General features: G+C 43.9%; 2 protein-coding genes, 1 long non-coding RNA gene, 1 other non-coding gene and 2 pseudogenes across 5 annotated transcripts; 3 read left to right on the top strand and 3 right to left on the bottom strand.

Moving 5' to 3' along the window:
• Positions 1-45,304: 45,304 nt before the first annotated feature.
• On the bottom strand, positions 45,305-47,581 carry LOC148164072 (uncharacterized; annotated as a pseudogene).
• A 1,069-nt stretch (positions 47,582-48,650) lies between these two features.
• On the top strand, positions 48,651-66,432 carry NR2E1 (nuclear receptor subfamily 2 group E member 1). The gene is made up of 10 exons (XM_088023745.1): positions 48,651-48,780; positions 49,019-49,228; positions 50,561-50,706; positions 53,958-54,045; positions 55,629-55,864; positions 57,189-57,335; positions 59,486-59,582; positions 59,970-60,119; positions 60,371-60,476; positions 64,759-66,432. The coding sequence occupies exons 1-10, from the start codon at positions 48,651-48,653 to the stop codon at positions 64,919-64,921; spliced, it is 1,473 nt and encodes a 490-aa protein (XP_087879871.1). The 3' UTR covers positions 64,922-66,432.
• Positions 66,433-76,971: 10,539 nt separating this feature from the next.
• On the top strand, positions 76,972-79,144 carry LOC148164071 (uncharacterized). Its single transcript, XR_015768321.1, has 3 exons — positions 76,972-77,017; positions 77,895-77,989; positions 78,983-79,144. It is a non-coding gene; the product is annotated as an uncharacterized LOC148164071 (long non-coding RNA).
• Positions 79,145-85,713: 6,569 nt separating this feature from the next.
• SNX3 (sorting nexin 3) lies at positions 85,714-132,116 on the bottom strand. 2 transcript variants are annotated; one of them, XM_028104178.2, is made up of 4 exons: positions 131,743-132,116; positions 94,072-94,167; positions 87,851-87,975; positions 85,714-86,470 (listed from the first exon to the last, which is right to left on the bottom strand). In XM_028104178.2, the coding sequence occupies exons 1-4, from the start codon at positions 131,836-131,838 to the stop codon at positions 86,365-86,367; spliced, it is 423 nt and encodes a 140-aa protein (XP_027959979.1). In that variant the 5' UTR covers positions 131,839-132,116; the 3' UTR covers positions 85,714-86,364. The 2 variants fall into 2 exon arrangements, with proteins under 2 accessions (XP_027959979.1, XP_027959978.1); XM_028104177.2 differs by having other exon boundaries at positions 131,677-132,110.
• Positions 114,078-115,559, bottom strand: LOC114209891 (mitochondrial import receptor subunit TOM40 homolog pseudogene; annotated as a pseudogene).
• Positions 126,221-126,324, top strand: LOC114210043 (U6 spliceosomal RNA). Its single transcript, XR_015768446.1, has one exon. It is a non-coding gene; the product is annotated as a U6 spliceosomal RNA (small nuclear RNA).
• Positions 132,117-144,179: the final 12,063 nt, after the last annotated feature.

Here is a 144,179-nt window from a genome sequence, read left to right as displayed (position 1 = left end):
GAGTAGGGTACACAATTCAGATAATTCAGTCTTTACATGTATATTCTGACCTGAATTGTGCAGTTTGGTTAACTCAAAACTTACAGTGCTTTAATAATTGTACATTCTTCTATTTGCTTTATACCATTTAGACTTGGTCCAAATTGAAATTGGCTAGAGCAGCCATGAGACATTCCAGCTGTTTTCAGGACACTGGTTACAACACTAAGATGAGCTGTGTTGGTCATGATACTCTGATAAAGAGGAAAGACTGAAGACACAGCTGCGAGTTCATGAAAGCTTTAAAGATGAGATGGGGTGGTCTGAGGAGAGTGCCCTTTGCCAAAGTGGGGCCACCACAGCTCTGTCTCTGGCTCTGACAGTGGCCACAGGAATTATGATTCATCTGCCAGGTCTCCCTTTGTTGACTTGGCATCCCTCATTTCAAGCCTAAGTCATCATTTGGGTCAGATTTGGGTCAAGGCTCTACTGGAGCCAGTAAGTCTCTACCAGGGGGCAAAGTGGAGAAACTCCAAAATAAGCATATACTCTCACTGACAAAAGTTGAGAGACATAATGCTATCTACTCTCACTGGAACACATATGCACCTCTTATTAGTATTTCCTGCAGATGTGCTACAACTATTTCATTCATTTCTGTCAAGAAAGACTACCCTCTATCCAGGACACCAAACTGATCCTCCTGACCTGCTTCTCTCAAAGCAGATTTCAGAACAACTGAGCTCTCTGCCTGTCTGTCCCGCCTCCAGTGTTTGACACTTGCCCTGGAGAGTCACAACCACAGCATATGGCTTTTCCTTTATTATATACTCAGACACAGCCTCCAACAATATTCTCATCACACTCCTCAGCAAGGGTTGTTCTCAGTTGCCAGGGAATGGCTGTGAATCTGTTCACACTAGATTCTAGAAAGACTAGCCCAGAACCACCCTCCTCCTTCTAGGCGTGGTTTATGAGCCCATACTCTGACTCTCAGAGGATAGTCAACAAGTCAGCTAATTTCCTGGAAATTCACCCAGGGCAAAGTTCTAGATAAATAGATGGTGGTGGAGGTTGGGGAGAAGAAAATGCTTCTGGCATGTCCTAGGTGTTAGGAGAGATGTGTGAAAGAAGTCCCTGTATAATATCAGGACATATAGGAGAGTAGGGAAGATAAGGTAGAAAGATGAGGAGGGAGCAAAATGGAGGCACATCTTGACAGCGGATTCAAGAAAGGCTTTCAAAAAGAGCTCAAAGACACAAATGCCACTCTTCGTATGTCCTTGATTAACCCGGAGCGCTCACTCCAAGTAAACAGTGACTTGCTCATTGGGGAAATCTTTATCTTTGATGTCATCTTTTCTTTCTTATTTTTAACTGTTTGGCCCTGGACATCAGAAGCGGCTTCAGTACAGTAGTTCTCCCTTCACTTTTGCTGTAGTGCCTGAAATACCACCATCCCTTGGGCACAAACTTTGTGCCCCAGATGTTCCCCCATTAAAATTCAAGAACAAATAAATACCAGAGAGGAGTGGGCCTTGCATTCTAAGCTGTTTTCCCCCTTGATAAGTTGGATTTTTGCCTTAGTTACTATCACCTTGCTAATGCTGAGAGGTTAGGATGGTGGGAGGCAGAGGTTTGTTTAGAGGAAAGAGAAGGAAGATTCTGGAACCTGAATGCTCTCTGGGGCGGGCAGGCAGTGGCTGCCAGTGTCCAACAGAAACCTCCATCTGCCCTCTGTAGCCACAGAACATGAAACCTCCACTGAAGAGAAAGAGAAGAGGGACACCTGACTGGCTCAGTTGGTAGAGCATGGGACTCTTGATCTTGAGGCTGAGTTCAAGCCCCACGTTAGGCCTAGAGCTACTTTAAAAGAAAGAGAGAGAGAAAGAAGCCACTCCCCTCCCTTGCCCCCTGACACTGCCCAGGCTACAAGCATACTTGACTGAAGGGCTCAAAGGTATCTGTCCTCTGGGTCTCATTCCTCCCAGCTCTCTCCACCGGAATTCTACCTGCTACTATGTGATCTCTCCTGTTTTCTGCCTCTTCCGATTTTCCTTTTACTATATACCCTCTCCCTTCCCTCTCCCTCTCCCTCCTCTCCCTCTCCCTCCTCTTCCTCTCCCTCCTCTCCCTCTCCCTCCTCTCCCTCTCGCTCCTCTCCCCCTCCCTCTCCCTCTCCGTGTTACAGACATTTGGGCAAGAGGCTCTCCCAAACCTTCCTTATATTTATTCTTAAACTTTCATTTTCTTCCACCAGGGGTCGGCTTTGTTTCTTTTTTTCTGAGGCTGATGCGGCTCCCCCTGCGCGAGAGATCTTTAATCCAAAAACAGTCCCCTTCTTTTGGAGGTATGGGAGGCGCAGGTCACGCTACAGGAGAGATGCGCCCCTAGGTCGCAGTTACTCTCGTGAGGAACGAGCTTGCCAAGGCGGGCGGGGGGGGGGGTGGAGAGCATAGTCCTCTCCACCACCAAAAATGCCCTTTCTCTGCCCCATTTGAGGCATTTGAGTTGGATCAAACTCTAGGGTTAGGAATACTAGGAAGTGGTGCGGGACAAGGTGGGACCTGTGCCCACGGTGGCCGCAGTGGGATCCTGGCCAAAGAAAGGCCTGCGGGTCACCGCCCACTTCCCGTTGGGCCAAAGGAGCAAAGGGACTTAGTCCCGCGTGGGTCTGAGCCCAGCGTGCGGTGGGGAGGATGGAGGCGGAGGGACGTAGGGACTGGGGGCTGAGCGCCTCTAAGCCCGGACTGAGACTTGGGGGCCAAGGGCAGGCATGCTGCAGGCAAGCTCTGTGCCTTCGAACGTCTCCCCAGCTGGCCTGCGTAGTAGGCGTGAGCCGCCAAAGCCCATTTGTCTTCGAACCCAGGACGGGACATTCATCTCCAAAAGCCTTTTCTTCTTCCTCCTGTTTCTTCCTTCCCATTTGTATACCTCTGGCTGCAAACCAAGAGAGGCGCCCAAATATAAAAGTCAAGTCGAATTAAAAACGAAGGGCTGTTTGCTCCCAGCTCTCCCCTACCCCCACCCCTTAAATTGTGTTTCAAAACAACATGGTGACTTTTGGACAAAATTTTTCTGTTTCACCCACACCACAATAAAGATGCAATGAATGCGGCTGGTGAAATGTTTGGCTGTGTCAAATTCAGTCCCGAAGGCTGGCTTGGGCCAGCACTGGGGCTCTGCTTTGTGTTATGTTCACGGAGAAGATATTAATTAAAAGAAATACATGATTAAAAAGTAATGAGTTGAATAAAAATTATCTCAGCTCATTTTCTGATTATGTTAATTGTTAAAAACCCTTCAATCACGACGTTGCAGTCAATGGGCTTTAATGTGAAATTAGTGGGCTCTTGATAACTTACAGTCCAGAATAATCCTGGCGGTTTAGTCATCATTCCTAATAACAAGGATGTTGCTAAGAACAGAAATTTTACATGATTTTGATACATTCAGCCCTTCCCCCATGTGTCATCAAAAAAAAAAAAAAAAAAAAAGGTTTAGCCTGCCTGCGATTTCCAACTTCTTCCACGGATCCACCGCGGCCTTGGCGGACTTGAGTTTGTGATCCGGCCCCTTTCGCTCCCCACGCGCAGCCCCACACAGGTGCGTCCGCTGGTTGCCGGTTGCTGGTTCCCGGCTCAGCGGCTGGGTGCGCCTTTTCCAGACCTTCTGCGCAGCTTCCTCTCCTGGCGGGGTCAGAGCGCCGCGCCGCGCTCGGAGACCGTGCTGGGGGTGAAGGGCAGGGAGAAAAAAGACAGAATTCGCAGCTACAGGGGCTGGAGGGGCCTCGCGGCTGTTTGTGGACCGGTAGCCAAGCGGCGGGCGTGTAGGACTGTGCGTAAACGCGTCCAGGCAGTCATGGGGCGCCCCGCAGGATTGCTGGGCAAGGCAGGCCGAGTTGTGGCGCGTGTGTGTTTGTGTGTGTGTGCCTCCCGCTTGTGCGCTTTCGGAGCTTTGAATGCCACGAATCTTGAGAACCCAACCAAAGCGCGGAGGGGGCAGAGGGTCAAGCGAGCTAGGGAGAGGTTCCCCACGGCTCAGAGCCAGGGTCGGGCTCCTGACAAAGTGCCTAAAGCAGAGTAGGCTCCTCATAGGTTTTTATTGGATCTAAATGAAAGTTAGTAAATCTATACATGATTCTGATGAGTAACGACGGCCGGTGGCCCTCCTGGAGCGCCCAGAAGGCTCCCACCCCACCCAGGACCAAACTTAGAGCAGAGGATGGGAGTGAGAAGAGGGTTGATACGTGGATCCAGGATGAGAGGGATGTTTCCACGTACAACATAAAAAAGACTTTACATTCTCTGTGAGCTGAAGGAAAGAAAAAAATGTCCCAAATGCCCTATGCCGTTTGTTGTTGATGGCTTCTTGGGAAACAGTGCTGTGCAAATTGGGCTTGTGAGGGAGGTGTGACTCTGAGGGTCGTGGGGTCCTGGACTTTGGATGGATGTGGGCGATGGGCTGCCTGAGGCAGAAGGAATGGGCTCCCGGTGGTCTCAGCTCACCTGGCGCTGGAGTCTAAGGAACCCAAAGCTGCCCATTCCAGGTGCTTTGACACCTGGGCCAACAACCATCCGCCATCCAGCTAGATTGAAGGTGTCTCTGCAGACAGGAAGGGATTCAAGCTCCCTTTTTCTCCCAACAGAACTAAGCGAGGGAAATTGCATTTCTCGAATTGTAACTGTCTGAAATTATATATACATATATATAGAAGTTTATAGATATTGATACGCAAAAGTATGTGAGATGGGCGTGGGGGTCAGTGAGGTGTGCGCATGTGTTACAGATCTGATTCATTCCTAGAGCAGGAGGCTCTGTGGCTCAAGGTGCCTTAAAAAAAAAAAGATTTTATTTATTTGACAGAGAGAGACACAGCGAGCCACGGAACACAACCAGGGGGAGTGGGAGAGGGAGAAGCAGGCTTCCTGCAGAGCAGGGAGCCAGATGCGGGGCTCGATCCTAGGCTAGGCTACTGGGATCATGACCTGCACTGAAGGCAGACGCTTAACAACTGAGCCACCCAAGCGCCCCTCAAAGTGTCTTTTTCAAAGCTTCTACGTTTAAGACTATCTGGTTGGGGTGGGGAATCTGGTGTCACAATCTAGGGTTTTTTGTTTTGTTTGGGGGCGTTTGTTTTGGCTCTTTTGCGCCTCTGAAAGAGCAATTTTCTTTTAGAGGTTTTTTTTTTCTTTTAATGTTTCCACCGTTTCAAGCCCCCAAATTGATGAATCTTCCCTCGGGAATGGAGGGCGAAGGTGTCAGCAACGGACTGGGATGAGTCCCAAGACTAATTCTTGTTCGCCTCTCTATTTGCAATCGCTGTTAGGCTGAGGATCATTTTAATAAGTAACAATGAACTGGAATGGCATCTAGAGGGCTTGTCGGCAACATTTAAAAGCCAATAGAGTTTATAATTCTACTCTATCATTTCTTATTGATTAGCGTAATCAAGATAAAAAGCTAGCGGGGCTTGGAGAACTTCAGCAGCATATCATTAAAGATAAGAGTCAGTTAATTCTGGAGCTGGGGTAATGTGGCTGAAATGAAGAGTTCATTTGCATGAGATGCTGAGCCCAGTAACAAGGGGACAAAAATCACTAATTAGGATTGCAGAATGTCGCCCTCTCTGCAAGCACCCTTTCCAGATAGCGGACGAAGCAGAGATCCACGTTTATGTAAATCTGGGGCAGGGCAGAACGCTCTCACTCATTATAGATGGCGAATATCACCCCCGCTCTCTACACCATCCTCCGGGCTGCCAGAGCAGGGTGGGGATGCGGGTCAGTCAGATCAGATCCTCTCCTTCACTGCCCATCCCACTCCCCACCCCCGCGGGCCGCCGGGCCGCAGCTCGTCCACTTCTTTAAGGAGGCAAGTGGGCGAGTGTTTGGTGCCACAGTGAACAAGTCCCGCTGGCAAGTCTTCGCCACGGGCCTGGTTAGGGTGGCAGTCTGAGGAAGCCCCAGCTCTGGTGCAACGCCCGCAAGCTGAGGGGTGGTGCGCCGTATAGGCCCAGAGCACAGGCCCGGCAGGAAGCTCAGGGCATTTGCTAGGGCAAGGATCCCCAAAGGAGGCCCCGGGTCTCAGGACCAAAGTCGGGGACCCCCACCCGGATGGCTAACTCTAGTCTCCCCTGCTTGACCTACCATACCAGACGGAGCCAGTCCGTGGGCGCCCAAGGGCGCGTGCTTGCACACTGTGAGAGCAATTGGGAGTGCGTGCGTGTGCATTGTGTGCCTGGATGTTCAGGCATGTGTGCATGTCTGTGTGATTATGTGTATGCAGGTGAGTCCAAGTCTTGCGTAAATGTGAATGTTTCAGAAGCTTGTTGCGGTGTGAATGTTTTTTTCTGCATGTTCGTACCCAAGTGTGAACGTTCGTATGCAGTGCATGTCATGTGAACATCTGTGATATTGTGTATGTGGTGTGCGCTGTGTGTGTGGCGCAAAGGTGGGGGAAGTGACAGCCTGGAGAGGTTCCCGAGAGGGAAAAGCGCAACAGGCTTCAGGGGTGTTTGGGTCCCCAGGGATAAAATGGTTGTTGAACGCTGTGGGAGATGCGCGTAAGGCGGGGGCAGGAGCAGGAATCATCCCAGGCAGGGGAGCCTCTGGGGCCCCTTGGAGGCGAGGAGAGAAAACGCCTTGCTGCCGCACTTGGCCCTCCGTCACCGCCCGGGTGATCAGGAAAAGCAGCTTCACCTCTCGGCCGCGGGAGGTTCCCTCGATCTACCCGGGGGAAATGAAAGTAGACAAAAAGGCACCCCAAGACAGGTTTTGTAACGTAATGAGAGAAGTGGACGCAGAGAGGCCGCTCGACGAGCAACGCCTGCGCGTTCACACCCAGGCCCCAGCCCTTTCTCGGCCCAAGGTAGTTTGGAATTCATGTCCTCTGCAGTCCTCCCAGTCCAGTGCTGCGGGAGATTCGGGCTGTCGATCCCAAATCCACGGGCACTGGGGCAGTCCCAGCTCTCAAAGTTCCTTCCCGGGAGGGAGGGAAAGAGAGGCGCGCGGCTGCTGGGGCAACCCCCTCCCGGAGAGGCCGCGTCTGCGCCTGGAATCCGGCCCGGCATCCCGCTTTACATCGGCCTCTTTAGAACTAACTTTGCCCCTCACTTGGCTGCGGCATAAAAGAATCAAGGCCTATGTCAGATAATTGTAGGTGTCAGCGTGGAAAGTGGCAGTGTTTGCACACTCTCACAGGTCTCGCTGTGTCTGCTCCCGCAGCTCCGCGGGCCTCTCACGCCCCGCCCCCCGCCCACGGCGCGGGGGCCGCTGCTTCGTAACAGGACTGGGGCTGCGAGGAGCCGGCAGCCCACCGACCCTGTGCGCGCGTGCGCCGCGCACCTGCGCCCGCGCTAGCACGGAACCGCCGAGGCCTCGCGCCTGCCTGGGCCAGAGCCGGAGGTGCCCGCGAGGGGCGCGTTTCCTTAGCATCGACACCCCGCCCCCATCCCTCTCTCCAGGGACTTTTTGTATCTGTGCACAGCTGGGGGCTCCCTCACCACCCACCCCTGGGCCTCCCCATACAGAATAAAGTCAGTCTGTATTTAATGGTTATGGCGGATGTGAGGGGGATTTGGCAGAGGCAGAAGAGAGGTCTTTCGCTCTCAAATATCGCTCCTTACGTCGTGTGAGTCTACCAACCCACCACGACCCCATATTCTTGTGCGGGTGTCTGACTCGAATGACAAGCGAGCTGATTTTTTCAGTACATAGCTGGGAAATGTAGTGAGTGATAATAGAGATTTCTCTTTCATTTTTTACGCTTGACTTGGTTATTGTTGCTTTTCTTTTCCCGTGATTCCTTCTGAGGATTAGCTCTGACTTCCCCACTATTGGCGGTCAAAGTGGCCCCGACTCGGGATGACAATTGACGGGGATCAAGGGATTGCCCATTCTGTGCCTGTAAGAACGGATTCGTGCCAGAGAAACTCATCAAGTGGAGGCGGAGAATAAAGACCGTTCAGGGGTAAATGTATTCATTGAGAAGGGTTCTCCCAAATTGCTTCTAAGTTTTTTTAATGAAAAGTAACGATTGCAGCAATCAGCGGCTTTTTGGCGGATTACAAATCTGGAGGGAGCTGCGGCGCTGCATTGAAAAGCGCCCCCGCCTTCGCACGGGGCAGCCGGTTCACAGGAGCAGCGCGAGGGGCGAGGGTCCCCGTCACCAGACAAAGGCGGGAGGGGGCAAGTCTTGTAGGGTGCCTCCGAGCGCTCCGGCGCGAACCCGGGAACCGAACGAGGTGTCCTCAACCCGGCGCAGGTGTGACGGAGAGCCTCCCCCCAACCCAAGAACGCGAGGGGCAGGGTGCTGGGGAAGGTGTCTAGAGAGGTCGGCCCCATCACCGCCACCGGGTAGATTCCGGGCATCAGGAGCGAGGAAGGTGCGCGAGAAAGACCTAGCAGGTGACCGTGGGGCGGAGGAGCTGAAGGTGCGAGCTGGTTCCTCCACCTCCACGCCGGACCTGCGCAGGCTAGTTTCTTCTTTTAGGGACGCCTTATTTTGCAAACAGGAACCGTAGCGTGGAGACTTGCTAGGCCAGGGTAGGTAGGATCTTACCCAGGTGTTCCGGGCAGGAGGAGGGAACGTTGGGTCTCCTCCCCTGGACGCGGGCAGGATGGCCGCGAGCAGAACCCCACAGAGCTGGATCCGCGCGAGCTGATCCCTACTCCCACACACTTTGGTCGAGCTCACAACAGTCCCCTCTGACACCATGGAACCCGAACGCACGGCCGTAGCTCTCACAGAACCCGAGGGCACAGCCTCCAGGCCCACACTGTGCCCAGGCGTAGGCCACCGGCTCCCAGCCCCAGGACTCGGGGGGGGGGGTCGCCTTAGAAAAGGGGGGGAGGGGAGGAGAGCGCAGAGACAAAACGCTATTCTGAAATCAGCTGCAGCGGCCTAAGGCAGCCGCATTCAGCCTGACTTTTTATACATTTATTTTTTTTAATAGTGTATCTTAGCAGGGGGGTGGGAGGTATGTTTTTTCAAATCGACTTCTTTAAGGCTCTCTGAAGTAAATAAGGGAGCAGAGAGACAAGGGTGGGGAAGAGAAGAAGAAAAAGAAAGACTCTCCCCTCTCCTACCCCCCTCCTCAAGTTTAAAAAGAATAAATCCAGCAGGCAAGTCCACAGCCCTGAAGGTTTAACTTTTTTTCTTTGCAGCTTGTCAATGCGACCATTGCTTTGATGGGAGGCTCCTCAAGGTGACACATTTCTGAACTTCACCCCCTTTTCAAACTAACTCCCTACCTCCTTGTTAGTGGCCAGCTCTGAACTTCTGCAGAGTGTTTTTGTGTGAGTCAAGGCTCATTCACGGGCGCTTTTGTGGGCCTCTCCTCCTTTCAGGCCTCAGCGTGTTACACCAATTAAAGGGCGACGTGCTGTAAATGTAATGGGCCGCTCAGCGATTGTTTCTGACAAGCAACAAAACACATAGATCCACCCCTTAGATTAGGCCGTTGAAGGGGAGGTTGAGGCCGGTCAGTTTACTGAATAGTTTGTGAACTGTAATTCTGAGGACTCATGTGAAAAAAAGTCTCTTCCCACCTCCCTCAGCTTGCTTCCCCTCCCCAAAACCTCCAAAAAAGAAGGGGAGAGAGAGAGAGAGAGAAAGAGAGAAAAGTGACATCCATGGGGCAGAATGGGGTCACTAGAGGGAAAAAAAAAAAAAAAAAAAAAACAGTGAGGGGCTTGTCCTGTCCCTCGGACTGTCCAAAAAGCCCCTCCAGTTCTTTCCCCTCCTTCGTTACTCCTTTGAATCCGCACTCAGTTTTACTGGCCACAGCAGTCTTCTCTCCTGAGGGTGGGCCTAGTCCCCTCACATTAGACTTGAGATCAAGGTAGCAGTGAGGAAAAGTCGGGTTGTCTTAGAAAATCCCATTGAGGTTTGATCTGGTCCTAGTGGGACAGTGATGAGTCCCAGGCAGCAGCGGGGCCTCATGCATCCCTCGCCCTGGCTTCCCCTCTAGCCTCTTTCTCCACAACCCAGCAAGCTGCAGAGGCCCCTGATGCCAGCACTCTGCCTGGGCTCTCTCTATCCTCTTGGGATTCCCTCATCTTTTCTAGCGTCTGCATCCATCCTGGCTTTTGCAATTCTCTGTCATCACCAGAAAATTAAACAGCACATGTCACCTGGAAGGGAGAGGTTTAGAGATTACCTACTTCATCTTCCTCACAAATTCTGAGGCCCAGAGAAGTAACTTGTCCAAGGTCGCAGAGCATATAGCTGAGCTGCAACTGGAGTTCAGATCTCTCATCCCAGCCCATCCCATAAAACACCCACTCTCCCACACAATCACCGACCCCCAACCTACATCTGAAAGGGCTTCTCCACCCTTCCTCAAGCCCAGGCAACCCCAATTCCTGAGGCTTTGCCCGCGTGTTCCTGCTCTCCATCCTGCAGGCTGCCCATCCCCAGCCTTCCCAGCCCAGTTCCATTCAACAGATAGTTATTGAATATCAGTTGCATACAAAGAACGCTTTGCTTTTTCTATGAAACTTTCCCCAGCTTCTCTTCTTCACTAAGTCTCTTCCTCACTCAAATTCCTCTACCTGGAATTCCACTAGTCCCCATCACTTTCAGCCTGGAAATCTCCTAGGCAGGCTTCAAGACCCTGCTCAAATGACACTTCTGTGAAGCCATCCCAGGGTGCAAAGATCCCAAGGAAGGAAGGAAGGAGGCTTAGCCCAACGAAAGAGCTCTTTGAAGCCCAGTGTGGGTAGAACAGAGTGAGGCTGGAAAGAGGCACAAAGGTCCCATCTCCTACAGCCTTGTGGGCCACGTCAGGGATTATGGATTGTACCCCACAAGCAATGGGAAGCCACTGAATGGTTTTGAGCCACGAAAGTCCCTTGTCTGGATTGAACTTCTTGGGAATTAGAGACGGTGTCCTTTCCCTCTCTGTGTCCCTCTGCTCCTATCCCAGTGTCTGGCACATAATGCTCAAGAACTATTTGCTAAGTTATTAACTAATAACTCATTAAATGTATACCATCCAGCCCTTCCTTATCTCTTAATTCTGGCTAACCAGCTTACAAGTGCCAGGATGGCAGGGACCAAGTCATGGTGTCTTTGAAGTCTCCACAGAACCTAAATGATACTAGTTTCATGCTAGCAATACAGTACACACTTGCCCATTGACTAAGGTGTGCAAAGGGAAGAACATAAAATCAGGAGGTCTGAGACTTCTCTTTGCAGATATTAATTGCCTTACCTCCTTGGGGAACACATTACTTAAACCACTCTGAAGCCTTGGTTTCTTCATCAATAAAATGGGAATAATTCTACTTATTTCATGGGTTATGAGGACTAACCAATACCCTTTGTATGAGAATAACTTGATTGTGAAGAGATACATTAATAAATGAAAATTAGTGCACGTCCTGGGGCCAGGGCAAGATCAGTGGTGTGGGCACCACTTTAAAATGACAAAAGGTGGTCCAGAAGCAAGCAGGATCCTGGAAGAACTCTGACACCCAGCAGTTGGCTCAGAGCCCAGCTGGTTCCACATCTTACCCCAGGGGTATCTCGGCTGCTGACACCCTTCACACTTGGCTCCCTAGGTTTCTGCTCTAAGAAGCCTGTTTCACAGAAGCCTGAATTCCCTTGTTGCATGTAGAAGGCTGCACTTGGAGATGGGGCAACTGGATTCTGGGATGCCATGGCAGAAATCATGCACACTCTCATTCCTGCTAACGCAGGCAAAAGAACCACTTGTGGCAAGAGCAGACAGAGCCCACCAGGCTCCTGGCTGCTCACCAAACTCTACTGCCCACTTACTGTGGAGTTCTTATCCTGGAGGCCCGCACATCCTTGGGGATGAGATGTGCATACGAGAGCAGAGACTGCCAGCATGCTGGGGTGTGCCTGCTTACATGTGGTGTGAGGGTGTGTGTGTGTGTGTGTGTTCCAAACCATCATGGTTAGCCTCTGCCAAACATAATGGGAAAAGAATCTCCAAAGAGGAAAGGGGAGGTTTTTTTAAGTTTCTACATCCAAATCAAATTAAAAAAAAAAAACCTACCTCTTAATTTCCATTTAAGAACAGAAAGGAGAGAGACATGGGCTTCTTACCTCTCCCTGTTGTGCCTTCATCTGAACATTTTTTAACCTCAAGGAGCAGGCGTAGAAGCTAACGTTTGTAAAGCTCTGAGGCCAAGTCAACCAGTCAACCTGCCAGGGAGAGCTCCAGGAGCATGAGGGGGTAGTCCAGGCGGGTGGTGGGAATCGCTTGGCAATTCACATCCTCCCTGTGGAGATGGCTTTCGTGTCTGCAGGCTAAGTGTACGCCAAACCAGGGGCCTGCCATCATCGGAGCTAACATGGGAACCATTGCGCCCTTAGCGGCTTTTCACTCCAACCTGATGTGTGTTCGGCTAAATCCTCTCCCGGGGCCCCAAATAACAACAAAAGCTATCTTTCCTCTTTTACTGATGCACGAATCCCGCAACCACAAGGAGCGCGTGTTGCCTCAGCTCAGTGTCAGTTCTTGCAACCATAAGTGACTTCAGTCAAGGATTCCAGACCTGAATATTTTTGTGCCCTGGACCCCTCCAGAGGATATTTTTCAGATGAACTCCTCCCCAGCTGATAGAGTCATTTGTTTTTGGGGGAGAGTAACTGTGGGGGCTGGGAGGTGAAGGGCAGCAGAGGGGGAAACTGGTAAGCAGCGCCAAGGGAGCAAAACAGAGAGGAATTTCCTCTTGGGGAAAGATAGTGGGGGGGAAGATAGTAGCTGTGGAGGAAGGAACTAGGAGCCTCCGATTCCTGGAGGACAGTCCTCCAAACACGGTCTACAGACTCACCGGTGCCGCGTGAGAGAGCTGAGCAGTATTCCCCTTGCCACGGATGGAAGGTGGGGGAGGCAGAAACCTAAACAAGTGAATTCAATTACATCTGAACAAGAATAGGCTAAATTAGGATTCAGTCCTTGGGCCTGTTCCAGAAAATATTTGTGAAAAGTTGGTTGAAAGAATACCACCATCCAAACCCTAATTTCGCTATTATATAAAAGCCCCAATTTCTTTGCAGTTTCTGATTACAAAATGTTTTCCTGATTTTGTCTTTGCTACTGGCGTGTGACCTCTTAATTTAATTTTGGTTTTTGCTTATACAAACCAAGTGCTGTGGAAACTTTCTCCTGTGGTGCAGCAAAGACAAGGGAATGTAGAGCAGTGATAATTACATACTATGCACCTAATTCATTTAATTAGTTCTTATCAAGCATGCTAAATGTTTATATCTGAGGATATCAGCCTGCTTCAGAGATCTCTCATGCGTGTCTCTGTGATGCAGAAAGTGGGAGAGTGTTCTTAGTGGAATGAGGTTAGAATTCACCAGGATGCCCCACCATTTCCTGCTGCCTTCTGCCTCTGCCTTGCCTCGAGCTGGGCCAGTGAGGTTGGTGCCCGATCCAGTGATACTACTGCCCAATTTACTCAAATAGCCAGACAGTGGGAGTGAAGATCCAAAGCCTAATAATTTTTGTAAAATTTAGTTTTGACTTTTCAGTCACTTGCCTGAGCTGGTAAAGAAAATGCTCCTAGGTTTCTTCAATTCCTCTTCTCAAGGAATGCTCTTAACTCTTTGAGAGAACTCTCATATCTATGGAAAATGTTATGCATTTGGGAGTATAAATTAGAGAGAAAGCTGAGATTTAGAATACATGGAACTTTTTTTTTTTTTTTTTTTTTTTTAGTGTCCTGGGCCATTTCATGGTGGATGGAACTGAGGGCTGGTGCATACAGTTACAAAGGCTGTATACTGCACAATGATAGAGGGACAGAGTGATAGAGGGAAGCATTCAGCAGACTATGGATGGGATTGGGTCTTCTACTCATGGGTGTTGGGGTAGGGGCAGGGGATTCCCTCCCATGCTTGTGATCTTTATTTCACCAACTTAAGACAATTGCAAAAGATGTTGAAAATAGGGTGTTGCTTTTGGATGAAATGACAAAATGTAAGGTCTGGACCCAAACAACTTGGGTCTAAACCATACACAAGCTGAGTCTCCTTGGACAGATTACTTAACCTCTCTGTGTCTCAATTCCTCATCTATAAAGTAATAGATAAATAATATTACGTAACAAGAGTAACCACATCATAGGTTTGTGAGGGTTAAATGAATTAATACACATAAAAAACTTAGAATCCTGTTTGGCACATTGTAATTGCTCGATTAATATTGGCCGTTGTTACCATTATCCTTCTATATGTTGAAAAACGTGTACTTTTCCTCCACTGTGGCAAAGTGTAGAAACACAAGGTTCCCACTATTCTGTTTAGAAAGGAGTAAAGACCTTGTGTGGCTCGGCAGCAAGAGGGAAGGCACTCAAGTAGGATAGAACAGGTTTAGTTCTGTTGTGACCACCTATAGTGACCCTGCCTGTGTCCCCTACAGCTGCAGTCCCTCATAAGCAAATTGAGGATGATAATAGTATCTACCGTGCAAGACAGGTATGAGCATTAAAGACAAAACCTGGAAAGGGTCCAGCACAGCGCCTGACCTTTAGTAGGCTCTCAAGAAGTGTTGGCTACTGTCAAATTGAAGTTAAGCCAAGGGACATGACATTTGGATACCATTATATACAGAGTCACTGAGGGGGTTCCAGCCCCAGTGAAAAGAAGCCCTCCACCCTTCTCCAGCTAAGGGCAGTGATCTAAACATCTTTATTTGGGATTTATGTTCAGGCCCAGTCCTCTTCTGATCCACTGGACCTTGGCGTTTGATCTGCTTCCTCCACCTCCTCCTAGACCTTGGTCAAAAGTAACATTGGCAGGGACTGAGAAAACTGGTTAGGTGAGGTGGAGCATCTCCCCAGTGCCTTTTGTGTGAGTGTGTGTGTGTGTGTGTGTGTGTGTGTGTGTGTGAGGGTGTTTTGAGTACCAGATCCTCAGCTCTATGAGGGCAGGGTTCTTGTCTGTTTCTGTTCAACAATATATTCCCAGGGTCCTTGGTTAATATTTGTTGGATAAGCTTTCAAAATATATTATTAATGACTTTCTTGTACAGTAGCAGTTGAATCTGAACTCGGTGAAAGGAACCCTCAATTTATCTGATATTTTTTCTACATCTCACTTTTTTTTATTTGAATATGGTTGACACACAGTGTTACTTTAGTTTCAGGTGTACAACACAGTGATTCAACCTCTCTATACATTACGCTATGCTCACCACAAGGGTGGCTACCATCTGTCACCATAAAATGCTATTACAATATCATTGATTATATTCCCTGTGCTGTACCTTTTAATCCTGGGACTTATTCATTCCATAACTGGAAGCCTGTATCTCCCACTCCCCTTCATCTATTTTGCCCAGCCCCCCCACCCCTCTAGCAATCATCAGTTTGTTCTCTGTATTCATGGGTCTGATTTTGGTTTCTGTTTCTTTATTCATTTGTTTTGTTTTTTAGATTCTACATATAAGTGAAATCATATGGTATTTGTCTTTCTCTATCTGACTCATTTCACTTAGCATAATACCCTCAAGGTCCATCCATGTTGTCAAATAAGTCAAGATCTCATCCTCTTTTATGGCTGAGTAATATTCCATTGTATATATACCACATCTTCTCTCTCCATTCACCTATCAATAGACACTTAGGTTGCTTCCATATCTTGACTATTGTAAATAATGCTGCAATGAACCTAAGGATGCACATATCTTTTCAAATGAATATTTTCTTTTTCTTTGGGTAAAAACCCAGGTTGGAATTACTGGATCATATGGCATTTCTATTTTTAATTTTTTGAGGAATTCCATACTGTTTCCACGGTGGCTGCCCCACTTTGCATTCCCTCCAACAGTGCAATGTAACAGTGCACAAGGGTTCCTTTTTCTCCACATCCTCGCCAACACTTGTTATTTTTTGTCTTTTTTATTCTGGCTCTTCTGACAGGTATTAGATGCCCTACATTCTCACTTTGTGAAAGGAAAAGCTAATAGAACTAGCTCCTATGAGGAATTTAGTATATTAAAAAAACTAATAATTTTTCAGAATATGATCTGGGACTTGCCCAGATTCAGCCAATTTCCTATCCCTCATACGTGGAAATTGCTCACATCGTAGAAGTCACTCAGCCAACATTTATAGAGCAAGTCCTATATGCCAAAGACTGAAATAATAACTTATGCTTTTAATTTACTAATTAATTTCACATTTAAATTTAAAATAATTACCCTGAGATAAAAAGAAAAGACAAGTATTACCAGCTCCATCTTCTCTTTCTCATATGAGGAAAGTCGGGCTCAGAGAGGATCCGTGATGGGCCTGAGGTTCCTCTGATGATACAGCAGAGATGAACAGGGGTGTTATGGCCCCCTAAATGCAGTATTCTTTCCATTTCCCCTTGGGATCTCTTTCACAGGAACTGCTATTTAAACTCACATGTCACCAAGAGGGAGCAAATATTATCACAATCTTTTAAGGAGAGGAGAGTAAATATTTTAGAAATACCATCCAGTGAAATTTTGTTGTTTTTTTTTTAATAAAACATTTTCTGGTTAACACAAAGGTTTTATCAGAAAATGAGTCAGAATACTTCGTTCCCCAATCTACCCATTAATCCAAATTTAAATTAATTATCTAAGATTCAAAATAGAAAAAATAAGGCATTTTTGGATAGTTCTAACAATCTGAAGAGAAATTTTCAGCATGCATTTCCTCAGTAGATGCTTGGTGACTTACACCCCCTGCCAGGCCCATCCCACCTTGTAGTAGTAAAGGGGGTGGTGGGCCATCCTTCATGGGGAACTAGCACAAGAAGCCACCGGGCCGCAGAGAGAGACAGAGACAGAGAGAATGAGTAGGGAAGAGTTGCAGTTTCCCAAGAAGTCCAGCTACAGTTTTTCTGTATCCATCCAATAACCACCACCCCTCCCCCAGCATAAGTAAGTTTGGATGGGTCTTTTATCCTTACTATCAAATTTACTTGGATTAGGACAGTATGACAGAGGCTGCCCTCAAGATGAATTGGATGGGAAAGGGTGGAGAATCTGTATAATCAGAAGTCCTGAGGGAAACTGCCACGCAAGCCAAGTGTGTCTAGCATCCTTCAATCCCTCCACTCTCACCTACTTCTAAGCCACCGCCCCCCCATGGGTGGCCTACACTCCCACAATGACCTTTGCTTCTGAAATGTTCTAACTGCTATCTATACTCTTCTTAGGCCCATCCTTTTTGGAAAGTGCCTCAAGCTTCTTGGGTAGGTATTAAGATTATCTGACCAAGCTAACTCACCCTAACTTGAGTTATCCCCAGAGAATTAAAAGTTATCCCCAGAGAATGCAAAATAAGATCTTATGAACCAAAACGAAGCTCTGATTTGTGGGGTTTATGCCAGAAATGTTTCAGGAGCCCAAGAATGGACTATCCTGGGCCATGTGTTCACCCCTGGCCATCAAGCAGAGGACAGGGGGGCATGTGGCCTGCAGGGCAAGCCACGGTGGACAATTTTATTTTTTAAGTAATCGCTACATCCACGGGAGGGCTCGAACTCATGACCCCAAGATCAAGAGTTGAAGCCCAGTGTGGAGCACCAGCCTACTTAAAAAAAAAAAAAAGAGTTGCCTACTATACCAACTGAACCAGCCAGGCGTCCTACAGCAGACAATTTTAGAAGGGGATTATGGGTTTATGGCAGTGATTGGTGTCTACTTTATATGGTTCTTTTAGTAATCTGTTCTGGCTGCCATAACAAAATGCCACAGACTGTGTAGCTTAAACAACAGAAAATCATTTTTTCATAGTTGAGGAAGCTGGCAAGCCCAAGTTAAAGGTGCTGGTCAGTTTGGTTTCTGAGAGCTCTCTTCCCAGCTTAAAGATAACTGCCTTCTCTCTGTGTCCTCTCACATTAGGAAGAGAAAGCTCTGGAGTGTCTTCCTCTTTTTATAAGGGCATCAGCCCCATTGAATTAGGGACCAACCTTCATGACCTCGTTTAATTTTTATTACCCCTTCACAGGGCCTATCTCCAAATATAGTTACATTGGGGATTAGGGCTTCAACATATGAATGGAGGGGGACACTAATATTTAGGCCATAACATTTCACCCCTGGCTCCCCCAAATTCATGTCCTTCTCACATGCAAATACATGCACTTTATTCCAACAGCCCTCAAAGACTTAACTCATTCTGGGATCAACTCTAAAGTCCAAGGTCCAGGGGTGCCTGGGTGGCTCAGTCGTTAAGCAGCTGCCTTCGGCTCAGGTCATGGTCCCAGGGTCCTGGGATCGAGCCCCGCATGGGGCTCCCTGCTCCGTGGGAAGCCTGCTTCTCCCTCTCCCACTCTCCTCGCTGTGTCTCTCTCTGTCAAATAAATAAATAAAATCTTAAAAAAAAAAAGAATAATCCTCTTTGGTTTGATGCACTGTCCTCCAGGATCACTGGGGTGACAGTGTCACCCTCAAGTCTCTGTGGGGAGCCCCACCCCTTCAGCTCTCTGCTGAGGGCCCCCACCATGGATGGCTCTTTTCAAGGACCCTGCCCTCTGAAACCAAAGAAGAAACAGCCTTGCCCCCTGGCCCTGTGATGGGAGTTAGTAGCCCTCATGAATAAACCACCTTCGGGCTTGTCCTTCCCTTTTCTTGAAGGATAACCCATGTTAGCAGTCTTTCTTCATTCGGTCTCATTTTCTTGAAGCTGTCAGTGTTTCGGATGGTATAATCCCATCTCTATTTCTGGCTTCTGTGAGATGGCTGATGAATTGCACAGTTCACACCACATTAATCTCCTTATCAAAGAGTTGTTCAACCACACCCTATACTTTATGGTTCTTGTCAGAACACCTTCTTCATTTTTTCAGTGTGGATAGGCTGAGAATTTTCCAAATCCTTAAGTTCTGGTTTTATTTTTGTTTAAGGATTCCTTCTTCAACACATTTCTCTCCTCTCATCTTCAGTACTTTGCTTAGAAATTGCCTCTGCTATATATCCAATCTTACTACTCACAAATTCAACTTTCCACAAAACAGTAGAACACAGTTGAGCCAAGTTCTTTGCCACTTTGTAACAAGGATCATCTTTCCTCCAGTTTCCAATAACCTGTTTGTCATTTTAACTTGAGAACTTACCAGAATGGCCTTTAACATCCACATTTCTACCACCATTCTGTTCACAATTATTGATGTGTTCCCTGAAAAGATGGAAATTTTCTCTCCAGCTCTCCTCTTTTTTTTAAGATTATTTATTTAGTTATTTGAGAGAGAGAGAGAGCACACAAGCAGGGGAGAGCCCCCCCCCCCAGGGAGAAGAAGACTCCCCGCCGAGCTGGGAGTCTGATGCAGTGCGTGACTCGATCCCAGAACCCTGGGATCATGACCTGAGACGAAGGCAGACATTTAACTGACTGAGCCACCCAGGCGCCCTCTCCTCTTTTCTTTTGAAGGCTTCATTAGAATTGCCTTTAACATCCATCTTTCTAGTATGCACCTCAGACTCTTCCAGCCCCCTCTCACTCCCTAGTTCCAAAGCTGCTGCCACATTTTTAAGTATTTGTTACAGCAGCACCCCACTTCATGGTACCAAAATCTGTATTTGTCAGGGTTCTCCAAACAATCAAAACCAATAAGATGTGTATCTATACAGAAAGAGATTTATTATAAGGAATTGGTTCAAGCGATTATGGAGGCTGACAAGTCCCAAGATCTTCAATCAGCAAGCCAGACCCAGAAGAGTCAGTGATGTAGTTCTGGTCAACCACTGGTGGGCTCAAGCTCCAGGAAGAATCAGTGTTTCAGATTAAGTCCAAAGGCGGGAAAAAACTGATGTCTCAGCTCAAAGGCAGTCAGGCAGGAGGAGTTCCCTCTTACTCAGCTTTTTAAATTTTATTCAGTCCTTTAACTGATTCATGAGCCGCACATTAGGGAAGGCAATCTGCTTTGCTCAATCTACCAATTCAAATGTTCACCTCCCAGACACATCCAGGATAATGTCTGACCAAATGTCTGGGCCGCCTGTGGCCCAGGCAAGTTGACACATAAACCATCACAATTCTCAACCTCATAAATTACCTTGGATTCATAAGTGCAAATTGAAATGCCCGAGGAGCTTGAAAAACATACCATAAGCTAATCCCACCCCCAGAAATTCTTATGTAGTTGGTCTGAGGTGCAGCTCTTGTCTTGGGAGTTATATATATACATATTTTTAAAGATTTTACTTACTTGTTTGAGAGAGAGAGAGCACAAGCAGGGGGAGGAGAAGAGGGAGAGGCAGAAGCAGGCCCCGCTCAGGATGTGGGGCTCCATCCCAGGACCCTGAGATCATGATCCAAGCCAAAGGCAGATGCCCAACCGACTGATCCACCCAGGTGCCCCGTCTTGGGAATTTTAAGAGGCTGGTGCACTCTAACATGCGGTCAAGGTGGCCAGATGGCCTTCAGCAAGCAAACTTAGTGGAGCAAAGCAGCCACTCGGGAGCGCTTTATGTGACTCAGCCTAAAGCTACCACCAACTAACAACTAACAGTCTCTTAATTCAATTATTTGAGGGCCCTTTATACACTAACTGTAACAGCAAAGGAATAGCCAGCAATTCGACAATATAGGTGCTAAGTACACACATGGTAAAACTGAGACCAAAGCATTTGAGGGAAATGGAGATGCTCTGGATATGGGAATGGTGGGGTTTTGTTTTAAGCTTTGGTGTTGGTGACAAATAGAGCTATGGCTTATGTTTCATAACTCATGGGCTTTTGATTCCATGCACTTTTTATCATTTAGCTGATTTTTCATAATTACTACTTTTTCTTCTGGGAAGTTGGGGGCACATCACCCTTATTTTTCCCCAGGGCTGTCCCAGCGCCCTGGTCTGGGCCCTGAGTTTGGCCTCCTGTGGGGTGGGTGAGGAGGTGGAAGAGGCTGGAAGGATGAGTGGGGGAACAACACTCCTCTCCACCCTAGCTGAAGAAGAGACCAAGGCCTGGGTGTAGGTGATCATCAGGTATGATTCTGTAGATTTATTTATTTTTTTAAATTTTTTTTAAAGATTTTATTTATTTATTTGAGAGAGAGAGAATGAGAGATAGAGAGCACGAGAGGGAAGAGGGTCAGGGGGAGAAGCAGACTCTCTGCTGAGCAGGGAGCCCGATGTGGGACTCGATCCCAGGACTCCAGGATCATGACCTGAGCCGAAGGCAGTTGCTTAACCAACTGAGCCACCCAGGCGCCCTGATTCTGTAGATTTATAGTAGTTCTGGTCCTTTCCTCGGTAATGCTAAGAGCTAAGAGTGACACTTCCCTCTTCTCCGAGGGACAGCAATTCTTTCTCACTCTGCTACGGGGCTAATAAGGCAAACCACAATGGCCATTTACTACTGTCTGGGTGAGATTTCATGCAGCATTTGCTCCGTATCAATCCAGAAAGAGGCAAAAGTACATGGAAATGTTTTGCATGGTAAACAAGGGCTGCATTACATTGCTTGAGTTTTTGGCATGAAGAAGAACTATGCAAAAACTCTCAACTCCTGAAAAGATGCTAATCCCTGAAAGAGAATTTATTGATAACTTAAAAAACCATGGAACCAACCCTGCAATGTTGTTTCAAAACTAAGCCCCACAATGCAGACAGAGTTTCAGTTTAGGAAGATGGATGGTGATGATGGCTGCACACCAATGGGCAAGTACTTAATGGCCCTAACGGCTACACTTAAGAATGGTTTAAATGGTGTCAAAAAAAATAAAAGTTCCACATTAAAAAATTAAAGGCATCTCATATTCAGAATTAACACCATCTTTAAATATGTAATACCAAAACAAAATCCTGAAGGTTTTACTGCCTAAATCAGAAATTCTAGGTTCAAATACGTTTGAGAGGAGGCAAGAAACTGGGATGCAGGGAGGTCACGTCTATGCAACCACCAACAAATACCCAGACTTTCTAAGAGCCGCGTGGTTCTCAAGGTGGCAAAGAGCTAGTCAGACCGAAGCGTTTCCTTAGTTGAGCTGGTGTGTTGGTGGCGGAGAAGCAACAGGAAGGGAGGAAGACGGGGAGAGATGTTCCTCCTCCACCCAACGAAGAGAGGCCGGCTGCCCACCGGGGCCGGACAGCTACCCCCACCCGAAGCGGCCACCCGGCTCCCGGGCTGCCCTCGCCCTCGGGGCGGCGGGAGCCAGCAGGGCCGCGGCAGACCCGGCGCTGCGGAGAGAGCGTCTGCGGCCCAGTGGGGCCGCGCTCCTAACTCCCAGGGCCTCCTGCGGCTGCCAGGCGGGAGCGGCAGCTTCTCCCGCCTCCCTGCCGCTCGCCCGGCTTCCAGGTTCAATAAGGATTACATCATGGAGCAAGTATGCGGGGCAGCCTGAGAATCAAAGCCGTCACAATCAGAGGCTGGTTAACTGTAATGTTGCTGAAACACATCCTTCCCACCCCCTCCCCTCTCCCGTCTCCCCACCCCAGCCCTCTGCTTTTCGTACTATTAAGCATAGTATTATTGGGCAGAGGAAAATCTGATCAAAACTGTCGACCGCCAACGGCAGATTTTCTATGGATTCTATAAAGGCCACCTTAACGATTTCCCTAATTAATGGATGACATCTTTGGCTGAAGGAGAGGCGATGGATTCGACTCTGTCTTCGTCTTTGTTAACCTTCTAATTAACTTTCGTAGGTCACACAGGTCTCCCAAACCTAAAAAGTGAAGAGGCCCATTGTGCGAGGAGCAGTAAACTTACTTTTTCTGCTGGGGTACTTAAAAGGGAGAACGATTATAAGCCGAGAAAAATAACTCCATTTAAAAGCTTTGTGGCTGCGGAGAATGCATAGGTCCCTCCCTTAGAAAATAATTGAAACACCTTTTATACCAATATTTCTATGCATAATAAAAACAAATTAGCAAAATGCATCTAAATTCAGCAGCACTTTCAAATTACCTTTTTTGGAATGTAAGCCTCTGCAAGTCAACAAAAGGAGTGGGGTTTAGAGAGAAAATTGCAACTGCAACAGCTATGGGCCTTTATGCAGCGTGAGTGCAGGACAGGGCCAGAGGCTCTGATTCTCTGAGTCACCTCCCTCGGGAAATCCTCTTGCCGGGGCTGGGGGATGAACTGCCTGGGGGACCCAAAGACTACTCTCAAATGATCGGATCTTTGTCTGGATAGAAGGGTTTTTGGGGGGTTCAGAAATATTTTATTTTATTTTTTTTAAGATTTTATTTATTTATTTGAGAAAGAGAGAGAATGAGAGAAAGCACGAGAGGGAAGAGGGTCAGAGGGAGAAGCAGACTCCCTGCCGAGCAGGAAGCCCGACGCGGGACTCAATCCCGGGACTCCAGGATCATGACCTGAGCCGAAGGCAGTCGCCCAACCAACTGAGCCACCCAGGCACCCGGGGTTCAGAAATATTTTAATGATCTTAATGAAAAACGGAAATCATGGTGGTGGAAAAGCCAAAAAGCAAGATGAAACCCCACCATGATCAGTGAAATTGACAAATGAGAACAATTTTTTTTAAAGATTTTATTTATTTATTTGAGAGAGAGAGAGCACATGAGAGGGGGGAGGGTCAGAGGGAGAAGCAGACTCCCTGCCGGGCAGGGAGCCTGATATGGGACTCGATCCAGGGACTCCAGGATCATGACCTGAGCCGAAGGCAGTTGCCCAACCGAGCCACCCAGGCGCCCGAGAACAATTTTTTTTTTAAGTAAGACATATACCTGTTGGAATTTTAGTGTTGGTGGATTTGCCAGACTATGCAGGTGAGCTGTAGCTGCTGTTCCTTAGCATCTCTGACCAAGCAAAGGAGACACTGAGGGAAGAGCAGGTAGGTGCGCAGCCTAAAATGGAACCAAGCTAGAGGCTTCTTTATAGGAGAGCTTTACTGAAAGGGAACTCCTCTGAGTTATCTTGCAAGGGAATGAGATTCCTAACCCAAGGACAAAAGCAGCAGTGACTTGAGCATTGTTTCTGATTATAAACAGAACGAGAGCTAATTGTAGAAAAGTACAAAGACTTTAAACACTGTCAATATTTTAATTCTGTCTTTCCATTCTTTTTTCTGTGCACCCCCAAATTTTCACACATTTCAGATTTGTATCCTTTTTTGGTCCTTTAATACCATATCATGAGCATTTTTCTGTGTTATTAAAAATGGGAACAAGATCCTTTTGGGGTCCTGCCCACACACCTAGAATGAAGGTGCAGGGAGCATCTTTATGACCTCTCTTCTGGAAAGCTGCCACCTGTGGGAAAAACCAGTGCTCTCATGCATTGCTGTGGAAATTTAAATTGCTGCAACCCCCCTGGACAAGAGGGCAATATGTCATCATTTATCAAAATTACATAAACATACATCCTTTGATACAGCAATTCCTCTGTAGGAACTTTCCCTAAGATACACTTGCACTTGTGCAAAATACATATGTCTAAAGTTATTCTATGCAGCACTGCTTATAATAAGTTGAAAGCACTCTAAATATCCATCAGTTGGGGACTGGTTAAAGAAATATGGTACATCCATTCCGTGGAACATTACGCAGCCATAAAAACAGAGATGAGGATGCTCAGTATATAACAATTTGGCACGGTCTCCGAAATAGCCTGTTAGGTAAACAACAAACAACAAAAGGGAGCAGAACAGTATGTACAGTATGCTACTATATGGCGGGAAAGGCGTGGTCTGAATACTCCTAAAAATTTTCTTCTGGTAGCAGTTGTCTTGGGAAGAGAGAAGTGAGTGGCTGAGGAGCAGCTGTGGGAAGGAGCCATCCGTATAACTTTTGTATCCTTTGAATTTATGCTGTGTGACTATGTTGCCTATTCAAAAAAAATACGTAAATTTAAGAATTTAAAAGGGGAAAGGTTGCCGTCTTCTAATCTGCTCTGTGTCCATCTCTGTGCAATTCAAGGGTAGCCCTGTCTTAAAAGCTTTCTGTTCATTTCTACATCCTAAATAGCTTATTTTAGATTTCTCAAAGTCCACCTCGTTTAAAAGACCCCTAAAATGGAAGGTACACAGTCACTTTCTCTTTGAAATCTTTAAATGTTTTTTTAATGAAAACAGAATAATGCATTCTGTGATTTAATTGTTCAAAATTAAAATTCAACAAACCGTTAAGTCTGTATAAATAAAACATTCACAGACTTCGTCAGCACGTGCATCGGGACAGATGCTTTGGGATCATGGATAGCTTTCCTAACATTTGAGATGTGCCAAGAAAGAGATAAAGAAATCAAATAAGATCTTGTATTACACACAATCTTTTTGCTCACAAGAGTCTGATTTACTTGTATCAATCAATTTAAGTGATTCACGCTTTATGAGCCATTCTAAGTGATTGAACTAAAACCTGGAGCAAATATTATCCTCTCCCCACGCTTCAGCCCAATCTGTCAAATGGCATTGGAAATGATTAGTTTGAACCATATAAAATTAGTGTTGTCAATGATCCAATAGCAGCAATTTCAAGATTTAACCTAATATTTTCCATCATCATGATGTTGTAGCCTATAGCTACATAACAGAGACATTGTTAGTTGCCCATCCAACATCCATTTCTCCCTTTTTCCCTGTTAGCAGAACTCCCATATAGTTCCCATTTAAGAAGGGAGTAAATCCCACCTCAACTAAACCATATACATGGAATTCCCATTTCTCTTATCTGTGATTGGTTTAGATTTGAGCATGTGATACAGATCTAGGCCAATGAGATATAAGAAAGGATAGCTCGAGGTTCTGTGAAAGATTTCTCTTCCACTGGATATTTTCAGGCCCAGGGAGCCCGCCCAGAATTCCAGCAGCCATCTTGCTACTACAAAGGCAGCAAGCCTGCAGATAAAATGGGCATGACAGGGTCACACAGTAGAAAAACGGGAAGGAAGCTGGATCCCCGTGATAGTACTGAGTGGTTGTAGAGAACAGCTCTGTAATCCCCTGACCTTGTACTTCTTGTTTTGTGAAATGATGATTTTCCTCATTACTTAAGCCATTTTGAATTGGTTTTCTATTACATTCCAAACATCCTGGCATATATTTTTACCACTTGAAGTCATGTGAAGCCCAGATAATGTCTTGTAAAACTCCTCGGATAGTTCTGTTGCGCTCCTCTAGTCAAGATTTTTTAAAATCATAAAAATAAATGTCTCCTCAATGTCTTTCGTCATTAGGGAAATGCAAATGAAAACCACAATGAGATACCTACCATTTCACACCCACTAGAATGGCTATAATCAAACAGATGGACAATAACGAGTGTTGGCGATGATGCGAAAAAACTGGAATCCTCATGCATTGCTGATGAAAATGTAAAATGCGGCAGCCACTTTGGAAAACTGTCAGCTCCTCAAAAAGTTAGTCATAGAGTTACCACATAACCCAGTGATTCCACTTCTAGACATATATACAAGGGCAGTAAAAACATTCATCCACACAGAAACACACAGGAATGTTCATAGCAGCATTACTCATGATAATGAGTAATGAAGCAGAAATGACACAGATGTCTATCCATTGATAAATGGGTAAATTAAATGTGGCACGTCCGTACAATGGAATATTACTTGGCAATTAAAAGGAATGAAGTCCTGATTCATGCTACAATAGGATGAACCTTGAAAACATTATGCTAAGTGAAAGAAGCCAGACACAAAAGGCTACATAGCATACGATTTCACTTATATGAAATATCCAGAACAGGCACCATAGAGGCAGAAAATAAATTAGTGGTTTCTGGGGACGAGTGGGAGGGGGAAATGGGAAGTGGCTGCTAATGGAAATACATTTTCTTTTGGGGGGTGATAAAAATGCTCTGGAATTTGAGAATATTGGCACACAACTCTGGGAATATACTAAAAACTACTGAATTGTACACTTCAAAAAGGTGAACTTAATGGTATGTCCATTATATCTCAAAAAGTTGTTATGAAACATTAAAAAAATGCCTCCCATAAGTGTTTTAAAAGATCCTAGAATTAAAAAAAAAAAAAATCCTAGGATTACCGTACAACCAAGACCCAACCTTCAAAAATACAAATGGGCAATTCGTTAAAAGAAAGATAATTTTTAGTCTAATTAGATCTGCATTTTTGCAGTTATTTCAGCAAAAATGAGTGGAGATTTTATCTTCTAGTAGACTGTAAACTTTATGAGGCCAGTGTCCACATCTGTGTCTCAGTGCCAACATGTCCAGATGGACTACACATATTACAGAATAAATGAATGAATGGATCATGGTACATTTTCTCATGAGCAATTATGGGTTTAGTCCCTAAAATAGGCCTCTGTTTACTTACCTGCAAAATGAGGCTGAAGCAGAAACTACCTTATGGATGTATGTTAGGATTAAATGAGATAAGAGAACTAAAATTTTGCAAAGTCCCTGGGACATAATAAGAGTCAATAACAGGTAGTTATTGCTGTTTTGTGGTGGTGGTGGTGGTTGTTATTACCATTATTGTATTTGGGGACATAATTTCCATTCATCACAAGAGATAGAAATTTCTTACCAGTTGGCATGAGCAAATCTTGAGTAATTATGTCTCAAATATGTTTTTGTTCTTGTTATAAAATTAAATAAGAAAGGATTCGCAACTTTCAGATTCTGAAACTAAAATAATTAGAAATTCAGATTTAGGGGCGCCTGGGTGTTTCAGTCCGTTAAGCGTCTGCCCTTCAGCTCAGGTCATGACCTCGGGGTCCTGGGGTTGAGCCCCGCATCGGGGCTCCCTGCTCAGCAGGAAGTCTGCTTCTCCCTCTCCCTCTGCCTCTCCCCACCATTCATGCTCTCTCTAGCTCTCTCTCTCTCAAATAAATAAATAAAATCTTTTTTAAAAATTCAGATTCAGCAATCATAAGATTTTTCAAGGCTATGAGTACATGAAAAAAAATCTACTAAAATATAATAGATTTAAAGTACTGTAAGTGGCTTAAACTGGAACAATATTTTTTTTTCTAAACTTTTGCTATTTTTTTCAGTTACTCCATTAAGTTTATAATACCAAAGGCCTTTTAGTTAAGTAGTCAGCTTTCAGCCTATGTTACAAGTTTTTTAATCATCTCCTTCACCTCTTCTTTCCACTTATCAATTTATAACACACACCTTACTTGAGTGCAATATTTTTCACTTTGCCTGAAACTTAACATATACTGATACTGATAGGATACAAATTGAGCTACCAATTGTTTGGGGGTAGGTAGGGGTATGCTACGGGCCAGACTTCAGCCCTCCTTAGTTAAGTGATTTATCCAGCATCGCATAACCTGTTAATGGGACTTTGAAAGGAAAGCCCGGGACAGGCTGCTCTTTTTTTCTGCTGCTACAGCACACGAGACCCCTCCTTCACATAACACATGACAAACAATGGACAAGCAGCAAAATATTTCCCACTAGCCAAGACATTAAACATGATGAGAAAGGACAAGCATGGGGAAAATGAAAAGTGCGCAGTTTTCAAGTGCTTTCTTCCAGGTTTCGATCATGTATCTGGTCACAAGTTTCCATTAGATCAATATGCTTCATTAGTCTCCCTGTTCACTCTTGTGAGAAAAATACAAGGGCCAGGAAAAAGTGGAGAGGAGATGGGCAAGTACGTGGTTTGCTAGAGAGATTAGAAAATCTCGTTAGGATCAATTCTATGTATTCACGCCAACTCCCTAACCATGCCTCACCTCACCCCACAAAAATAGAGAGAACAGAGGGTAGGATAGAAATAAAAGAGTCTTCTAATACCAGGCATTAATAGGATTAGATATCACCAAACTGGGCCAGAAATAATGGATGACAACCTCACTGTTGTACACCACCCCTAGTATCAATTCCTTTTTCTTTGTTCTCAACAACAGTGAGACCCACCCACAAGGGGGAAGATTTCCTCCCAGTGTGAAGAGACTTCCTAACAACTAAGAAAGTTGGATGTTTTCTCTGCTGAAAGGTTACATCTTGTTTATGGGTTGGGTTCTCTATTTTAAAAGTTCATGGGAAGAGGGGCCCTGTGGAGATGCATTATTCCCCATTCCCCCCAATTTAATCCCTTCATTCAGTTCATGTTTTCTTTTCCTGTCCCCCTTCACCCTTTCTTATTCTCTTCCCATCTCTCTTCCTGTTTTGCACCTCCATTTTATTTCTCTCAACTCTCCTTCCCTTCTCTTTTAGTACATCAATCTGTAGTTAGTATATTTAATGTTTTTCAGCAAAGCGACAGAGTCTAGATTCCGAAATTCTAAAGTCTTCATTCTAAATTTTGCTTTGCCGGCTGAAAGATCGGTTTAACTTTAAGAACTACAGGTGGTCCACCATCCCTTCTCATATCCACCCACCAAACAAGGCGGCTCTGTGTCTATCTAGAGTTATTTTATAGAGCTTAATTTAGTATACATGCAATTTATGTATATGTGTACAGATACATTAAAGAATTTTCTGGATCTGTGTAACAGCCTTTGAGGTCTCTTCTGCATGTTAATTTCTCTACTAATCCAGACGCCACTGCTCTTTGTGACATTTCAGAGAGGTCACTGAGCACCATCCTTATAACTTTCCAGAGAAGAACAATGAAATGCCAGTGCAGAACTACTTTTTTTTTTATTACCTAACCTTTTAGTATTCTTTTTCTCCTTTCAAGAAAAGCCAGTCAAGTCCTAGGAGGTCTTACCAATAATACTAATTCCTCTCTAACTCAGCCAGTAGTTACCCTCTACAGAGAAACTTAAGAATGTATCTGTGTTCACAGATTTGCACATTTCCTGTTTTATGTGATTACTCCCCCCAGAAGGAACTACCTTGAGCCTCTCTGCCTCTAAACTGATCTTTCTGGTCTTTCCATAATTATGCAGTTCAAAGAATCATAGCTTTTACAAATCAACTTGCCTCCTGATTTGGAATTCTAAGAGTTCTAAATACAGTTAGCCTATATATAGACTGTAGGGATTTGAAAGAGGTAACAAATTTTAGAGAGAGTTATACATCAAAAACAAAATACCAGCTTAAATGAGAAGCTGGAAAAAATATTTTAGTTTTAGCAAAGCAGAGTATTGAAATTTGCTAATAAAATGAAAAGTTCATAAATTCTTGAGGATTAATTTAAAATATAAATTTCCACACAAACTTAGCAAATGATCTTAATGTATTACCATTTGGTGAGTTTCAATTTTGCTAGCATGAAAACAAGTTTTCTGACACTGGACTCGTTATTTGGAAATGGTTTATACTATATAAAAACTTAGTCTTATACACCGTGCATAGGGAAAATCCATTTGTCTCTAAAAAAAAAATCCTCAAGATATTTTAGGTCCTTGCTCTGTAAGATAAATGGAAGGGCAATTTATGTTCTTAGTATAAAGTTGTGTTTGTTGTAGAAACCTTTGAAAAAATAGGGAAGAATATAAAGAAGACAATAACTGATAATTCCACCATCCATTCATATTTTCTTCCAGTCTCTGTCAAGTCTAGGCATCTCTTTTGAAATTCCTTTTTTAGACTTTCACTGTTCTGTTTTATGCAATAATGCTTCATGCTAAGGCATTGCTCAATTTTTCATGACAGGGAAGGAAAAAGGGGGAAAAAGCAAGATAAAAGAACAGCAAGGCTGCAAGATTCTCTTGCCTCCCTTCCTCCTGACGGCTGACACTGTTTCCCCACATCTTCCTCCCCAGAGGCATTCCCCCAAATCAAATAGAAAAAAAAAAAGCTTTTTCAAATCTGAAAAGCATTATAAATGAGCCTACTGTTATTCACTGTGAAGAAAGTACCAACATTCTGTATGTAGATAGCTAGGTAATTTGTGGATTTTAAATTTTTGATTGTCATCTGTTTTAGGCTTACTAAGAAATCATGAATATCTAGAAGGAGGAGGAGGAGAAGAAAAAGAATTTTTTTAATCACCTGAAAACACCTTTTAGATTCTAAAACAGGGATGCTCATTATTCTGATACCCCTGCAATGCAGTATTCTCCTCAGTTTGGCTTTCTTTGTATTTTTATAAGATATTTACTGAATTTTGGCAAGTTTGAGTAAATAATATACTTTTCCAAGCTAGACTGCATCATTATGGCCTATAAGTTGAGGCAATTAAGTGTATCCTCCTTTTCCTATAATTTTATATGGAAGAGCACATTTGCCACAACCCTTAGTAAGCATTACAAGTCTATAGTAAGCACTAGACTGTGAAAACAGAAGTTATACCTCTGGTTTCTATTTCCAGCACTTTGGTAAATTAGATGCTGCTATGGTTAATTTTATGTGGCAACGTGGCTAGGCTATGGTGCCCAGTGTTTGGTCAAACACCAGTCTAGATGTTGCTGTGAAGGTATTTCTTAGATGTGGTTAAAGCAGATTTTGAGTAAAGCAGATTACCCTCCATAATGTGGGTGGGCCTCAAATACTCGGTTGAAGGCCTTAAGAGAAAAGACTGAGGTCCCCTAGGAGGAAGGAATTCTGCCTTTAGACTTGCCTTTGGACTCCAGACTGCAACATCAACTCTCACTGGAATTTCCAGCCTCCCAGCCTGTTCCATGGATTTTGGATTTACAGCCGCCACTGCCACCCCTGAATCTTGTGAGCCAATTCCTTAAAATCTTTCTCTCTTTCTGTCTGCCTCTTACATATAATATAATCTCTTTATATGGAGAACCCTGACTAATACAGATACTCTGAATGACAGTCTCAACTAAAATAACTAAAATTCTTGATAAAGTTTTTTTGAAATTTTTCTTTCTTCCTTTTATTTTCTTAAGAAATCTCTAAGCCCAACATGGGGCTCGAACTCATGGCCCTGAGATCAAGGGTCACATGCTCTATGGACTGAGCCAGCCAGGTGCCCCCTGATTAAAATATTTTTAAAATATCTTTTTAGGGGCACTTGGCTGGCTCTGTCAGTGGAACCTGAGACTCTTGATCTCAGGGTTGTGAGTTCGAGTCCCACTTTGGGCATAGAGATTATTTAAAAAAAATTTTTTTTAATTTAAAACAACAACAAAAAACCCATCTTTTTAAATGGATCAATGAGCCAACACAAACAGGAGGGATTTTCAGATCTCAAAAAGTAAGTGAAAACAGGAACCCTGGTAAGTTAAGCAAGTTCCAAAGCCGGCTTTTACCCTGAGAGTTTCTGTCACACTCTGGAGACCCTGAATCTCAACTCCGAGATACACAAAAATCAATTTCAGTTGGATTAAAGACTTAGACATGGAGGACAAAATTATAAAACTTTTAGAAAACAATTTAGGGGAATTACATTACAACTTCACAAAAGGGAAAGCTTTCTAAAACAAGAATTACCAACTTATGAAGGAAAATACTGATAAATTCTACCACATAAAATTAAAACTTTGGTTCACCGACATTAGAAGGAGAGTGAAAAGACAGTCACTAAAGGTAAGAAAATATTTGCCATACATATAATCAAGACAAAGGATTATTAGCCAAAAGAGATTTTTTAAAGCTCCTATGAGAAAAACAACCTAATGGGAAAATAGCAAAACTTACAAACATAGTTCACAAAAGAAAAAATAAAAATGGCCCACAGACACCTGAAAAATACTCAACCCTATTAAGAGTCAGAGAAATGCAAATTAAAAATACAAAGAGATATTCCTCCCATATGTATAACAAAAATTTTAAAATAAGTCAATAGTAAGTGTTGACAAGGATGGGAAGCAACAATAATTCATATCACTTCCTGGTAGGAGTGTAAATTAATACAACCATTAAGGGAAACAGTCCGATAGTACCTAGTAAAATTGAATAAGAAAGCAATTCCAGGGGTGCCTGGGTGGCTCAGTCGGTTAAGCAACCAGACTCTTGATTTTGGCTCAGGTCATGGTCTCATGGTCTTGGGATGGAGGCTCCCGTTGGGCTCCAAGGTCAGCAGGGAATCTGCTGGAGATTCTCTTTCTCTCTCTCCCTCTCCCACTCCCTCCCCATCTCTCTAATAAAAAAAAGAAGAAGAAGAAGAAGAAGAAAGCAATTCTATACCTAGGTTTATATACTAGAGAAAGTCTGGCATATGTGCATATCAGGAAGCATGCACAAGAGAAACACATAGAAGCATCTGTTATAATTACAAAAGAAAGGAGGAAAGAGAGAGAGAGAGAAAGAAAGGGAAAGGAAGGGACGAACCCAAATGTCTCTTCATAGCAGTGAGGACCAACTGCTTGTGGCATGCTCACACAAGGGACTATACCGTACCACAGAGGGAATGAAGAAACCACACTGTATGGACGTACCACAATTAATTTAATGCCAACATTAAACATAGTATTGGGAGAAAAAAACATTTCACTACAGACAATATAATGTATGCTTCTGTTTATATAAAGTTTTAAAAAAGCAAAACTCTACACTATATTATTTAGGGATACATACACGAGTAGTAAACTTGTAAAGACAGTAAACAAATGAGCAAAACACAATTCAAGGTGGTGATGATTTCTGGTATGTGTTGATGGGGAAAAGACATGCAACCCAAGAGGGCACAAAGGAGTCTCCTTTCAGATACTACTGAGATTCTATTTTTAAAATGTAGCTGCTAGGATATGAGCATTTATTTTATTTCATGCTTTAAATTGTACAGATACATTTATATAGTATTTTATATGTATGATACATTTCACAATCAAATGTTAGCTCTTTTATTTCCAGAATCTTGGCTACCATACCAAGGCTCAAGGACTATGTCTCCTTTGCTTTCCCTCTTCAAGGAAAATGCCATTGTCTTACTGATTTAAATCTAGTCCACTCCCAAATTGAGCGCTCCTTCTTTTTGGCACATGACTACCATATTCTAGGTCTAGTGCTGTATTTGCCCGGGCCCTGCCATTATCAGAGCTCAGATTCCTGTACTTCTCCGGCAACCTAAGATGGGGGATACCAAGATCATCCTTTCTTTCCAGCAGTGTTTGCTCAGCCAGCAAGTATAAGTGAAAAAAAAAAAATGAGGTTTAATTATAATCAGATCTCCAGGAGCTTTTTTCCTCTAATGCTGTTCACATCGAATGACTCCAAAATAATTCTTTCTAAAAGACAGAGTAATTCAAAGCCTTCAACGCTAACCAGATTGATGGAACGGCCTGATGCCAGTATGTCACCCTTTTCATGGGTGGACCTTATTAAAATCACCTTGTGTCCCCCTCCCTGAAGAATTTCTTCTGTAAAACAGAAATGATAAGCAACCGTGCTGGGGGTTCCTAGAAGCTGTGGTCATAAGCCTGCCATTAATAGACAGTGGAGTCTGTCATCAGTTCTGTCTAAACCTACACATTGATGTTGGAACTTTCATCACTCTGATTCATACTTGTATTTTCTTTTTTTCTTCCTAATAATGCAATATCTCAATCTTTCCACGCTCACTCAGCTTTCGCTGGCATGGACACACTCAGCATTGTCACACTTGCCAATAAAAGTTGAACATTAAATATATTTTTAGTAGGCTTTAATAACTTTCATAATAAGCAAAAGGTTCTATCGTTTCTTCGCGTTGAACTTGCACAGGCGTCAGTCAACTAAAAGAAAGCATGCTGAGAACTGGTGCAAGAAAAATACTGATACCCCAATTTATCTTTTGGAAATTCAAAATACACAATGGAGTAACAGCTGTTCTAGATTTCCATCAGAGATTAGCCGATAAATTATTATTGAGATTCAAAGTTGTGACATCTTTAGATAAATATTTGCCCTTGATTTTCACAGCCTCTGACTCAATTGAAATCTGGAAGGGTTCACAGTCTGGCCCAGAAAGGATCATTTTAAATCTCCAAGTTTACACCGTGGGTAAAAAGGAGTCCAGGTTGAATTCTGCCAGCAGGTCCCTCTGCCGCTGTTGCTTCCGGATGTCAGTGCCTAGCCCTCTCTGCCTCCAGCCATGTTTCAGCCAGGCCTTGAAGGCTTGTTTTCACCCCTCTTACTGAGCCCAACACAGATTCAGTACCTGCCGTCAGAGCTCCGTTTCTCCGTGCCCGCCTAGAGGCGTGCCAATACCCTGGCCTGATGCCTTCGAAGGGTCTCTATAGTAAAGCCTAGCTGTTGAAGACTTCAATTCACCAGCCTTAGAGCACACAAGTGCCTGCTGATCCCTGAGCAGAAGTAACTCCCATAAAATAAAAACCTTGTAATATAATCTGTTAGCACATGCTCAAGCCCTCCATCAACAAATGGCTTCCCTTGCACCTGCACGTGGTCCCTCCTCTCTGTTGATTCACTTGGAAAGCCGGTCCTCCAAGAAGAATGTGGCCTTTGCACTAACCACAAGGACTGGGGTGTCCGGTATGCAACCACTGGCTGGCTACCCAGCTTACAACAGAGGCTTGCAGGCTGGGGAATGCATCGAGTTTTATTGTTAAAGGGATTTCCTTCCCCTCTCAGTGTCCGCTGAAGAGCCCTCTGCACTCAATTCTCCTATCTTGAAAGGAGAGAAACAGAGGAGATGAACTCCTGGTCCCTCCATACTTGGTCTTCAGACCGTCACAATATTAACTCTTACAGTTTTTAATTACTGCCACTTCTCATAGTAGGGTGTGTCTACAAAGTAATTAGATCTCTTTTTCCAGATGTTACACGGGCATAACTTTACAGAAGGATGGTGGTGGAGCCTTCCTTTGGGGCCCGGCTGCGGCACGCCCCTTCCCCACCTGCTAATTGATTTGGGAGTCAGCCTTCCCAATTGTGTATAAACTGAGGGCAAACTCGCTTTTGTCTCCCCCCACCCCACTAGGAACAAAGTAGTCGCTCAATAAATATGTGATGAATGGTCACACCTCCCGAGGTCTAGAATACCTAGCGGGCCTCTCTTTCCCCTCCTCCTAAATCACCTGCTTATCCTTCCCCCAATTCGGTGGCCCAGCCCTCACCTGCGCCCTTGCGACCACCCCATCCGTGTTTCTCGGCGGCTACTAGGCCTCCCGCAAGGTTCTAAGCTCCTGCCTAGAAGTTAGGTGCGACCAGGAGGGCACGACTCGGGTCCGGACGGAGGACAGCGGAGGCAGAAACGGGGACGCACGGTTGCCACACCCGCGTCCCTTTCCAATCCCCTCCGCTCCCCTTCACCCCCATGCTGCAAGAATGTGGCGGAGGAGAAAGTGGAGGATCTTGGCTGCGGCCCCCTCCCCCGCCTTATAAAAAAGAAATTGACTTTTGTTTGGAGTTTGTGAAAAGTGGGGCTCGGGGCCCAGTCAATGGGGCGCCCCGCAGCGCGGGCTGAGTGGAGCTAGCGCGAACCGCTCAGCCGCGGCCCCAATTAATCCGCCCTTTGTGCGGCCCGCCCGGCCGCCCCCGCCGCCGCAGCACCAGCGACCCATTGTTCGCCTCGCCGGGCCGCGGGATTTACCCTTTTCAAACAGCCGGTTTTGTCCAGGGCAGTTCGAGCGGAAGTTTCTCACTGACAATTTGCCCCAAATAGATAGATTTGTCAGAAACGACCTTCGGGAAGGAAGCAAAAAGCCACCGGCCCGAAGGTTGGGCCGGAGACGGGGAGTGGACGTCCCTTCCGCGGCAGCGCTGCCCTCCGCGCCCCGAGCCGGGCCGCCCCAAAGCCCGGCGGGGGTCCCCAGCGGCCCCCTCCTCCCCGCGCACCTGCTGAGCCAGATACTCCGCGGACCTGACCTCCATTTACCCATCTGTAAAATGGGACCGCTTGGCGCTGGCAAGCCGTAAGTCCAGAGCTTTGGGTCAATTCGCGTGGATAACGTTCATTTCCTTTCTGTCTCCCCACTTCCTTTTTTAAAACCTCTAAGCAAAGAAAAGAAAAAACAAAAAACCTGACGCGGACGCGGCCTCGGCGACGTTATGAAAAGGCCTTGAAGGTGGGTCTTGGTAACAAGTTCCGGATTGTGCACGTGCTGTTTTCTCTTCTGCCCTCCGGCTCCTCCTTAACAAAGATGTCAACCGTGCTAAATCACAGGTGGTGCCTTTGTAAGACCGGCTATTGTCCCCTCATAAGTCAAGTTATAAAACGCTTTGTACTGAATGGCCCATGATCTGAAGCTCTCAACTTGGGAGTCAGGCTGTTAAATTTTTTTTCCCACCCACCACCAGAGCCGCTCTTCTCTCAAATGACCTCACTTAATAAGCAAAACCGAAATGGGGAGGAAAAAAAAAACCAACATGCTGTTGATGAAAAGAATAGTTACTGATTTCTTCACACTTAATGGCAAGTATGAGTCTTTTAAAATACAGTCTCATACCAAACAGATCTGTGAATTTTAAGCAGAACTGAATTGTATTAATCAGTTGATGGGTTTGTTCATTTTCTATCACTAGAGGAGAAATACGAAGGTTGGGGCCCCACAGCGGCTATTTCTACTGTACTCAGGAAAGCTCTTTCTTTACTCCAGAAAATTTCCTGCTAGTTGTACATGAGAGAAAAATTGAAACAAAAAAAAAATCTGGTTTTTGTTTAGCCATCAGGTGAATACACAATTCAGCATCATACAGAGGAAACCCTAGGTGGTCTTTAACAAGATTTCAGTGGCTAAGAGCTACAATTTAGAGAAGATGACAATACATACACAGTGTCAATAGTATTTAAACAAACATCCCAGACAACAGAATAATGGTTATTAACTATGATGCTTTGGGCTTCTGACTAATTTCCCATGCCTGTCTGCAGCCAAACAGCTGCAGGATTTTCCCCCTTTAAAACTGTTTATGTGCATCATTTTAAAAATTGCATTTAACAGCCATATCCTTCAGAACAGTCCCTCTGTGTGGAACAGAAGTGAATGGCTTAGTAATAATGATGAAGCCAGTAGCAAGAATGTCTTTCATGCCAAAAGGACTCTAACCACTCTGCTAGAAACCTACTCCTTCAAAAGCTTCTACACCTCTCTGAAATGTGGACAGCTGTCTGACGTTGTATGCCCTGCAGTATGGGTTGACATGTCTAAATAAAGGGAGTTCTTTAACCCTGCTCACACTTGCAGAAGTGTTTTTAAAATTGGTTAAATTGTGCAACTGTACTAAAGTGTACCCCTCCTGGGGTTTGAAAATGTTACAGAAATCAAAAGAGAAGGTAAGATTATCTTGCATAATTCCCTTCTCACTTCCAGACAAATACTAAGTTTTAAAAATTACTTTAGCGACCAGGACATTATAATGAATGCATTCCTTGTACACTCCAAACATGCAACTCAATCATTATTTAGCTAATACAACTGGAAATAGATATATTTAGGGATCCAACTAGGTGCAGTTATGAACACTTGGGTAATTATATATTATTTTAGCTCATCGTAAATAAATGGACTAAAGTTGACTTACTTCCACTGTTTTCATTGTTGCTAACATTTATTAAACACCCACTTTGCACTAAAAGATGGTCAAAACATATCAAGGAACCTCAGCCTTCAAAAATAAAAGGGCATCCAAATATTTGTATCTTATCTATAGAAAGATGCACATATGTTACGTGTGATGTATGTGGGTATTTCAAATATCTCATTATTCAACATCCTGATCTGATTTCAAATCACTGTTTCATCTACTCTAAAATCATGTCAATTACACCTGAAATTTTAGAAACTGGGAGAAATGTCTGCAGCCTACCTCCTGAGTTGTGAACTGCTTTACCTGAAAGGCCAGATCCTCCCCCTCCCAGCAGGCAATCATCTTATGCCCTGAAGCATGAGATCTGATTACCCCTATCATCATCTTAGCTTGCATAGATACAGATGTTATTAACGGCTGTAGTTTATCCAACCCTTTTTAAAAACGCAGCTGCAGCATTTGACTTGGGGACCTCCTGTGAATCCCACTGGTTGACTCCGTCTTACACAAAGCGCGTGGGGTTTGGGGGAGGGAGAAGAGAGGGGGAGGTTTGTTTTGTTTTGGAGGGTTTTTTTTTTTTTTTTTTTTGAATCAGACTTCCCTAAATAGCCACTCGGCATCTTTGTAAGTGATGTGAATTCTGAAATTACTTACTAGAATAGGAGGACAACAGGGTACTGTGTGAACTAGATCATTTGGAAACAAAGCATACTAGAATGTATGATGCTTTTCATTGCGTTGGCAGAGATCAAATATGTGATCCTGATATCCTTATTCATGGAATAAAGAATCGTAGCTTATTCTCAAATATGTTAGCCACATTTCAACGGGCTACCCCGTTTTACATAACAATTGTTTCTACTAGTGTTGAAACAGTAATCTGGATAAAGCAAGTCCCTGCTGTGGAGGGAATAGAGGGATGTTTTTAAAATCTGAAAGGCCCGGATTGGCAATCTACACCGATCAAATTTAGTAATTAATTGTTCAGTCTAATCATTGACTTTTTCTCAGCATCTACAATTAGTATCTCTAAGTAGTTCCTCTTGTAGCTCATATCATTCCGTCTACAAAACAGAAAAAGACCTCACAAGTTTGCTCTCCATTGGGACACAGCAGATTTTAATGACCGTCAGAGAGGGAATTTCAAGAAAACCTTGTGAGGTTGAGGAGTTTGAAGTTCTAGAAATACCGAACTATTGCTTTGATATGCACACAACACTTCTCTTAATTCTGATTATTTCACTTGTAAGTGAGTGAAATTGCCTTAATTGGAGGTTTCTAGAAGCCCTTCTAGGAAATGGGAGGTAGCTCAATGCAGTGGAATTAATATTTCAAAGAACATTAGACTCGGCATCAAGAGATCTGGGTTCTGGCAATAGCCTCTGTCTCTACGTGAGTGACCTAGGACAAGCTTTGTCTCTAAGGATCTCAGTTTTCTCATCTGTGAAATGATGGAATTAGATGAGTACTGATCTCCAAGCTCCCTTCTGACTTGTGTGCTCTGTAATTTGGGGCTAAATGGAAACCAAGTCAGACTGTGTAATTGACAGGAAATGAAGAGGTTGAAGAAGCCTCGGTGGCCATAGTCTGCTTTCTTGTCTCTCTAGTCATTCTTTTGTTTTAGAAAGCCAAAAAATTACCTGCATTGCTTCCCATGATTTGGAGGTCTAGAGGACCTGTCTCTATTCCCTACCCTTCCCGTTGCTGGGTTGCTAGGGCAGAGCAAAGGCAAGCTCCCCACCTCAATGCTCACCTTTCACTGTGAGTACCACGAGGCATGGTCACTTACACATTCCACATTTATAAAGCACCACTATGTACCAGAGTGCGAGCACGGGCAATCCAGAGATGAATCAGGTAGTCTCTACTTCAAGGAGCTCCCTGGCTAGTTGGAGAGCTGGGTATTTCTTATGGCTCCTCTAAACCTCTTACTCTTGCCCTTAGGAAATAAGAAACAGACAGCTTTGCCTCTGTTGACCCATCTTCCTGGGGGGAGGAGAAGGAGACCACAATATTTTCTTGCTCCTATGTTTCTGTTCACGATCTTTGGTTGCTTTTGTTTTAAATACATCTCAAGTGAGTCCTCTTTTAGGGAGGGAGCCCAGGTCCCAAATTAAAGCAATTTGACAAGACAGCCATGGTAAATTCTTCTGGCACCAAGGCAGGATGTAAATGAATAAGATATTTTATGTAGGAAATAAAAGACGAGATGAGGGAAAGGTGTTTCTATCTGATTATTCTTGGGGCAAGAAGAACATCCAAGTACAGGAAGACTCAGAAGCAGAAACCGCTAATCCTCAGCCTGTCTGTAGACCTGAATTTCTTCAGCTGCTGTGGCTCCAACGGAGGGAGGGTGTGAATGAACGCAGAGACAATGTTATTTGTGAAGGGGGAAGAAAGAGAAACCTGTCACACCAAGCATTGTCTTAATCCTGTTACTGTTAACAGTGTTCATCTTCCCATCTGGTAGGGAGTAAGAGACAACTCTTACCCAACACAGTCCTGGAAAACGTCAAGGAAAAAAAACTCCACAATTCAGCGCCATTGGGGTTCTAGAGCATCTGTGTCTCTATTCTGGATTGTTCTCAGTGTGTCTTTTCTGAGTAGAATTAGATAGGACCCAAATAACTTATAGAGAGGCCCACAGCAAAATCAGGAGCAAGCTTGACGAGATGGTTTCTTTCATTCTGTCACTTAGCAAGCCCTCACTGAGCACATACTTTGTGCTGACAATCGTCCCCATCCACTGGGAAAGCAACAACCAACCATAGGTTGACTTAGGATTTGGAAGCAATGAAAATCAACTTTTTCCTCATGTAAACAAACAAATAAATAAACAAAAGTTGTGTCTGAGCATCTTTTGGAGACTGAATATCAAACCTTAGCCACGCCTAACTGGAAGGTTTTCTCAGCCATTTTCTGGGTCTGGGCATTTCTCAACTCTGCTTGTCGGTGAGATGAAGGGCATTTCAAAGGAATGAATCTCTCCAGGTAGAATGGCCTCTGAGAGGGGGTTGATCATTGTTTGGGGAGGACATCTATCTCTCTGTTCCACACCAACTTCAGCTCTTTTTGCTGATGGAAAAGATTTTTCTTTTTCCTTTGCTGTTTTAATGTAGAAGAATGGATGGAGGGAGAGTTAATGGAGAAAATGGCACCATTTTTAGCGACGCTAGTGAATAGAGAGCTAGGGGTGAGACCCCGATAACCTGATGCTAGAGGGACGCCTTGCACCCCTGTCTCTCTTATACCATTTAGTTAACAGGACTCTACTTCCCTTTTGAAATGGATGGGAAGGGGCATTAGGAAGAGTAATGGAGTAAGGGAGAGTAAGCTATAATATAAGACTATTTTCAGAAGCAGTGTACTCATTCCCCTACCACAAGACCAGCTTCCCAGGCATCCCTTGACAGCCTACTCCACTCCACACTGGTTTAGGGCCCCTGGTGTATTTTTCCAGAAGGTCCCGTGTTTCAGTCCACGCCAGTGTATTTAGCACCTTGAGAAAGGGATCATGTCCTTAATCTTTGACACATAGTGGGTACTCAGTATGTGATGAAGGGGGTGATGACTGATGGATGGGCAGAGAGACCCCTAGAGTCCATGGTCCTTCTTGTGATTTTATTTCTTATCTCCTCGGCCAAAATATAAACATCCTGTAATAAAAGATGCCTTCCTTGTGTTTTTGGTTTTGGTTTGGTGGAGAGTCCCATACTCACACAAGGCTAAAGTGGAAGTTAGGGGCTGGCTTTGTTTAGATCTGGTCAGAAGGGCTTCAGAACCTCCGGGATGTGGCTTCACTCCCTCCCCAAGATGACTGCTATAAACTCATCCTTGAACTTGTCTCTGTTAAAAAAGTATTTCTGAGGGTGCCTGGGTGGCTCAGTTGGTTAAGCAACTGCCTTCAGCTCAGGTCATGATCCTGGAGTCCCGGGATCGAGTCCCACATCGGGCTCCCTGCTCAGCAGGGAGTCTGCTTCTCCCTCTGACCCTCTTCCCTCTCGTGCTCTCTCTCTCTCATTCTCTCTCTCTCTCAAATAAATAAAATCTTTAAAAAAAAAAGTATTTCTGAGATAAGTGACAGTTGCCCCTTAGCAATTATTTCCCATCCTGGACTCACAGGAAGAATCTTTGAATATTAAGGTTGAATCATTTGCAGATGGTTGGAGCCCAGAGAGGTCAGCTCTTGCCCAAGGTTACACAGCTAGTTGGACAGAGCCTGAACCCCCATCTCCTGGCTTCCAGTGGTTAGCCTTATTGTGCCTCGAGGGGCTTCTTGGGAATTCTGCAGGAGACTTTCCTCCTTTATTTATTCACCCAGCATTTATGCAGCTATAATTCAGCTATGAAGCGCATTGATAGGAAGATGGAAAGTAACAGTCTGTCTTGTCGAGGCTTTCTTCTCTGAGCTGCACCCACTGAGAGTCCCAAGTTTCTACACCTTAGATCCGAGGTTCCTGTGGCCTGCAGCAGCTTCCAATGAGCCTGCAGGCACTTGGGCTCTAGGCTCCTCCTGGACCTGGTGGGCGGCCGCGCCCCAGCCCCTCCCGCCAACCCTGGATCTTGTAGCTGCCGTTGCCACTGAACCAATCATGCCAGAAAGTCATCATGATGATTTCAGAATTGCATTGTGATTTATGCAAAGCGCGTGGATAATTACAGCCGGGCGCGCAGAACACAGGACGAACATGCTGCGGGTGTGTGTGCGCATGTTGTGCCTTTTGCCAGGGCTGGATGGTGTGGTGGTGGGGATGGTGTGTGTGTGTGTGTGTGTGTGTGTGTGTGTGTTTCTATTCAGTGGCCTTCTGGATGGATACCCTGCTTGATTAGGGACTGGTGACAGGAAAAAGAGGGAGGCATTCCCATTTTGATTTTGAGACAATTTGGTGAGCCTCAGGAGTATTTTCCACAAGTTTTGGTGCCCACAAATGAGCCAGCAGGGCAAAAATGTCGGGGAATAGGGGAAGAGGTAGTTTGGACCCCTAGAGGACTATAGTCGTCCCACCTCCAAGCCCCCCATCCCTCCCAAAAGCCGCTTCTAGGGTCTCCTTTTTGCCACACACTCCTAAACTTTTCTCCTGGAGACAGGCCTAGGTCTAGTCTTTGACATTGGCTTTCATTTTTGCCCGAAAAACATTACTATCCTTGGATCTTGTTCTTTGTTCTTAACCAAGCGCCCCATTCTGCGACCACGTGATGGTGATGGTGGTGACAGTGGTGATGGTGATGGTGGTGGTGGTGGCGGCGGCGTTGGTGGCGGCGGGGGGGCAAGTGGGTTTCTGGTGGGGGCCAGAACCCCAGGTTCCAAAAGCGAGCCTGGCACAGTAACTGTGTTTCTCAAATGACGCCCCGGAAATCAGTTCCCTTTCTGGGCGCGGAGTTCAAGTTTGTACTATTTCGCGTATGCGGCCAGTACACTGCCCAACTTAGCTGTCAAAAATTTTGATTTCTTGTCCTGTCTCCTAAAAAAATACCCTCAGGTTTATGGTTTTGTCCCACAATTCCCCACTCTGGTCCCAATACGAAAAACCGAGGAGGGCTAACTTGGGAAATAGCCGTCCCCTTTATTGCTTTTTCCGGGTGTCCCTAGGACCCTGGCGAGGACGCGGGCTCTCAAGTGTGTGGTGAGCGCAGGCCGGGGCTCCAGGCCCTGCGGAGGCTGCTGCGGAAAGTTGCAGTCACGTGCTGAGGCCGCCTACAGGAGCGCACAGCCTGCGCCCCGGAGACGCCGGGTGGAGGAGCTGCTGCGCCCTCCGAGGGCTCGGGGGACGCAGGCACTCACTTTGCACACTCAAACTCTCAACGAAAGCCCGGGTTGACCCTGAGTCTGGAGAAAGTGGGGCTAGGGGAGGGCGGGTAGAATTGCGGAGCACTGATCTCAGTTCTCCTCCCCGCCCCCCTCCTCCCCAAACGCGGAGCGGAGGGCGGGAGCGCAGGAGGTGTGACCCCTGACCTCTAGCCGGCCCCCGCCCGGAGGACAGCCTGGCAAGCTCTTGTTCGACAAGTTCAAGCTGCTGGGAGAGCTTAAATAAGAATTAATCTCTTAGAGATCGGGGATCACCGCTCCCTCGGCGTGCGCTCTCTCAGCGCGGCGCAGGGACCAGGGCGCGCGAGAGCATAGGAATCGGGGGAAGGCTGGCGGGAGGGGTGGGGGCCTAAGGCGGTGGAAGCTCTCCAGAATCCCGGACGCTCCCTGGAGAGGGGGAGCCAGGGAAGCCTTCTGGGGATGAGCTGCAGGAGGGAAAGTTCTGCCCTCCAGTCGCTCCAGGGCAGATAATGGAGGCGACCGGAGCTTCGCTCTGCTCGGGATGGGCTTTGCTTTGGGGAGCGGGCGGCACCCTCCCCGCAGCTGGTGCCCAAGCGGACTCCGCGAAGGCCGCAGGAACGCGGAGCCTCCCGCAGACCCCATCCCAGGCCCCAAGTCCGCACACAGCGTCCTCAGCTACAACTTTCCGTAGGTAGTTGCAAAATGAATAATTACTCACCTCGGACCAGATCCAAGTTTTACCCAACAGAAGGGGCACGGGACCAAGAATGAACCAACTCACATGGCCATATCCGGTGCGCACAATCACACACAAACACACAGCCACCCAGTTTCTTCCACGAATCTGTCTGGCGCTCTGGAGAAAAGGGGGAGAGCGTTTTGAGAATGCTCCATCCCCCCTCCCCTTCCCTCTTGCCATGAAATATAATAATTCATTTTTATTACAAGAGCAGCACCGTCCTCACCATCACGCACGCACAGAGCCACAGTCCCATATTCACACTCTAACTCGTCAGCTCCGACAGCGCCTGCATTTTCTTTCGGAGCCGCTTGGAGGTTCATTAATATCATTAGCATTTAACCCCCTCCCTCTTCCCCCTCCCCTCCCCGCACATGGCTGACGTCAGACCCCGCCAGGAGTTGGGGGAAAAGCTAAGTGGGCCAGGGACGCCCTATTCCCCTCCCCGCGGCTGCCTGTCAGAGCGCTTCTGGAGATATTACTGGGGACCCAGCCCGCAGCGACAAGCACAAAGTCACGGGGTAATGAACTTCGGGGACCCTTTGCCGCTCTGTGCGCGGCTTTCCCCGGAAACTGGGACCTGGCCGCCTGTTCCCTCGGAAGACTTCCCGGCAATCTAGTTTCCCACTCCGCTCTCAGGTTTGGGCAGCGCGGAGCCCATCTGCCTGAGACCGCGGTTGTGTTTTCCTTCTTTCCTTAAAAGAGCAGCGGTCTGTAGAGATCTGGCCACACTCCGCATGCCTAATGTAGGAGAAATTGAAGACTGAGAGACAGGAATGGGGAAAGAGAGGGATTTTGTCCTTTTTGCTCCATAGGAAGACCATTTTCGTGTCTCCATCTCTGTCCTTCACTATTCCTCTCTTGCTGTCCTCTTCCCTTCTTCCTCGATCCGCCTGTCCTCTCTCCGTTTGTCTGTCCATGCGTGTGTCCGTACCAAGCAACATTCCCAGCAGCTGCGGTTTTGCAAGAGCGGGGGAGAAACTTGAGGATGCTTAAATTCCCACCGTGGAACGAATTCTGAGCGCCCGGGGAGCAGCGCAACGCGCAACCGACACCCACCTGTCCGGCCCGGGAGCCTGCAGCCTGGAGGGCGGCTGGAGAGCGGCGGCGCCCGGCGGCGAGGCGGGCGCTGCCGGCCGGGACTCGGGCAGCGCCCACCAACCGCTCCGGCCCGGGACAGCCAGCATGAGCAAGCCGGCCGGATCAACAAGTGGGTACCTTTGGGGCCGCCGCGGGGCTCAGGAGCGCAGCCTGGGGCGGGCGGGAGGGGAGGCCGGGGAGTCCTGCCCTGAGCGCTGCAGCTCCGAGCCCGGGAAAGGGACTCCGGCGGCGAGTGCGCTTTGGCCCAGCTCCTCATAGACCGTGAGTCGGGATGTTTCGTGGTGAGGGAAGAATTTCGTTACCTCTGGATTGCTTGATTCCCCCTGCCCGCCCCCCCCCCGCCCTGGTATGGTGGGAAGGTTGAGACCCATGCTGCCCACCAGTCCCGCGAGTTGTCTCCGCTTGGCCACCAGGTGCGGGGGGGGGGGGCGACGGGGGCGGGAACTAGGCCGCAGCTCCAGGCGGCAGCACAATAACACGCTCGCTCAAAACTCCGAGCTCCAGCGCGCAAAAGCAACTCTGCGCAAAGCGGATTTGAATGGAATGCTTTGCACCCCGTTTCTAGCTATTTCAAATAATCCTGCAAACTGGGAAGCAGAAACAATTTAAAAGTCACATTTTCCTTAATCCTAAATCCGCGTAGGTCATAACTGGGGAATTTAAAGTATGGCGAACCGCTCTAGCAAAGAGGGGACCAAATCCCTAATCCCAAGGATTTTTCGAGCGGGAGCTCGGCCGAGGCAGGAGTGTGCGGCCTGTTCCCTTCGCGCGCTCCTCTCCTTCCTCAAACTTGCCTAGCTGGGGGCTCCCCTTCAGGATGGAGAGCCGCGGCTGATGTCTAACTGCCCCTAGACGCCAGAGTGTGGGGCTAAGTGTGTGTGCGAGGGCATCTTCCGGCCCAGTGCCAGCGGAACCCGAGAATGTGGAGGCCCGAGCCCGCGTAGGGCGGGCGTTGTCGCAAGGCTCGGATCTCCCCGGGGCATGTCAGTTCTCGCCTTCCGGCCCGGAGCTGCCTTTTCCGGGGGCCCAAGGCTGGGGGTGGCCCCTGTCGCAGTCCCCACGTCCTGGAGTTCTCAAACCGCCCTTGTTGCCTTCGCCCATAGCATTTGGGGCACTCCGTGTTTTCCTCAAACGCCCCCTCCCCTCACTCGCCCTCATTGTCCCGAGTCTTTGAAAGTTGGGAGAATCCAAGATACTTCTGAGGACTGATGATGAAGTCCCACTTAAGAGGGAAGCAATTTACTTTAAACGGTTGCTTTGGTTTGGGTGTTACCATTTTTAAAATTCAAGTAAAGTGAACGTGAACAAAAAGAGAAAAGGAGAAATGTTTAAACTAGGGCAGGGGGAAGAAAGAAGGAAACTTTGCAGCAGCCCAAATCCGAGCAGAGCCTTGCAGAGGCCTGGCGTTTCCAGTTAGCCTCGGGCCTACGCTGGCCCTGGCTGCTCTCCTCTCAGGGAAGCGAGGTGGGCTCGCTTTTTGTGGCCCACGTTCTGGCGTGTGAGGTCCTTCCTAGAGGCGCAGAAGGAAACCGTTTTTGCTGCATTCCGAGCCTCTATTGCAAAAACCAGAGCCCGCGGGCTTTGGCAGGCCTCCTTGCTACCTCGCCCTGTGACAGGCCCTCGCCTCCTTTCCTAGAAGTAAGGAGCCTCAGACTTGTTCGTCCACTTGCGGTGTGGAGTCGCCGGGGTTGGTGTGTGTTGGGGGGAGGTTGAAAAGACGAGGCCTTGGAATAGAGGGAAGGGACAGGCGCGCGGCTCGCTTCGCTGGGGGCCGTACCCGCGTCTGGTGGACTGGGACTCAGGCAAACCATCCGGACTCAGGAAAAAAAAAGGCTGAGTGACATGCTGGGGAAATTTGGGCGCTCTCCAACTTCCCAAGAGCCTGAGTTCGGCCTCGGAAGCCTGAGACCCATGGCAGGTTCGGCCGCCGCCGGGGAAGTTCCTCAGGCCCGCAGGAAGGCAGCCCCCTCCCGCGGCGCCGCTGCATCCCGGCCTTCTCCAGACAGGTGGCGGCAGCCGGGCCGAAAACTGCGGCCCTCGGGCACCGGGCGGCGAGGAGGTCGGCGCGCAGCGGGCGAGGTCAGGACCGAGCCGGGCGGCGAGGTCTGCAGCCCCCGCCTCGCTCGGTTTCGCACAGCTGGAGGGCAGAGCGATGTCACCCGGGAGCCCCGCCTGGGTGGTAACAAGACCCCGGCCAGTCACCCCTGCAGCCCAGACTAACTTCTTTCAACAGCCTCTGATGGTAATTACAGTAATCGAAGCTGCCATATATCTTTAGGCAATTATGACACACAAAAAGCCCCGAGGGGACCCCCTGGCGAGGGAAGTTAAGAACGGTTTTCCAGCCTCAGGAAACTCCCGCTTGCCTCACGTCGGAGCTCGCTCGGTTTGCTAAATGAGAGGAGCTTTGCAACGGGGTCAACCAGCTTGTCTGGTGACCCCAAGTCACCTTAACGTGGCTGGGTGGCGGAGTCTGAGGCGCAGACCCGCTCTGCCCCGGAATTTTCGCGTCCCTCCCTCCTGTGCCCCGCCCCAGGCAAGTCGGCCGGCCTCTAATCTGCCCCGGGAGCCGAGGCCCCGGAGGTCTGCGCCGAGGCAGGACCCACCCGCAGCTGTGGCGGCCCCTCCGGGCGACTGTCGAGGAGCCCCGACCCCCGCCCCCAGCTGGAGAGCGGTCACCCACCCCGCACCGGTCCTCCCTGCGCCCCATGGGGTTCTCCAGAGATGTGGTGTGTCCCTGTCCTCCTGTCTGGATGGGAAGTGTGTGTGGGGGGGGGAGAGAAACACCACAACTGGTGCTTCTGCGCCCTCATCTTGGCATCATCAAAAGTGCCACCGGAAAGAGGACAGCTGGGGCGACAGGATTGTTGAATCCCAAACATGGACCCCAGCTCAGCCAGAGGGCGCGTGTCATGCTGGGAAGGATGGTTGCAAAATAAGGAAACCAAGTTTACTGTTTGCAGCGTGAGTGTGATGCAGCTGAGCTCAAGTCCCCGGCTGCTGGGTGCCTGTGAGTTCCCATGGGCCCAGCGACAGGCCCAAGGGGGAGAGGGACAAGCCCCGCTGTGGCTTCGCCTGGCTCTCTCCAGCCACTTCCTCCCCCCACCCCAGCACAACCTTTCCTCCCACCCTGCAGGAAAGGGAGCGCCGAGGCGGTGGTCGCCGTGCCGCGCGCCTCCCCCACCGGCCTTTGTCGCCGTCTGAATTCCCATGCTACTCTTTTTGACGGGTCACTGGTGGCTCTATAGGCAGGTGCTATGGCGGGGTTGTAATTACCCCGGCCGAGCTTGGTCGTTACCGAACCCCTACCCCCACCCAGGCCGCTGGGCTCTCCATGCCCCCCTCCTTCCCGGCCCCCAGCAGCTCCTCCAGGGCCTTGCTCAAGGAATCGCGCCCGCCAGGACGCCTCGGAATCCACGAGCAAGTTTCCACTTCCACCTCGGGGCCCTCCCCACGTGGTGCCCTGGCCTCCTCTATTCCCCTGGCCGGGGGGTTCTGACTCGCCTCCCTGCACCCCAGCCTGATAGCGCTCCCCAACCTGAGTGCTCCGGGCAGCAACAGTCCAGCTTCACAGAGGCGGAGGCCTTCCGGGCCCAGACTGGAGGCCTTGGGTGGAGTCGCAACGGGAAAATTTAATGTAAAGAAGTTAATTATTACTACCATCATTACTATTATCAAAGTGTGGCCACTTTAATACTTCGTGAGAGGAAAGATTTCTAAGTCCCTATCGCTTCAGGCTGGTTGGACTGTTGAACCTTAGAGAAAAGAGTTCCCTCCCTCCTGAATTTTGGAATACCACCCTCTCCCTAACGTTCCTCCGAGGTCCGAAGCCACCCCAGGCTTGAGGGGATTCCAAGAAAAGTTCTCATAAGCCAGGCGACCGTCGAGGCCAATAGGGGTGGAGGGCAGACCAGAGAAACCAGCTAGCTCCTTTAAAATATCAGCCTCCCACAGCGGAGGAAAAACAGGCAGGCAGGGACCCACCCGACCCGCGATCTGGTGTGAGGAGGTGGGTCTCAGAGGAAGAACTTGGGGAGTGGAGGGGGTAGGGCCGGGTGGCTGTCCCGCGCTAACCTGCGAAGGAACCGCGCACGCGCCGCTCTCTCCTTTGCCCAGCCCGGTGCTAGTTACTTTGGGGGGGAAATGCTTTTTTCCCTAAAAGAAATAATTTCTCAAAAGCGATCCACTAAGCATTTTTTAAAATAGGTAAAGCGAAAGTTGGGCAATTACCACTACCCTTATTATCATTAATAATCCTGGTATTAGCATTACAATAATAATCCTAATAATAACAACCGCCCGGCAGCTCAGAGAAAACTCGATTGCCTTCCAGCTGCCATCCCCGGTTCCAGCCGTGTTTGTTTTTCTTCTTTCCCCTTTTACATTTCAAGTTTGTCTCCTCGCGCGCTAACAACTTTCTCTGTTAAATGCGAGAGCGGGGGAGGGAGGCGGCCAAACTTTCCGCGGAGCAGAAAGGCAGCGGCGGGCCGTGCTGCCGCCCCGGCCTGCTGTAATCTTTTATTCCAAAATGGGTCTCGGCGATTAGAAGAGACCCAAATACATGTAGCGGTGCATGAATAATGCTCATTGTAGGAAACTGACACTTGCTCAAGGAAAAAAAGTTTGGCTATAAAATCACTTCATTATTTGCTTTTACCGCAGCTTCAGTGCTAATCCCTTCAGAGGTCAGATTGCTTAGCATCTCTCTCTCTCCCGCTCCCCCTTGCCTCCCTCTTCTCCGCCCTCCCTGTCGTCCCTTCCCCCCTTGCCTGTCTTTCCTGCTATTGCAGGCCGTATTTTAGATATCCCCTGTAAAGTGTGCGGCGACCGCAGCTCGGGGAAACACTACGGGGTCTACGCCTGCGACGGCTGCTCGGGGTTTTTCAAACGGAGTATCCGAAGGAACAGGACGTATGTCTGCAAATCCGGAAACCAGGTACCTCGGCCAGGGCCGCGCGGCCGGCTCCCCTTCGCCGCCTCCCCCTCCTTTGTTTGTGCCCAGGCCTCCTCCGAGTTTCCAAGCTGCTGAGGAGAGACCGAGCCCTGACCTCTCCCTTCCTCTCCCCTCCTTCCCGCCTCAGCTCTCGGAGGCCCTTCCGCGTGGGAAAGGCGGGAAGAGGTAAGGGAAGATACAGGAGTGTGCAGGGGGGAATCTGAAATCCGGGCTCCTCCCTGCACACACACCCCCCCCACCCCGCTTTTTGTAATTCTCTCCCAGACTTTGACACTGGGTATGGCCCTCACCCAGCTGCTTTAGAGCCAGCCCAGGGGGCCTAAGGAACTTTAGAGTCTAAACCACACGTTGCAAGCTGGAGGAAAGGCTACGTTGTGTTGCCCGCACCCTACCCCGCTCCCCCGCTCTGAGCAGCAGCCCCAGCTCGGTGCCTTGACCCCTGCCTGCCGTGGCAGAAGTAAAAGGCACAAGGCGTCCCAGGCAAGGCTGCCACCCAAGGTGAGTGTGGCCATCTGGAGCACAGGACTTGCTGTGTGAAGGGCTTTGTCCTTTCAACTTCGGAGAAGCAGGACTGCACTGGAAGTGAGCAGTGGAGCTTCGGCTTCCATGAGGCTTTAGCTGGGCCTTGTCAGGAAAGGGCAGAGTGGGCAAGAAGAGAAGGCTCTCAAGGAAGGGGTGACTGGGATCCTCTCCAAGCGTCCCATATCTTCTCTTTCTCCGTTTAGAAGATGTGCCTGGTTGGTTGTGTTTTGGTCTTGAGCAGGCAGAATGGTCTCAAAAAGACAAGGGAGTTTAGAGCACGGGCTGAGAGTGAGCCAAAGCTTCCAGAAAGAAAAAGTAGGACCCCCTGACTCAGTTTCCAGCTCAGTAATGGGATCATTTTAGGGAGACCAGTCTTTTGGTTCCACACTGCCTTTTCCTAGGTCAGGCACACACACTCTCAGCACAGAGCTACCACCTTGACTCCCAAGAAGACCCTGGAGAGTGTATTAGTCAGAAGTCATCCCTTGGTAACCAAAATGGTAAAACATCTTCACTAATTAATATTTATATATGATATACATATACACACACACACACATATTGTCTGGAGCTAGCGAATTACTCTTTTTTCTAAAGCTGTGTCTGCTCATATCAATTTCCAATAGATTTGGATTATCAACAAAAATAAGAAGATACTTACATTTGGATAAGTTATTTTGAACTCCAGCCCTGGTTCCCGTTTAATTGGGTACCCAGCTCTGTATCAGTTTCTAGATCACCATATGGACACATCACATTATACACATGCAGGACTGTATCCCGACAGCCCCGCAGGAATGGAGTATTGCTGTGGGTCATCAGATTTGAGCAGGCTTCTACTTAAATTACCTTTTAATTTTATGCAATGCACAGAATTAGGGAATCAAAATCTCAGATGTGATGCTTGATATTTTCAAAGGGGTTGGCTATCAATTCGAACATATTGATATCAGTCCAAGTCCTTGTAAAGGACTGATAATAGACTCATCAGGCTTGGTGTCCTCTCCTTGCAGAGAGAATAAATGGGCTGAGCTCAAGCACTCATCTTTCTCTCAAGCTTCAGATATTTATATACATGTGATCTGATTTGAAGACACTCCTAAGAACAAGTGAAGGCTTCCATTTTGCATTAGCTTGTTTATCAGAATACTAGGAAGATAATCATATGAAGATAGACATACGATTGCATTTAATAACAAGTTCTTTAACCCTCTTTACATTCAGCTATTACACTGGCCAGCAAAGATGCCCTGAAGAATTCATTTAGAAAGCAAAAATTATTTCTAGATAAACAATATTCCAATTTATTATCAACAGTAATGAGGACATATAGAAATTGTTACGAACCTCTGCCCTGCCTTTATTTTAAATACCTCAACATATTTTAAATCAGAAGGGTGGGATCTCATTTAAAAAATGTATTCAGGTGTGTAATCTTTTCCTAAAGGTTATTTCAGAAAATGTGCCTACCCCAAATTCACAGTATGTGAATTTTTTAGATTATGAAGGAAAATAAAAATACATTTATTTTTTTCTCTTTATCCCTACAGTACTTGTAACAGTTGCAAGTCATATAAATATAGGAGAGCACGAAACTTCTTAGATATTTTTGGTGTATAAAATGCATATGTAGATATGACTCTTTATGTATCTATGTATATGTTCCTTCAGGAATAACACCTAACACGGAATGAATTCCATAAGAAATTTTCTCTGTAAATTTCTTCTTCTAATAGCCAATATCTTTCCAGAAAATTGCATTAGGTAGAACATTTTTTCTCGTGCATCTCAAATAAATATTTCTAAGGCAGTAATTAGCTCTTCTTTTCCAGTTATCATGCCAATATTCTCAGTCCATATTATCATTTTGTCAGACAGTCCATCACATTATCTTCCTGGTCATATTTACATAATGGGCATTTCTAGATTTTGCCCAGGCCTTGGGCTCCTCCCTTCCCATCCTCACCTCTGTAGGCCTTGCCCTGCTAACCACTCTGGCTTCTGCCTCACCTTCCAGGAATGGCTGTGTTTCCATGAATCTGGGGCTAAGGCCAGTCTTTAAGACAACTTTAACCTGCTAGTTATAAGGATGGCTTCAAGTACAACACCAGGAGTGAGGAAACAAGAGAGTGAAGAATAAATGGGAAATATGTATCCGACAAATAAATGCCCCCCCCCCCCCCGCCCCAAGTGACAGAAAGAAGTAGACTCGAGACCCAAAGGCGGAAAGAATAGTTGATGGGAGAGGGGCGTGGTGAGGATCCTGGCTGACAAGCCTGCTCCTAACTGAGCTCTGAAGCCTCCTCCTCTGGGGCCAGGTCGCTGTCTTCGGTCCTGAAAAGTCTCGTCCCTGTTCCACGACCTCCGAGCCTGGCGGAAGCTCCCCTCCAGAGCTTCTCCTCCCAACACGGCAGAGTCAGGCAAACCAGGCGCTTTGACCCTTCACTTGCATGGCGAAGGACTTTTCCTCCTTATCCACTTTCACAGGGTCAGGGGCTGTTCCTTTTGAAGGAGCCCCGGGGAATCCTGGCCCTCTCCCAACCTAGCCCTGCTCGTGCCCAAGGCCTCCGAGTTTCACGGACCCAGGCTTGCAGCTCCGAGATCGGTGGCGGGGTCCCTTCCTGCCTCCACGTTTCCCCTGACGCGGTGCTGGCTTCGAGTCTCCAGTCTAAAGGCCCTGGGGCCCGCTGACCGCCTGCGCTCTGTTCCAGGGAGGCTGCCCGGTGGACAAGACGCACAGAAACCAGTGCAGGGCGTGTCGGCTGAAGAAGTGTTTGGAAGTCAACATGAACAAAGATGGTAATCAGTACAGCTTTTTATTTCTCTAATGTTGGTTGACTAGTAAGTAAATTATATGTACAGAAAATACATGGCACTCCAATGCATGTAAATCATCTCTGGAGCACTTCTTTCCAGATGCTGGGAATTGGCCTCGGACTTTCAGTCTTATCCTTCCGTCTCTCTGCATGAGCCCCCACCCCCACCCCCACCCCACTGAACTCTGGAGGTATGCTCCACACCCACATAGGAAACTTGCGCCCCACAAGCACCCCCACGAAGACAGCGCTCTCGGGACCCCGCTCTGCTGGGCACACACGTGCGCGGTACTTCCTGCTCCTCGTCCTAATACCTCTTCTCACCTCTCCTTGCAGCCCTTTTGTGGCCACCTCTAAGCCTGTTAGCCTTCCGCAGGATCTCGCTGTCGGGATAGTCTCCGAGGTTGGAGACTGTGGGGACTGGGAGACTGTGCTGGAGGAGGAAGGGCAGAGACACAAACACGCGGAATTTCGAGCCCGTGTTTGTTAATTCATCAAGATTCCCAAACCAGGACGGCCACTGTGGCGATCTGGGCTTTTTCTCTCGGTTCTACAAAAAGGGGCTGGAGAGGCAGGGTGACGCCTGTGGGTGCCTCGGACACCCGACTTTCAGAAGGCTCTTAAACTCGTTCAACAAGAACTAGGACATCAGATGCTTTTCGGGCGGAGAGCGCAGTCCGAGTGCGTGCCCAGTGGTGGCCTGGCGAGGGCGCCCCAGGCCTGGCCGGGGGCCGGGGTCATGGCCGGGAGGGAGGAATAGGGCCTCAGAACAGGATGCTGAGAGGGTTTGCCTTGGCCACGGTCCGGGCTGGGTGGCAGCTCCAGGAGGCACAGCGCCCGTTGGGGAGAGCTCCTTCCTCAGCGGCGCAGGAAGCAGGAGGGAACGTCCAACCTGTTGAACTTGTGTATTGACAAGTTGTCAAGCTCTGCGAGCGGAAGATTGCCCTGAATTAATTTGTTTGTTTAAACTGTTGGCGGTAATTGTCACATCTCCCCTGCCTTCCTCCAGCACACTCCAAGACGGGCTCTCCCTCGTTCCATCCCCCAATGTGTCCCCGGCTAGGGTCCTTTTCTCCGGAGGCCCTCGGAGGCCAAACACCCTTTCCGCGGGGGGGTGGAGGTGGGGGGAGCCGGTTGGGCTGAGCGGGAAAAGTCTGTGTAGGGATGCAGTGCCTGGCTGGGCACAGTGCTCCCTCTCCCCTTTGTCAGTGACAAGGATACCCAACTACTCCCCCCCCCCCCCCCGCCCAGGGTCTCTCTCTGCGACCTCCCCTGGGTGGGGAAGAGCCCTGAACACAAGAGAACACACCTAGTCTTGCTGGAGGCTTGGCCATTATCGTGACACTTGGGGTCGGGCTCCCTTTCTCAGCCTCAGCTCTCTCATGTCTGCAGTGTTAAGAGTGAGATCGCAGAGCGTCCTCCGCCCACCCATCCCTGTCCCCCCCTCTCTTCACCTCTGAGTGACCTTGCCTGCCCAGACGGCGCGTTTGGCCCGGGAGCTCGGCAGCAGCTAAGTGTTGTCGAGTCTCTGATCCTGGGCATTCGTCCATCTGTCTGTCTCTGCAGCCGTGCAGCACGAGCGGGGGCCTCGGACGTCCACCATTCGCAAGCAGGTGGCCCTCTACTTCCGTGGACATAAGGAAGAGAATGGGGCGGCTGCGCACTTCCCCTCGGCCGCGCTCCCCGCGCCGGCGTTCTTCACCGCAGTCACGCAGCTCGAGCCCCATGGCTTGGAGCTGGCCGCTGTGTCCGCCACCCCGGAGCGGCAGACTCTCGTGAGCCTGGCTCAGCCCACGCCCAAGGTCCGTGCCCTTGCTGGACTCTAGGGAGTCTGGTGGCCAACTGAGGGCGGGTGTGGGGGGCACCCATCTCTCCGGAGCTAGGATGGGGTCAAGCCAAAGACAGAGCGACCTCGCGTGGTGCTCAGGGTCGGGCTCTGCAGGGAGCTGTCGGTCCCCCACTCTCCTCTGTTAAGCCGGGAGTGTTCAAATTTTAGTGGACAGTAGAGTCACTCTCTGAGCTGGCTACAACGTGGACTCCCTGGCTCATCCCCCATAGAGTCCCTTTCAGCAAGTTTGAGGTGGGGCCCAGGAATTCGCACCTTTAAACAATGCCCTGGTGTGGAGTCCCGGCTGAACTGAGGGGCAACCTCGGTATTTCCAGAGACCAGAAGAGCACTTCTGTTTTTAGGAGAAAGGAGTTGGCTGCAGCTGGCAGAGAAGAGTCCCTGTGTGGCAGATTGCAGGGATCTGTTTTTCTGGGGCAAGGCTGTGGGTCCCTAATGCAGCAACAACGGGTGGAGCTCACCTGTTAGGACAGTTTGAGGAAGCTGGCTTGGTCTTCTGCTCTCCCTTCACCCTCTTCTGAGATGCATGTATTTGTACCAGGATTGAGTCTCTATTGAGCAGGGCCACAGCCTGAACCACTTCAAAAGGCTGCCACCTAGGGACTACCTTCCAGGCTTCCAGCTGGTACCTACCCAAAGCACCCACTCCAGGCCGCGAAGGGGAGGGCCAGCTGCAGCCCCAAACTGCAGGGAAGCCAAACACCTGGGCACACGCACAAGCACAATATTTAATATTGCTTTCTTACCCTTGATGTGTATAATAAGCTTGGGAAAGTAGTGTTATGAATATGTTGTCAGTTATGAATGGGAATGCTCTGTGAATGATTAAGATGTCTAATTGAAATATTTCCATAATATACTAATCCTTTCTAAAAATACTCATATGCATATTTGTGTTTGGGATGCCTATTAATTTATACTTTTTTCACATCTATTTTTATTTACACAAATGCAAGCAGCTCTTGTCTAAATTGGGAGACAGGCCTGGCACTTGGCTCCGTCGGAGGAAAATTTGCTGCAGGGGATAGAAAAGCCAGATGCCCCTCTGGAAGGAACAGGTCCCCAAAGACTGGAAATGGGCCTTTCCCAGTGGTTATTATTTCTCAAATTCTATAGATATAGATGTTTGTTTTTTGTCTACCAGTGGCAACTGCCTGTTGAAGCAGAACATCCAAATGCCTATCTCCTTCCCTATTCTAATTAGGAAATTAAAAGTTTGGCTCTTCCTGCAAAGCTGTGGTTTCCTCACTCCCTGGTGTTTCTCTTTCTTCCCCGCTCAGTACCCCCATGAAGTGAATGGGACCCCAATGTATCTGTATGAAGTGGCCACAGAGTCCGTGTGTGAATCAGCTGCCAGGCTTCTGTTTATGAGCATCAAGTGGGCTAAGAGTGTACCAGCTTTCTCCACACTATCTTTGCAGGACCAGGTATGACCAAGAGGGCACTGAGCTTTTGGGGAAGGGGACTGGGGAAAGAAAAAAAACCAACAGTGGTCAGCCTTATGAAACTGGAGGTCACCTGGATAAATCCTGAAGGCCAGGCATCCATTCTTAACAGCAATGAGGAAACAATTTTTATTAGCTTCCTACGATGGGTTCAAAATATCTAGCTATGGAATCCTTACTAAGAAAGGTAATTATGTTATTTCAGGAAGGTTGGATCTGGTCTATGAAAAACAAATATACAAAAACATTATCTCTCTCTCTTTTTTTAGGTTTAACTGAAACATCAAATTTAATCACAAATTTAAAAAATCTTAATGACATTTAAAATTGCTAATAAGACAATGTTTCTTAAGAATATGGGACCTGAGAGAAATAGGTGATGAGAGTATTTGCCTGTAAGATTTTCAGAGCTAGTCTCATTATTTTATGTTCACAGCTTTATATTTTCCATTGTGATACTCACGACCTTGACCACTAATTGATGAGCATGTTTGCTTATGGGGTGCATTGCACACCTCCTACTGGCTAGGATCTCCCTTAATTCTTGAAGTACTTTTAGAGATTTTGTAAACAAATGGACATTGTGCATAATTCTGTGGTTGTAAATGACAGTCAGAGGGAGAAAAAGTATATGCTGCTTAAAATTACATCATAACGAAGGCCAGAAATTTTGTTGTTAGGGATCTCAGAAATAACCTCTGCCAGAATTTTTCTAATCTTAAGGGAAAGAAAGAAAACGAAGGGTTCATAACCATTGGCCGCTACCAGTACATTCGTGAAAATTAATGACAAATTTCTCAAAGGGCTAATAAGTAGTTTTGGAAAGCAAGTGGCTTATATCTTTAGTTCATTTTATACCTAATTAAAGCATAATGGTGCCCTTTAATATTGAAGTATGTTTCCTACAGAGAGACCTAGCAATGTGCTCAAAACATTTAATCTTCTAGCATGGGATGTTCTTTTTTCCATAGCCTGGACTTTCAGACATGATCAGAATTAGATATTGTTTACCTGGCATTTTAAAGTATTATTTTCTGTACCTAATGCAATAAAACTATAAATAAAGCATTTTCAAAATTAAACCTTTTTGGTCTGATTGTGATTTTGGTTACAAGCCTTCACAATTCAGCTCTTAGCTCCCAGAAGGAAATACCTTCACATAAATCATCCAGAATTGACTGGTTTTTGAGAGATTTTTCAAAAACAGATTTTTTTCAAAATAGTTAGTTTCTATCTTTGACCAGGTTTGCTGGTTGACTCTAACCATTTGCTGTGTGTGTGCGTGCGTGTGTGTGTGCGTGTGTGTGTGTGAGCGCACATGTGTACTGGCTACTTTCTCTGAAAACCGGTATTTGTATACTCTTTAATACAAACAAAATTTACTTACTGTTTGCCACTTAGCCCTTCAGTGGAAACCCTTCAACAACAAGCAAACTGCAATGAAGTGGAATCCAGTATTTTAATTTGGAAAAGGAGCCAGATTTTCATTTTAAATATTCAGTAGCACATTTTATTAGAGTGAAAATGACAAGCACCTTGATGCTGTCCACTTATGAGTCTCAGAAAAATCAGGCAGTGAGATGAGGTAAACTCAGCAAAACCCGATTAACATAATTACACCCTGATTTCCCTGCATGCCTCTTGGGAATTAGTGATCTCTCTTTCTCTCTCTCTCTCTCTCTCCCAGCCCAGCCCCCCAACCCTCTAGGAAGATGGGGGCCCAGATCTGCACGCTTAGTCTGTAATCCTCAACCCTGATAATACCAGCATTTTATATGAAGGGGATCTGCCTGCTGAGCTGCTGGTGGCATTTCATAGAGCCTGGGTCTCTGGAGAAGTTTCTAGGTGGTCGGGAATGAATAGATGCAAGGCCAAGAAGGGTAAACCCTTTTCAAAGGAAGCAAAGTTTGGGGAATTGGAATGGCTGACTCTCAGATGCCTGTGCTTATCTCTAGGCACCTTTTCAAAAAGGAAAATATGGAAAATAAAGGAAAAGCTGGAATATTCAGAGGAAAAATTACCAAGACAGGCATTTAAAGCACTTTTTAAAATAATGGAAATTTACATATTGAAATTGTTTGTAAATTTATAAATTACACACTATATTATATTATACATCTATTGTACGACAGCTGATGCTTTTGGAAGATGCTTGGAGAGAACTGTTTGTTCTAGGAATAGCACAATGGGCCATTCCGGTTGATGCTAACACTCTACTGGCTGTATCTGGTAAGAATTGCACAATTTAATGACTTTGTTGTAGAAATTACCATAAAAATACATTACTGAAAAAAGAACAACATGTAAAGAATAACAAATTCCTGCTGAACAATAGAGTATACCTGTCACTTATAAATCTATATTTAAATGCAAATAATGTTGTTTTGTTGTATTCATGACTGCTTGCATTGTTATTTAAATGCAAATTACTGTGTTTGTCATCATCCAAGAGAAGATTTTACATTAACTTTCATACAATATAGCCAGTTTACAGGGAATCAGATATCTTAGAGTGACAATTGAATAGATATTGATATGCAGAATTCTGTCAAAAATCAATATTAAATCGTGAAAATGCCCTTATATTAGAGCATTTATTCCCTATTTCTATTCTAGGCATGAACGGTGACAACACAGATTCCCAGAAGCTGAACAAGATCATATCTGAAATACAAGCTTTACAAGAGGTGGTGGCCCGATTTAGACAACTCCGGTTAGATGCTACCGAATTTGCCTGTCTGAAATGCATCGTCACTTTCAAAGCTGGTAAACTGACGCAAACCCCCGCCTCCTCTCCTTCCCCAGGTTTGCCACCTCACTCACTCAGCCACCTCAGAGTCCAGACCGATAATTGCAAAAAGAGGGGATGTTTTTTAAGGGAGCCGATACTCTGGGCTGGCCCCGTTTTCCATGGTGGGGGTGCTACCTGTTCTGCTGGCCATCCATTTCCAGAGAGGTGCCTTCCCATCTGCATTTCCTGTGCTGCTTATCATAGTTTCCCCCGTCTTCGTTTCTAGTTCCTACACACAGTGGTTCTGAGCTGAGAAGTTTCCGGAATGCTGCCGCCATCGCAGCCCTTCAAGATGAGGCCCAGCTAACCCTCAACAGCTACATCCATACCAGGTGACTCCTGTTTGCCTTGACCGTGTACTTAAAAAAAATTGCTTCCATTGTGAATGTGTGAGCAGGCAGTAATAAGCCAGTTCGGACCCTGTGACTAATTACCCTGTTGCCCGCCAGTTAATATAGTTAGCATCTCACTTATCTCGCAGGGTGGGTGAGAGGAGCAGATCGGGTTAGATTATCAAAGCAAAAGCATTGCCAGACCCCGTATGGCTGGCCTGGCTGAACAAGTAGATCCAACAAAACATGTGGACACATTTGCATCATCCTTGAGAGGCCATCTCTAACCCCATGGTGACTGCTGTTTAGATTTGGTGACTGGTATCCATTGAGTTATTTTGAGTCATAGCATCCATCAGGCATCTTCTGGCCAAGCAGAGCCCATTGGCAGGGGCTGTTCTTGGCTCGTTGTAGAAACGCTCAGCCCCCGGGGCTCCAGCAGCGCTCCTCCTGGCCCACCAATGGACAAGTCCACCAAGAGGTATAGACTTTGTGATCTCATTTTCAGATGAAAAAAAGCAAGGCTCTTAAAGAGTAGTGGAACCCTGGGCACCTGGGTGGCTCAGTTGGTTAGGCGACTGCCTTCGGCTCAGGTCATGATCCTGGAGTCCCTGGATCGAGTCCCACATCGGGCTCCCTGCTCAGCAGGGAGTCTGCTTCTCCCTCTGACCCTCTTCCCTCTCATGCTTTCTATTTCTCATTCTCTCTCTCTCTCAAATAAATTAATAAAATCTTAAAAAAAAAAAGAGTAGTGGAACCCTGCTAGCTTCCTAAGTTAGGATTGCAGTAGATCCGAGGTTAGAACAGAGTTGCTTAGTATTGTTTATTCTTAGATTGACCTGGAAAGGAAGCCCATGGAAACCTGTTTCCATCATCTCAACATCACCCACAGATATTGTGCTGGGAGTAACTAAATTGAGTGGGTAGAGGCAATTCATGCCTTCCTCACCTAAGGGGTGGGGGTGGGAGAAATCCCAAGTCAGTTGTATTCGTTGGGGGTGATACTGCTTCTGCTATGAATCTGCTTATTTCTGTTTTAAATCCTCTTTTGAACACTAATGAATAAAACTGTTCCCTGTCCATGGAATATCACTGAAACTATGTTGAGTGATAGTGCCTGTGTACATGGCCTTCAAATTAAAGTGCTATGGTTTTACAATTTTAAATCCACGTTAAATTTCAGAATGTATAGTAAACACTTAATATTTGCTCAGAATTATAAAAATGGAGCAGTACATAATTTGGGCACTTTTTGCCCACTAAAAACTAACTTGTATATCATGACTGACTCTGACATTTAAAGTCATTAAGGTATAAAGAACATTACACTGAGAAGAATATGATATCCACTTATTGATTCAGTCAAGCCTTTGCTGAGTACTCACTCCATGCAGGGCTCCTGGTGAGCATTGTGGGACACCAGAAAGAAGAAGACACTTCCCCCTTATCACTGAATGAAGTAGACAAAAGTGTTCATTCAGTTCAGACCAGCGAAGAGAGAAAAAGCAAAGTGGGGAGGGGGAGAGACGAATTCTAGTTGGTGAGGGAAAGTCTGGAAAGGCTGGGTGATGGAGGAGATAACATGTGAGCCGATCCTTGAATGGCAGGCCTTCAGCAGGGGAGAAGGGCTGCGAGGAGAGCCAGCACAGGGACTGTGGTAGAGGCACTGGAGATGCCAGAGTCCAGGGAGGGGAGTCTGAGAGGGCAGGGCCCAGCAGAAGTTTCTTCTAGGGTGACCTGAGAGAGTTCAACCACATATTAACAGAAGTCTATTTTAGGAAAATGGCAAGTATACTACTTCTCCCCAGCCTCAAAACAAAGAAGTTACTCATTGAAGGAACACATTTGCTTTGACAAGGAATTTTTATCTCATGATATGAGCTATAGCTATAATTTAATTTTTTTAGAGAAGGGGGAGGGGCAGAGAGAGAGGGAGAGAGAGAATCCCAAGCAGGCTCCATGCTCCATCCCAAGACCCCAAGATCATGGCCTCAGCTGAAACCAAGAGTCGGACACTCAACTGACTGAGCCACCCAGGCGCCCCTATAATTAATATTAATACCTAGAGTCATACATAGGACAAAACGGCATATGCCTTATTTCTTAGCTCCTTCAATCAGAGAACATTCTGCTCTAGCACTTTCCCATCTAGAAAAATAAGATCCGAAATTGAAATGAAAAGTCAGTATTGCAAACTGAGCTAATTATACATTAATTGTTAAAATCGCGAACTCAGCTCTGTAGGCTACTTCTCTAATTATCTAGGACATAAGGAAAAGGCTAGGAATTGGCGTTTCACACAAACTGTATATTATAACTGAAGATCAAATACACAGATCTGTGACAGACACAGAACACTTATGCCTGAAAAGAAAACTTCCAGTTATTTATGCTAATGGATGAAATCAGGGACATAGATATTCTAAAAAATAATACTGAGTAGTTAGACTCTCTCTATCTCTTTCTGCCTCACACACACACACACACACACACACACACACACACACACACACACACACACACACTGTTACTGTTTCTAGGTAGTACAGGACTCCACAAAGAACAGACAATTCATTCTTGACTAACCAGTCCCTTCCCAACTAGGAAATAAAAGAAGTAGGTGAGTAGGTGAGTAGATAATCTACATGCAGAAAGTCAAGAGCTAATGGTATAGACCATTCTCCCAAATCCATCCTTTCTGGAAGTTACTATTTCCCACGGTGAACAAACACCGTGGGAAACCCAGCATGTTGTGTGAGTGCTATAGACACAGTGGAGGCCTCTCTAGGCAGCCACAGCCTCCCACCCACTGCAGGGTGCTTGCTTCTCGGCCTGACCCTGGGAAGGGAAACAGAGCTGTTGAAGAGAGTAAGGTAGAAGGGAGATGTGGGTCTTGGGATTACAAGGTCTGGTGGTCCTTGTCCATGGGTGATAATGAAGTGGGGCAGCAAAAGAGCCAAACGGGGTCCTCAGAGGCCCAGAAAGACTTACCAGCCTAATATCAGGTTGAAGAGAGGGACTCCCAGGTGCCCAAAGCGAAGAGACAACCGTGACAATTGTTCCCCTAGATTCTATTTGCTGGGTGAAGTTACTGGTTAGTTAAACTCAGCATTCAGCTGAGTTTAACCCCCTAACTCCTCTGAAGGAGTTTTGATATCTGTCAGTTTCTAGCATGCTGTGGCTAGGGAGGGGTTAAACCTGGCTTACTTACAGACAGGTGCCCCAGGAGTGCAGTCTTCTGGGTGGTGTGCCGTAGAGGCAGGAGCCCTCCTTGTGAAATACATAGGTAGCTGATTGTAAAAAATTGACGGAGGGAGCATCTGGGCCACAGTGAGGTTACAGGCATCTAAGGGCAGCAGAAAATTGAACTTGCCCATCTGAGCACAGACGTATGTTGGGCATCAAGAGAGGAAATTGTTAAGCAATTTCTCACATCTTTAATTACATGCCAATTTCATTGACATGAAAGTTGGATGGCACTACCACCCAACAGAACTTAGTCTTTAATTTGCAGTGTAATAAGGACGGAATTATTCCTGAGAGTGACTAAGTATAATGCCTGAATAATAATTTGGAGAATGGCTTAGAAAAGGAATCCATTTTATTTGAGGGAACGAGCCTGAGGAAGGAGCCTTGCGAATCAGAAAACGTGGATGTTAGCACTACCTTTATCCTCAGCAGCGTGGTGATTTCCTACCCTGGCAGCCTTCAGTGTATTATCTGACCCGAACTTAGTCCCAGGTTTCTTAAAATTATTTTTCCGGGGCGCCTGGGTGGCTCAGTCGGTTAAGCATCTGCCTTTGGCTCAGGTCATGATCCTGGGGTCCTGGGATCGAGCCCCCACATCAGGCTCCCTGCTCAGTGGGGAGCCTGCTTCTCCCCCTGCCTGCAGCTCCCCCTGCTTGTGCTCTCTCTCTCTCTCTCTCACCTCTCTCTCTCACCCCTCTCTCTCTCTCACCTCTCTCTCTCACCTCTCTCTCTCTCAAACAAATAAATAAAATCTTTAAAAAAAATTAAAATTACTTTTCCTCCAAACCAAATGCAAGCCCTTTGCTAATGTAGAGACAGTCACCACGTGATTTTGGCAGCATCATTTAGGCTCTTCATGCCTCGACTGTTCACCCTGCAGAGCAGGGCCCGAAGCGCCTGTGGGGGCCTCCGTTGCAGGGAGGGTGGGGTAGTAAAGAGGCCCAGCCAGGAAGAGGGTGTGCCTTCAAGTACGGGGTATGACTTGACAAGAGTAATGGGTCTTACCTTGCTTTCGCGGCTTCTCCTCTTCCAGATATCCCACGCAACCCTGTCGCTTTGGAAAACTCCTGTTGCTTTTGCCAGCTTTACGATCTATTAGTCCATCAACCATAGAAGAAGTGTTTTTCAAAAAAACCATTGGCAACGTGCCAATTACAAGACTGCTTTCAGATATGTACAAATCCAGTGATATCTAAGCTCCGAGTCCCCGCTTTTCAGGATGGGACAGTATCTGATGAACTTCGACCCACAGAGAACAAGCCTCAACTAACAAACCCTTCAAGGAAGCATAAACCTGGGAATGTGTAGCCTTCAGAAAAACATGCCAGTGGACACAAAACAGTTCCAGTTGCTTTGACCTGCTGCCTCCCCCAGGGTGGGGCAGCGGGGAAGGAAAGGGGGCGTCACAGGACCACCCGAACAGAGAGAACTCCCTGCTGCCACGCCCTGGGAGGGGGGCCCCTGACTCAGGGGTTGCCGCAGGCCGTGCCATTCTGCCTCCTACCTGGAAGATCGGGCTGAACTCTCAAAAGCTGAACCATCAGTAGAACTTTCTTTTCCTTTTTAGCGTACGAAGTTGGGTAACCAAATAGAGCTCTGTGTATAACATCATACGGCAGCCTTCAGAACTATTTTACGTTGGAGAATTTATTTTAAAAAATAATGGTTAGGTTTTAAAGCAAAAGTTTTATCAAAAGTTTTTCTTCTATCGTAATACATCATGAAGTGGCCTTCAGGACTGAGTTAGTAAATGAAAGGTAGCTTATGCCGTGAGACTTGCTTTTTCTCTATTTTCTCTCCTTTCTCTTTCTTTTGTTCTTCTCCTTCTTCTTCCCCTCCTCCTCCTCCTCAATACCATAGGCCAGGCAACCTTGTCCAAGGAACTGGTGGACGAAAATGAGATTCTCACCAGGACTTCAGGTTGGATAACATCTCAAAAATAGAAGAGCTTTACTGAAAGAACACAAGTTGAGGGAGGATGAATAAAAACAGCAAAACCAAATAAAGTGGAGGTGAAGGATGAGGCAGATCGCTGTCCCGTTAACAAAGTGCTGAAACCAAAGGCGATGGGGGTCCAAACTCGTGTTTCAGCGAGTCACACCAGAGTAAACGAACAGAGACATGATGTCAGAAGGAACCACAGGGAGATGAAGGCTAAAATGTTTCTTGATTGATCCATTGCTAACAGCCTGAGACTCTTCAATGCCTTTCAGAAAACCGGTTTCTAGTAAAGCCTTGAACGCGCGCATGCACACACACACACACACACACACCGTCCTACACTATAAGCTGCTCCTTTGGTATGAATCTATACTTATGGAAATGTAGAAACAACCATTTTAAAATAGCTGCTGTACTTTTCCCATTTTGATTTATTAGGTACTAGCACTGAGGAAAAATATTCAGCACTTGGACTATCATAGGATGAGTAAAACTTTTCTTGTACAAAGTGAATTAACTGATTTGTGAAGTTAAAAGGTTGTACTCATTGTATTTACAAAGAATAAAAATATATTGGATTTAAAGGAACTCTACCTGATTTCTTAGCCTCCCTCCCCAGCTGGCTCTTGCCTGCCAGCTACGAGGTGGCCCTGTCAGCTGGTGTAGAAACTGAAACTCAGAGCACTCCAGCTTGAAGAACTGAACCACAAAGGCAATTTCCTTTTTACAGTGAATCCCATTTGTAAAATGATGAATAAAGACATAAAACATAAGATTCTGTTCTCTGCAGTTCTCAAATGTAATTGCATCTGTTAGAAAAATTGCTGTGTGAAGAAGAAAGACGCCGATTAACAGAGTCTTCATTCACTCACTCCTCTAACTCTCTCACCACCATTTCAGTCCTGACCAGGAACTTGAAATCATTTAATGATCAAAAAGATAAAGTGTGAGGATTTGCATTGGTGAGTAAGATGTGGAAGGAGCAGTAGAAAGTGCTTTCAGAGGTTCCCAGCAAATCTCAGGGCACCGGCCCCACTGCCAGAGGCCAGTGGCGGAAATCAGAGGTGCCCAAGGCCAGGGGTGCCGTGGGTTCATCCTGGGAAGCAGCTCCAGCAAGAGTCTGGAGCAGAGCTACTAGCAACTCTTGGCTAATTTGACCTTAGAGATTGCATGTGTGGAAGGTCGACCAGGCAGGCACTCCTCTGCTGAGTCCACACAGAGGAGAAGTGAGTCTTAGAGAAAAGCAAGGTACTCAACAAGGTACTGCAACGTTCCTGGCAACACTGTTCATGTTTGACAATGAAAATGTCCACCAGTGGAGAATAGGTACCCCGTGGCATATACAGTATTATACATAAAGCCAACAGTTAGAGCGAGTAGACTCAAGCCGGTGTATTCAACAAGGGTCCATGTTGTGAAATACAGTGTGCGAGTGGGTGGGAAATGAATCACAGAGCATGCATAGAGCTTGGTGTTTATGTAAAGCTTTACAGCTTACAAAACAAGACCAGATTATGTTTATAGATGCGTAAATATATCACAAACATTTAAAATAAACATGAGTAGGATAAACACCAACAGCATAATAGTGGTTACATTTGGGAACGTATGGGATTAGTGAAAGGTACCAAGAAGATGCTAAAATGGCTTATTTCATAAGACAAAAAAGAACCGGAAACAAATATGAGATCAGTGACAAGATTTGGTAAAGCTGAGCAAAGGGTCTAAGGCTATTCCTCCCCGTCTTGGTCAAGTTCTGCTTCAAGAATGCTAAATAACCCCCAAAGCTTACACCAGCGAACTTGAACTTCCTGCTCTGGACACTGCAGGTCCCTGGAGGCTCAGCTGGGCCTGGCTCCAGGCTGGAGTTGGGGTTCAAGCGTGTTCGGTGTTTCTTCACTCTAGACTAGCGGCTTCCCGAAAGCTCCTTCTTTGCGTGGCAGAGCGCAGAAGTGCGAGGGTCTGAGCCAAACCACACAAACACTTTTGAAGCTGCTGCTCGTGTCACATTTGGTCACTTTCCACTGGCCAAAGCCAGACAAGCCTGGCCAAACCCAACCTCCCCCGGGGCAGGGAAGCGTACTCCTCTCATGGAGGAGAGGGACAGAAGGGTATTGCCAACCTATAATAAAATTTATCACAATCATAGAATCTATTTTATTTATTTTTTTAAAGGTTTTTACTTATTTGACAGAGAGAGACACAGTGAGAGAGGGAACACAAGCAGGGGAAGTGGGAGAGGGAGAAGCAGGCTTCCCGCTGAGCAGGGAGCCCGATGCGGGGCTCGATCCCAGGACCCTGGGATCATGACCTGAGCCAAAGGCAGATGCTTAACAACTGAGCCACCCAGGCGCCCCCACAGAATCTATTTTAATCCATTGAAAATAGTCTCAGTAAAGTTAAGAGGGAGTAAGTTTCCTGTGACCTGTCCTAGAAGATATTCCCACTGGAACTGCCTGTTTGGGGCATCTCTGCCATGATAAGCATGAATCAAGGCTGGCTTTCAAAGTTTGAAAAAGCCCAGGATTAAAAACTCCGCAGCACTTTCTTCTGGGATTTGGGGATCTCTGCTGGCTGCAGCTTGGGTGCTCTAAGAACCTTTGTGCTTGCATGGATTTTAAGGCAGATACCCTCTATGGCTGGTGTTGGGGGGCTGGGGGTTGTGCCATAGTAGTCTTTGGATATACAAATTCAAGTTATACCATTCCCACATATGCAATTTGAATAAACAAACAAGAGAAGGTGGGCCTAGCCAAGTGATTACTGCAGCCAAAAACCAGTCTTCGGTGCTCTTTTGACAAATGGTTTTTCTAAATCTGGGAGCATTGCTTTTCAAAAGTATTATTTACATACTGTGACAATTAGGTGAGGGGTCTTACCTTTGCGTTTGAATCACTTTTAGTTGTTCTTTGATGTTAAAGAAAAGAAAGAACAGGAGGTGATTTCAGGAGCTGAATTTAGGCTCCCAAATTATTTCACTTGTAGTTTAGGGGTTTTAGTCCAATTTAGGAGCCCAGGAACTGAACCCCTTGACCAGAGACGTGCACTGTGGTTGCTGTCCATGATCCTTAGAAAAATGGAAACCTTCTACGTTTCTGCAAATTATTTTTGTGTGTATGGCTTTCTCTTCTGTGGGTACATGTGGCTCTACTTCATTCTTCTTAACATCTGCCTAGTATTCCATTTTATGGATTAACTGTAGTTGACCCAACTAATTCCTCACTGATAGACTTCAAGTTACTTGCTGTTGTTCACTGTAACAAACTGCAAAAAACCATCTTTCCATGTACATTCCCATGGACTTGGGGTCTTTCTGTAGGAAAAAATTCTTAGAAGTGGCATTTCTGGGTCAAAGGTTATATGCATTTTTAATTTTGATACATACAACCAAACGGCTCTCCAAAAGGGTTGGATCAGTTTGCGCTCGTGCCAAGAGGGGATGAGAGGGCCCATTTCATTGCTCAGAATTTAAAAGTGCTTAATCAGACACGGGCTTGATGAACACTTCAGATGCTGTTAAAAAAATACAGAGGATGCCTGTTTCTGTCAGGGACACGCCTCTGCTGTGCTGCTTCCCGGGCTGGCCGGGTCGGTGTCAGCCTGCCCATCCTAGAGCCCGCTGCCCCCGATTTTTCCATCCAGGCCTCTCCTGTGAACGTTTGAGTGCATCCATGTCACGAGGAAGGTTGAGAGAAAGTAGATAAATGATAATGTATTTTTTTTTTGGATAACTGATAATGTAGGAGCAGCTTGGCAGCCACTTTCTGCAGCTAAGATGCTGCTCTAAGAATCTTGAGCCGCTCATTCTACAATAACATTTTTATAATCACTTAGGAAAAATTGAAGAACAATAACTCTCTTTGATTAACTCCAGTGCCTTTACCACAAATGATGCATGATTTATTTTATTTAGTCTGTATTTTTAAATCATCTTTTTAGGTTTGTGAAGCCTATTTTGGGACATGAAGTGGCTGTTTGCTCCGAATACAGCTGACCAGTACAGAGCCCATCCGGGAAGGCCATCAGAGCTCTTGCCACTGCTGAGCTGGCCTCCCTGGCCACGTGCAGAGGGCAGTCTCCCTAATATGGTAACCAGGATGTTGCCACATCAACTGCACAGCTTCCTGACCTACCCCAGGATTGCAATGCTCTGCTGGGAAACTGTGAGTAGGGTCAATACTTTGAGGAGGCCGAAGTCCTAGGTTTGATTCTCAGGAGAGCCGGGTGGCCTTATTCTCATTCTTGTCTTCAGGCGGGGCCAGGAGACCAGCAGAAGCAACTCCCCTTGGTGGCAAGAGCCAATCAGGTTAAGTGGATTCCCCAATGCGCTCAATCCTAACTACTTGCCCCAGATCCTTTCATTTAGACGAGTCATTCTCCATGTTGGCTGCTCAGAGGATCATGTCGGGGGCTGTCACAGCTGCCAGCCTCCGAGCCATATCCCAAGCACGGTGACAGCAGAATCTCTGGGGCATCCGCCTGGGGGCAGAGCTAAGGAGGAGAAGCACTGATGCCTGCCCTCAGTCAGGAGCCCCGGGACAGGGGTTCGTGTCCAGGCTCAGGATCGTCTGTGCCCCGAATCTCTGATGCCAGGTTACTCTCCCACTACTCTCTGATGACCTTTAAAAAAGTTAATTCTTCCCCCTCTTTCTTGCTCCAGCCTGTCATTGAACTCGCCCAGCTGACTGTGGTGCTTGTGATTGAGAACCTCTTCTGACCGCTTCCCTTTCCCCAGAAATTAACGTGATCATTAAAGCTTATAATTTCACTCACCAGTGCTATCAATCAAGGGGCTGCGAAACAGAGTTAAGAGTCCTTTTGTAATTGGCAGCAGCCTGTGATTCAGAGAAGAGCGTCCAGGGGCTGTGGGGAGGCTGAAGCAGGGGAGGGCCTGGTGTGCAGGGAGGGGCTGTGCCCCCTTGAACTGACTCCCCAGGCTCTTTGCGGCCTGCTCCCCCAGGGCCTAGCGAGCGCCCAGCTTCATCAGCCCTACGTGTCAAAAGGACGAAGCTAGTTCTTGCCAACACTTCAGGGTACCCCTTGCCCACCCCACACTCTCTGCAAGGGGAGGGAAGGTCTCTTCAGGACTCGGGAATAGGAAAGAGCAATGGATTCTTTAGACACTGAGCAACTCAGAGTCGTATCGGGCGAGGGCAGTGGGTCCAGATTATCTGTAGTTCAGAAGCGGGGTTTGCGGCTGTCAGGCCAAAGGAGGAGCACTCCTCCCCAATCCCTTTGTTCAGAGATCCTTTGGAACCCCATAAACAGCAGCTAAGCCTGGAGCAGTGCACACCCTGTGCCCCCTTCCCCAGCCCGGAGTACCTCCAGGCTTCCTCCTGCATGCGGGGGGCTTGTGATCAGAGTGGTCCCGGGGACAGTAGCCGCATCCTCGCTCCAGGGAGGGTTGGCTTGGCTGATTCCGTTTCGAGCACACACAGTGCCTGGTGCATTATCTCACACATACACGGGAGGTGGACTGTGGACCAGAGTGACAGGGTAGTTATTTTTATTTTAAATAAAACATGATGACAACATTAAAAGTGACTTTGTTTTTTTTTTTAAAGATTTTATTTATTGACAGAGAGAGACATAGTGAGAGAGGAAACACACGCAGGGGGAATGGGAGAGGGAGAAGCAGGCTTCCTGCGGAGCAGGGAGCCCGATGCAGGGCTCGATCCCAGGACCCTGGGATCATGACCTGAGCCGAAGGCAGACGCTTAACGACTAAGCCACCCAGGTGCCCCAAAAGTGACTTTCTTTTATTAGATAATAACATAGGAACATCTGGAGAGGAAAAGTCATCTGTAATTGCACTTCCCTCCCACAACTATTTCCATGTTTGCCTATTTTTTCTGGTTCCTCCCCATGTACCTGTACATTTGAATAATTTTGAAAATGATTTAATATGTTGTTTGCATACCTTTCTGAGCATTTCACCCTTGTCTTTGTCTGGCTGAGATATCCATTTGGCCGAGAGAAATACTGGGATTTGCTATAAAACGAATGAAAGGAGGGGGGGGAGGGGGAGGGTTCTGCTTCTTACCTGAAAAATTAGTTTAAACGACAACACAATAACATTACAAACCAGGCTTATTATTTTGAGTTTCCCAGGTCTTTCATTCTCTCCTTTTTCTTCTTCTTCTTCTTCTTCTTCTTCTTCTTCTTCTTCTTCTTCTTCTTCTTCTTCTTCTCCTTTTTCTTCTTCTTCTTCTTCTTCTTCTTCTTCTTCTTCTTCTTCTTTTTTGAGAGTAAGAGAGAGCACACGTGAGCAGGGTGGGGAGGGGCGGAGGGAGAGAGAGAATCCCAAGCAGGCTCCACACCCGGCAGAGCCGGACATGGGGCTCAATCTCACGACGCTGAGACCATGACCCGAGCTGAAATTAAGTCAGATATTTAGGGGCGCCTGGGTGGCTCAGTGGGTAAGCGTCTGCCTTGGGCTCAGGTCATGATCCCGGGGTCCTGGGATCCAGCCCCGCATCGGGCTCCCTGCTCCGCGGGAAGCCTGCTTCTCCCTCTCCCACTCCCCCTGCTTGTGTTCCCTCTCTCGCTGTGTCTCTCTCTGTCATATAAATAAATAAATAAAATCTTAAAAAAAAAAAAAGAGTCAGACACTTAACCAACTGAGCCACCCAGGGGCCCCATTCTTTCCCTTTGCAAAGGCAGAAGCTAGAGAACCAAGTTTACCGAGTTCTGTAGTAGAGAGAAAATTCTGCTTTGGCTCATGACAGTGAAGCCATGGGGCTTGCTGCTTGATGGCTGAAGTAAAGGAGGAAGTAACAGAAAAGCTCCTTCCTTCCTACTTCTTGAGTCTGAGAGGAGAAGGAAACCAGAGAGTGAAGCAGAGTGAACCAGGCCCACGTCTGTGTCCTAACTTCCAGACCTTTAACTTGGTGATGGGGAGAGACATGGAGAAGTTAGGATAACTTCGGGGAAGAAGGAGCTTTCTGCTTCCACACCTGGACTCTGGTAGGGCCACGGTAGTCTGAGGCTGCTTCCACAATAGTCTTGGGGTGGAAGCAGGGTCCACCTGCAACCTGGTCCCAGCATGTGGAAACAAAAGTGAGGTCCTAAGGTTTCAGTGTCTCTCAGTCTTCCTGTTACGTGGAAGCTGACCCAAGAACTAGGGGCTGGCTGTGGCAGGGCAAGGTGACAGACCAGTCCGCGGAGGGTCCGCGTGGATCCCTGGGTCCAGGACTGTCTGGAGAACTTGGCAGAGGTCCAGGAGTCAGCAGCCACCAAGACGTGAAGGGGGGCCCTGTCCTCCAGGAGCCTCCACAGGCTCTGACAAACCCAGAGCCCAGACCACGATGTAGAGCTACTGCAATGCTTGGTGCAAATACCTACGGGTGGGCCACCCCTCAGCGGAGACCTTTCCAGAGACCAGTGGGGCAAGGGCACTGTTCCTTAGGACCCCAGTTCTTCTGGCACATTTCTGCTGCACTAGCCCCCATTACATGGGGGCACCTTCTTGGGGAGAAAAGCAGGAAGAAGGGGTCACTCTCTGGGAGACTGCAAAATACCCAAAGGGCTATTTAAACCACCCCCTGCTCGGGACGCCTGGGTGGCTCAGTTGGTTAAGCGTCTGCCTTCGGCTTAGGTCATGATCCTGGGGTCCTGGAATCGAGTCCTGCATCGGGCTCCTTGCTCTGCGGGAAGCCTGCTTCTCCCTCTGCCTGTGCTTTCTCTCTCCCTCTCTCTCTGACGAATAAATAAATAAAATATTTAAAAAGTAAATAAATAAATCACCCCCTGCAAGGTAAGATGCAAAGTGGATTTTTATCTCGAGGCAGCAGGTGTGAGTTTGTGAAGACCAGGTGAATTGTAGATAAACTAAAGAAATTGCGTATCTCTGCAATTTGCATTGTAGTGGGAGTTTCATTTGGGCCTCACCTCTAAGGAGCTGGGTGAGTCAATTGAACGGTGCAGTGGGTGAAAATAGATCTCCAAACTCCTGTCCGACTCTGGCATTCCGGCACCATCATCCAAAATAAGGATTTTGATTGGCAGAAGGGACTGAGACGCCATAACCCCACAGGTATGATAGTTATCATTCGGTCATTCATTTCTTCACCCAGTGAGGCTGAGTGAAGGTCTCCTGTACAGCAGGCCCGAGCTCCGGGGCCAGGACACAGAGAGGAGCGGTAAAGCCCTCACTCGTGGTCTAGGAAGGGGACGAGGGCCACCATACGTGGAGCCCTGGCCACCTTGCTAAGGCGCCACAAAAGCGGAAGACCCTCTTCCCTGGGATGTGCAGTGAGTCTTCACTGAGCTGAAGGATGAGCAAGGGTGACCCAGGGGCCAACCAGCCAGGAACGGCAGCTTAGCTGGAACAGCATGTGCAGATGCCTGTTCGGCTGGCATTTTTAGGTCACAGCTTCAGAGGCTGGAGGATGTGTGGGTAGGGGCTGAAGGTAGGAGATACGTTTGAAACAAGACTGGAATCAGGTTCTGAAGGGTATATACTCCTTGCTTTAGGCATCACTTTCTACCTTGAGTTGTTAGGTCCATACACACCCTCAGTCCCCGACTAGACGGGGACGCCCAGTTCCGTGTGCCGTACTTAGAAAGTAGCCGGTATTTCCTGAATAAAGACTTCAGTGTGTTACTGTGGAGTGTATGGGGTCCGTTACACTGAGGACATAGGTTCTACTGATCCATTTGACAAGAGTCAAGACGAAAATAATGAGGGGCTGAGGGACTTTCTCTAACAGCAATCAGTAAACTTCTGTGGTCACCTTGAATCCCTTTCAGAATTATTTCCACCAAGCCCTTCAGCCTAACCCAACATTTGACGTCTGTTCATGGATCTCTTTATACTGCACTGGCCCAAAGTCCTTCACCTTATTTCTTCTTCTTCTTCTTTTTTTTAAGATTTATTTGAGAGAGAGAGAGAGCAGGGGGAGAGGCAGAGGGAGGGAGAGACTCACCAGCAGGCTCCCAGCTGAGCATAGAGCCCGATGTGGGGCTCAGTCCCACCATCCCGAAATCACAACCTGAGCCAAAATCAAGAGTTGGAGACTCAGCCAGCTGAGCCACCCAGGGGCCCCTCACCTTATTTCTTTTTTAAAAATTCATCTGACCTGCAAGTGAAACTCAGACACTGCTGAAGAAAGAAAATGGTAGTGGTCCAGCCCACTCTATAACGCTGCCTCTGTGATAGTTGAGAAACGTAAGCCGTCAGTACCAGACGGGATGAGGTCAGTGGGCTCTGTTGCCCAAATAGCTGGCCGAGGCCTGGAAATAGCACCTTTCTTCCAGAAAACAAGCCAGCAGAGGACTTAAGAGTGCCAACTTCAACTCCTAGCTGAGTGAATACACTGACAAGCAGGGCACCTTCCCCAAAGGAAAAGGTGCTACAGTGAACTAGGCATTTTTACAAAATGCTCTTTTTAAAAAAAATTTCTATTACTCTTTTTTTTTTTTAAAGATTTTATTTACTTACTTGATGGAGAGTGAGAGAGCACAAGCAGGGGGAGTGGCAGGCAGAGAGAGAAACAGGCTCCCCGCTGAGCAGGGAGCCTGATGTGGGACTTGATCCCAGGACCCTGGGACCATGACCTGAGCTGGAGGCAGACGCTTAACCACTGAGCCACCTGGGCACCCCTACAAAATGCTCTTAACAGTAAGTTAGTACACAACTTAGCAACTTATATCGCAGGCCAAAGATATTCACTCATGTCTTTAGATATACTTCTGGAAGTCTGGCTCAAAAAAAACCCCTGAAACATAGCAAGAGCTTTATGCATGGAGATGCTCACCATACTGTTATTTATAGTAATGAAAATAATAAAAATGTCCAATAATAGAAGGTAGCACAAATGCATCTTGTATCCCCTCCACATTTATTGTTGAATCTGCAAAATTATGTGAAGGTATTAGTATATGAAATTTGCAAAGAAAAGATGGTGGGATTATGGGTTAAGTTTTTTAATTACTTTCTGAACAATCAGGTGGTTTTATTATTTTTAATAGATTGACATTTCTTATATTTATGTCTGTATTAGTTTTTGCATTATTTAGATTTATTTTTTTGGTTAACAAATTTATTCAAAATTTCCAAAGCCAGAGGGGTGCCTGGGTGGCTCAGTTGGTTAAGCCTCCGACTCTTGATTTCGGCCCAGGTCATGATGTCAGGGTTGTGAGATCAAGCCCTGCAGGGGCTCCTCGCTCATCTAGGAGTCTGCTTGAGATTCTCTCTCCCTCTGCCTCTCCCCCTGCTCTCGCACCCTCTCCCTCTCTCTTTCTAAAATGGATGAATAAATCTTTAAAAAAAAAAAAAATTTCCGAAGCCAGAGCACTGCCTGCCTTAGTCTTGTCTGTGGTGGATGCCGGGTGCTGGAGGGTCTGTGGAGGTACATGCAGTCTGGGAGGTAATAAGGAGGTGACTGCCTTCTTGGGACTTCTTAGGCAAGTTCAGGGAAACTCTTCCCATCCACGGCGTCTCGTTGATGCCGACAGGAAACACAAGGGCATGGAAGCTGAACAGGGGGCATCTCAGACAAGTGTGAGTGGTGAGAAAAGCGAGAGCGAGAAACCGACAGCGTTTAGAGATGGGCTTATCCAGTCCCCTTGCTTCACACAGAGGCACAGGCAGGTGAGTGACATGTCCAAGGTCCCGCAGCTGGCTGACCCCAGAGCTCAGGCTCTCCCCAGCTTCTACAACTGAATTTTGCAGTCCATGTAAAAGACCAAGTCCCTGCTTAGTATGGAATTCGTCTACTCAGTGCCTCTATTAGCAGCCTACTTTGCTTCTCAGCCCCTCGCACAGGGGAGTGGAGGCATCCCTGGGGCTTTCACCTTCCACCGTTCTTTCCCACTGCTCCCCCTTCCGCAGCACAGGGCCTGACCCCTCACTGTGCTTGAGTGTTTCCAGGAAGGGAAGAGAGTTCGGTCTATGGTGTCACATTTCTGCACAAGTAGAAATCAAAGATGAAAGAATACTTTCTTTTCTCAATAAATTCTTAGAAATCATGACTACTTCCTCAAAGAACTATTGTTTGTTTGGTCTTTTTAAACAAATTACTGGATACATGCCACAACATAGCTGAATCTTAAAACATGTTGAGTGGAAGAATCCCGACCCAAAAAAAAAAAAATACCTACTGGGGCGCCTGGGTGGCTCAGTCGGTTGAGCACCCAACTCTTGGTTTTGGCTCAGGTCATGATATCGGGTCCTGGGATGGAGCCCCAAGATGGGCTCCAGGCTCAGCGGGGAGTCTGCTTGAGAATTCTCTCTCCCTCTGCTTCTGCCCCTCCCTCTCTCTCTCTTGGATAAATGAATAAATGTTTTGTTTTGTTTTTTTAAGATACCTACCGGCCCAAGGACACAGAGCTGGGGTTTGAACCCAAGGGTAGGTGACTTTGAAGCTTATTCTCTTTCTACTACTTCCTGGCCCCGCCCCCTTGGCTTCTGGTCCGGGCTCTTGGGTCTGCTGTTAGGGGAGGGCTGGGGACAAGTCCCTTCCACACGTGTCTGAATAATGAGAGGCTTGGATTGGACTGCTCCCGAGATTCCTTCCAGTTCTAACATCCTATGAGTCCATCTCTTTCTTTCAAAAAATTTACTTGTTTTTTTGGAATACTTAATAGTCACATGAGACACAATTTCGAAAATTTCCAAAGGGTATACATGTCACAGACCAGAGAGGCTAGAGATGTGACCACTAACTGCCACGTGATCTCCTGGACTGGATCCTGGAACAGAAAAAGGATATTAGTGGAAAAGCTGATGGAAGTCAAAGTTTGGAGCTTAGTGACTAGTGATGCACCAATGCTGGTTTCTTAGAGTTGCCAAAAATACCATGGTCATAGAAGATGTCAACATGAGGGCAACCGGGGGAGGGGGTATAAGGGAACTCTTTTTGTTATCTTTACAACTTTTCAGTAAATCTAAATAATTTCAAAATAAGAAGTGGTTTGGTTTGAGTATCCAGTGAGACATTGTCCTCTCGCCCCTGCCCTCGGGCCGCCCAGTTTGCCCCCCAACCAGGCAGCCAATGGTACCTGTTTCTTTCATAATCTTTCAGAGATACTCAACCGACAATCAAAGAAAGTATCCATATTGTATAAATATCATTTCTCAAAACAGAAAGTACGTCTGTGAGATAAATTCCTCAAAGTGGAATTCCTGGGCTTATGGTGTTATTGCCAAACTGCCTTCCATGAAAGTTGGGCCAGTTTATCCTGTGCACAGACAATGTGTATAAAGACCCGCTGTTTCACCAACAGACTCGTCCGAGAGACCAATTCACCTCCATTTATGACAGACCGCCAGCTCTCAACATGCTGCTGAGCAGACCTCTCCGGAATGCTGTCCCAGAATGGTGGGTCCCTTCTGAAGCATGCAGCCGAGGCGAGCGGGGCGTGGCCGTGCATGGCCAGGGGCAGCGAGGCTTGGGGAGTGATAGCCAGGTGGTTTATTTTCCCCACGTCAATTACTACTGTCCTCCGGGGAAGCCATTCACAGAAGGGCATTGTCTCGGCTCCCCGGCACACAAAGGGTCAAGCCTCACAAATTTGCTCATTGTGGGGGGAAAACACCCCACGGGCCAGAATGTTCAGATTACAGGTCCAAGAAAATCCCTTTACAGAAAGAAGACAGCAAATCCCCAGTGCAGTTGAAAGGACAAAACTTTCTTCACCTCTGAGATTCTCCAATGAATAAACCGGTTAAACATGGTTTGGATTTACCGAACATGAAAACAACTGGATTAAAGTATAATCTAGCTAGAAAGGAAAGGAAATGTACCGAGAAAGCTAAGTAATGACAAAGCTGCAGTGTTTATAGGTGCCAAGCATGGACGGACATTCCAGTTTTATAACCAGGTTCTCTTCAATGTTTAACTTTCCTTCAGAGGAAGGTAACGAGTCCCGGCTTGCGTTGGCCTCTTTGATAACAGCACTGCTGTCAAGGCAGCTGTGGGAGCGCTGGGGACATGCGTGCCCAGGGGGCCACAGGCTCCAGCCCCAGGGTCTGGAGGCCCCGGCTGTCAGGGTGGATGCTCACCGTGGGTCCCAACCTCACGGCCAATGCCCGGTGCAATCCATATTGGGGGCAGCATCGCCCCGGTACTGGTTCCAGAATTACAAAGACCGGGGTTTGTATGCCAGTTTCACTTTTTACTTGGCCGTGTGACCTTGGACAAACTACTTACACCGTCTCAGCTCTTCTCTTGGTAACATGAGGATAACACCCACCCAATAGGTTTTTTGAGAATTAAATGAGATAATACAGGTGAAAGCCCAGGCTGAAACCTCAGCACTCGACAGACAGTAGGTTGGTTGTCTTCCAATCTTCCTTCCCTCTCTCTTCTCAGGCACACGCACCTGAACAGCAAGCGAAGCCATGCCACTTCGCGCAGACTCCGGGCACGTCCAGGTCTCACTCTAGGATGGGAGCCTTTGGGGGTTGTGACATCACAGGCTCCTCACCCGATTTGTACCAAAGATCCCTATTCAGATGTTTATAAAAGCATAAAACACACCGGATTATAAAGAAAACTAATTTGTTGAAATCATTTACTAAAGTGTTATTTTTTTACTTTTTTTGAGAGAGTGCGTGCGCACGCGCGTGCACACACACACACGAGTGAGGGGAGGGGCGGAGGGAGAGACTCTCCAGCAGACTCCCCACTGAGCACGGAGCCTGATGTGGGGCTCGATCTCACAACCCTGAGATCAGGACCTGAGCTGAAACCAAAAGTCGGACGCTTAACTGACAGAGCCACCCAAGTGTCCCATTAAAGTGTTTTTTAAAACTTGTGATAAAATAATATGTGCGCCTCTGTTAAACACATTAAACAAGATTCTGGGGCAGGTCTAATAACTGCGATCATTTTCAAGTGGTGATCAGTGTATTTCAAGATCTGCAACAACCCCTGTGACATACACACTTGTGTACTACTACTACCCTAGTTTGCTCCTACCGTCATCATGGAAGAAACGCTAAATCCCAGTTAGAGAGTACGGAGTACAGAGATGCGATTTTTTTCCCCCATCCAAATCGATTCCAGATTAAACCACGACACCACCTCTGGCCTCCAGACTGCTGATGAAAAGCATTTAAAAACTGTCAAACCAGCATTCCTTTCACTCCTTCACTCTAGCTTCTCTCAAGATTTTTCTGTTGGTCTGGGATTTTCTGCAATTAGATAATGATATGCCTATGCGCTGTTTTGTTTTAAATCGGTCCTGCTTGCTACCCTCTCAGCTTCCTGGTCCTGTGGTTTGGGATCTTTTAATTTTGGAAGGTTCTCAGCCATTATTACTTCAGTATTTCTTTTGCTCTGTTCTCTTTCCCGCCCGGCGTTCTAGTTACACCTTTTGAAAGGATCCCACCATTTTTGGAAGTTTCTGTGGACCTATCGTGAGATGCACAGATTCTTCCTAAACTATGTCAAACCTACTCATGAGCCCCTGGAAAGCATTCTTCATTTCTATTACAGGGACTTTGATTTCTAGCACACCCTTTGGTTTTTAAGAGTTCCATTTCTCTGATTATATTACCCTTCTGTTTTTGCATGTGGTCTTCTATTAAAACCTTTAACATGTTATATAGTTACTTTAAATAGAGTTATTTTAAATTCCCTGCCTGACAATGCCAAAATCTGTATCATGTCTGGCTCTGGTTTTTATGACTGCTCTCTCTCCAGACTTTCTGCCTTGTGACATGCCTTGTAAATTTCTCCTTGAAAGCCAGACATGTTGCATTGGATAACAGAAAGGGAGGTAAACAGGCCTCTGTGAAGATTTATGGTAATTTGGCTAGGGAGTGGATGTGTTCGGTTTTTTGCTGTGGTTATAGGTATACCGGAGGCTTCAAATTCCTTTAGGTCTGTTTTTGTCTCTCTTAACTTTGGGTTTCCCTCCTCAGTCTGTCTTAACAGCACTCAGCTGTGATCCACTAGGACTCTACTGGAGCTCTGGGGGTGTGGTGGTAAAGTAGGGGGAATATATGCATTCTATTATGCCCAGATTAAATCTCCATGTTGTAGTGGGCCTGTGACCTTCACCAGTGTTTCCGCAGTGGTAGAGTCTTGCCCCTCTCCCCTGCCTCCCTTCTCTGGCTGCAGCATTCCCAATCTGTTTGCTTTAAGTCTTGACAACCTTGTTGACTATATATATATCTCCCCCCGCCCCCTTAGGTGAGACAGGAAGGCTAGAGGGGCTGGTGTGCAAAGAATGCCCTTCCCCCGACAGGGATTCCGGCTCTGGCAAAGTCTTTTGCCCTGGAAAGTAGGCCTTTGTAACAAAGAAGGTTCTGGGTGTACTTCACAATGATTATTCATCTACTCTCCCTGCCAGAGCCAAAGGAGATCTTCCTTGATCTTCACTGTGGCTATCTGGTGGGCTGCCTGGAGGTAAAAAGCCTAGGAACATATGCAGCCCCTCAAAACTGCAGTCTCCAGGAGCTTCTCACTCTCATGCTAGGCCACACTCAACTTCCAGCAACCCAGTATTACTGTGTTTAAGCGTTCCTGCCAGTTTACGGCTCTAGCAGTTTCTGCTCCAGGTAAACAGATTCTGACTGTCAATTCTAGAGAAGCCTCTCTCTCTCCAGATTTTGGGGTGATGGTTTGCCCTGCAACCTCAATTCTAATGGGTTGGGTCCAAGGAAAGACAGATTTTCAGTTTGTCCAGCTTTTCTGAGAGAAGAGTGCACGTGTGCATGTGGGGCAGGGGACTGTGGGCACAGGGAGAGAGAGAATCTTAAGCAGGCTCCACGCCCAGCACAGAGCCCAGGGCAGGGCTCCATCTCACCACCCTGGGATCATGACCTGAGCCAAAATCAAGAATTGGACGCCTAACTGACTGAGCCACCCAGGCGCCCCTGTCTGGCTTTTTCTCGTAAGGACAAGAGTGCCAACTTTCATCTCCTTTCACATCAGAGTTGGAACTAGAAGGCCCCTTTATTTATTTAAAAGATTTTATTTATTTATTCGACAGAGAGAGAGAGAGACAGCGAGAGCGGGAACACAAGCAGGGGGAGTGGGAGAGGGAGAAGCAGGCTTCCCGCCGAGCAGGGAGCCCCAATGCAGGGCTTGATCCCAGGACCCTGGGTTCACGACCTGAGCCGAAGGCAGACGCTTAACCGACTGAGCCACCCAGGCGCCCCTATCCCCTTTATTTTGAATCGCCATTCCCTTGCCTCCATCTGAACTCCCACAGCCCTTCTCGTCCTCACATCTGCCATATCTTCTCTCTGGCTAGACTCTCAGTGAGTCTTTTCATGATGACGTCCTAACAAGACTGAGTTTCTTGAGAAAAGGGGCCTTGGTTAGCCTCTTGCCTATGTTAATACTTTGTATATATAAAATGCCTGGTGTTGCTGTTTGATTTTATTGCATTGTTTCCATTTATGACCTTCATTCTAACAGGAGAAAGCCTCTGGTGAGCTGTTAACCAGCATCCTCTAAACTTCCTTTTGTGCTGTTAAATGAATTATCCTAGTCTCTGAATCAAGGTCTTATTTTCTTAGCAAGGTTGGAAGAGTGCAAATTTCACTTACTGTAAACTGAGTTACAAAAGTAACTTCTCAAGATCTGATAAGTTCTGATTCCCTTGATTTCTTTTTTTAATTTTTAAGTTTTTACTAAAATTCCAGTTAGTTAGGGGCACCTGGCTGGCTCAGTCTGTAGAGCACACCACTCTTAATCTCGGGGTCGTAAGTTTAAGCCCCATGTTGGGTGTGGAGCCTAACAAATAAATAAAAACAAATAAATTCCAGTTAGTTAACATATATCGTAATACTAGTTTCAAAAGTACAATATAGTGATGCAACACCACACAACACCTGGTACTCATCACAAGGGCCCTCCTTAATCTCCATCACCTATTTCCCCCCTCCCCTCCGGTAACCATCAGTTTGTTCTCTATAGTTCAGAGTCTGTTTCTTGGTTTCCCTCTTTTTCTCCCCCTTTGCTTGTTTTTCTTAAATTCCACATATGAGTGAAATCATACGGTATTTGTCTTTCTTTGCTTCTTGACTTTGTTTTGTAATGACTTAAGTAGCTAGGTTAAGATAAAATCTGACCAAATTCTAGGAAAAGGGCCTTCTAGGTAAGTGTCCAAACTGGCTGTTTCAGAATTATCTAGGAAGCTTAAAAAAAAAAAAAAATTCTTGGACTCAGTCTTAGGGAGCAATTATGGTACACAGCGAAGTGTAGGAAAAAAAGATACTTCTGATCAGCAAGCTATTCATGTCCAAAAATGCTTTTTATACCCACACTTAAAAAATCTAACCACAAAACAAACAAAACCTATCCATTCATTCATTCATGTTCAGCCTAGAGGACACAGGAAACGTTATTGAAAATTCACCCTTTCATGCATTCAATAAATGTACTGAGCACCAAGTAAACCTGGTAACCAGGTCTTGGTCCCGGTCCAAGAGAAGCCAGTGCACTAACGCATGGCTTTAGAGTCAGACATCCGACAGATGTCACATCCAGAGCTGTCACATCCTGGGTAACCATGAGCGTGTCACTTACGCTTGCATGGCCTCAGTCTGCTCACGTGTGAGAGACGGTATCATTCACTTCCCCGGGAAGCTCCGTGACAGAGATCACAAAGGAAGTACTGAGGAAGACTTATACTTCATCCTCCTAGAACAGTTTCTAACTCACTTCTCAGCCCAAACACTGGCACGCTGTAATCTTCACAGCTAGCACCCGCCGAGCAGTTCATCCACATGCCAGGCGGTGCGCTACGCTATCTGTCCGTCCAGATGTCAAATTCTATCTGTGCAGGTCTAGAGGTCAGCGGCCTCCCCCTTCCATTGGCTGTGTTTATCCTCACTCCTGTAACCAAAATACTGGCAGAGCAAGCTGAAGCGACAGGGCAAGGACTTTTCGTCTACAAAGGGGCTGAGCCCAGAAGCCCCAGGGTGTGATAAAGAGGAGATCCTCCCCAGCATCTCCCCCGCCGCCAGGTCCTCACCACCACCGAGGGTCATGATGGCAGAACCTCTGGGAAGGAAGCCAAATACCAGATAAACCTATCTAGGAACTGCCATGGGTTTAAGGATACCCTTTGCTGCTACTGCTGTATCAGTGACTACCACCACCATCAGATAACTGTTAGTAAGTCTTCACATGTCCCAGACACTGCTGTCCTAAGGATTTTACATCTAGTTCTCCACAACTATAAGTTACTAAAGCCTTTATCACTGATGCTGACCCTTCACAACTAACAGCTGAGACAAGGCAATTAGTAACAAATTATTAATAACCAATTATTAAGGACACAGAACCTGAGAATCTTGTAGCACAACTCACTGCCAAATTAACTTCTACTCTTAGGAAGACCCTTAAGGGCTTCTAGAACCTCCACCTATATGGTTAGAGTTAATAGCACCTGCATTGTTACTTCACAGGGTTAAAGATGTCATTTTTATTTTTTTTGATTTATTTGAGAGCGAGCGTGCGCCCATGTATGGGGGGAGGGTCAGAGGAAGAGGGATTAGCAGACTCCCTGCTGAGCGAGGAGCCTGACTCAACTTGACTGGGGGCTCCATCCCAGGACCCTGAGATCATGACCTGAGCCACAATCAAGAGTGGGACGCTTAACCAACTGAGCCACCCAGGCGCCCCAAAGGTGTCATTTTAATATGGACCATGGTTTCAATTCTCTAAGAGAAAACACTGAGAAGTACTTTCCCACATCAGGCAAAAACATATCACCTGAGGTAAGCAACTTTTCACCTAACTTGAAACCTTCAACTTTCTAAGAGCATGCCTGCCCTTAGGCAACTGTAGAGGTTAAAAGTAAACAGGCCAGTATGACCCCTTCGAAACCACATTATTCCCTTGTCCACAAACGACCAAAATCAAAAGAATTCCACAGGGAGTGGAAGCCTCTGCACTCCCGGCGGTTTTCTGCCGTAGGAGGGCTGTCCGGTGCGTGGCAGAAGGCTCAGCAGCATCTCTAACTTCTGCCCACTAGAGTCAGCAGTGTTCCCCAGTGTGACAACCAAAGATGTCTTGGGATATCGCTACATGTGACTTGGGGGCAAAACCATCCCTGCTTGAAAACCACTGCTTGAGAGGAGTTAATTCAGAGCTACCACTACTCCGTTCTGCATACCAAAAACTGACAGCCTTTGATGTTACTTCTCTAGCTCACTGAAATAAAGTTCACCTGTTGTTTAGCTTTGTGCTTTCTTAATTTGTAGTAATTGAAATGTCCGGACATGGGATTGTGAAATGTTATTTAAGCAACAAAAGGCCTTACAGGGCAGCTCTAATTCCTAGGACTTCCAACCTGCTTGGTGGATATCCTAGTTTGGCCCAGACCTAAGCTGGTGTCCTCTCAAATGGACGGACCTGTTTCCAGAGGAGACCGCTCTGGAGTGGGAGGATAAACTTTCCTTACCTTGGGGTTTAACTCTGGGTCACAACAGGTCCCCCCATACCACCAGATGCTGTACAGATTCAAATTAGAGACCACATTCTGGCTGCAAAGGTCTGGCTACAACACAAGTTAGGCAGCAAGGAGTCCTGCATTTTTTGGTTTCTTATCACTTACACAAGTCATGCACGGGCTAGAACTCTGTGCCCTTTTCCCTTAGTTAAAGGGGATAAAGTGTGCCACGATCCCAAACCAAATTAAAGAAAAAGCATGAATCTGCTGACCAAGAAAAGGGTTATTATACCCTTCCTAAGTGTGTTTAAACAAGTCACTCAGATGAACTAGGAAAAAAACTCCTCTGAAAAACAGGAGGCACGGTACTGACTTATCTTAAAAAGCCTTTTAAGAAGAATGACTTGAGATTATAAAGCATTTTTCAAATAGACAAAGTGCTTCATAACAACTCAGTAAGCTTTAAGGAATGCTTCTTTTAGTACATCACTTTTTTTGTTGTATAAAAGAAAATACCCCAATTCAAAGGGTCGTAGCCTATTTGATACCACCACTGTTTAAGAGGAATGGAGTTACAGGAATGAGAAGTATATAGTTCGTAAATAATCCCTCTCAACAGTGAGTTAAGCAGAACAGCCATAAAAGGGGAAAAGCAGCCGGGGACAACACAATCAGTGCACATCAGAAATGCTTTTTTATTTTTATTTGAAAACAACTTAAATTTTTAGACAAATGATTTTAGTATATAAATTTGATTTTGTTTTTATACAGAATATAAAGATTTCCCTCACTGATCTTCCACGTGAAAGGTATTACAAGCCTGAAGAGAGAGACTTTCTGCACACAAGTGTGTATCTTACACATAGGGGACTGGAAACCAATGGTGTAGTGCTTCTACACATAAATTAGGTCAAGGGACATCGCATATTAAAAAGGAGTAAGAGAAATATTCTAGTTAATCAGATTCAAGAAGGAAACAGGACACAAAAACTGTGCAGATAAGACCAAGTCAGTAACTTTAGTTAGGACACTGCGGGTTATACTGGAGTAACAGGTCTGTGAGGCGATAGTGGGTACCACAATAAAACAGCAAGGAAGAGCTATTTATATAGAAAGGCTGGAATGAGGGATTTTCACTAAAGCAAATTAACTTCTTGTCAACTGCCAAAACAAAACAAAACAAAACCGAGCATATGAATGTTAGTATACTGAAGGCATGTTATACCAGTTTCTGTGCAGCATGCTAAAAGTTAGTTAGAACTTCTTCACTGGTGCATATGAATAATAGTCACGGAAAGGTTTTTTTTTTGTTTTTTGTTTTGCCCCTTCTCACCAAATTTCAGGCATGTCTTATTTTAGATGGAGTATAGCTTTTATCTATAATTTCATCCTGTAAAAACATGTGAAGACAACGTTCATTCTGTGCCAGAGGATGACCAGCGACCCTAGGAATTAAAAAATACAAACTTAGTCCAACAGTATTTTTCAAAAGTGGGGCTGGGGGTCAAACACACATATTCTAAGGTTAAAAAGCATGTACGATTTAGCAATAGTAAGTGTTATTCCACTGCTCACAAGACTGTGCTCTATCAACGGATGGTAGATACTTCCTTTCCTTTGGCTCACTAGGGTCATTCAGAAAACATTTCATCGCTAGCTTTGCACTGCTTCTGGAAAATGTACCCAACTAACTTCTTTATATATTAACTGGTGTATTCACAAGAAACTTAAATGAATTTTAATGTTCAAAGTGAAACATGTCATTAATTCTAAGAACCCATTTTAAAGAAAGAAGAGACACAGGATCAGAATTAGAAATATACTGAAGTTCAATAAAAGCTCAAAATACTAAGAAAGAGGCATAAATGTCCATTTTCTTCTTCTTCTTTTTTGCTTGCTTTAAAGGTTTCCATTGCAGACTAAACATAAGATGAAAATGGGTAACCAGACTTCTATTTCTGAATTTAAAAAACACCTCTGCCAGCACTGCCTTCTCCCAAAGGAAAACATGTTCGTAAGACAACGAAGGTTAACGTGCTACAGCAGATAACTAAAAGTTAAAGGCTTTGTACAACTTTCCCTCCTGTTTAACCACTCACAGATCTTCATCTTTATCACTAGATAAAAACTGAAGTGTTGATTAATACTAAGCTCACACAACCATTATTCTCCAGTATTTGACCTTATTTGGTCAAATTTAAGGCCAATGCACAATTATAGTGACCCCTCCCTTTTCCTGGCATAATTCTATTACTTTGGTTTTTAAAAATGGCTATATTTCAAAAGGAGTAAAATTAAAAGCTAGAGATTTTGCTTTAAGAGTTTCTAAAGTAAAACAATCTCAGGTCTTACATGTTGAAAAACTACATTTTGCCATGAAAATTTTAAATGTGTACCTTTACACAAGACATGCTGATAATAACCTCCATCTGCAATCAAACAAAATGATTGCAAGTGTACTGTAAGTTTTATTGTTCATGCTAGAACATACCTTAAATGAGAAAAAATCATAAGTAAAACTGTATTTTTTACATGCTGCAATTTTAAATGTAATTTGCATAAATTAACCAAGAAATTCAAATACAAAACTTAGGTCAACACAAAGATACTCATTTTAATCACTCAAGTGTGTTAATATTTATCACATGATCTTCAACTTGTTATATACTTCTACTTTATTTAAATGGTACAAAAAGTTAGTTGGGAAATGGCCAAAAAGAAAAGTAGTGTTACCGTTTAGCTTAATACCTAAATTACCAGTATTCACCTGAAGTCGTCTCGGAACACTATTCCCTCTTACACCTCGAGGTACAGAAAGTACTTACTTGTTTATAAACTGCTCCAGCCCTTGCTTCCTTTCTTCAATAAAATTGTCATCAAATATTCCATCATCTCCTCTAAAAGGAAGCTGACGCAAAAACGCTTTTCCAGGGAGCGGGGGGACTACAACCTGAAAAAATACAGGAAAGAAAGTTCTTGAAGATGCTGACAGGGCTGTGAAAATTTGGACAGCACAACATGAAGACGAAGTATGTGCTCCCTAGGACAGCCATTCCACTGTTAAACCAGTTTAAATATAAAAGAAAATCAGTAAAAACACACAGAAAAAACATTCAGTGTTTGGATGCAAGATAACCAAAATGCAGAATAGCCCAGCAGACGGAGGCTCCTCAAGGGCATGGCCCATAACTTAATTACCATTTCTGCTGAACGTGTCGAGGCACAAGTGTACAAAGAGAACATTCCAGCAACGCTGCAATAAAGGCTGCGGTGTCTCCAGACAATCTGGAGGCCACTTAGGGGAGACAACGCTTTCTCACAGTGGAGACTGCAGAGATCAAAATCAACTTTCAATCACACCAAGAAATGAAGTATTAACAAATTCTTTCCAGCATGGGAAGATAATTCTGTGGTCTATTTCCTCCACCTCATACCATCTACATATAGTCTTTCCTATTTGTGTTTGAGCAGCATTTAAAAAATAAAATCATCAACAATTCTGTCACCATTCTTCCATCTTCTAGGCTAAGAAACATGCCAACTTTCTCCCACATCCATTAACCTCTCTCTCCCCAAGGACCTGTCATTTCTTTCTTCCTACACAGGAATACCCTAATTTTCCCCTTCAAAGCCTAACTGTCCTCTAGGGCCAACTTACACTGATCTCTCTTCTAGGAATTACCTGGAGCTCAAATATCTGTTTGGGTTAAACAGCACATAGCTGTTTATTTCACATGTTAGTTTGGTTTCTCAACCATGGCACTATTAACATTTTGAACCAGATAATTCTTTGGGGGTGGGGTGGGGAGGGCTTTCTTGTGCACTGAAGAATGTTTAGCAGCATCCTAGGCCTCTACCCACTAGACTGGGTAGCACCCAGGAGCACCCCCTTGTTGTGAAAATAAAAACTGTCTCCAGACATTGTCAAATGTCTCCTGAGGGACAAAACTGCCCCTGGTGGAAAGCCACCAATTTATCCTATTAATGCATTCAAATAAGGATCCTGTTCAGGCTTCCTATGGTTATTTTAAGAAAGGCTGGGTACACAACAGAAGCTCAAATATCTGTTAAATGACTAACCACTTAGCTGGACCCATATGTTACACAAAACAGAGAAAAGGTGTAAGCAAACAATTCAGACAAGAAGAGATATAAATAGTAAACAGTAATAAAATTGTATGTATTCTAAAAATTTTAAACCCTTGATGCAGTTTCTATCCTAAACAATAATCCAGCAGGGTAAAAAAAGGAAAGATCAACACAACTTCATACAGAACAGCAAAGAACAAAATAAGAGCAAAAAAGAAACACAAAACCAAATGCCCGACATGAACTTCCTAAATCCTTCCTAGATGTACTCTTCTCCCCAGATGACCAATGATTAAGACATCTAAAGATTTATCTCCATAACTCTGCCTTAGCATTTTTGAATCTCTCCCTACATTAGCATTTGTGAAGTTGGGTGTTAAAACCTGCAGGGACCTTACAACTGAGAAGCAGAGATCATGACCACTAACTGAGCTCCAGTAGAATGGCTATCTGATGCACAGGGAAAAACATCTGTATGTATAAAGCTATTATTAAAAAATAAGCTAGAACCAATGTACTAAACAAATAACTACCATTAATTCAGGGCATAATTTAGCATGAAACTTAAGATTACTATGTATTATCTTCAGAAATTTGTTCTTCCTCACATAATATTCAAAATAGTCACTGAAATGGATGGTGAGGTTGTAGGTAACAGGCTGTAGCTAACAAAAATCATGAGTGGCTTGTTCCGCTAAAATTCCGAAGATCCTCTTCAACATCAAATTACTTTTGCTTAAGGAGTCTGAAAAGATCTAGTTAGAGTTCTTACCAATTTAACAGTCATTAATCCAAAGATATTTGTGTACATGTGGGGTGAGAAGTAGACAGGAAGATATTTGGGCCAGCATACTAAACTAAAAGCTAAAAGATTTCACCATAATGACCAGTAAACACTAAATACCACCTACTCTCTAGCCTCATATAACAGATTTTGGTTAAAAGTATTAATTTTAAACAAAAATATTTGATTAATTGTTCTTAGCAATACTGTAATAAAAGTACAACTTTCACACAGGTTAAACCCTTCAGATACTTAACTGATCTATTACTAAAAGTGAAGTACTGTGCTTCAAAGGACAGCATTATGTGAAAACAATCCATCAAATGGGAGATTTTTGCAAATCATGTATCTGATAAGGGACTTGTAAGAGTTTTTATATATTCTAGATACAACTCAATAATAAAAAGACAAAACACTCTATTAAAGGGGCAAAGGATCTGAAAAAAGTATTTCTCCACAGAAGATCTATAAATGACCGATAAGTACCTAGAAAGATGATCAACATCACCAGCCCTCAGGGAAATGAAAATCAAAACCACAATGACCCTGCACTTCACCCATACTAGGGCAGCTATAATAAAGACAGATCATTGTAGGGGCAGCTGGGTGGCTCAGCTTGCAGCTCATGATCTCAGGGTTGTGGGACTGAGCCCCGAATGGGGCTCTGCACTCAGCAGGGACTCTGCTTGAGAGTCTCTCTCCCCCCACGCACCCCTCCCCCCCTGCGTGCACACACACTTGCTCTCTCAAATAAATACATAAATCTTAAAAGAAAAAAAGAGATAATAGCAAGTGTTGGTGAGGATATAGAGAAAAGTGGAACTCTCAGCCACTGGCGGGACTATAAAAATGGTACAGCTGCTTTGGAAAACAGTCTGGGAGTTCCTCAAAGTTTAACAGTTATCACAGAACCCAGTAAATCTACTCCTACATATATACTAAAGAGAAATAAAAACATATGTCAAAAAAAAAAAGAAATAAAAACATGTACACAAATGTTCAAAGCAGCATTATTCGCAATACTAAAAAAGTAGAAACAACCCAAATGTCTAACAACTGATGAATGGATAAATAAAATGTATATCAATACAACAGAGTATTATTTGGCAAGAAAAAGAAATGAATTAGGGAAAAAAAATGATTTAGTGATTAATGTTAAAAACACCCTCAGTGAAAGAAGCCAGACACAAAAGACTACATATTCTATGCTATTTAATGAAATGTCCAGAAAAGGCAAATCCATACAGAAAGTCAACTAGTGATTGTATAGGGCTGGGTGAGGAGGCGTTGAGGGAGAAACTGGTAGTGACTACTAATGGGTATGGGATTTCTTTTATGGAATGATTAAGATGTTCTAAAAATTGACTGTAGAGATTGTTGTACAACTTTGTGAATATACTAAGAGCCAGTGAATTTTACTTTAAATGGGTGAATTCTATGGCATGTGAATTATATATATGTCAATGAAGCTATTATTTTTTCCATAAGTGATATCTACATGTCCCAAATGTTTATTAAACACTCTAGTGCACCACATGCTATGTTAAGCAAAGCCCAAAACCTATCAAGACACTTCTTCCCGGGGCACCTGGGTGGCTCAGTCGGTTGAGCGGCTGCCCTCAGCTCGGGTCATGATCCTGGAGTTCTGGGATCGAGCCCTGCATCGGCTCCCTGCTCAGCGGACAGCCTGCTTCTCCCTCTCCCTCTGCCTGCCACTCTGCCTACTTGTGCTCTCTGTCAAATAAATAAATAAAATCTTTAAAAAAAAAAAGACACTTCTTCCCATAAATCAGAGAAACACAAATACTGTATGATCTCACTTATGTGCGGAACCTAAAAAAATCTAACTCCTAGCAACAGAGTAGCAGGTTAGTGGTTGCCAGGGGTTGGGGGATGGGAGAAATGGAGGATACTGGTCAAAGGCCACAAACTTCCAGTTATAAAATGTCCTGGGGATCTAATGTAGAACATGGTGACTATAGTTAACAATACTGTATTATAGACTTAAAAGTTGCTAAGACAGCGGATCTTAAATGTTCTTACCACCACCAAAAACAAAAACAAACCTATGTGAGGTGATGGATATATTAACTAAGCTTATTGTGGTCATCATTTCACAATATATACATATAACAAATGCCTTAAACTTACACAGTGTTATTTGTCAATTATATCTCAATAAAGCTGGGACTTCTTCCCTGTGGTCATAAATAATTTCGTTACCCAAAACTTTCCTAACTTGTTTTGTACATTTAGAACTTCAAACCATCTATAATTTATACACAGTGAGTTATAAATTTTTATTCCTAAATAGACAGCCAAATGTTTCAACCCCATTTACTGAATATAAATTATTCTCCCTACTGACTGACAATGTTATCTGTGTTACAAACTAAATTTCCAGTAAACATGCAAGTAGGCTTCTAAGTTCTATTACATTCTGCTAATCTATCTGCTTATCCCTAAAGCAATACCTGACTGTTTTAATTACTACAGCCTCAAGAGAAACTCTGATGCCTGCAGGTGCTCAGTACATGCTGAAAATAATTTTTGACTCTTCTTGGTGTTCTCTTTGATTGTAAAGCTCATATATAAATCTGCAAGTTTATAAAAAACCCCACTAAGATTTCTATCAGAATTAGGAGATAATGCTTTACTTTGATCATGTCTACTGTTAAAATGTCACCTCTAAGAGTGAGGCCTTCCTTTGACGACTCTATAAAAGAATACTCTCCTACCACTCCCTACTTCCCTTGGTTTTCGTTTTCTTTAGAGAGTATCACTATCTGACATACTATATATCTTACTATTTTTTCTGCTACCCCTTCACCACCACCCGATTTCCCCAACTGAATGTAAGGACCATGAAAGTGGGGGGACTTAATGTGTTCACAGCTCTATCTATAACTCATAGAACATACAGAATAGCTCTCAAATGTTTATAGAGTAAATGAATCTTCAAAGGTGAATATTCCAAACTATGAATGTAGTATTCTTATTTATTAAGTTCTGCTTTTATCTTTCAGTGAAGTTTTAAAGTTTTCTTTACATTGGTCTTACATTTCTCGTTTTATTCATAGATATTTTATACTTTTATATTCTTTTGAGCAAAACTCCTTTACATTTCAATGGAATGCTATAATTTGTGTAATATATCGCTCTTGTATCCAGCCACAAGTATCTGGTTAAGGAAGTTTTCCTTCCATTTCAACTTATCAGACTTTAGAAATGGACATAAGCTAGCCTTACTTCAGGGCTCCTACATATCAACTTTTGATGTCCTTCTGAAACAGGGCTGAAATTAGGGACATTAGAATGAGACCTTGCCCTGCCTTGATTTTTTTTTTTTGCAGCCAAAGCCACTAAATTTTAAGAGAAGACTCTTACACCAAGGTATACAACAGTGTTTTTAAATTGCATGTAGTAACCTATCAGACCATGGCCATCATTTAAAAAAGCTAAGCTGAAGAATATCAGCACTATCACAGAGTAAGTACTGGTTTATGAAGCTTTTGTTATATGTACACGTGTGATGATGAAAATATGTATTATGAGTCAGTAAAAGAAAAAAAACTGCAAATACAATGATATATGAGATGTACTGAGGAAGACAAACTTGGCAAGGTGTGGGGTGGGGGGGCAAGACTGAATAGGAAGATGAGGGAAAGGAAGGAAGTAATAGCAAAAGACTTCTGAGAAGTAAGCGTTATCCAAGTGTGAGTCAGCAAAGGCCTCAACTGGGCCATTAAAGTAGACAAGAGAAGAACGAGTTCTAAGGAAAAATTACAGACTTCACCCATCTCCCATAAAATAAGACAAAACTGAGCTACTAGAAAAAAAGAAGCTATACTTGCTTTTATCCCCTTCATTCAAGGTAAGTTTTCTGAAAGGTCCTTAAAACATTAAAATCCAGAGTGTTTAGGGGCACCTGGGTGGCTCAGTCGTTAAGCGTCTGCCTTCAGCTCAGGTCATGATCCCAGGGTCCTGGGATCGAGCCCTACACATTGGGCTCCCTGCTCTGCGGGAAGCCTGCTTCTCCCTTTCCCACTACCCCGCTTGTGTTCCCTCTCTCACCGTGTCTCTCTCTGTCAAACAAATAAATAAATCTTTTAAAAAATAAATTAATTAAAATTCAGTGTTTGGCTTTAAAATCCCATTACAAATAATTCTTACCTTGCTCTCTCTTTCTAATTCACTTCGCAGCCATTCAAAGTCACTGTATCTTCTTCTAACAGTAGATTCCTTCAGCTTGAAAATAGGCAGATTTGTCTGAAATTAAAAAAAAAAAAAAATCACCCCTAAGTTGAAGCATGGGACAGGGACTTCAAAAACAGGGCTGGGGTGGGGAATCTGTTTATCAAACTGATAATACGGCAAGTCTGGTTACCTTAAGATAAGAAAATCATAAAGTTATTACGACGACATTTTACCTCTAACAAAATAAAACTTGGCTAAACATTAAACAAGTATATTATTTACACTGGAGTACAACTTTTAAAATGCATGTCTGCACATAGGCTTTAGGTAAGGTCATTCTGCCTGTGGTCAGTTACATAAATAAGGGCCATTTTTTTCAATTTCAGTGAGCTGTAGAAATGTCAACTGAACAGGGGTGTGATAAAGCTAGCAGCTCTGATAGTACCTTACCATACAATGCTCACAGGGAAAAGAGACCTTAACTGCTTTGACATGATATACAAAATACTTTATTATTATGACTAGATTAGAAGTTTCACAACGAAAGAAATGAATAAAGGATTATGCTTAATGTTCTTCTAAAAATGCCAGAAACTAGCAGGGAGACTGTTTAATGTCTGCATTGTTACTACTAGTAGGAAATCAACAGTCATACACATTAGATCAGGTTCAGAGACCCACAGCTTTATAGGCTGAGGGCAACTTGAAGAATTGAAAACGTAATGCCCAGTACTTTGGGGTTACGTTGGAACGGAGACTATCCCTTATAAGACTGCAAGGACCACTTATGTCAACTTCTAAAAGTAACAAGAAAGATTTTTATTATCTTTTTCTGATCCCTATAACAAGAGATTAAACTATACCAGGATTAAGGACTATTAGCAGAAGCAGTATACCACCATGATTTTATTATCAAGAATAGAATTTAAAGTGCACATATCACAAAGTTTATATGGCAATTAATGCCATACATACCATGCTGAAAATGCTGTTTAATACTATATACTCTTAGATTATATTTTGTTTTTAATTTGGTCTTTGCACTTGTAGAACAGCAAACTGTTTTACAGCTGAAAAATAAAAGGTAAGTGTCACCAGAAAGGACATCATCCATCACGTAAACCTTACTCTTAAGAAAATGTCAATCATTTGTTAAACTTAATGCCACTGCTAAGTTATTGTCATTCAGCAAAAGAAAAGCTTTTTATTCAGGGTCTTAAACCCATTTTGTAGTAGGTCTCAATTTTTTCCAAAGTGTATTAACTTCTCCGTGTTGTATACCTTATAGCTTGGAATCTACAGATGCTATTGGGCATAACACTGGATAGGTTTCAAGCATGAAACCAAATCTCACAAGAGGTTTAAAAGCACTTGAATTTTCTTTCCCAGGTAACCACAACATTTGTTCATTGTATTAATGACTAAGAGCAAAATTGCACATAACAAGACTCTTATTATACTAAAAGTCAAGCTTATATTTAGAGATGCTGGCTTGCTGTACAGAAGGGTATTCTCATTCCCCACAGGGAATAAAATTAGGTCCCCTGGGGAGCAGGATGATAATTCCCAGAAAGAAAGCACTGGATTATTTCTCTCTAATTTCACCCATTGGCTTTTTAACCAAGTTCACCCTTCCGCACTAAAATATTAAGTCTTTGTAAGTGTCTAAAGATAGAAAGGCTTTTATAGAATTGAGTGTTTTCTGCAGGTGAGATTTTACATTTTGAATTCCCTCCTCTCAAATTACTTTACAAAAGGGATTAGCTGCTCTCTTTATTCAATATGTTAAGATCAAGCTTGTGAAAAGAGTTCCCTAAGAATTTTCATACTTCTGGGTACGGAAGTCCATAAAGTTAATCTCTGAAACAACATATCAAGCTTACAGGTACAATGTTGAGGGAAGAGTGCCAATTCAGCTCATTTTACCTTCCATTTTCCCTTTTGAACTTTTGACACAATCATGATTATATCTGATTCACTTTAATAAGAGGGGAGTGGGAAGGAGAAAAAGTCCATGACTGGCTAATAATGATAAGATTATATATAAAAAAGGGTCACAGTTAAAGAAAATCTTTGTATTTAGTTTGCTCTCTGGCTATGATTTTTCTTTACATGAAGACTGCTTTCAAGTTTTGATAAAGTCACATCACGTAATTCTTAATATTATTTGCCCATTACATTTGGAGTGGCAAGTTTGCCAGTTAACTTCCTCCTGATCAACACCAACATCTTTCAACTCAACTTGATCAAAATAAAAATGAAAAAATGTGGAGGCGTTTTCTTTAAGCCCTGCTGATTATAAACTCTTGATCGGTCACTTTCAACTTATTTAACCCTCATAAAATGGTTCATTTTGGTTTTCTAAATAGAGAAGAGTAAGGATGATTACTTTTTTACTACAGTTTTAGGAGGACTCACAACTATTTTTACAATTTGGGAACATTTATAAAAGGGCTAGTGCTACTAGGTAAGTTGGGGAATATAATGCCTGAGATGGAGCCCTAACCCTTTTGAAATTTATAATATATCAGGGAGGTTAAAGGACAAGCACACAAAACATTTAAATTTACGTGGTTAAAACTACCATATACCATAAACCAAAAAAAAAAAGTTGGAAGACCAAGAACAAATTGTAGACAAAATATCTGCAACATAAAACAAAGGGATAATTTTATTAAAATGTAAAAAACTTAGAGACCAATTAAGGATAAAGATGAATAACCTGACAAAATGGGCAGAACACAGAAAGACTAACGGCCAATAATGTTCAACTTCACTCACACAAGAAATGCTAGTTAAAACAGTAAGATCCCATTTTCACTCAGACAGGCAGGTATTACATTTTAATACCTAGTGATGATGAGGAGAGAGAGAAAGACAGACATTTGAAAAATCTGCTGATGGTAGTGAAAACTGGTACAACCTGTAAGGAGGGCATTTTGGTGACATCTATCACTCTTTTAAATGCGTGTACCTTAAAAATAAGATGAAAACAGGGAGGCAAACCATAAGAGACTCTTAACTGTAGGAAACAAACAGGGTTGCTTGAAGGGAGGTGGGTGGGGGATGGGGTATGGGTGATGGGCATTAAGGAGGGCACTTGATGGAATGAGCACTTTTTGTTTGTTTTAAATACTTTATTTTTTTATTATATTTTGAAGATTTATTTATTTATTTATTTGACAGAGAGAGAGAGATACAGTGAGAGGGAACACAAGCAGGGGGAGTGGGAGAGGGAGAAGCAGGCTTCCCGCGGAGCAAGGAGCCTGATGCGGGGCTTGATTCCAGGACCCTGGGATCATGACCCGAGCCGAAGGCAGATGCCCAATGACTGAGCCACCCAGGTGCCCCGAGCACTGGGTGTTATATGCAACTGACGAATCATTAAATTCTACCTCTGAAACTAAAAATAATAATAAATAAAGGCATTTATCTTTTAAGCCAACAATTCCACTAGGAATTAATCCTACAAATATTTCCACATAGACAAAAATATATCGGTATGTAGTTTACTTAAGCATTGTTCATGTAATAATAAAACAAACAAAATCTATTAAACTGTTACAAACATAAAATGAAATATACAGCTTTTACAAACTAAAATTCAGCCATAGGCTGATCAGAAAGCCTGCTTGATATGTGTTAAATAGAAGTTTCAGAGCATGCGACTTTTTTTTTTTTGAGCATGTGACTCTTGATCTCAGGGTAATGAATTCAAGTCCCACGTTGGGAGTAGAGATTGCATAAAAAAATAAAATCTTAAAAAAAAAGTTTTAGAACAGTATATACAGTATGATACCATTTGTGTTATAAAAGCACAAAGGAATTGATACTGGATTTGGCCAGTATTCTTTTAACACATGGAGTAAGCCATACTGTAGGAAGACAGTTGAGAACAGTGTGAACTACATGCTGAGTATTCTAAAGCACAGATCATGGGAAAACTGATAAGGTTAAACTGTGCCCTGAGTATCTGGTTAAGGTATGTATCTATTAGCACCAGGAGTTAATAAACATCTCTGAACAGGAAAATAACTTTGAAGCAGAAAAACAGCACAGAGAAATTACCACAAAAGCTGAAGCCACAGAACTGGACAGATTAGCTTTATGTTTGTGCATGAGGGGCATTAAGTACAGCTGGTTCTGTTCTCATCACAAGAAAGAAAAATTTTTTGTTAACTATGTATGGTGGGAGATGTTAACTAGACTTATCACAATAATCCTTTCACAAAGTATGCAAATATGGGATCATTATGTTGTACACCTGAAACTAATGTAATATGTCAACTGTATCTTTTTTTTTTTTTTTAAGGTTTATTTAGTTAAGTAAGCTCTCCACCCACCATGGGGCCCAAACTCACAAACGGGAGATCAAGAGTCACTAACTCTTCCGACTGAGCCAGCCAGGTGTCCCATGTCAATTATATTTTAAGAAAAAAAAAAATAAAACAGTTGGTTCTAGCCATTTCTAAGGTTTATCCGCTTGACGAATATGCACAAGAGCCAGACTACTGAGGCAAATTAAAGCAAAAATTCCTTATAGGTTTTACTTTGAATTTCATTTAAACTGCTTTATAGACTTATCCAGAGAGAAATAAAGTGGTGAATTCTGAAAGTAAACGTAAATCAGACTTGGGCGCCTGGGTGGCTCAGATGGTTGAGCGTCTGCCTTCAGCTCAGGTCATGATCCCAGGTCCTGGGATGGAGTCCCGCATCAGGCTCCCTGCTCCTTGGGAGCCTGCTTCTCCCTCTGTCTCTCTCTCTCTCTCTGTCTCTCATGAATAAATAAATAAAATCTTAAAAAATAAAATTAAAAAAAAAAACATAAATCAGACTTAAATATGGTTAACTTATTTAAGATGACCAAAACTTTGGAAACTTTTAAAAGGCAACATTTAGTATTCTCTCATCCTGACATTCATTTTTTCCCCTTAATTTTAGAAGTTGTTCTAAATTGCTCAGACTGAGCATAAACTAGAAACCACTATTTTCTGCCTAGCTACTGTTATTTTACCTAATAGGTAAAAGTGTCAAACTCAGCCATTTGTATACAATGACAATTTTTTATTTGGAGGAACAGCAATCAGAGACAGGCAAGATCAGAGACAAGTAAAACTAAAGTCCATCAGGCAAGAACCATAAACTGAGCCATAATCTTTACCTATCTGTATAGGTACCTACTATTAGTAAATGCTGACGGTGAGTTTGAGTAACCTTGGTCTTTTCAATTGCATTCATGTAACTGTGAAAACTGTACAACCTATGTTTCATTATATATCTGAAGCAAAGACACAGGCTCCTAGAAACACATCAACTATTCTCATAAGATCTATGTAAGAAATCCAGTATTAACAATAATTTAAAATTATGTCAGGGCTATGGCCCAAACTAACATTTAAAAAGCAAAGAATTAGGGGCGCCTGGGTGGCTCAGTCATTGAGCATCTGCCTTCAGCTCAGGTCATGATCCCAGTGTCCTGGGATCGAGCCCCGCATCAGCTCCCCGCTCCGCGGGAAGCCTGCTTCTCCCTCTCCCACTCCCCCTGCTTGTGTTGCCTCTCTCGCTGTGTCTCTGTCAAATAAATAAAATCTTAAAAAAAAAAAAGCAAAGAATTATAATTATCTGCCTCTCAAAAAGATAAGAAGGTTGCCAAGAAGTCATAAAGTCTGTAAAAACCATTTTATCCACTGGGGAACCAGGGTAGCTCAGTCGGTTAAGTGTCTGCCTTCAGCTCAGGTCATGATCCCAGGGTCCTGGGATCAAGCTCCAAGTTGGGCTCCCTGCTCCACAGGGAGTCTGCTTCTCCTTCTCCCTCTCTCAAGTAAATAAAATCTAAAAAAGACCAAAAAAACAAAAAATCCTGATTTTATTCACCATTCCAAAATATGCCTTTTTAATTATTACAACCCAAATACTAGTTAATATGTCACCACTACTTATTAACATTTTTGGGGGGAATGCCTGGGTGGCTCAGATGGTTAAGCATCTGACTCTCGGTTTTGGCTCAGATCATGACCTCAGGGTCACGAGATCAAGCCCCTAGTGGGGCTCAGTGCTCAGTGCAGAGTCTTCTTAAAACTCTCCCTCTGCCCCTTCCCCCTACTCTCTCTAAAATAAATAAATAGATCAAATAAATCAAATCAATAAATACATGGCACAATGTTAAAAAGTCAAAGAAACAAACCAAAATCTCTATATCCTACCCCTACTACTAAAATTAAAGACATCAGTGGTTCTTAAATCAAGTGATGCTTCAGGATTACCTAGGTACTTTGAAACAATTTCTTAAATAGAAGTATAATGTAAGTATAGAAGAGTGAACAAATAACATCGAGGGTATAGTTTGTTAAGTTTTCAGATGGTAGCCATCTGGGTAGTCTTTAAAAACAAACAAAAAAACCAGTCTTGAGGCCTGCCTCAGAGCAACTAAATCAGTTTTTAGGGGAATGAACCCTTTAAAAGATTTTATTTTTTTTAAAGATTTTATTTGACAGAAAGAGAGAGAGCACGTGTGCATGTGTGACCACAAGCAGGGGGAGTGGCAGGCAGAGGGAGAGGGAGAAGCAGACTCCCCACTGAGCAGGGAGCCCAATGCAGGGCTCATTCCCAGGACCCTGGGATCATGACCTGAGCCAAAGGCAGATGCTTAATCGACTGAGCCACCCAGGCACCCCAAGATTTTACTTATTTTAGAGAAAAAGAGAGAGGGCAAGCTCAAGGAGAGGGAGAGGAGAGGGAGAGGGACAAGCCGACTCCGCACTCAGTGCAGATTCAGGACGCAGGGCTCAGTTCCACAACCACAAGATCATGACCTGAGCTGGAATCAAGAATCCAATGCTCAAACGACTGAGCCACCCAGCACCCCGGGAATGAACCTTTTAAAAAAGTTCCCCAGGTGATTAACATACAAGTTTAGAAACTACTACTATCACATGTCTGATTGGTTCAAACGATCATCCAACAAGCAGCTAAACCAGTGCTTTGATGGAAATTTATAGCTGTAAATGTCTGCATTAAAAAAGAAGAATATCTCAAATGAATAAACTTCCGTCTTAGGAAACTAGAAGAACAAACTAAACACAAAACAAGCAGAAGAAAGGAAATAATACAGATCACAGTGGAAATAAATGAAAAAGAGAATAGAAAAATAGAGAAAATACAAATGAAAAGCATTCAATGCAGGGCGCCTGGGTGGCTCAGTCGGTTTGGCATCTGCCTTCGGCTCAGGTCATGATCCCAGAGTCCCAGGATGGAGCCCCGCATAGGCTCCCTGCTTGGCAGGGAGTCGGTTTCTCCCTCTGCCCCTCACCCTGCTTGTACTCTCTCTCTCAAATAAATAAACCTTAAAAAAAAAAAAGCATTCAATGCTTCAGATAAAGAAATGAGATTTTAGTCAAATTTAAGATTTTTACTATCTTGTTTTACAAAACTTTATAGTAGTCATACTATTCCTTCTGCAGTCAAAGAAAATCAAAGTCAGTAACCCTACTCTTTCTCATTCTAACGATCAAATCTTAGAGATTCATTCAGTGTAAAAGTACAGACTTTGTAATATTCTATGTTACAAACAGTGGTTAAGAGCTCAGTCTCTGTCTAGGTTCAAATTCCAGCACTGTCATCACATAGCTGTATGACTTGGGCTAGTTAATCTATTTTTCAATTTGCTCATCTATAAACGGGGGATAATAGCGTGAAAGTATATCAAAATCGATGGTTTAGAAGTTGAACTAGCCCAATTTCTTTTCTACTGCTTGGGAAATCATTCAAGGGATAAATATTTTGAAATAAATTAGATGTGTGGTTCTGGAAGGCCATGTTCTTATAATCATAAGAATGATGTTGTAATGATAAAATGAAGTAACATATATAAACATGCTAGAATCATACACCCAACAACTGCACAGGAAGTCTAAGTTGTTTTTCTTACATTACCCCTTTTGTATCTTTTAAAACTCAGCAAAAAGTTCTCATAATACTCTCCTTTACCTTTAACCAATTGTTATTATTGTTACATTTGCTTTCTCAAACTTCCAAATGCAGTTATTTTTGCTGAACCATTTGAGAGCTAACTGCAGACATCATAACCCTTTACCACTAAGCACTTCAGTGTGCATTTCCTAAGAACATTCTTTTATATAACCACAGAATAAGGACCAAATACAGGACATTAACATTGATATACAGTCCATATTCAAATCTTAACAGTTGTCCCTTTAAAACTTTTTAAAAATCGGAATCCAATTAAGAATCAAGCTCTGCCTTGTTGTGTCTTTAATCTCTTTTAATTTAGAACAGTCTTCCTGATGCTTTGCCATTCAAGACACTGACAATTTTAAACACTGAAGGGCAGATATTTGAGATACATTATACATTTGAGTTTGTCTGTTTCCTCCTGACCAGTTTCATGTCCTGTATTTCTGGCAGGAATGTTCCCCAATGGAAGGACTGTTGAAGCCTTCTCAGTACATCACATCAAAAGACATGATGTCAGTTTGTCCTATTACTGGATCACCTGATTAAGGTTAAGTCAGCCAGATTTATCCAACGTAAAGTTACCTTTTCTTCCTCTTCACAGTAAGTTTTTTTTCCTTATTCTTGCACTTGCTGTCTAATAAAATTTAGTGCCATTTGGAATTTATCCACTTAAATTTAAAGCTTATAGAATCGTCAGAGCACAGAATGAATCCTGCTTCTTGGAGAAATTCACATTTTTAGGTAAAGTTATTTGTCTCACTTCAACCATGAGGAGACTAGCTTACTGCACTACCAAATAATAGTGTCAACATACAGATATGTTAAGTACATTTTGTTCACAATTTGATTTACTAAATAGATTCAGAAGAGGATTTATAGTCTATTTGGCTAAAATGAAGCCCTGGATATTTGTACTTGCCTTAGGAGAATATTCAGGGCAATTCTCAAGCTTCTGTGTATCTTGCCTTTTCATTTGCAAGAGGAAAATATATTTTGCAGAGCACATGAAAAGGTAATGGACTAATTACACAAGATACCTGGGACATTCAGACAATTCCAAAAGAATAAGACTAAAAACTTGAAGAAAACTATTCAGTATTATCTGTTATAATAATATACCAGAAACAAAACTCCAAAGGGATGAAATGTTATGAGATGTCTGTACACCTGTACTCTAAAACTGCTATTTAGTGGTGAGCATGGCATAACCTTATAGACTCTGAATCATGATGTACACCTGAAACTAATAGAACATTGTGTCAACCATACGCAAATATAAAAAATTTTTAAACCCTACCATTTATATAAAAGAGAAACCAGTCATTTCCCAAAAGGTATTACTAATGACAAAGAGTAAAATCATCAGGAACCCAAATAGATATTATATACTATACAGCAGATTTTTGAAACCATGGTACAGACCTCTAAAAAAAGTGCTCCCTTCACATTTAAGCAGAGGAAACTGTCACACTGGTCTCCAAAAAGCTGGGTCTTACACACTTACACAGGCTGACCTATTAAAGTCAGCAGCTCACAGATACCCTATATGTAACCCGATTATCACTGATAGTCAAATAGAAAACCAAGCCTCAAAATGTGATCACCTGAATATAGCTTAACAATAGATATCAGAAAAATGTTTACTAGGTGTTTCTAGTATTTCTTCAGATAGTGTCACGTATACATTTGAAGAAAGAGACTGGCAACAACATCAAAAGTATACTCAATAGACCTTACTCTATTTAACCAATCCTAAGAGATGTAAATGGATGCCTTACTCCGGTTCTCATTAAAGGGCTGCATTTCTCCAAATATCTACATCTAGAGATAAAAGATAAGCTGAGAAGTGCTTAAGCTATTATCTGGCCCGTCAGTACTTCTGATACTTGTTTTACCCAATCTGGAACAGCATGAATAACTGGAGATATGGTTTATAACCTAGATGAACTCTAAATATGGCTGGGGAGAAGTCATTTAAGTGAAGAATAAGCTTTTAGTCCAGAGAACCTTTGAAATGTAGATTGTCAGTAAGCCAAGGTATTTAGTTTAGTTTCTTTCTTTAAAAAAAAAAATAAATAAAATAAGGACATGGCCTTCCAGTGATACAATTTCCCATTATTTTAAAAGAAGTATTCTTTTTTTTTAAAACTGAAGTATAGTTGACATACAATATGATATTAGTTTCAGGTGTACAACATGAAAGAAGTATCCTTTACAGCATAATATCCAAAACAGTAAAGAAGAAATTATCTAGACTGCTTTAATGCATAAATCAAGTAATTCCATATACTTTTCCTACTTTGACCACATTCTTCATTTGCGAATTGGCAACAAGACTCATTTGTGAGCTCATGCAAGGTTTTCACCTTTAAGGAAACTGCAGTAATAATTCCACTGTAAAGAAAAATTTGTTCCTAATAGTTCATGAATATTTATACAATCCCATATAGGCTTCTGAAAGGAAACTGCTTATTAATAGTCTACGACCTTTTTTGAACGATTTGAAAAGTGCAGAACTATTTTCTGTATCTTCCCCACTTGCCTCACGGTGGAAATTGTCTCAAGAGTTGTAAACACCCACCCATTCCCACACATCCCAAGTGCCACCACCTACAGAATCTCATTCAAATTAGTCTGAGGTGGAACTCGAACATCCGTGTTTTTAGGTAATTCTAAGGTGCAGCCAGTGTTGAGAATCAGTGCCCTAGAACCACTGTCCTAGACCTACTAACTGTGAAACAGGGTACGGGAGCTAAGGAATCTGTATGATCACCAAGTCATTTTAGTTTAGCCAGAATAATTATAGGCAATATTTTACCTCCTCAAGTATAGTGATTTGGAACTAACCATTATGAGAATAACTGGAAATGGGATGCAAAGTCATTGTAGGTAAAACTATAATGTGGAAACCAGCGGAAGAATATTAGTTACGAAACTATTCAGTAAGTGTGTTCTAAACTTCTAAATATGCACATATGGACTGCAGGGATCTAAAAAGGATCTCCTCAAGAGATATGTATAGCATGAAATCGGAGGGTGGGGAGGGATTAAAGAAATAGAACAGAATTAAAATATATCTAAGGGGTGCCAGGTTGGCTCATTCGGTGGAGCATGCAACTCTTGATCTTGGAGTTGTCAAGCCCTACGTTGGGTGATTACTTAAACATTAAAAATTCTTTTTAAAAAAACCCATATACATATGAAGAACATATTAAGTTTGCATGGTAGACTCATAAAAAGTATCTTTATAATTAAAAAGATTAGAACAGTAATACACATTCCTTTGTAGATATTTTGATATATATCCTTTCAGATTTTTATATATACAACTTCTATTTTTATTAAATATGTTATAAGCTTCTCATTTACATCATTAATATGATTATATACAGACATTATCTACATGAGAGGTGGTATAATACAATGATTAAGCACACAGCTCTGGAACCAGACAATCTGGTTTTAGTCCCAACTCCTGCATTACCCAGCTACCTCACCCTCGGCAAAATGCTGTGGATGAGAGTTAGATGAAGCCTTGATACAGATCCAGGGAATTTATATACTTTCCTTAAGACAAACCACTAGAGGTGAAATTACTGAGCCAAAGGCTATGAATGTTAAGGCTTCAAAATGGCCTCCAGCGAGGCTATTTCACTACAGACTGAGGAGGCACATAACTGTACAGGCTATTAACTTTGGTTACCTGCAATATATCATGCTTTCTGTATCCTTTCCCCCATCACTTGGCCATGTAACCACCTTTGATGAATGGTATATTAGTTAAATATTTGTGAACTGAGGCTTGTCCTCTTGGAACATCTGTTCATAAAAAGACATTCTCTCTTGGAACCCAGACACTATTGTTAAAAGTCTAGCTATCCACATGAAAGAAAACTCAGGACCTGATCAATAGCCCCAGCTGAACTCCCAGTTGGTGCCAGCACCAACCTGCCAGCCAGCCATATGACTGAATCATCTTGGAAATAAATCCTCCAGCCCCAGTCAAGGTGTTCCAGCAGATATCAAGGAAAACAGAGGTAAGCTGTTCCTTCTAAGACCTGACCAAACTGCAGAATTGTGATAAAGTGAATGTCAGTTGTTTTAAGCCACCAACTTTTGGGGTTGTCTATTACACGGTAACAGGTAACTAAATCAGTAACCTGACTTTGGTAGAATTATGCTAAACAAGAAGCATACTGAGAGGACAGTATTTCATATATAAAAACGTGGTACCTAATTAAGTGTACAGACTTCTTTGTTTTTAACCCTTTGCTGTTAACTTTTTTGCTTATTAGCTCTTGACTGTGTTCTGAGCAGCCGAGGTTCACAGAAAATCTAAAATAGTTCACTGATTATGGATTATTCAATTATGGAAGTGTTCTTCTACAATTTAAGCAGGTGATAAGATGAACTGAAATTTCTTTTTTTTAAAGATTTTATTTATTTGAGAATGAGAGAGCGAGCATGAGAGGGGGGAGGGTCAGAGGGAGAAGCAGACTCCCCGCCGAGCAGGGAGCCCGATGTGGGACTCGATCCCAGGACCCCAGGATCATGACCTGAGCCAAAGGCAGCTGTTTAACCAACTGAGCCACCCCGGTACCCAAACTGAAATTTTTCTACTCTAACCAAAAGCAAGGTCCTAAAATAAGTTGCAATTTAAGATGAAGTTGCTTTCTCTGCATTAACTTGATAAATCTCTAAGAACAGAGTATGAAATAATTTGCCACCTACATTATAAAAGAATTACACTGAGGTGTTTCTTCAAAGAATGAAATACTACCTGGAACATGAAAACAGGTATTCAATGAGTCTTAATTCTTGAAGACATGAGTGATGCTTATGTTAATAAACCCTTTCTCTTGTGAGAGTGATTAGCTATAATAAGACCAACTAGACAATGATATTAAATACTATATACATGCATGCTTTAAATTGAGACAGCAGTATCATTACAATACTTTATTCCTTCCATAAAGCCCCACAAAGAGTGATTATTGTTCTTATAACCAAAAGTACTCAAATCACTAACACAAAATCCTTTTATTAGAAACAGTAGTAACTCTCTTAAGAACCCTCATAATATATCACTGGAAAAAGCACAGGTCACAAGAGTTGTAACTTGTCATCAAAGATTTCAATACAGGGCGCCTGGGTGGCTCAGTGAGTTAAGTGTCTGCCTTCGGCTCAGGTCATGATCCCAGAGTTCCAGGATTGGGTCCCACATCGCTCATTCTCTTTCTCTCTCTCAAATAAAATCTTTAAAAAAAAAAAAGATTTTAATACATTAATAATTAAGTCACTATAAGCCAAAAAATTTCTTGCTGGCATACTCTCTTTAACTGTTAGGTGTTATCAGTATTTGTGGTGGGGCTGGAGAGCAGGGTATTCTGGGTTCTGTCCCTCAAAATTTAAGTTCATTTCTGAGTACTTAATCTAGCCTCTTTTCTCCTCATACTTTCCTTCTCTTGCTCTCTCCTCTGAGTTGTAAAGTTTGTAAGAAAAGGAAATCATTCCAGATCCTTCACCTCTAGCCCCCAAACTATTTGGAAGTGTGGTAAATAATATATTTTAAGTCATGACACTTATAAATATTAATTATGGAGTCTCATAAGCCACTGATGTTACTTATAATGCTAAGAACTATACAGAATAAAAGTATTAATTGAGAATCTACCACAAACACTGACTAAATACATGGACATGGTCCCTGATTAGCAGACTTTATCTAGACAAGGATATATAAAGGTAAGGAGAAAGAAATTAAGGATACTAGAATACCATGGGGCAAGTTTCTGTAAGACTACACAATCTGGGGAGTACATTATTATGATAAAGACATGTATGTACAACCTTTTAGGCTTAGAGGCTTTAAGACGAATTAAAAATTTTTCTGAGGCGCCTGGGTGGCTCAGTAGGTTGTGCATTTGACTCTTAGGTCCTGCTCAGGCCCTAATCTCAAGGTGCTGGGATCAAGCCCTGCATCAGACTCTGTGCTAAGCAGGGAGTCTGCTTCTCTCTTTCCCTCTGCCCTTCCTCGGCTCTCGCTCTCTCTATAAAGTAAATAAATAAATCTTTTTAAAAATGTTACTTTCCTTCTCTAAATCTCAGTTACCTCGTCTTTAAAATGAAGATACTGCCATTTACATCAACAATTAAAGAGGAACTATTATTACTTCACACATTATCACTTCCTGGGTATCGAGTGTAGGGCAAATACCATGCCACATTTATCTTTTTTTTCAAATTTTTAGTTAAATTCTAGTTAGATAACATACAGTGCAATATTGGTTTCAGGAGTAGAATTCAGTGATTCATCATTTACATACAACACCCAGGGCTCATCATAACGAGTGCCCTCCTTAATACCCATCACCATTTAGCCTCCCTCCAACAACCCTCAGTTTGTTCTCTATTTTTGAGTCTCTTATGGGGGGTGCCTGGGTGGCTCAGTCGTTAGGCGTCTGCTTTCGGCTCAGGTCATGATCCCAGGGTCCTGGGATCGAGCCCCACATCAGGCTCCCTGCTCGGCGGAAGGCCTGCTTCTCCCTCTCACTCCCCCTGCTTGTGTTCCTTCTCTGTCTGTCAAATAAATAAATAAAATCTTAAAAAAAAAAAGTCTCTTATGGTTTGTTTCCCTCTCTCTTTTTTTTGTCCCCTCCCCATATGTTCATCTGCTTTGTTTCTTAAATTCCACATGAGTGAAATCACAAGGTATTTGTCTTTTTCTATCTGACTTATTTTGCTTAGCGTAATACATTCTAGCTCCATCCACATAATTGCAAATGGCAAGATTTCATTGTTTTTGATGGCTAAGTAATATTCCTGTGTGTGTGTGTCTACACCCACCCACCCACACACACACACACACCACTTCTTTATCCAGTCATCAGTCGATGGATATTTGGGCTCTCTCCATAGTCTGGCTGATAATGCTGTTATAAACATCGGGGTACATGTACCCCTTCAAATCAGTATTTTTGTATCCTTTGGGTAAATACTTAGTAGTGCATTTACTGTATCATACAGTAGTTTCTATTTTTAACTTTTTAAGGAACCTCCATACTGTTCTCCAGAGTGGCTGCACCAGCTTGCATTCCCACCAACAATGCAAGAGGGTTCCCCTTTCTCTGCATCTTTGCCAGTACCTATTGTTTCCTGTGTTGTTAATTTTAGCCATTCTGACAGGTGTTAGGTGGCATCTCAATGTGGTTTTGATTTGTATTTCCCTGATGATGAGTGATATTCAGCATCTTTTCATGTGTCTGTTAGCCATCTGGATGTCTTCTTCAGAAAAGTGTCTATTCATGTCTTCTGCCCATTTCTTAACTGGATTATTTGTGTTTTTTGGGTGTTGAGTTTGATAAGTTCTTTATATATTTTGGATACTAACCCTTATCAGACATGTCATTTGCAAGTATCTTCTCCCATTCCATAAGCTAGCTTTTAGTTTTGGTGATTGCTTCTTTCACTGTGCAGCTTTTATCTTGATGAAGTCCCAACAGTTCATTTTTGCTTTTGTTTCCCTTGCCTCCGGAGACATATCTAGAAACAACTACTATGTGCAAGAAGCTAAGTAATATTTGATCAAGAGGCCTTTAAAAACATTTAAACATTGCATAAAAAGTGCTTCTGAGCACACATAAATTAACATTAAAAGCATAGTAATACTAGTAAGGTCTCTTCAAAATATAAAACCTCTAAAAAAGGTAGAATGCAAAACACTAAGGGTTGGAGCTGCTGGAATGGTGAAGAGCTAAGCAAAACCTCCCCCACCTCTCCCCCCAAATCAAAAACAACCATATCAGGATTCTGAAAGTTGGCTGAAGACATATAACAAATCGAAAAGCATTTACTCAAGAAAAAACCGTGAACCTCAGGTAAGAGCACAAGTCTGTGGTGTTTTAACCATCACACCAGCTCCATCAATGGTAGTTTTACCAGTGTGGGGCAAAACCAGCACCATCACTGCGAGAGGGGGATAAATGATTAAGAGAAGAATGTAGAAAAATTCCACATGCAGGGGGTATTGTTGAGAACAGTGATCTTGGTGGCAAACAATGGGGAAGGCCAATATTGCATCAGCCAATGGTCCCAAGATTGACTAGGGCAAGAAACAAATGAATATACTTGATGGAAATTTAGCAGAGATGTCCTGAGAATGGCACAACCATGACGGACCTTAGTAAGTTATCCGTGGTGGTCTGAAAGGCTATGTGCTTGCACAAAGCGGCATGCAGGCTTAGGAAAGATTGGCAAAGACCCCACTTATCTCTGGCTGTGAGGTCTTTCACAGATACAGAAGAATCATGGACATGAGAAGACTTGGCACAAAGTAGAAGTTGGAACTTATAAATTGCCTATGCTTTGAATTCATTCCCCAACCTACTACATACAAATTCATTGTCTAAGGGCAGAAGCCTTATGGCTCAAGGTGCTTATGCAGAACCTCTGACCAAGTCACTGGCTAACACTAACTATGCTGATCCAAGGCTGACCCCTAGGAAACCAGGCTTAAAAAACAAACAAGAATTGGGGGGAAAAAATGAGAGATATTGGCAACAGCACACTTTGTGCAGGCAGGTCCTTAAAAAAATATACAGAAATAGAACCCCTCCCGTGTGGGAGAGGCGGGAGATGATATAATTCATGAGTCTCTAAAATATATTATCTAAGGGGCGCCTGGGTGGCTCAGTTGGTTAAGTGTCTGACTTCTGCTTGGGTCATGATCTCAGAGTCCCGGGATTGAGCCCTGAGTTGGGCTCTGTGCTCAGAGGGGAGTCTGCTTCTCCCTCCCCCTCTGCCCCTCCCCCCCCGCTCGTGCTTGCTCAAGCTCTCAAATACATATTTAAAAAATAAATAAAAATATATTGTCTAAAATGTTCAAACAAAATAAAAGGTTCAGCTTTAAAAAAAAATTATGAAAGATGCAAAGAAACAGGAAAATGTATTCTATACATAGGGAAAAAACAATTGTTTTCAATAGAAACTATCTCTGAAGAGGTTCAGTTGCTGAACTTAGCTGACAAGGATTTCAAAGCAGCTATTATAATAAATATGTTCAAGTAACTAAAAGAAACCATGCTTAAAGGATTCAAGGAAAGTATGATGACAATGACTCAATGAACAGAGCATCTCAACAAAAAGATTATAAAGAAGACCCAAGTTGGAATTCTGGAGTTGAAAAGTGTAATAACTGGGGCGCCTGGCTGGTTCAGTCAGTGGAGCATGGAACTCGTGATCTCAGGGTTGTGAGTTCAAGCCCCAGGTTGAGTGTGGAGATTACTTAAAAATAAAATCTTAAAAAAGAGTGAGAGAAGTGCAATAAATGCATGAAAAATTCACTGGAGGGGCTCAACAGATTTGAGGGGCAGACAAGAGGAATCAGCAAATGACGACAGATCAATAGAAATTGTTCATTCTGAAGAACAAAAAGAGAACAGAACAGAGCCTCAGAAACCTGTGAGACTCCACCACAGGTACCAACACACAAGTAATGGGAGACTCACAATAAGAGGAAAAAAAAGAATAAATAATGGCTGAAGACTTCCCAAATTTGATTAAAATCTTTATACTACACATCCAAGAAGCTCCATGAATTCCAAGTAAGAGAAACATAAAGAGATCCATGCCTACAAACATCATGGTCAAACTATTAAAAGCCAAAGAAAACCAGAAAATCTTGAAAATGGTAAGAGACAAATGACACATCACATATAGGGAGACACACAATAAAATTAACAGCTGACTTCCCCCCCTTAAACAACAGAGACTAGGAAGCATTGGAGTATTCAGAAGGCTGAAAGAAGATACAACAAAGTCTATATTCAGTGGTAGAGAGAAATCTGATATGCACCCCACCCCAATTCCCACCCCTGGTATACACACCTCCCATATGAGTATGGAGAGAGGCCTACAAATACGATGGATGTCACTTTCATGATTGAGTTACATTATATGGCAAAGATGAAGGACTTTTGCAGATAAAGTTAATCAGTCTTTGAGTTCATCAAAAGAGATTTTTTTTGAGTGGACTTGACTTAATCAGGTGAGCCCCTTAAAAAGAGGACTTCAGGCCACTATAAATTTTACAGCTATAAGAAAATGAATTCGGGGTGCCTGGGTGGCTCAGTCATTAAGCGTTTGCCTTCAGCTCAGGTCATGGTCCCAGGGTCCTGGGATCGAGCCCTGCATCAGGCTCCCTGCTCTGTGGGAAGCCTGCTTCTCCCTCTCCCACTCCTCCTGCTTATGTTCCCTCTCTCGCTATGTCTCTGTCAAATAAATAAAATCTTAAAAAAAAGAAAAAAAAATGAATTCTTCCAACAACCACGTAAGCCTGGAAAGAATCCCAGGCCTCACATGAGACCACAACATTGATCAAATCTTGACTGTAGATCTTAAGATCCAAGCAAAGGGCCCAGCTAAGCCAAACCCAGGTTTCTGACTTAAAGAAACTGGTGAGGCAGTACTTTAAGGTGCTACATTTATGATAATTTTCAATGCAATAACAGAAAACTAATATATCCAGCAAAACTATCCTTCAAAAATAAAGAGAAGGGGCACCTGGGTGGCTCAGTCAGTTAAGTGTCCAACTCTTGATCTCAGCTCAGGTCTTGATCTCAGGGCTGTTAGTTCAAGCCCCACATTGGGCTCCAGACTGAGCATGGACCCTACTTAATAAATACATACATATATATGTGTATGTATATATATATATGTGTGTGTATGAAATAAGCCATTCCCAGATGAACAAAGACTGTAAGAGTTTATAGTAAGCAGATCTCCCTTACAAGAAATACTAAAGAAAGCCCTTCAGGGGTGCCTGCATGGCTCAGTTGGTTAAGCCCCGCATTGGGCTCCCTGCTCAGTGGGGAGCCTGATCCCATGGTCCGGAGATCAAGCCCCGCGTTGGGCTCCCTGCTCAGTGGGGAGCCTGCTTCTCCCTCTCGTCCCTGCTCATGCTCTATCTCTGCCTTTCTCTCTCAAATAAATAAAAATCTTTAAGAAAAAAGAAAGAAAGACTAAGAGAAAGAAAGGAAGGAAAGGGAGGGAGGGAAGGAAGGAAGGCAGGCAGGGAGGGAGGGAAGGAGGGAAAGAAAGAAAGCCCTTCAGGCTCAAAAGAAATGACAACAGATGGTTACTGGGATCCACATGAAGAAATAAGAGAAGCAGTAAAAATAATTACACAGGTAAATGTATAAATGTGTTTTTCTCCTCTCTTAGATGATTAAAAAGACAACTGCATAAAATAATTATAAACCTCTATTGTTACCCCTGTATGATGTAAAGATATAATACACATGACAATATGAAACAAAGGAAGGGGGAGGAACTGGATGTATTTGGAGCAAAGCTTATATATTTTACTAGAATTAAATTTTTTTTTAAAGATTTTATTTTTATTTATGAGAGAGAGAGAGAGTACAAGCAGGAGGAGGGGCAGAGGGAGAACAGACTCCCCGCTGAGCAGGGAGCCCCATGCGGGACTCGATCCCAGGACCCCGGGACCACGACCTGAGCGGAAGGCAGACGCTTAATGACTGAGCCACCCAGGCGCCCCTATTTTACTAGAATTAAGTTAGCATTAAAGTGAATTACACTGTGAAAGGCTGAGTCATTGTCATTCCTAGATCAAACACTAATAATCTTAAGAAGAATTTTAAAAGGTCTTAGGAATTAAAATGGTATGCTAAAAAAATCTATTTAATGAAAAAAAGAAAGGAGGAATAGAAAAACAAAAATGAGATATAATAAATAAGTATTAAGAAGTGCACTTGTGGGGGGGTGCCTGGGTGGCTCAGTCCTTAAGCATCTGCCTTCGGCTCAGGCCGAACCCCGCATCAGGCTCCTTGCTCAGCGGGAAGCCTGCTTCTCCCTCTCCCACTCCCCCTGCTTGTGTTCCCTCTCTCGCTATCTCTCTGTCAAATAAATAAATAAAATCTTTTTTTTTTTCACTTTTGTTCACGTATATTTTTTGTTTTTGTTTTTTTTTTTCTGTAAAATGTCCTGGTTCTTCCATAACTTATAAACATGATTTATACTGAGGGATGGGTGGGAAAGTGGGCGGGGGCAGACTGACCGGGGATGGGGAAGCTCCTCTTCTTCCTGCCCCTCAGGGCCGGGCCCAGGGCCCTTTGGGGGGACTCGGATACCCCAACACCTCCCTGAGGTTGTCCGGCCGCCTCTGCCCCTGGTGCTCAGAACCTGGCGTGCCCCTTGATTCCGGAATCCCTCCTGTGACTCCAGGCCCAGTAGGCACCCTGTCCCTAGTGCTCCGAATCCTGAAGCGCGCAAGTTCCAGAATCCCCCCCTCAGCTGCTAGGGTGATGGGTCCTCTCCTTTCCACTGCCCCCCTGACCCCCGAGGAGGGAGGGAAGGGAGGGGGAGGAGGGCTCAGGTCTCCCCTCCGTGGCAGGGGGAGGGGGAGGGGGGATCTGTAGGAGGAAGGGTGGAAGGCGGGGGCCAGGAGGGGCTCAGCCGATGGTGAGGCCAAAGCCGCACTGGAACTTGTTCTTTCGGTGATTCAGGAAGGCCCCAAGGGCCAACGTCAGGGGCAGAGGCGGGAGCTTCTTCCCCAGTGTGGTGCCCACGATCCAGTTGCTGTCCACGGAGCCTCTGAAGAGGAGGTTAGCCTTGGGCAGGTCCAGCTGGTACCCGAAGGAGACGCTGGTGTCCTGCATCCTCGTGCTGGCCTCGAACTCCATGCCCACCTGCAGCTGGTCGCTGGCTTTGTGATAGTAGGTGGCATGCATGCCTGCCTGGCCCAATGTTACTGTTGCCAACCAGTTGTTCAATGTGTACTTCCCAGCTAGAGACATGACAGTGCCTTCCTCCCCAGGCCGCCAGTGGTAGACAAGCTCCCCACCCAGGGCCAGACACGGCGTGATGCTCTGGAGGTAGTGGGCCACCAGGATTCCTGAACCCACCAGGACGTCTGGGTTCCCCAGGGTGACGGCTGCTGTGAAGTCAGAACCCCGGTACTCCCCGTCCACCTGCCAGTTCACGAACTTGGACTGCTGGGTCTGGATGGCCATCTTGGACCAGAGGCCAGGGCCCAGCTGGTGAATGACCTGAGCATTGAGGCTGCCACTGTTGTCCATGTCACCCACCAGCACGGGGAATGCCTCTGTGGGACTCAGCTGCTTTGTTCCCACGTAAGTGACCCCGAAGTGGTAGTTGGACTCCCCAATTGTGCTGAGGGCTACTGTGTGGTTTACCTGGAAATGGTTACTCAACCCTTTGTTGACTGTGAGCTTGACACCTTCCATCTGAATGGGAAATAGCTCCTTGCACTTCCGGTGACACTCCTCGAACGTGCCGGGGTTGGGCAGGCAGCCGCAGGCCCCATCACCCGCGGTCCCTGCGGCGCTGCCACCCGCAGCACCGGGGGTCCGTTCCGAACCTCGACCCGCGCCAGCCCCAGTGCCCAGACCGCCCCCGACCGGCGGCGGCGGCCTGGCAGGCGGCGAGCTAGGGGCCAAGACGTTCCCCATGGTCGCTGGCGGCAGCGCCCGCACCCGGCCTGGGCTCCGCTCCCACCCCCTAAATAAATAAAATCTTAAAAAAAAAAAAGAAATGCACTTGTGGGGCACCTGGGTGGCTCAGTTGGTTAAGCATCCGACTCCTGATTTTGGCTCAGGTGATGATCTCAGGGTTGTGAGACTGAGCCCTGCCCTTGGCATGGAGCCTGTCTGAGATTCTCTCTCCCTCTCCCTCTGCCCCTCCTGCCCAGTGCATGCTTTCTCTCTCTCAAAAAAGCAAAAAAATAAAAAGGGGCACCTGGGTAACACAGTTAAAAATCTGACTCCTGGTTTTGGCTCAGTTCGTGATCTCATGGTTGTGAGATCAAGCCCTGTGTTGGGCTCTGCACTCAGCACGGAGTCTGCTTGAGAGTCTCCCTCCCTCTCCCTATGCCCATTCCGCTTGCGCGCACTCTCGCTCTAAAATAAAAAAGTAAAACAAATAAGTGAATCTTTAAAATAAATAAATGAAGTAAAATTAAAAAGAAGTGCACTTGTGATGAGCACTGGATGATGTATGGAATTGCTGAATCACAATACTGTATACCTGAAACTAATATAACACTGTACATTAACTAACTGGAATTAAAATAAAAATTTAAAAGAAGAAAAAAGTATCAAATGGCAGAAATAAACCCATCACACCAATAATTTCATTAAATATAAAACAAAACACTTCAATCAAAAGACAGAGCTTGTGAGCCTGGATTTAAAAAAAAGATACCATTCTTACATCCTGTCCACAAGACACATATTTAACATTCAAAAACAAAAACAGGTTAGGGATGCCTGGGTGGCTCAGTCGGTTAAGCGGCTGCCTTCGGCCCGGGTCATGATCCCAGGGTCCTGGGATCAAGTCCCACATCAGCCTGCTTCTCCCTCTCTCTCCCTCTGCTTGTGCTCTGTCAAAAAAAAAAAAAAAAAAAAATCTAAAAAAAAAAACAGGTTAAAAGTGGAAGGATGGAAAATGATATAGCCTACAAGTAACCACAAAAATGCTGGAGTGGCTATATTAATAACAGATAAAAGACTTAAAAAATTTTTTTAAAAAGATTTTATTTTTGGAGAGTGAGAGAGGGCATGTACGAGTAGGGGGAGGGGCAAAGGGGGAAAAAGGGAGCAGGAGAGAGAATCCGAAACGGACTTTTGCTAAGCATAGGGCTCAATCCCACAACCTGGAGATCATGACCTGAGATGAAACCAAGTGTCAGTTGCTTAACCAACTGAGCCACCCTGGCACCTCTAAAACACACTTAGGACAAGATAAATGGGTAAGGACTGAGATTCTTGTTAAAAGGTCATGAAGAACTGCTTTCCTCCCCTGCTTTGGTAACTTGAAAGAAAAGATTATATTAACCTAACTGCTCCTCCTCCATTATTTGTGTTTCCATGTTTTTTTATACAATGCACATAACAGAATATTTACCATTTTATGTTACAGAGTATACACTTTTTTTTTGAAAGATTTTATTTATTTATTTGAGAGAGAGAGAATGATAGATAGAGAGTACGAGAGGGAAGAGGGTCAGAGGGAGAAGCAGACTCCCTGCCCAGCAGGGAGCCCAATGCGGAACTCGATCCCGGGACTCCAGGATCATGACCTGAGCCGAAGGCAGTCGCTTAACCAACTGAGCCACCCAGGCGCCCCAGAGTATACACTTTTAAGTGTACAGAATTCTGAAGTATTAAGTACATTTACACTGTTGTGCAACTATCACTACCATCCATTGTCATGTTTAAACAATATAAGAGATTCTATAGAGTTTTGACTTTTCCTTAAGAACGTTTCAATGATGTATCAGACAGTTTGGGAGAAAAAAATGCAAGTCTGGTAATGTATGTCAGAAAACCAATCATTTACTGAAATCAGTACTTTCTTTTCTCTTTTTTTAAAGTAACCTGTACCCCCAACGTGGGGCTCAAACTCACAATCCTGAGATCAAGAGTCACGTGCTCTATCGACTGAGCCAGTCAGGCACCTCCTTCTCTTTCTGATAGTGCATTAGAAAGCTAGAGGCAACTCAGTAATTAAATAACAGCAACAGCTAATATTATATAAATGAGATAGAATTTTTTTTTTAAGTAGGCTCCAGGCCCAGTATGGAGCCCAATGAAGGGCTTGAACTCACAACCCTGAGATCTGAGCTGGGATCAAGAATCAGACACTTAATTGACTGAGCCACCCAGGCATCCCAAATGAGACAGTATTTAAAGTCCATAACACCTAACATCATTTAATTCTCATTTAATTCTAAGGAAAACAGTAACACTGTCATCTTTAGGATAGACAAAAGGTTCAGAGGGGTTAATTGTCCAAGGGCACTCAATTAATAAGCTGGGCAAACTGGGATATGAATTCAAGTTCATAATCTATGTGTTCTTAGACTGTGTTAAACTATCTCCCAAAGAACAAAAACTTAATGGAGGTTCTAAAAGAATGGAGATCCACACTATGTAAGCGGTCAATAGTTTTGCCCCTCTGCTACAACCTCCGCCCAGCGCTCCCTCACACATACAATACTCAAATCTGTTGCCAGTTCTTTTCTACCGTCCCTGGGTAGGGAAAGACTGCCCCAGATGCTTCGACCAATTTATTTATTTATTTTTAAAGATTTATTTATTTATTTGAGAGAGAGAGAATGAGAGAGAGAGAGATACATGAGAGGGGGTAGGGTCAGAGGGAGAAGCAGGCTCCCTTACTGAGCAGGGAGCCTGATGTGGGACTCGATCCTGGGACTCCGGGATCATGACCTGAGCCGAAGGCAGTCGCTTAACCAACTGAGCCACCCAGGCGCCCAATTTAGAGAGAAGTTTAGCTTCCCTGAGAATGAAACTTGAATATGATAAACATAGCAGTCAAAACCCAACAAGAAAATGAGGTCTGTCATTGGGTAGGGGTAAGGAGCCCTACACAGGGATTGATGAGAGGAGAGAAACAAAATACGGTATCAGGGAAAGTGTACAAATTAATAGTAATAAATAACAGCAACTATAAAGTAAAAGAACAAAATTTCTCTGCACATTCTGACACAGGATATAGAATTTCTGGCAATACTGATAGCAAAAAACTGCCGAGATGTCTCTGAAACCACAGGATACTGATAAGAAACTGTACTCTTTCAATAAAGTCAGGTGAAACTAGGACAAACACTAATCAGAAACACAAGCCATCAAAAATTGCCAAAGAAAGTGTTGCAACAATTTAAACCACCTTTATAACAAGGTGACTTGTTCAACAACCAAGAACTTAAGTTAGGAAGTTATAAAAAATGGAAGTTCTCTAGGACATTTCAATGAATCTGTAACTGAAGCTGTTTTTGTTTTGCAGCTTATTCAACCCTTTGAAGCCAACCATGACTCCTCACCAACTTCAGGTGTTTACGAAAAGAATATATTAACGTGTAAACTGAGGGACAAAATCGATTTATCAAAGTGCTTTACAATCTAAATTTAATATCCACCGCTGAGTTGCTTTTAGTTTGCCTACATGAGAATTTAGACGTAAGACCTCAACATTTTAATCTAACAGATTTTTCTGAGGCCTTTAAAAAGAATCCTTGAGGAAGTGGGGCAGAAAAGGATTTTGGGAAGCATTTCCTCTTCTACTGGCCACAGCAAGACCTATAAAAAGACCCAACTTCACTGGAGAACAGGAAATTACTTCAGCGGCCTGAGCTAAACACCGTGGGAAGGCCCAGTACTCTAAACAGACCTGAAAGCAGCTATTAACTGACATCTGTCAGAACCACACGTATTTTACATCTACCTGTATAGGACTGAAGAGAAGTAAGATTCTACACACTCTGAAAGGCACCATTTACTTTCATCCCAGTTCTCTTTGGTTAAGCTATAGTTTAACTATAGTTTACAAACTTGTGCTCAATTTCCCAATATAATAAAATTATCCTATAAAGGAAATACGTCTCTAACCTTTGGATTAAGAAATTTTCTCTAATCAGCAGAGAACAGGGTGTGTGTCAGTGCATGGGAGTTTGGCCCAGAGGTACAGTGAACAGACTATGAGTGACTAGTGACTGGAAACACAGTGAGATGGGGCAAAAAGGTTACAGAAACTCAACAGAAAAAGCCCTATATACAATGGTCCCTTTATATATGACACATCCTGTAATTCAAGCCCAATTATCACTTATAATGAATTAAAGACAAGTCAAACAAGTCAACTCTAATTCTAAGGAAACTAGACAAATAGATGTCTGATAGTTTGAATCTAACACTTCAATTTAAATAGACTCATATGACTAATGGCTACTATATTAGAACAGTTTTAGACAAAGGCATATCAAAAGTTCTAGAGAAAAGCAAATCAAAGAACATATTCCTTCTAAATAATCCACTGAGGGGCGCCTGGGTGGCTCAGTCGTTAAGCGTCTGCCTTCGGCTCAGGTCATGATCTCAGGGTCCTGGGATCGAGCCCCGCATCGGGCTCCCTGCTCGGCAGGAAGCCTGCTTCTCCCTCTCCCACTCCCCCTGCTTGTGTTCCCTCTCTCACTGTGTCTCTCTCTGTCAAATAAATAAAATCTTTAAAAAAATAAATAAATAAATAAATAAATAAATAATCCACTGAACAGTATTCATAACTAATAGCCTACTCCAACCTATAAATCCTTTCTTAATTTATGAAAGTTCCACCAGATTTTATAATTAGAATCCTTCTTCTACAATGCTTCCTTAGCTTTAACATTCTTGAACTTTCTTCATATAGAAGTTCTGGGTGCCTTACGTATTTGATACATATAGTTTATATACCTCACAGCCTTTTAGGTTGGATTTTAAAAATCTATCCTGTCACAAATGGATCAGGATATTTTAAAAGAACAGACCATTCCTGCTCACTATAAATAAACGCCTGAAGCTAACTGCAGGTTTCTTTCCAAAATAGAAACCAAGGAAAAAAAATTGTAACATCAAAAGAAATTGTATAGTTATGCATTTACTGCCTGAAATACTTAAATATATTTTAGACTTTGAGACCTAGAATCACAAGATGCAGAATTCAAAGTACTTTTCTCCTAATGTGTGCAATGAATGGAAGATACTATTGCTTCCAAGACCTTGCCTGGAATTATGGAGGGTCAGAGGCCTAATAATAAAGAATAACACCTTTTCTAAGTTAAATTTTAACCAAGAGCCAATAATCTACAGTGTTCATCACACAGTACTCATAATTTTACATCTGCCTAGTCTCAGAAGTTGGCGCCCTCTCATACAAGAGCACCAGAGTACAAGAGCAAGGATAAACGACTATATCAAAGATTATGTGATTCTTTCTCTTATACTCAGTTTTTAAAAAAAGATTTTATTTATTTATTTGAGAGGGAAAGAGCAAGCAAGAGCACAAGAGCACAAGAGCAGGGGGAGGGAGAAGAAGACTCCCCGCTGAGCAGGGAGCCCAACATGGAGCTCAATCCCAGGACCCTGGGATCTGAGGCACTCAAGTGCCCGGGAAATGATTTTTAGTACAGGGGTATGGTCATTCTTATTAATTTCCTATTGTTGCTATAACACATTATCACAAACTTAGTAGCTTAAAACACAAATTTATTGCCTTAAGTTTTGGAAGCCTTCCAATAAAACTACAAAAACAGGAAAGTCCACAGCTTGCTCACTCCTGCTCTAGATCTATCAGTGTCTTAGTAATGTTTTCATTGGGGTGCCTGGGTGGTCAGTAGTAGGTTGGGCTTCTGACTCTTGATTTCAGCTCAGGTCATGATCTCAGGGCGGTGAGATCAAGCCCTGTGTCTGGTTCCGCACTCAGTAGGGAGTCGGCTTCGAGTCTCTCTCTTCCTTTCTCTCTCCCTTTGCCCCTTCACCCGCTCATGCTCTCTCTCTAATAAATGAATCTTTAAAAAAAGTTCTCAGTTACACAATATGGGGGGATCTCTGGGTGTACATTTATCCATTTAAGATTTTATTTATTTATTTGAGAGAGTACACTCACACAAGGGAGAGCTTAAGGGAGAGAGGAAGAAAATCTCCAGCAGACTCTGCACTGAGCACAGAGCCGGACACAGGGCTTGATCCCACAACCCTGAGATCACGATCTGAGCTGAAAGCAAGGGTCGGATGCTCAACAAACTAAGCTACCCAGGCACCCCTGGGTGTAAATTTAAATAAAGGCCTGACAATACATAATATATGCCTAGCCAACAAGACTTTTATCTACTTCTGTTTCTACTTCAAGATAATGAATAATGTCAAGGCAAGAGAGGAGTAAGATGCAAAGAACTGGACATAAGGAGGGGAGCTTTGAGACTCCTTTCTTCCTCTGTATGGATTAGAATTCCCAAATTTACTATGGAACAGAGAAACTCATCCTACAAGGCAAGAGTCGGAAAAAACAGAAAGCAAACAATCTATGGGTAGCAGGTGTGGAAATAATTTAAGGAAAGCCAAGAAAACAGAGATGCTATAATCAGTGATAAAATCAAAGTCTAGAGAGCAAAGAATTAGGAAGTGCCCATTCCGATAGACACAAAGTAATTTTATAAAAATTATTTTAAGTCTTCTGTGATTCTCTGGTAAGAGACACTGATCTCACTTATTTTGGTGGCTCAAATTATATACTCCTTCATTTGATACCATCAACTAAAACGCTGGTCCTAAGTAAAACTGCCTCCATAGTTTGTTTTTTTTTTTTTTAAGATTTTATTTATTTATATATATATATATTTTTTAAGATTTTATTTATTTATTCATGAGAGACAGAGGGAGAGAGAGAGGGAGAAGGAGAGAGAGAGAGAGAGAGAGAGAGAGAGAAAAGCAGAGGGAGAAGCAGGCTCCCAAGGAGCAGAGAGCCCGATGCGGGACTCGATCCCAGGACTCCGGGATCATGACCTGAGCCGAAGGCAGACGCTTAACCATCTGAGCCACCCAGGTGCCCTGCCTCCATAGTTTTAAACAGCCATTGAAGAAGAAAAAAATAAAAGATTAATCGTGTATTTTCAACACCTCTAATCCAACCCCACACCCTATCAGATATGCCATGTCTTCATGATCGTCTCCTTTCTCAACTCATCAAAATTAATTTTCAGGAAGAAATCAAAGAAATCAAAACTCATTCACATTTAAAATTGTCAAAACTGGGGCATCTGGGTGGCTCAGTTGGTTAAGTATCTGCCTTTGGCTCAGGTCAGGGTCCTGGGATTGAGCCCCGTGTAAGGCTCCCTGCTCAGTGGGGAGTCGGCTTATCCCTCCCCCTCTCGCACTGCTCCTTCCCCCCCTCATGCTCACTCCCTCAAATAAAAAACCTTTAAGAAAAAAAAAAGATTGTCAGAACTAATGAGAACTCAATTTCATTTCTTACAAATCAAGTGACCTGTCTCTAAACTTTGAAATATCAGGCATCAGCAAAAAGTAAAGAATTAAGAGAGATGATCAGAATGTTGCTAAAGCCACACACCCTAGAAGGGCTGAACCCAATTACTTCTTTGCTATTATGGTAAAGCAAAGAACCGTGCCTGTCCTTCCTTTCTTCACATGGTAGAAGATGTGACTAGATTTCCCAGCTTCCTTTGAGGAAAGGGGCAATGGGGCAGGAATATGTTTTCCCCTCGGCTAGAAGATGGATGTGATGCTGGGAGCTGAGAATCAAGCCATGATACCAGCCCAGGCCTGCCTCTGAGACCTCATGTGAAAAAATAAACTCTCTATTGTTGAAGTCTCTGTGAGAACAGCCCAAACTGTATCCTAATTGATAGCACTTTTCCTGAAAGTTACATCAAATGTCACATTTTACCACCATGTCAAAATTCCTAAGTTCTAAATATTTAAGGAAGTAAAATTCTGGTTGAAAGCATTAAGTCATTTAACTAAGAAATCCGTAAAAAGCAGTACCAAGATTATAGTATTGCTTTTCTTGGACACCATCTTTCTTATCTGATGTTCAAAAAAATTGCTGGCTCTGGGGCGCCTGGGTGGCTCAGTCGTTAAGCGTCTGCCTTCGGCTCAGGTCATGATCCCAGGTCTTGGGATGGAGCCCCCATCGGGCTCTTCGCTCAGCGGGAAGCCTGCTTCTCCCTCTCCCACTCCCCCTGCTTGTGTTTCCTCTCCCGCTGTTTCTCTCTGTCAAATAAATAAATAAAATCTTAAAAAAAAAAAAAATTGCTGGCTCTGCTTACATGAAAGCAGCACAATATGGTAAAACATCAAAGTACCTAAAAACAACAGTTCAATGTTTTTTGTTTTTTTTTTCTTTTTTGGTAAGCATGATTATGAAGGTGAAGACAGCGAAAATTTCTATTACAAAGAATCACCAAGACTGCTAAAAGTTAAACATTTTAGACTTTTCCACTTTAAAGGTACAGAGTGGCAATATTAACAAAATACAAGAATTTCTTTCTTGGGGCACCTGGGTGGCTCAGTCAGTTAAGAATCCAACTCTTGATTTCAGCCAGGTCATGATCTCAGGGTTATGAGATGAGCCCCACATTGGGCTCTGCCCTGGGTATGGAGCCTGCTTAAGATTCTCTCTCTCCTGGGGGGCACCTGGGTGGCTCAGTCGTTAAGCGTCTGCCTTCGGCTCGGGTCATGATCCCAGGGTCCTGGGATCGAGCCCCACATCAGGCTCCCTGCTCAGGCGGGAGCCTGCTTCTCCTCTCCCACTCCCCCTGCTTGTGTTCCCTCTCTCGCTATGTCTCTCTCTGTCAAATGGATAAATAAAAACTTTAAAAAAAAAAAAAAAAGATTCTCTCTCTCCTGGGACACCTGGGTGGCTCAGTCGGTTAAGCGTCTGCCTTCGGCTCGGGTCATGATCCCAGGGTCCTGGGACTGAGCCCCGCATCAGGCTCCCTGCTTAGCAGGGAGTCAGCTTCTCCCTCTGCCCCTTCCCCTGCTTGTGCTCTCTCCCTCAATCGCTCTCTCAAAATAAAATAAAATCTTAAAAATAAATAAATAAACTACCATTTCCCAAATCCCACCCCTACCCAATGAAGTAAGAATCAAAATGGTTTCAAAAGCTCTCCAGGAGAATGTTCAGGACAGGCTCTGAAGGTCAGAAAATGTAGATTCAAATCCCAGTTTTGCCATTTAATACCCACGACTTTGGGCAAGTTACTTAACCTTCCTAAACTTCATTCATGCATAATGTCCACTCCATACCAAGTGCAGTGCCAGGTGTTGAATAAGAGTGATTATGATACTGATTGGAAACTGTCCTCTAGGAGCTTATAGTGGAAGATACAGAAACTAAAGGAAGCCACAAACAAGCAAATAAATTTAATCCTTAGGGCTACAAGGGTACACAGGAAGGAAATCCAGTCTAAATTCCAAGATCAGCAAAATCTCTAAAAAGATGATAGTAAGGGGGCGCCTGGGTGGCTCAGCCAGTTATGCGTCTGACTGTAGCGCAGGTCATGATCTCAGGGTCCTGGGATTAAGCCCTGGGTAGGTCTCCCTGCTCGGCTGGGAGTCTGCTTCTCCCTCTGCCCCTCCCCACACTCGTTCTCTCTCTCAAATAAATAAATAAAATCTTAAAAAAAAAAAAAAGATGGTAGTAAGGCTAAGTCCTGCAGGACAAGTAACAGTAGCCAGATGAGGCCACTAAAGGAAGACCGTTTTATTTTTTTTAAAGATTTTATTTTGGGGGGACGTTTGGGTGGCTCAGTCTGTTAAGCATCTGCCTTCGGCTCAGGTAATGATCCCAGGGCCCTGGGATCGAGCTCCGCATCGGGCTCCTCGCTCAGTGGGGAGCCTGCTTCTCCCTCTGCCTGCCACTCCTCCTGCTTGTGCTCTCTTGCTCTCTCTCTGACAAATAAATAAAAATCTTAAAAAAAAATAAACAAATGAGGGCACCTGAGTGGCTCAGCTGGTTAAGCGACTGCCTTCGGCTCAGGTCATGATCCTGGAGTCCCAGGATTGAGGCCCGCATCGGACTCCCTGCTCGGCGGGGAGTCTGCTTCTCCCTCGGACCCTCCCCCATCTCATGCTCTCTCTCTATCTCATTCTCTCTCTCAAATAAATAAATAAAATCTTAAAAAAAATGAAAGTATTTTAAGAAAAAAGAAAAAGAAGAAGATAGCAGGAGAGGAAGAATGAAGGGGAGTAAGTCAGAGGGGGAGACGAACCAGGAGAGATGATGGACTCTGAAAAACAAACTGAGGTTTCTAGAGGGGAGGAGGGTGGGGGGATGGGTTGGCCTGGTGATGGGTATTAAGGAGGGCACATTCTGCATGGAGCACTGGGTGTTATGAACAAACAATGAATCATGGAACACTACACCAAAACAAATGATGTAATATATGGTGATTAACATAACAATAAAATTTTTAAAAAATGAAAGCCTTTTTTTTTTAAGTAATCTCTACACCCAACGTGGGGCTCAAACTCACAACCCCAAGATCAAGAGTCATACTCTCCACCAACCAAGCTAGCCAGGCACCCCAAGAAGACTGTTTTTAATGGCGGAGGAAGTATGTAGACACAAGAGGCCTGGATAAAAGAAAATTCAGCTTATTCAGGAGATACAAGTAGTTCAAGAGAACTGGAACATAAAGTAAGAATGAGGGAGGGAGAAGAGATGAGATTAGATCAACAGGGACCCCAGCTTTTACACCAGCAAAACAGGAATATTATCTATTCTCTTCAGTTACCTCAAAGATCATCTTATATATATAGCAATGCTTGCTTCAGCAGCACATATACTAAAATTGGAATGATACAGAGATTAGCATGGCCCCTGCACAAGGATGACATGCAAATTCATGAAGTGTTCCATATTTTTTATATATAAAGCACAGTGCCTTGAATAGAAGTACTGAAGTGAAAAATCCCCTCTTTAGCTTCAACACGCGAAGAAAAAAAAGCTTGCCTTTTATAACATCACTAGCCAGCCACTCAACAACATGTTCTCTTCACGTCATCTCATCAGAGCACAGAATTTAATAGCAAGCTCTTTGCAGCTGTTCATCTCTCCTGGGTGCATCTTACCCACTGTGCATTACTGAAGAGTCAACTCAGGTCTCAAGAGTACCAACTTGGGATTTCCTTCAAATGTTCAGACACCTGAGGTGCCACCAAACTAGGCTGTAGACAACAAAGGTTTTAATGTCCTGTTTTAAATTAAATGAACTGCAGCTGTGAAAAAATTCTGAACCAGGACCAGACTACTTCAAATCTAACCCTGGCTCTGACACTAGTCAGATAATTTACTTTGGGTGAGAGACAACCGTCTGTGTAGAACAATATAGAACAGTCCCTAATAACCCAATACAGCAGGACTACTTTTTAACTGTCACTGCCTCCCTCCCCAATCTTAAGGCATGGATGAGGTAAGAACAGAACCTTCAAAGGTAGTAACATGCCCATCCTTCAGGGAGATCCCAAAGGTCAGCTGTAGCTACCAGCAAAGATGTGTACAGACAACATCGCGTGGCCAGCTGATAAAGCTACATAGATTCTGTAAGATGTCCTTTGGCACAAAAATACCTTGATTCTTTAAAATATTATTTTGAAAAAAAATATTTGGGCCCTTTAATAATATGTTCTTATAAATCCTGAAAGCAAGTCTAAGAATTAATTTATTTCTCAGTTTCCAATCTGGATATTAATAACTTCCAATTTAAAATGAGAGGACTCACCCAGAGTAAAATCACCAATACAGGTTTAGAATGGAAAACGGTTAAGATGCTACTTTTACTGATGATATTTCCTGTCAAAATGTTTATCAAACTTGGGGCGCCTGGGTGGCACAGTCAGTTAAGCATCCACTCTTGATTTCAGCTCAGGTCCTGATTTCAGGGTCCTGGGATCAAGCCCTGCATCAGGCTCTGGGCTCAGTGTGGAGTCTACCTGAGATTCTCTTCTCCCTCTGCTTCCACCCCCCACCCCCCGCCAACACGCACGCACTCTCTCTAAAATAAATAAATACAATCTTTAAAAAAAAAGTTTATCGGGACGTCTGGGTGGCTCAGTGGTTAAGCGTCTATCTTCGGCTCAGGTCATGATCTCAGGGTCCTGGGATTGAGTCCCACATAGGGCTCTCTGCTCAGTGAGGAATCTGCTTTTCCCTCTCCGTTCTCCCTCTGTCCCTTCCCCTGCTCATGCTCCCTCTCTCAAATAAATAGAATCTTTAAAAAAATGTTTATCAAACTTCAGTATTCAGCTTTATGTTTTAATAAGCCTCAATTTTATTTTTTTTAAAGATTTTATTTATTTATTCATGAGAGACAGAGGGAGAGGGAGAGAGAGAGAGAGAGAGGGAAGGAGAGGGAGAAGCAGGCTCCCAAGGAGCAGGGAGCCCGATGCAGGACTCGATTCCAGGACCCTGGGATCATGACCTGAGCCGAAGGCAGACGCTTAACCATCTGAGCCACCCAGGCGCCTCAATAAGCCTCAATTTTAAAAGGCTACTTCTGTACTATGTGAGTTGAATGTTGGCTAATCTTATTAGGTAATCATTTCACAATATATGCACATAAAAAATCATTATGCTGTACACCTTAAATACATTATATATCAGTCATATCTCAATAAAACTGGAAAAATAGGGGTGCCTAGGTGGCTCAGTCATTAAGCGTTTGCCTTCGGCTCAGATCATGATCCCAGTGGGACTGAGCCCTACATCGGGCTCCCTGCTCCGTGGGAAGCCTGCTTCTCCCTCTCCCACTCCCCTTGCTTGTGTTCCCTCTCTCGCTGTGTTTCACTGTCAAATGAATAAATAAAATCCTAAAAAAAAAAAAAACTGGAAAAAATACTAATATAATCATCACAGGAAATGTGCTACCTTAAAATATGCAGCATTAAGTATTTTGGGGCTTAATATGAAATTTACCACCTTCCAAATGGCATCACAACTTTCTACCTGGAATCACACAAAGTAATAAAAACTGAAAACAAACAAGTTCCTTGGTTAAATACTAAACAAGATGGCTTCTTTTATACTATATCTGCCTCAATGAAAGTATACTTCCATGCCAAAAAATCTAACAATCTCAGTAACTCAACTTCACAGTAATACAGAAAATGTAGTTAGTTGATCACTGTCTTTTAAATTAGAACATATGTGCTTTTGGAAAGAGGTAACTTTTGAAAGCTTAGTATGTACCAGTCAATGCTAAAGAGATTTATGTACATTATCTCATTTAGTCCTATGAGGTAGGTGCTATTGTTAGCATACTTATTTTACAGAGGGAAGTGGAGTTTAGATTGTGTACCTTACTCTGCTTATAAATGATAAATCTATTCATTGAATTCAGAGCTCAAGAAAGATCCTTAACTTCACACCTGTTTGAAACAACTGTCTCTAGTTACAATAGATCTTAACTAACTAAAAATCCCCAGAAAACTAAGGTTACATTATAGTACAAACTTCATAAACAGTGACTGAATGTCTCCTTTAAACTTCTCTTTAATATGCAAAAATAATTCTAGACCCTGAGCTTTCCTAAACCTTTTATCATTTATGGTACTCCCTCTGCTGCACCTACCCATTAGAACAATTTTTAAAAACATTAACACTGTACCAATTATTTTCAAAAGCCCAGAGATACTAATCAAGTGATCCTAATAGTCTTAAACACTACCCCCAAACCAAAAGATAAGTGGAGATTGGGAAACTTGCATTCTAAAGTGCCACTATCTAGATAAAATTACTCTCTGAATTAGAGTAATTTCAATCAGATTCTATAAAAATTGAACATTTTTCTCAAGATTAGATTTAGAAAGTAACTATAAGATAGTTTAAGGGCCCAAACTCCACATGACATTTCAACAGCCAAAGGCTGGCAACAGGGGCTAGGAAGAGAGGCAACAGTTTAGAAAGTAGTAATAACTAAAATTACAAAATGACTTACCTATTCATCTTGCTGGCCATTTTACCTTAACACAAGATTGTCATTACACTCAAAAATCATATGCTACTTAAATAAGACCTATTGTCCTACTATATGGTGTCCTGAGTTTTTAAGTTAACACATTACATATTAAGAAAAACCCCAATGGCATTTCACGACCATTAGAAACTCAGTTACACTTTTTTAGGATACCTGCACTTATGACTATAAACATCATTAACCCACAAAAAAACTGGTTTATATAACACAAACCAATGCAGCTACATACTCTGTTAATTCCATAACTTATTAACCACTCTTAAAAAGGATTATTCTTAAAAATGTAAATGATCATACCATAAACACTATTTTTAAAGTGTCACATCAGCTATGCAGTAATAAAGTATCAGATTTTTTTTTAAATTTTTTTATGGTTATGTTAGATGTATTTTTAAAAATAATTAAATTATACTAGAATGCATTTCATACAATGCACTCAGCAAGATAAACACAAAGTTATTACATGGAGGAAGTGGAAGCAGGAGATTTTGCTTCAGTTGTATGACAGGAAGTACTAGCTATGGAAGTTTAGAAACAGGAATACCAAGTTCTGTTTTAGCACAAGAAATAAAGGAAAACATGGTGGTGAATTAGGGTAAAAGAGGAAGTTCATTTTAGTGAAAAATCTGCCATATATTTTAAAATCATTCCAAAAGTTAAAAAAAAAAAAAAAAGCCTTACTTTTTTACCAGGCTTATGTGGTAAAGTACTTCTGTAAGTATGCTGGAGCCTGGATTTTGCAACTTCACTACAACAAAACTGCTTATGGCTCACATTTTACACATCCATAGGGATACTAGGATGACTTGGAACATAAACTTTAGTTTCACATCTTAACATCTGATAATTAAAAATCTTTTAGCAATACATGATAAATTTTTTAAATGCATAAATTTCACAATTGGAATATACTTAACACTACTGAACTGTACACTTAAAAATATAGTTGATGGTAGGGGCGCCTGGGTGGCTCAGTTGGTTGAGCGACTGCTCAGGTCATGATCCTGGAGTCCCAAGATCGAGTCCCCCGCATCTCCCCCCTGCCCCCCATCGGTCTCCCTGCTCAGCAGGGAGCCTGCTTCTCCCTCTGACCCTCCCCCACCATGTGCTCTCGCTCTCTCATTCTCTCAAATAATAAGTCTTAAAAAAAAATGGTTGATGGTAAATTATAGGTTTTTTTTAACCATACACACAAAAGATGCACAAGTTAATGAGAAATTACTCCATTTAAAAATTAATACTAACTTCTTACGTAAATTTCAATTACTGTAAAATGAAATTATTACACTTAATTTTTAGTAAAATTTGTTGTCGTTTTTAACAGCTAGATTCGTTTCATGTGATTAATTTTTAAAGATACTTCCATACATGAGAAAGTTCTTTAATCCTGAACTACAGCGAAAGTGAAGCACTATTTTCAATTAGCATCCTTCAAATCATCTGAATTACTTATTGCTATCAAATACTAGTTACGAAATTATAAGTGTGTTTCTACTTTTCTACTTCAGCTAATTCATTGTTAAGTGCAAATTTCGAAATTAAGAGAGCAAGATCCCTAAATGAACAGGCTTTCTTAAAGCAGCTGTAGTTTTGGATTGTGAGGCAGACAACACTCGCCACACCTCAGGCTTTAGCACGATGGTGGCCCAGAATGCTAAGGTCAATCACTGTTCTCGCCAGGCTCAGCCCTACCAAATTCGTCAGGCTTTTATGAACACCCACTAGATTCTGTTCCGAAAAATGTACAACCTAGGTCAGTTTGGTAGCTCGGGAAGGGCCTGGACCAACCATCCAGCTTGGCTCGGCCACCTCTGGGAAAAGTCTCCAGTTCAAGAAAACTGGGAAAACTTCAACTTTGCGCAAACCCCCTTCCTCAGTCACATCTAGCTCCCCTCCCAATGAAGCACTGTGTTCTCGAAAGATCTACACCTCTCCAACTCAAATGTCATTCCCAAATCAGCTGCTTGAGGGGCAAGCGGCGCTCAAAGCACGCCCTCTTCTTCGAACACCTTCTCCAAGTACCAGTGCTGGGCTCAGCTCACTCTACAGCCCCCTTCGAAGCCCTATAGGAAGAAGGGCCCTGGCCCAAGACCCCGCCCGTGGACAAGGCTGCCCGACCGAGTCAGCCCGGGGCTTCCGACCCGAGAGGCTGTAGCCGCCGGAGGGGATCAACTCGTGGGTCGGCTGGGGGAGACCACAGACGGCGGGAGGGGTCTCTCTGAAGGGGAAAAAGACGGCCTCACCTTGACCCTGATTTCGTAGGTGGTGAAACGGCCCCGGCCAACCCCCACCGTCTGCGGGTTGCTCACATCGATCTCGAGGAAGTTGCTGGGCGGCCCGTAGGCATCATTCAGGTTCTGCGGCTTGGTGATCAGCCGCCGGGTGTCCGCCACGGTCTCCGCCATTTCTTTACTGCAGCCGCCGCCGCCGCGGACTCCCTCCGCCCCCTCCGCGTTCCACCGACGCCGCCGCTGCTGCCCGCCGCGGGGACACCGGGCTCGCGCACAGCGGTCGAGGCGAACGAGCACGCAGGACGGGCGTTCTCCCCCACGCGAAGCTCCTCCCTGCGTCTCTCCAGCTTCCGCCTCTTGTGCTTAGGGGAGAAGCAGCTGACTCGCCGGGACGCCGCGCCCTGGGCCTGGAAGGCCCAGCTGAGGCCGCAGAGGGGCTGCGGGTTAGGCGGCGGAGGAGCAGCGGCAGTCACGGGACTTGTAGTAGTGAACAGGTTCCGGCCAGACTACAGCGCCCACAATGCACCGGGCGAGCGCATCGCCGCCTGGCTGAGACTAAAGTGCTGCGGGACCTAGGGGTCTGGGGGTGGGCGCTTCCTGTCCTTCTGCCGCCGCCTTGGTCTGGAGTGGTGGGAGGAAGCACGGAAATGGTTTTCGTGGCCTTGGGGGCTGCGGGAACAAAAGTTAAACGGCGAGATTTGCGAGATTTGCCTGCAATCGAAAAAAAACTCCCGCTAACTCTACGTCAACCTACCAAATGTCTCACCGTGAACCACTGAAAATACCTTTCTAGGTAACCATTAAGGTGCCTCACATGATGAGTTTGACATCAACGTGACAGTTTGACCATTCGCGTGTCTGGATTGATAAATGGAAGGAGATAAAGTAGGAGAGTGGAATACAGACAAAGACCTTGCCAAATCACAGCACTAAGGTCAAATCGTTTGGAGACTGTTGGGCTCACTAAAACAAAATAACGTAGTAAGTGGGCTGAAACCTGCCTTTAATGACCTATGTTTGGGGAACCTGCAACTTTCTTCTCTCATTTCCCACAGAGTTCCAGTAAGTTAAAAAAAAAAAAGTGGTAAACGTATTTCTACAGCATTTGAAATGAAACTCAAGCCTTTATAAAAAATGAAAAAAATAAAACAAGTAGATGGTAGTTCATCGGTAGCAAATGCAGATTTCGAACTTTGAGGTAGAAGGATAAATGTCTAGCCCTGCCTAGAGAGTTATCTCTGTTTATATCATAGTTCTGCAACTATATCTGCATTTTTTTTAAAGTATGTTGAGTTTCAGAAATCTCATTCACTTTAAATAATCTGACCCTTAAGATGAAAAATTGCCCAGATCATTAGCAACCATTCCTAATAACACTAAGAACAACTGGAGTAAAGAAATTACTTAAATATGATATAGACTATTTTCCAGAAAATTAATATTCATTAATTCAACAAATATTTATTGAAGGTTTAGTAGGTGTTTTTCAACTGTTGTACTAGAGAGTTAAGGGTAAATAAGACATGGAAATTCTCTGAATTCATCAGGTCTGCTATAGAGTCTATCTTGGGGAGACATAATAAGTCAATAAATAATATGATTGGTGCTATAAAGAAAATAAAGCTGGGATAATGTGATAGAGAATGAGACAAGCTCATTAGACAGGGTGGTCAAAGAAGCCCTCTCTGAGTATCTCTTTCAAAAGAGTAAGGGTAATGTCAGAATAAGTCTGTTTAGACAGCACTTCCTGCTGGGCCTGCGGCTGTTGCCAGAGACCAAATGGGAACTTGGCTGGTATGATTACAGCAGTGAGCTCAAGAATTGAATATAGATTGTAGGGGAGGAAAAAAATTTCCTTCTATCTTTCAAGATCATCCAGCTGGTTTAAGAATCAAATTGATATGAGACAGATTAACAGGAGAAAAAAACCAAAGTTTAATTACATGCTCATGGAGGCCCAAAAATGAAATTGAGATCCAAAGAAATGACCAAGGCAGGCAATTTTTATACTTTTTAGACAATGAGACAATAAATCTGTGAGGAATTAATAGGACACAGAAAACAGAAGTTTGGGAGCTTTGATTAGTAAATCTGAGAAGAATTTGGGCTGGGATAATAGAGTAGTAAAAATTAACAAGGTTTTTTTCTATAACTTTCTAGACTTTAAAAAGTCCCGATCTCTCGTGATAAGGATTTTTTTTTTTTTTTTTTTTTACTTCTTAGTGCAGGAAGGATACCTTCCATGTGGGAGATTTATTTCCTGCTTTCAGAGGGGAGAGAGGAGGGTCTGAGTGTGCTTGCACCAATTGTTTTCCAAGTAACTTTTACTTAAAATAATATGCCAAAGTGACACTTTTTGGGAGAGCCTGCCTTTGGCCCCTATGAGATGACACTTTGAATTAAAATATATGTGAGCTAAGAGACCAGGAACCACTGTATTGTGCTATCAGCTGTGACTCTTGAACAAAGCCCTCATGGGATATTCTTATAGGAAGCTTCTGTCTCATTCCTTGGAGGCCATGCAGAGCAGCTTTGGGTGGCAGCAACAATTGCCTGTGGTGGGAAGCAGCTACAGAGGATTCAGCACAGCAACATAGCAGCCAGACAGCTAAGAAGAGCTTCCTGGTATAAACGTTGGGAAGAACATTATTTTCCAGAATATATGATTGTAGTCCTAGAAAAATCCCCAAAGAGTAAGCTACTAGAATTAACATGAGAATGTAGTGGCTGAACAAAAGTACAGACCCTATTTATAGTTTTTCTCTGTCCCAGCAGAGAAATGGAGTCAGAATGGAGACTATATCTATTTTTAATTATTGGAATTAGAAGAGGAATATTCATGATGTGTTGGTGTGGATCACAGAAAAATCTGTCCAGTATGATGTCATTTGGGTAAACAAACAGAACAAAAATGATATATAAAGATATATACATCTATATTGCAGATTTTTATATGTGCGTGGGAAAAAGTACGGAAAGATATATAACCAGGCTGTCAACACTGGTAACTCAAGAGAGAGGGGCAATTGCAGTTGTGAAAGGAATGGGAAGACATCACCATGTTCTAGGGATAGACTAAGATGTTAGAAAACTATTACCAACTTTATGTTTTCCTAAACGGCCTAATTCTAGAAAAATAATTTGTTAGTATACCTGTATTACTATGGAACCATGAGAGAGAGATGAGAGTTGTGTCCCTTAAGTAGTATACTACAACATACACACACACACACACACACACACACACACACACATACTTTTGTATCTTGTTTCACTTAACAATGTATCTTGAAGATAGTTCCATATTTGTACTGCAGCAAAGTATTCCATGACATGATGTGCCATAATTTAACTTGTCCCCCTATTAACAAGTGTATATGGGATCCCAACTTTTCACTATTATAGTGTTGCAATGAATAGCCTGAATATGCTATCATCACACACACACGCAGGATTATATTTGTAGGATAAATTTCTGTAAATGGAATTACTAGGTCAAAGGATATATATATTTATGAAAGGTATTGCAAAACATCTTCTGTACAGGTTTAACCAGTTTACACCCTGTTCAGCAATGTATGAAAGTGTCTGTCCATAGCTTCACCAACATGAAGTGGTATCAAACTTTTTAATCTTCACTAATCTAAATGGTATCTTTATTTGCATGTTCCTTATTCAACTGACCACAGTTGACCATCTTTTCATATGTTTACAAGCCATTCATATTTCCCTTTTTTTGGTGATATATTTATTTGTTCAAATTCTTTGCCCATTTTTCTTTTGACTTGCTCTTTTTCTTGATATGTTGGAGTTTATTAAATATTAAAAGGTAACCATTTTGTGTGATATAAATTGCAAATATTTCCCCCAGTTTAACTTTTGACTCTGCCAATGATGGTTTTTACCATGAATTTTGTAATTTAATTTTTTTTTAAAGATTTTATTTATTTGACAGAGAGAGACACAGCGAGAGAGGGAACACAAGCAGGGGGAGTGGGAGAGGGAGAAGCAGGCTTCCCACTGAGCAGGGAGCCCGATGCCGAGCTTGATCCCAGGACCCTGGGATCATGACCTGAGCCGAAGGCAGATGCTTAACAACTGAGCCACCCAGGTGCCCCTGTAATTTAATTTATGTAGTTGAATTTATCAGTCTTTTTTCTTTTATGGCTTGTGAGTTTTGAAGCATGCTTAGAAAGCCTTCCTCCTCTTATAAAAGAATGCATTTTTTTCTAGACTATAGGTTTTTAATTTTTTTAATTTATTTTTTAGAGATTATTTATTTATTTATTTATTTGAAAGAGAGAGAGAACGAGCGGGGGGCAGAGGGAGAGAGAGAGAGAGAGAGAGAGAGAGGGAAGCAGACTCCCAGCTGAGCAGGAAGCCCAATGCAAGACTCTATCCCAGGACCTGGACATCATGACCTGAGCTGAAAGCAGAGGCTTACCGGACTGAGCCACCCAGGCACCCCTATTTATAGTTTTTTTTTTTTAAATATTTGCTCCATCTAGAATTTCTTTTGGCATAAGAGAAATATGGATCTAAATCCCCCACCCCATTTGACTACCTAGGTGTTGCAACACCATTTATTAAACAATCTATTTTATTATTATTTTTTTAAGATATTTATTTATTTGACAGAGAGAAAGACAGTGAGAGAGGGAACACAAGCAGGGGGAATGGGAGAGGGAGAAGCTGGCTCCCCGCAGAGCAGGGAGCCCCATGTGGGGCTCTATCCCAGGACTTATGACCTGAGCCGAAGGCAGACACTTAATGACTGAGCCACCCAGGGGCCCCTAAACAACCTATTTTTTAAAAAATCTATTCTTGGGCGCCTGGGTGGCTCAGTTGGTTGGGCGACTGCCTTCGGCTCAGGCCATGATCCTGGAGTCCCGGGATCGAGTCCCGCATCGGGCTCCCTGCGCAGCGGGGAGTCTGCTTCTCCCTCTGACCCTCTCCCCTCTCGTGCTCTCTCTCTATCTCATTCTCTCTCTCTCAAATAAATAAATAAATAAAATCTTTAAAAAAAAATAAAAATAAAAAATCTATTCTTGGGCGCCTGGGTGGCTTAGATGGTTGAGCGTCTGCCTTCTGCTTGGGTCATGATCCCAGGGTCCTGGAATCAAGTCCCACATCACTCCCTGCTCCTTGGGAGCCTGCTTCTCCCTCTGCCTCTCTCTCTCTCCCTCTGTCTCTCATGAATAAATAAATAAAATCTTTAAAAAAATAAAAATCTATTCTTTACTCAGTGATCCGAGATGGTTGTATTATACTTGAAGTCACATGAGAATTGTATTTCTCTTTCAATCCTGTATCTGTGACTGTACCTGGTATAATAAAAAATACATAATTTTTGTCCCTGGGTCCCAGCAGAGTTCCTAAAACCTTTGGAATTTTCTGAGTGGTAGGAGTGTCTTTTGTTATTCCCAAGGGGCCCCTTTTGACTACACCTGAGTTTATGCTAATGAGGTGAATCTGGGCTGGGCCCCTAGGTAGCTTCCGGTTGGGAGCCCGTCACCAGAAAGGCCAAATACTTGAGGAGAGGGTGGGAAATTTCAGCGTCCTGGAAGGTGGCAGTCAGGAGAAAATATAAAAGTTCCACACACCCCTTCCCCAGACCTTGCCTATGCATCTCTTCCATTTGGCTGTTTTTGAACCAAATGGAAGAGATAAACCAGCAAACATAAGTAAAATATTTTTCTGATATCTGTGAGTCAAATTATCAAAACTGAGGGGGAGATTATGAGAACCCCTGCCCAAATCTGTAGTTGGCTGAGCAGAGGTGGATAGCTTTGGCACCCCATTTGCAGCTTTGGGGACAGTCTTGTGGGACTGAGTCCTTAACCTGTAGGGTCTGTGCCAACTTCAGGTAACTGGTGTCAGGATTGATTTGAAGTGTTGGACACCCAAGTAGGTGTTGGGGAATCAGAGGCTTTGGAGATGGTATTAATCTGTTCTAGTAGCACATCACACAGTCCCTCTCTTCTCAAAGGTTAACTGCTCTACTTCCACAGTCAGGGAGATCAGCATGGGGTTTCTTCTTAGACAGTCTCAGTGTTTGGAATCTCTGGGAGGCTTATACTTTAGCTGAATACAACTTCACACTGATTTTCTTTGTATATTTGTTTACAGTTTTATTTAAAGAGGCTACTGCTGGAGCTAGTCACGCCCAGGTTGCATACCCCACTCAGCAGAGAAAACCTGCTGGTAAGATGACTCTCACTCTCAGCTGGCAGGTTAGTAACCACCTGTTGTGTTTTAGGCATGCCCTTTGAGGGGTCTTTATCCCCACCCTGAGATCCTCTACAAAACATCTCCTCCAAAACACAAATAATTCTGCATTTTGTTATGTTTTGTGTGTGATTTAGTGCCACTTCTGTATTGGTAAATCAGGCAGTGCCCAGCTGGTTGTATTAACATCAAAACCACTCTTGCTTTTTCCAAGTTCTTCTCCACTAATTATTTCTTTTTTCCTGTATCTTCTCCTTACCCTTTGTGGTAGCCATGAGAATGTGCCTCTCAGATCTCCAGCCTCAGGAAACATAATTAACCTATGACCTCAGCTGCTGTGCTATGAAATTTATTACTGCATTTGCTCCAAGGCCTTATTTCCCACAGGCTGCTCCCAGCCAATGGCTGAGAATCGCTCAGACCGCAGGGATATAAGGCCCATTCCTGGGGGAGGAAAGACTCTTCTGATAGATAACATTGAATTCACTGTCTAGAAGTCAAAAGCAGCCATGACAAGGAGAAATTCCTGTTTCCAGTTGAGTGGTTGATTTCCAGGGTGGGGGAGTGGGAGGCAGGCACAGGATTCCTTTTGAGACAGAAGAGCCCCTGACATGCAGAGTGACTTATTTCAAACATGTAAGGACAGGCAAGATTGGTATATACCTGGATCAGGGCAAAAATAAGTCCTCAGCGGTGGGAGCACTGGAAACCAGGCATTTGCATTCCTTCTCTCAAGGAAATGGATTACCAGCTTTCTGAGTAAAGAACCACCAATGTTATCTTGAGCAGTGTTTCTCAAATATTATTGTGCATACAACAATCTACAAAAATGCAGATTCTGATCCAGGAGTTCCAGGATAAAGCTGAGATTTCGTATTTCTAACAAGGTCCAGGGAATGCCAATACTGCTGGTCTCCAGACCACAATGAGTAGCGAGGATCTAGAGAATCTCAGAAATGTGAGATACATTGATTAATTGGTGGGGTGAGGAGAGAGTCCCATTCCAGAACCAGTGGCATCATATGGTCTCTTTAGCTGGACAGATATGTCCCTCTCAGGACTTTTAGGCCCTTCTGGCCATCCATGTGACAACTATGTACTGAGCACCTACAGTAAACCAATGTGCTTGGTGCTAGGGGAAGGGAGAGTATGGAAAAGAGGGAAGGTGGTAAACAAGATACAGTTTTTACTTCCAGGATCTTTCAGACTGGTCATGGAGACATAAAAATGAATAAGCCACATCAGTAGAGTGGGATAAGAGCCACTTAGCCCAGTCTTGAGGGTAGTATGGGGAGAATTCCAGAAGAAAGCAGCAACAAAACTAAGACATAGAGTTGGTGTTTGAGAGGCAAGATGCCTGTGATTGAGTGTGCATGTGTGTAGGAGGTGCATTCTGGAGATAGAGATAAACACATGCAGGGGCCCAGAGGAAAGAAAGAACATGACATAGCTAGGGAGCTACACATAGTTCAGTACTATTGGAATGAAAAGGGAATAGAAAGGACTAAGGCCAAGAGGGACAAGTCCATGAGGGGGCATTACAGTCTATGTTTATGGTTCTGGCTGTTATCTAAAGACCTTCTAAAGGAAACCACTGAATAAGAGTGATTTGATTTGATTTTTGGTTTAGAAAGATCACTCTGGTGGAATTAAGATGGTAAGCAGTGGGAATGTAGAAAAGTGAATAGTTTTGAAAAATATCTGCCCCCATTTCCCTGGTTTGACCCAAAGAAAGTACTTCACTAAGCAACTGAAGACTGCTGAGACCAAAAGTTTGTGAGATGTCAAGTCAAAGGAGGATGTCAGGATGCAAACAGCACCACAACTCCTATTGGGACATGGAGGGCCCGGCGAATCTCTGTGAATTGGTGCCAGTGTTCTCATGAAAGACCTTAGCCTCCAGGACATACATTCCCAGGCATACCAGGTTGGTTCCTAATCATATTTGTAAAGGAAGTAAACTCTTCTAACTATTCATTTGGAAACTTATCTGCGTAAGAGATGTATTTGTCCAGAACTTGTGGGTTGGGTTTGGTAGAAAGCTTGACCCAACCTGCTGGACCAGGGCTTGATCTACTAGGCTGTTTAATGCTCCCAAATCTATAAAGATCTCAACTTGGAGTGGGTGTATCACTACAACGTTTGCCGCTCATCGCATTACATACTCATGTAGGTACCCATGTGCTATTTCCATTCGTTGTCCTATCACTACAACGTTTGCCGCTCATCGCATTACATACTCATGTAGGTACCCATGTGCTATTTCCATTCGTTGTCCTATTTGCTAAATCCAACTCAACATATCTAAAATCAGTCCCATCCCATTTATCGTTAAGCAATATCTAATATTTATATCCTTTTTGCTGTAAATATTATCAATATTTTTCTAATCACTTGGACTTATAACTATGAACCATCTTTTTTCTCCTTTTTCATCCACCCTTTATTCTCCTGCCACATTTTAGTTTTGGTTAATGTTAGATGGCAGAGATCTCCCTAGTGCTTTGTTTTCCCTAATCTCTCCTATCCATTATTTACATATTACCATTCTGATATGTTTTTATATTATAAATACCTCTTGGCTAGAATTTTATATTTTATATAAATGTGTCTGACTTGTATTAAGACAATACTATGAGCAAATCAATTCTTTAATCAGGGCTTGGTAGAGGGGATGGGCAAATCCTTATAGCTGTGTAACCCTAGAAAAATTATTTGCCTGTCTGTGCCTCCATTTCTTCATATATAATAAGATTGGGAAAATAATAGTACCTACCTCATGAGGTGGTTATGAGCACTGAAAGAGTTAATATTTGTAAAGCATTTAGGACAGTGCTAGATACATGCTAAGCACTGAAATCTGTATAGGAGTCTATAAGGAAATAGGCTTATCTAGAAAGAAAGAACATGGATGGAAAATTATAGAATGATGCCCTGAACCATTGAGGATATTGAATGATTATTGTATCTAGATGAATCTAGTAGTGGAAAGCTTGATGATCCTCTTGACCAGAAACCTGAGCTTAAATCTATTAACAGAATGTTTCAAAGCCTTGATTTATTTACTGTTGTTTTAGATTCAAAACATTGGTTTTCACAGGCATTTCAGTGTAATGCAATGTCAATTAATTAGGTCCCAACTAAGACAGCTGTCACAGGAGGTTTACATTACCATAGCTTACATTTGAGAAAGTAAAAATTTTCAAAATATGGTTAGTTCTGAAGTATTTTTTTGATAAACCAGCTTGAATACTGCATTGTGGATAACAAGGTTAAATAAAGGTTCTAATAAGACAAACAACGACAATTTAAATAAATCAGATGTTTTTGCAGAAGATTACTCTGTGATTTTCTCCAATTATTCTTGACATTTCACCCATTCATATTGTGATCTGCTTTAATAGTGGGAAGAAAAAAAAAAACCTTGTCTCCTTGTTTATTCTTTGTTCTCAAGGAGATAAGCTGTTTATAAAGATACGTTATTTGTTATTTAAATCACTTTTACTGAAGTTGTTTATTTCCTTGTTTCAGTTTCTAAAAATATTGCAACAATTGTAATGCTTCTTAGAGATGTCTATTCAATTCAGAGATGATTTGTACTGAAATCTTTGCTAAATGGGCACAGGTGCTGATGTGTATAACATGCTAGAGTGAGTCAAAACTAATGCTAAAAAAAAAAGATAACGGGGATATACTTGTGTCAACTTTTGAAATTTGTGATTAAAAATATTTTAGACCTAAAGTCTCAGGTATTTGTAAAGGTTATCTCTATACTTGCGACTTCATAACTATTTAATAGTAATAATAATAAATTAGATAACACCAAAACTATAAGCAAAAAACTGCATAATTTAAATCCAGAAATCTATTTCTTAGAAAATGCCCTTTAATTGCTTTGTAGACTTTCAAGATCATAATTATTACATAAAAGTAATTACATTAGAATATAATTTACCTGGTAGTAAAATATCAAATTAAAGCTGAAAACAGTACTTGTAAACAGAATTGTATTTTAAAAAAATTGTTGAACAGCAGACGTGGAAAATTATATCTCCTCTTCTTCTCTCTTTGCTATGCATAAAATTACCTCCAGAAAAAATTTTGGTAATTTGATACCATAATGCTACATAGTAGTGTAGCATATAGCTCTGTATTACAAGTCTTGCATATCAATGTACAAACCCAAACTATGGCTTATCCTAAGTAATCAACAGGATTGATGTGTAAAATAAAGCCAAGTGGATTTGATATTTTAAGGGATAGTTGATTATTTGCAAGAACTAAAGCTTCAAAATCCAGCTGAGTTGATTTGGACTAAAAAATGAAGCCTGGTACCAGAAATTATAGTATGTATTCCTGCTGAGTAAGCCGTGGATACTGCAAACTTGGATCTGTGGATGCACATCTCTCCCTTTGAAGTTGATGAGAATTGCTTGGCCTAAGTGAGATACATGCTGGGAAAATTGGGTCCTTACAATTGGTGTGTATAGACATTAGAGGTCTCATGACATTTTCCTTATCTGTTCCCTTAGTTTTCCACACACAGTTTTGGTTTTGGCAGAAGACACTCAACTTTGGAATGAACACTTCTTGAATTAGATATGTCCCATGACTAAAAGGTATTCAGGTTTTATCATCTAGAGAGTCTAGATTAAGAAGGTCTCTGTTGGGGCGCCTGGGTGGCTCAGTTGGTTAAGCGACTGCCTTCAGCTCAGGTCATGATCCTGGAGTCCTGGGATCGAGTCCCGCATCTGGCTCCCTGTTGAGTGGGGGTCTGCTTCTCCCTCTGACCCTCTCCCCTCTCCCCTCTCATGCTCTCTCTCTATCTCATTCTCTCTCTCAAATAAATAAATAAAATCTTAAAAAAAAAAAAAAGAATGTCTCTGTTATTGGGGCACCTGGCTGACTCAGTTGGTTAAGCGCCTGACTCTTGATTTCGGCTCAGGTAGTGATCTCCGGGTTGTGAGATTGAGCCCCATGTTCAGGCTCCATGCTCAGTGCAGGGTCTGCATGTCCCTCTCCCTTTGCCCCTTCCCCTGCTCTCTTCATGTCTTTTTCAAATAAGTAAATAAAATCCTTAAAAAAAAAAAACAACTTCTCTGTTGTCAGTAAAGTTGGATAAATAAAACTCACCTTGATTTAAAACTTATCCAAGTAATCTCCCCAAGATGTCCAGTTGAAAACAAAACAAAACCCAGCTGATCCTTTTGAAGTCTAGGCCAAATCGTGGCCAATTTTGAGACTAATCACCTCGTGCAAGTACAAATACCGATTTAAACAAATGAGTTCATACAGTTTTATGATTGCATCTTTGAGTTTCAAATGCTGGTTGCATTTTCGGCCAACTTAAATTCCTCTGAATAAGCAGTCTATAGAACTGAAAAACATTCGGTCTATTTGATTGCCTGGATGCATTGCATCAACCAACTAACCGATCAACAAAACTAGATTGTTTTGACCATCACTAAGTGTCAATCAAATTTCTATGTAGCATGTTCCGATTTAAGGGCTATTTGAAGAACTATCACATTGAATAGACAAGGTATTAGTCCCTATTACTACTCAATTAACTTCAAAAAGGAGTAGTACCATGTCATTGTGGATAAGTCGTTTTTTTTTCCTCATTAAGTCTTCATATAAACTTCATTTATATGAAGTTTTGGGGGTTTTGTGTGTGTGTGTGTGTGTGTGTGTGTGTGTGTTTTTGTAATGATGAATACTGAGCATATATGCTTAGTATTAAATCTGAAACATCCTTGGAGTTGCCGTGGAAGTATTCAACTTCAAATTTCTTTTGTAAATTATTTTTGTAATTATTTTTATTAATATGATTTTTTTTTCTAATTACAAAAAGCACCAGAACACACTTAGGAAATAAAGGGGGTAGGGAGTTGGGGGATGGGATCAGTTTTCCAGTGTTTCCAAACTAATATGTATATAAAGGTTCATGAAAACAAATAAGGTATTTGGTAAATCACTCACAACCTGTTTTCTGGTTTTCTGAATCTAAATCATTTGACTGATACGAGAAAATGATAAGTTAGGTAGGAGCCAGAGCTTGATTTTCTAAAGGCTTATAATAAAGAAATTGTATTTAATTCTGTAGACAGTAAGAAGGCATTGCAAATTTAGAATCTGTGATGGGATGTGGTCAGATAGGTCATATTTTTGGAAACAAATCTTACAGCAGGCTGGAGTGGAGGAGAGAGATGTAGCCAGTTAGGAGGTGACTACATTTAGCCTTGGAAAGGCAGGAGGAAGACCCAGTGATAATGGATGGGTTTATG

The sequence above is a fragment of the Eumetopias jubatus genome, unplaced genomic scaffold (assembly GCF_037043125.1).
Source record: "Eumetopias jubatus isolate StellerSeaLion01/CBP00866 unplaced genomic scaffold, mEumJub1_p1.0 scaffold_6, whole genome shotgun sequence".
Taxonomy (NCBI): Eukaryota; Metazoa; Chordata; class Mammalia; order Carnivora; family Otariidae; genus Eumetopias; species Eumetopias jubatus.
The sequence above is the reverse complement of the archived record's forward strand: the minus strand, read 5'-3'. Positions and strand labels throughout refer to the sequence as shown.

Bases quoted from the DNA above. Each gene is read 5' to 3' on its own strand.
- NR2E1 (XM_088023745.1), top strand. From the start codon at position 48,651: ATGGACCCCAGCTCAGCCAGAGGGCGCGTGTCATGCTGGGAAGGATGG. The intron at 49,229-50,560 runs GTGCCCTGGCCT...CTGCTATTGCAG, and splicing joins CTCGGGGCCCTCCCCACGTG to GCCGTATTTTAGATATCCCC. The intron at 57,336-59,485 runs GTATGACCAAGA...ATTGTACGACAG, and splicing joins CACTATCTTTGCAGGACCAG to CTGATGCTTTTGGAAGATGC.
- SNX3 (XM_028104177.2), bottom strand. From the start codon at position 131,838: ATGGCGGAGACCGTGGCGGACACCCGGCGGCTGATCACCAAGCCGCAG. The intron at 94,168-131,676 runs GTGAGGCCGTCT...TTTTAATTTCAG, and splicing joins CCTACGAAATCAGGGTCAAG to ACAAATCTGCCTATTTTCAA. The intron at 87,976-94,071 runs GTAAGAATTATT...GTATTTTTTCAG, and splicing joins AATTAGAAAGAGAGAGCAAG to GTTGTAGTCCCCCCGCTCCC.